The following is a 143,392-nucleotide window of genomic DNA, read 5'->3' as shown; positions in this document are numbered from 1 at the left end:
AGGAGGATCATAGATAACATTGGTCCATTACTTGATGAGGTCGGTCACCTCACAAATAGGGACATAGACAAAGCAGAGATGTTTAATGCCACCTTCTGCTCTGTCCTTAATGTTGATGATGGGCCCTGGGAGCCCTGGCACCCTGTGTTGGAAAACCATGACCAGGGCAATGATAAAATCCCAGCTGACTCTGAACTTCTCTGAGACTTTGAGACTTTCTGCTCCAGCTGGATGCATATAAATCTATGGGGCCCAATGGGATTCATCCCAGGGTACTGAAAGAGCTGGCTGATATCATCGTGGCACCTCTCCATCATTTTTCAATGGTCTTGGGAGTCTGGAGATGTCAACTGGAAGCTGCAAATGTTGTCACAACTTTCAAGAAGGGCAAGAAGGAAGACCCTGGCAATTACAGGCCTCTCAGTCTCACTTAAGCACCTGGTAAAATTATGGAGAAGGTTATCCTGGGAATTATTAAAAAACACTCGACTGACAACACAGTCATTGGTCATAGCCAGCATGGGTTCATTAGGGGAAAGTCCTGTTTAATCAACTTAATTTCCTTTTATGACAAGGTCACCCATCTAGTTGACCAAGGGAAGCCAATAGATGTGGGGGTTTTGGATTTTAGCAAAACTTTTGATACTGTCTCTCACAGTACCCTATCACAGCTAGAGATGTCCATAATACGATGGGTGAACAATTGGCTGATGGGTCGGGCTCAAAGGCTTACAGTAAATGGGGTGACATCAGGCTGGCGGCCGGTCACCAGTGGGGACCCCCAGGGCTCAATTTTAGGGACAACGCTCTTTCATGTTTTTATAAATGATCTGGATGCAGGAGTTGAATGTACATTTGCTGTTGTACTACATTAGGAGGAGCTGTGGACTCCCTCAAGAGCAGAGAGGCCTTACAGAGAGATCTGGATGGACTAGAGAGCTGAGCAATCACCGACCGTGTGAAATTTAACAAGTGCCAGGTTCTCCACCTGGGACGGGGCAATCCTGACTGTAAACTGGGGGACGAGAGGCTGGAGAGCAGCCCTGTGGAAAGAGATCTCGGGGTTTGGGTTCATGGCAAGTCGAATATGAGTCAACAGTGTACCTTGGCAGCCAAAAGGGCCAACTGCAATTGTGACAGCTTTGTACATCCAGCCCTGCTCAGATGTGCTCACTCTGTCAGGAACCTTTCTCTCCAGAAACTGAGATTGCTCCTTCTTCCTTGTGCTTGGTATTGCCTCAAAAGCCGGTAGGAGACAGCAGTTCTCACAGAAATCCCAGTCCCCTTTGCCTGGGAAAACAGGGCAGTATTGCTCTGGGTGTGAATCTCTGGCTGCTACCCAACCATGGGCCACCACCTCACCAATTATGTTGGAAAATCACATAAGTGTTCGGGGTTTTGGGGAGGGGATGGTTTTCAGCATGCTGACTTCTGTACCAGCTTTTTTTCTGACAGTATAGTGCTCCTGCTAGGTACAGCCCACCATGTCATAGAATCATAGAATCATTCAGGTTGGAAAAGACCCTTGGGATCATCAAGTCCAACCATCAACCCTACTTTACAAAGTTCTCCCCTACACCATATCCCCCAACACCTCATCTAAATGACTCTTAAACACATTCAGGGATGGTGACTCAACCACCTCCCTGGACAGCCTATTCCAGTGTCTGACCACTCCTTCTGTGAAGAATTGTTTCCTAATGTCCACTCTAAACCTACCCTGTTGCAGCTTGAAGCCATTCCCTCTTGATCTATTGCTATTTACCTGTGAGAAGAGACCAGCACCAGCCTCTCTACAACATCCTTTCAAGTAGTTGTAGAGAGTGATGAGGTCTCCCCTCAGCCTCCTCTTCCTCAAACTAAACAGTCCCAGCTCCTTCAATCGCTCTTCATAAGATTTATTCTCCAGGCCCTTCATCAGCTTCGTTGCCCTCCTCTGCGCCATTTCTAATGCAAGCCAGGATGCCACTGGCTTTCTTGGCCACCTGGGCACACTGCTGTCTCTCTCTCCTCTTTCCACAGGGACAGAGGGTTTGCTGGTCTGTGCAGAATTTTTTTTTTTAATTTTTACTATTTTGGTGCCCAGAGCTGAGCCAATGAGGCAGGAAAGCTTCTGGCTTATTTGAGGAAACCTATCAAACACGCATTTCTCTATCTGGGAGTGAAACCAGTGTGTAGAAGCTTATCAGCCTGCGTGTTCAAAGCAGGGCCATCTGCACTTCAGACTGTTAATGGTGTGGGGAGCACTCTGAGCCCCACAGCTCCAGAACACACCTCTAGCTTGCTTGATAAGATGTGACAAGCAACCTCCCATCCCTAGCTGCTGCTTGGTGTGTACCGCTCATCCCAGCCTCCTGGGAACATGCAACGTCTTCATGGCCATGCGGCAGCTGCCAGCCTCACTGCATTTCCCAAGGTGGAGGTGGAGCCAAAGCCCTGTGCACATCCCTGCCCAAATTCCAAATGCTCTGTCACTCCCTGATGTTGGCAGGAGGCATCTGGCTGCCCCAGGGACAGAAACACTCGTGTCCCAAGCGGGGTTATACGGAGTTATCTGACAATCATTACTACTTGCAGGTTGGTTTGTAGGATAGAGGCCAGTGGGGAGGGGGCATTAAAACCTTCTGACAGATGCTAAAACTGTGCTGGGGTAAGTGTGGCCAACTAAGAATGGCTCTACCAAACCGTCCTGGTTTGAGTGACACAGAATCACAGAACCACAGAATCTTCTTGGTTGGAAAGGACCTTTGAGATCATCGAGTCCAACCACAAAAAAAAAAAACCAAACCAAAAAACAAACCAAAACCAAACACCAAAAACAAAACAAAACCAAAACCCTCACAAAACAAACACCCACACCCACCCTCAAACAGACACAAACCAACAATCTCGGGCACTAGAGCATGCCCTGAAGTGCCACATCTACACGTTCCTTAAATACCTCCAGGGATGGGGACTCCACCACCTCCCTGGGCAGGCTGTTCCAGTGCCTGACCACCCTCTCAGGAAAGTCATTCTTCCTAATATCTAATCTCAACCTCCCCTGCCACAACTTTACACCATTTCTTCTAATGCCTGGGAAAACTGCACTTTTAGAAGACTTTAGTGTCTGAATTTGTGAAAATATTTACTTTATAGCCAGCTCTGGGATGTGGGTTTCAAGGTCTCAGTGTTCTCGAGCCTTGCCAGGTGCAGGGGTGAGGAGGAGCGAGACCCGGGCACTTGACCCAAGCTGCCAATGGGATTATTTCATACCATGAACAGCACATTCAACATAAATTGGAAACTTTGCTGGGGAGTTTTTTCTCTCCCTTGATGGCTGCCACCCTGAGAACTCCTTGCCCCAGTGTCGGAGCCCTGAGCCCTTCCCTTCCTCCCGAAGCCACAGCACTCGCAGGGTCCCACACTGGCTGTCCCTGCGGGGAGGGCACGGCTTCTGCTGGGAAAATGGGCTGAGTATAATCCCTATATATCTTATATTGGTATTGGGATCAATACTGGTTCTTTAGTATTATTAATGTTAATTATTTAGTCTTACTCAATTAAATCTGTTTATATTTCAACCCTCAGGTTTCCTTGTTTTTCCCGATTCCCCTTCTTGGGTGGGGAGGGGTCAACGGATGATAGAATAATTGTCTAAATGACAATAAATTACATTGTTGTGGGTTCCTCAAGCCTAACACAAGCAAAGATAAAAGTTGCTGAAGCAGCTGGGTACTGCAGTGTTGTTTTTGTAACTGACATCCTAGCCAAGAAGGGCAAGCTGGGGAAAAAATGATTTCCATTCATTCAGGCAGCATTGAATACATTGAAGGAATTGCAGCCTATTCAAGGCTTTTGTCAGCTGGGAAAGAGGTTGAATTCATGCAACAAATTATTCAGAAGAAATTGTTTGCCAGACTCTCATTATGAGCTCTACAGAACAGAGGAGTTGAAACATCAGATACAATTAACTTCATGTTATAAAGCCCTTTTGGGATGTAAAGACTAGATCCTGCCAGCCCTACTGTACTGTAGGGGCCTGGTTGCAGATGAGTTTAATAGGAACCTGTGTCTATTCACCCTGTGTATGTCCGCATGTAGCAAAATCCATGAAAATCCTATGAGATATTGTCCAAGATGTGTCTGAGGAACAAAGCAACACTCCAGGCCAACGCTAGCAGAATTCAAGTGTGAGGTTTGAGTAGGACTAAGCATTCCCCTCAGTAGTGAAATATCGAGCTCATAAGCATTAGCACTGAAACGGATGTGTTGCAGCTAGCAGGATTTTGCTGAGGGCAAAGCTAGACCAGCACCAGTCTTCTTTCCTAATTGGACCCTTAATTACCAGGCTTTTGCTCAACAGTTAATAAATCTCTTCAGGACAAGACACTGTGAGGACGTGCATTCTGCTCAGCACAGCATGGGGTCTGTGGCCAGAGCAGCGGTCCACAATCTGCGGGCTGAAGAAAGTGCAGTTGGTTCAGAAGCATGGGAAGCAACAAACCAGGTTCAGCTGACACGATAACATCCTACAGAGTCTATGCCATTTCACCAGATTGCTCGCAGCAGCTCAGAAAATGTTGATCTTGCCTTTTTAAATGCACTGTGTTGGACTTCTTATGCAAATTTGTATTCTTGTCAACTTCTATTTTTTAGTCCTGTTCCAGCTAAATTTCGTTGGCCAATGTGAAATGTATTTTTACATTTTAGCGACCTCAGTTAAAAACAAGAATAATAATGGAAATTGTTTCTCTTTCTTAATTGCCAGGGAAATGAAAAATCATATAGTTGCACAGCTCTGGATAGAAGCAATGGGAGAAGAAAGGGAGGATGAGTCCTGCAGTGGAGCAAAAAGCATTTCTTGAGGCATTTTGGAAGCTAAAGTTCATCATAAGTGCTCAGAGGCAAACACTGTGTACTCCTGAGGAAAATATCTGTTGAGCATTTCGAGTATTTATAGCTATCATTTATTCAGAAAGAAGGTTTTAGCGCTTTTAAGGTAAATGCTGATCTTAGAATAATTCCATTTAATTAACCAAACCAAAACCAATGTTTGCATTAGCAACTGGTGAAATAGAGACTCAAATCACTGTGATTACTCCCTGAAATCTCACACAAAGGAAACTTAATAACATCTGTCACTTCCTCAGCTAGAAAAGAAAAAAACATTAAAGGAAAAAACCAAGAGAGAACATGCTGAGACAGGGGCCTTAAACTTAATTCCTCTAGACTTTTTTTTTTTTTTCCAAAACAGCAACTGTCATGGTGACCCTCAGAACAACCTACAGTGATGATTCAGTTGCACATTCTGTAAACTGCAGGGAACAGATCCACTTCACATCCCTGCACATGGCAGCGTGGGACATATCCTCTGTAAAACACCACTTATAACTACTGTCAATAAACAGCCATCATTTTGTGCTTGCAGTGCAGGGCTTGTTCAAGAAATAGCTGCGACCATGGCTGTGATGTAGCTGCACCCAACAGCCTTAGGAAAAGGAAGGTTCCAAAACATATTGCTTTGTTTTCTCAAGTAGCAGAAGTGCCCAACAGAGGCAACTCATGTGGAAACAAGAAGCAGAGGAGCAAGCTAAAATAAGGAGGAGGTCAGAGTGGCTGGGACCAACTGCTGCATCCCCAAGCTCTAATGGGATTTAGGAATAAAATCATCTCTTAAGAAGTGTCCAGCTCATGCAGCTTTTGCAAAGGCAAGCCAGGTTTTGCAACCAAGAACAGTGCGATCACAGCAGCAAAAAGACTATGAAATTGTCAAACCTAAATTACTTGCACCATGTAAAAGTGAGGAATCTAACAGTCCATTGGACAGGCTGAATGTGGAACTGGGCTTGTCACTTTTCTTGGGGACCAAAGCTCTCCAAAGAAGAAGCTCCTGTGGTTGTGCACGGGGGCTGGTTTATGTGTGATGTGTTTGGGCAGATATTGAAGCAGTAGTTTTGGAGCAGGGTCAAAGTGAATGGAAAGGAAAAAACAAAGGCTCCATCATTGCTGGAGAAATTGAGAGTAGCAAATATCAAGAATCATTAGGCTTTTTTCCTTAATGTCACTGCGATGCCCTTCTCCCTGTGGAAAGTCACTGTGATACTTTTAAACAGAGTTAGGAGGGCAAGAACATAGGAATTGGGAGACTTTCAATGAGATATACCCCATGATGGCAGCTGTTTCCGGGGCTGCCTCCTCTCCTGATGGCTCTGCTGCATCTTAATTGAGTACAAGCCCACCAGGGTCGGGCAAATGAGCAAACCGAGGGAACAGATACAACCGTTCTTGCAGAAGGGCCTGGTGACAGGCATGCATTAAAATCAGCAGGACATTTACTTTAACATCTGCAGAAGTCTTAGCTATCACTGTTAATTGAATCTGGAGATTTGTTTAATTAAACTAAGCAGATTAATGCAGAGATCTGCAGGAGAAAGCTGTTGATCGGCTTTAACGAGTGAGGGGTGCAGTAAGAACTTCTGTGTAGGTGGGACAGCAGCTGATGAGTTAGTGGGTGTCCCAAGAACCTCACTGGTGCCCTTGCAGGATTTGACATCAGGCATTTGCCTCCTCAGCGTTTGTATCCACACCTGCCCATTGTATTTTTACACTGGTGCAATTAAAATGGAAGTTTTAAATTACAGTTCAAACAGGCATGCTATCCAGCCAGTTCCAATCTGTCTCAGGGGAAATAACCACAGGAGATGGGATCCGTAGGGATTTTGGCCTGAGATAAACTCCAGCTCAATAAAATACATAACAGGAAACAACATTAAAGGAAAATGACTGCCACTGCAAAAATCAAGTACTCAGGGTTTAGCAGGCAACAGATTTAATGTTGCCTGTGTGGACTTTATGCTCCCCCCCCTAACAGTTGTTGATCGCAAAGCCACGAGCTGCTTTTTTCTACAGTACTAATGCCTCTCCCATGGAGGAAATTTGATTTTTTTTAATTGCATAATATTAAACTATAATACATTGTTAATGTGAATTCCTGCCAAGCAGCCTGGATGACAAATGCTGAGAACTCTGCTTGGTACATCAGTATTCATATTGGTGAAATCGGGTGGGTTTTACACCAACCATGGACCCAGCCTCACTCATGGGCAGGAAGAATGGACCCGGCTGCATTTTGCTGGGTGGAGGCAGTCATACACTGGTGTTGACAGCTGACTGAGTAGTTGCTGCTCACCACAGAATTTTCTGGTAGGGAGCCAGATGGTTTGCACATTCGTGTTGGATACGTCGCGTTAGCTAGTATGCACGTGTGCCTGTGTTGTACATACCAGATTGCACAAACGCACAATTGCAATAATATAGTAATATATTTATATTACACGTGTGTGTTTATATATATCATGTTAGCTACTTTGATAGTCATGGAATCTGAGAATTGCAGAATCACAGGACAGTAGGGGTTGGAAGGGAACTCTGGAGACCCCCCCAGTCCAAGCCCCTGCCAGAGCAGTTGGTTGGACAGGAACCCATCCAGGTGGTTTGAATCTCTCCAGAGAAGGGGACTCCACACCCTCTCTGGGCAGCCTGTTCCAGGGCTCTGCCGCCCTCACAGTAACTAAGTTTTTCCTCATGTTGAGATGGAATTTCCCATGTTCCAGCTTATGCCTGTTGTCCCTTGTCCTGTCACCAGGCACCATCGAGAAAAGTCTGGCCCCATCCTCTTAACGCCCATCCTTTAGCTATTGCTCAGCATTGATGAGGTCGCCTCTCAGTCTTCTCTCCTCCAGCTGAACAGCCCCAGGGCTCTCAGCCTTTCCTCTTCAGCAGAGAGTCTCCAGTCCCTCATCATCATTGTAGCGCTGGACTGCAACTGCTTTTCCAGTAAAAGGTGAGTAAAGAGGAAGTAGAAACTATTTGAGGTTACTAAATCTGAAGTTAATGAATGGCATTAGGGGCACCCAAAGTCACAAATATCTCTTTGGACTGGGGAAAAGCACTGAGCTCCAGAGTGATGTCTCCCAGCTGGTGCCATGTGGGGTACACTATAAATATTCTCTTAAAGGAGGTTGCCTCTAACCTGAAAGAATGGGAACACATGGTGATCCTGCTGCAAAGGCAGAGAATCCTGCTCGGATCTGTGGAGAAAGCAAGTGGGAAAAGCAGAGGCAGGGAAGCTGCTGCTGCTGGGGGTCCCTGCTGTACGTCTTCCACCGAGCGCTGAGAAGTTTCCGCCTGGATTGCATCGTCACGCAGCTGCAAGAGTAGGCCAGGCCCAGGGAGGACAAATCCTTCAGGTCTCGCCTCAAACTGGAGCTGTTTGATGTTAGATTGAAAAGAAAAAAAAGTCTGTATTAAAAGGAAGACCAAATGACCCCACCACCCTTTTGCTGTATGAGACAGTGCCTTGGAGTATTTTTAGGTTTTCAAAATTTAATGTTTTACACTTCATGCTTTTCTGTAGAGAAGCGAGTGAAATGGAGAAAAACAAATAATAAATCTTTCTTAGGTTTTCATTTGTCTGTGCCGTAGCAAGCCTCTTCCCGTCCCTTACATCGCAGAATACAGAATAAAATATGTTGGCTCTAAAAAACTCAAGTCCAGCTCCCTGCTCTGAACAGGTCCAATTACATGGAGTTGCTCAGGACCATGTTCAGCTGAGGTTTGAACACCCGCAAGGATGGCCATCCCCCAGCCACTCTGGTGCTTGTTCCAGTGTACACTGGGAAAAATCCATTTCCCTATAAAACTGAGAGTATCAGAAATACACATTTCAACCATGGCTTTTTCCCATAAGAATATTGAAACTGCATTTTTTTCCACAATGTCAGAATATTAAAAACAAGATCAGGAAATAATAACAGGTGAAATAAAATATTCCAAAATGAAGTGAAAAACATTCTCACTACATTTTGGTTTTGGTTTTCTTTTGTTTTTTTTTTTTTTTGTCAGAACCACGCAGTCCTTTACAAGGTTTTTCTGCTTTGACAGAAAGGCATGTTCTTAGGGGTTATTGCCTGGTCTGAACCTTTCCAGTTAGCTCTAACTAGGACTTTGGTCAGTGTTACTGTGTGATGGGGTCCTGGCACACAGCCCAACGCCATTGTCCTAACTTGGTCTCTGGAATAAGAATTTGTGATGACGTGTTTCATTCTTTAACCCCTGTACTGACTTCTCTGTTGCCATTGAAATGTCTCTAACAAAAACACACTGATCTGTGAATGCCAGGACTGAGGCATTGCCCTGTCTACTCTGTGGTTTTATTTACTGGGGTTTTTTTTGCCAGATAGGCTTTTATGTGCAATGGGTACAGCTGTTTACAGCTGGATATATTCATCCAGCATTGCCCTTTTCCTGCAAACACTGTTACTAACTTTGATTTTAGCGACTGGATGAAGTATTGCCTTCTGCTTTCATTTTTTCCACACCTTTCAAAGGGTTTTGGTCTTGCTTAAAAGATGAGTAAATTACTCAAAGGCTTCTTAAAGACCTAAGCCCATGTTTTAAGCACTCCACTCCCATCAGCACTAGTGGAGTTATGCAGTGAAACAGTTGTGGCAGAACTGGGTGCAGTTGTGCAGAGAACTTTTTGGAGGTTGAGGGGAAGGAAAGTGCCTCACCTAGGCATTTTGCAGATTCTCCCCATACATAAATGTTTTTGAGCACAGGAAGAGCAAATCAATAGATGTCCGGGACTCTGACCTTCCTTTGGCCACTATTGCAAGCCTACATTTTCTTTTAACAACCTACCAAAAGTTTCTCTTATGCTGGGCAGAAAGTGCGTTTCAGAGATTGTGGAGGCTGAAGTACATCTCACCACTTATCTTCCACCTAATCTGGCAAGCTTTACTACAGTCAGCAACTCAGTGTCAGGTTGAGACAATGTGGGGGAAACCCACTAGAAGGGCAGCTTGGGAATGGTTTTTTGAGGCAGGGCAATCTACCTGCATTCAAAGCTCCTGAGCCGTGCCCCTGAAAGCTGGGATATTTAAATACTTGCATGGTTAGAGATTCCCTCTGCTCTCCTTCCTGGTCTTCAGCCAGAAATGAGCATTCATTTCATATTTCCAAGTCTTTTCACTCCATTTCATTAAAAGGAGAAGGAGAAAGAGGGGAGAAGGAGAAGGAAAAGGAGAAGGAGAAGGAGAATACCACAAGCTGAGATTCTGGTCTTCCAGAGAATCAATTTATTTCTGTGAGTATGTGTACATGTCTGTACGTATACATACATACAAATATATATACAAATACAGACATGTACATATTTATACATAAATATATATATGTATGTATATAGGTAGGTATATATATACATACACATATATGTTGGACTTCTCTCCAAGAACAGCTGTCCGTTTTTAAATGCTCTTTTTCAGAGAGCACGTACTGTACATTTCCAGCACCTGGCTTTCTGAGCACAGATGCCTGCTTTACAGATGAAGGAGCTGGCTCAGCCACACGTTTTGTCCTGGAGCTGAGAATAAACCTACTTTTCACAAGTTCCCTTCCAGGGCATTTTTCTGCTGCTCGGCTCTGCCTCCCAGTGCGCTGTTGGTCTGACTAGGAAGAACAAAATGATACCAGCATTCCTCTAGGTGGGAAATAGCCATGCTGATGGCCATCAGACCCAGAGCACTCGTGCAGAGGGAGACACCAGAGCAAATGGGCAAAGTTTTTCCATCTTTTCTCCTTCATGACATTGACATTTGGTTTGCCCCAACCTCCCTGAGCCACCTGCTTATAATTCTCCATCAATGTGGAGATAATAGCAAGTGGTCAGCTCCAACCTGCCCAAAACAGAGTGTCCTGATGATCTGCATGGACCTTACCTCAGCACTAACCAGGATGCAAATTCCACTCCATTTATTTTTGGAAGCAGAGACTCTGGAGGCTACAAAACCCAGTTGTGGGGGTGTTTATAAGTGTGTGTGAAAGTGTGTGATTGTGAGGTTACAATAGAGAGGCCATCTTGTGTGAATCTTCCCAAACAGGGTGTCCCACTCCCTGGGGATGGATATGTTTGCCTGCCACTTGGACAAGTCTGAAAACAGAGAACTAGCTCAGGTGTCAGGCCAGGACACAACACTTAGGCCATACCTGGGAGCCTGGATCTACCTAAGCTCACTTCAGGCATCTAGGAATTAGACTGCTGCGTTAAAATCTTCTCTTTGGCTCCTCTATAGTCAGCAGAGAGAGATGGATACCTCTGGATGACTAGCCAGCCTATTTGAAAACAGATGTTTCCAGGGAATTGAATCATAGCATAGACTAGGTTGGAAGGGACCTTTAAAGACCACCTAGTCCAACCCCCCCCTGCAATGAGCAGCGGCATCTTCAAATAGATCAGGTTGCTCAGAGCCCCGTCCATCCTAGCCTTAAAGGTTTCCAGGGATCTACAACCTCTCTGGGCAACCTGGGCCAGCATTTCACCACTCTCACTGTAAAAAATCTCTGATTTATATCTAGTCTAAATCTCCCCTCTTTTAGTTTAAAGCCATTACCCCTTGTCCTATCACAACAGGCGTTACTAAAAAGTTTGTCCCCATCTTTCTTCTAAGCCTCCCTTAGGTACTGAAAGACCCCAAAAAGGTCTCCCCGGAGCCTTCTCTTCCCCAGGCTGACCCCCCCCAACTCTCTCAGCCTGTCCTCACAGCAGAGGGGCTCCAGCCCTCACAGCATCTCCCTGGCCTCCTCTGGCCCCTCTCCAACAGCTCCATGTCCTTCTGATGTTGGTGGCCCCAGAGCTGGAGGCAGCACTGCAGGGGGTGTCTCCCCAGAGCGGAGCAGAGGGGCAGAATCCTCCCCTCGCCCTGCTGGCCACGCTGCTGGGGATGCAGCCCAGGATGTGGGGGGCTCTCTGAACTGCAAGTCCACATTTCATCCAGCAGTACCCCCAAGTCCTTCTCCACAGGGCTGCTCTCCATCCCTCCATCCCCCAGCCTGTGTTGATACCAGGGGTTGCCCCAAGCCAGGTGCAGGACCCTGCACTTGGCATTGCTGAACATCATGAGATTCACAGAGGCCCACTTCTCGAGTCTGTTCTGGATGGCATCCCATCCCTCCGGCACGTCAGCTGCACCACTCAGCTTGGTGTCATCTGCACCTTACTAAGGTTGCGCTCAATCACAATGTTTATGTCATTGATAATAATATTAAACCATACTGGTCCCAGTATGGACCCTGAGGGACTCCACGGGAGTCAAGAAGCTCTGGCCAAGCTGAGGAGGGGAGGAGGAAGGTCCCAAGCCTGATCATCAGCCAACCTCTGTCAGTACTGCTGCACAGCATGTTTGAAAGCAAATTGGGCTCTTCCCATTTCCAAAATGCCCTCAATAATGAAGAAAAATTGAAACATCCCAGGTGGGTAACAGTGACTGCAAACATACTTAATGCTTCAGTTGTCCCCAGTTGCCTAGGAGCAAAAAGCAGAGTATATTTAGCCCTGAAGTTTTGGAAAAATGCTGATGCTGACAACGCCATCCATTTCCAGCTTTTCCCTCCATAACGCAGGTGTGTCTTGGAAAGCAGGACTGAAGCAGTGATGCTCGTTCCACTCTGCTTTAGGTTGATTAAAGGAGACAGCCACTCGTATGAAGCCAAACTGAACCACAGGCATTTTGTGGCCAGCTGAAAGCAAACAGGTTTGTGCATTAAGTCCTTCTCTATAGTAATGGGAGTGATTCAGGGGTGCAGAACACTGTCTGGGTTTGTCATCACTGTCTCACTTCATTCAGTTCCTGCAACATACTGACCAGCAGCACATCATGTAGGTATGGCCTGGGTGCACCAGACAGTTGGTGTTCTGCCTCCTTTCTACAGTCATGCAAGTTCTAGCCAATCCCAGTGCTCTTCTTTCCATAGAAAGAGCTCACAACCACCAAATTCAGCTATTAATGCAGCTGGTAACCAAGGAAGATGCAGGCCCCCCCACACACACACAGATGAGAAGAGCACAAAGAAGCAAAAGTCCAGTGTGGCTTTAGGAATAAAGGTAGTGCAGTAGCTATCCTATATTATTAATGTAAATAACACCTGATGGATAGTTTTGTGCAGCTGTAGAGTCACCTTAGACTCCTGGAAGTGCTGGTTAGAATGGCTCTGTGGAGTCTCCATCCCAGCTGCACTGATGCCAATACTAGGTTCGGTGTGCCATGGCTTTGGCTGAGTCCTGGCAGCCTCCCTGGCTGGCAGTCCTCACCTCTGTGGAGACCTGTGGCCTGGCTGCACCCCCCTCCCAGGGAAGACACCAAACTAATCATCCCAAATGTGAGAGCCGGGACTTTGATCAACTTCTGTTGTCAGAAGAGGGACAGCTGCCCCAGAAGCTGACAGGCAAAGCTGGTGGAGCTGTGGCAAAACTCAGACTGTGTAGAAGGGGAAGACAAATCTCATTTTAAACAAGACACATTTCAGTTTGTCACCCATTCTTCAACACTCACAAGCACATAGATGTGTCTGTTCAGGATGGAATTTCACTGAATTTCACTGAATTTCACTGAATTTTTAGAGTTGGAAGGGACCATATAGATCATCTAGTCCAACTCCCCTGCTGAAGCAGGATTGCTTAGAGAATGCTACCCAGGACTGCATCCAGGCGGGTCTTGAAAATCTCCAAAGAAGGGGACTCCACAACCTCCCTGGGCAGCCTGTTCCAGGGCTCTGTCACCCTCACCGTGAAGAAATTCTTCCTCATATTCTAGTGGAACCTCCTATGTTCCAGCTTGTGCCCGTTGCCCCTTGTCCTGTCACTGGGAACCACTGAAAAGAGTCTGGCCCCCTCCTCCTTCAACCCACCCTTGAGATACTTATAGGCATTAATAAGGTCTCCCCTCAGCCTTCTCTTCTCCAGACTAAAGAGTCCCAGCTCTCTTAGCCTTTCTTCATAAGGGAGATGCTCCAATCCCTTCATCATCTTTGTTGCCCTTCGCTGGACTCTTTCCAGTAGTTCCCTATCCCTCTTGAATTGGGGAGCCCAGAACTGGATGCAGTATTCCAGTTGTGGCCTCACCAGTGCAGAGTAGAGGGGGAAAATGACTTCCCTCGACCTACTAGCCACACTCTTCCCTATGCAGCCCAGGATTCCGTTGGCCTTCCTGGCCACAAGAGCACACTGCTTGCTCATTGTCATTTTGCTGTCTACCAGGACTCCCAGATCTTCCTTTTCGGAGCTTGGCTCCAGCAGGTCCACGCCTAACCTGTATTGGTGCCTGACATTTTTCTTGCCCAGGTGTAGCACCTTACACTTTTCCCTGTTGAACCTCATGAGGTTCTTCCTTGCCCAGCTCTCCAGCCTGTCCAGGTCTCTCTGGATGGCAGCACGGCCCTCCGGGGTGTCAGCCACCCCACCCAACTTGGTATCATCAGCAAACTTACTGAGGATACACTCTGTCCCCTCGTCCAGGTCACTGATGAATATGTTGAACAGGACTGGACCAAGTATTGACCCCTGGGGGACACCACTGGTTACAGGCCTCCAGCTTGAGTCTGTTCCATTAACCATTACCCTTTGGGTCCTGTCACATAGCCAGTTCTCAATCCACCTCACTGTCCCCTCATCCAGCCCACACTTCCTTAGTTTTCCAATGAGGATGTTATGGGAGACAGTGTCAAAAGCCTTGCTGAAGTCAAGGTAGATGATATCTGCTGCCCTCCCCTCATCCAGCCAACCAGTTATGGCATCATAGAAAGCTATCAGATTGGTCAAGCATGATTTACCCTTGGTAAACCCATGTTGCCCACTTCCAATAACCCCCTGCTCTTCAACTTGTTTGGAGATGACATCTAGAATGAGTCTCTCCATTACCTTCCCAGGGACGGAGGTGAGACTAACTGGTCTGTAGTTCCCAGGGTCCTCCTTCTTGCCCTTTTTGAAGACTGGTGTGATGTTGGCCTTCCTCCAGTCTTCTGGCACCTCTCCTGTTCTCCATGACTTTTCAAATATGATAGAGAGTGGCCCAGCGATAACTTCTGCCAGCTCTCTCAGCACTCGTGGGTGTATCCCATCTGGGCCCATGGACTTATGAATGTCCAGTTTGGCCAAGTGGTCCCGAACCTGGTCCTCCTCTACTGGAGGAAAAACTTCCTCTCTCCATACCCTCCCCCTGGCCTCCAAGGCCAGAGGTTCATGAGGGGCAGCCTTAGCAGTGAAGACTGAAGAAAAGAAGGCATTCAGCAACTCTGCCTTCTCCGTATCTTCCACCACTAGGGTGCCCATCTCATTCATCAGTAGGCCCACATTATCCTTTCTATCCTAATCTTCCTTTTTCTGTTTACGTACTGGAAAAAACCCTTTTTGTTGTTCTTAACTGTAGTGGCCAAGATGAGTTCAGCTTGAGCCTTGGCCCTTCTAATTTTCCCCCTACATATCTTCACTGCTTCCTGGTATTTCTCCTTGCCTACCAGGCCCTTTTTCCAAAGATCATAAACCTTCTTTTTGTTCCTGAGCTCCAGCCAAAGCTCTCTATTTAGCCAGGCTGGTCTTCTTCCCTTCCTGCTTGATTTTTGGGACTTGGGTATGGCATTTTTGGGACTTGGGTATTGGAACACACAGAGGATTAGGAACAACAGATCCTGAGTCCTCATCTTGTCTTCTGATACCTCCCATGATATTGTGTGACTGTTATTTCTACAACCCAACCCATCCCTGAGCCTGCTTCAGCAAGAGAGGGAGAACTCGCACCACTGGCACTTCAGCACCAGTGTACACCCAGCACTCCTCCCAGTGCCACCTCCCAGGCATTATCCATAGGCCGTCCTGGGTTTCACAGCTGCTCTCAGTCTCTGGACTTCCTGCATGTCCACCATTCATTGACTTCCTACTCTGCTGTTTCCTACGGTGCGTCCACATATGCTCTCTCTTACAAACAACTGTTGAGTTTCCTTTGCAAATCTCTACAGAGCTGGAACATTTTACTTACTGACACTGAAAAAGGCAGCTCTTCTCTTCAATAAAAACAAGAGAGTCAGAGACAGCAAAATCAGTGCACGAATCCAGCTGACCTGCAGAAACCTGTGATGACCCTACAGAGAGTCACTAGCTCCTCTCTGCTCTGTCTAGCGCTTGTTGGTGTGTGTTGCATGCCTGGAGATAAACTTCTGTGAACCATGAGCAGAGTAAAGGAAATGAGACCTCTGCATTGGGCATGAGGGATGAGAACAACTTGTTGTTGTTTTGTGGAGCTACGTGCTTTTTGTCAGTTCATGAGTGCCATGGAAATCCAAGCCCTGGGCTTGTACGTGCTGGAGGGACCAAGGCTGGTGCGGTGAGCGGCAGTCCATGCTTCTCTTGGTCTTCCTCTGTGCTTATTGCAAGGGGCTGTTGCCTGCACTGGAAGAAAGCGGAAAAGTGAGATGAAGAACACCCACCTGCTCCAGCATCACTCCAAGGGATGGTAGAGCTGCCCATGCAGTTGTACTGCATTCAGAGCAGAGTCACAGCAACCTTTCTGCTTTCTCTTGGGGGAGACGGCTGATGGTTGAGTTGAGCTGAATTATATCGCTCCATTGATGAAATGGTTTGTCAATAGAAAGGTAGTTTGTGGTACTCAAAGCTTTGATGATCCCATTACAGCAAATCCCTCATCTACTATCAAGATCTTATCCTTTTGTAAGGTTTACAGTGCAATGTCTGAAGGTGTTCCTTTCCAAGGCAGCCGGGTACCTTATCTCCTTGCTTGGGAGTTTTCTTGCCTTGATGTTGCTGCTTCTTTTTCCTCTAGTTCTACTTCAATCAGTTTTTCCCAGCTCCCAGGGTTGCACTGGATTTGCTCTGCAGTGGTTGCAGAGGCCAAAGAAAGAAGTAGGTTGCAGGAACCTAACCGGTATCCCAGTGCATTTTCCAATGCCTTCCATCAGTACAAAGTAAACACTTCTAAAGGAGAGATAATGTCCAGTGTTTGATTTGACAAAGTTAAACACTAGACTGAGTGATCCTGGAAAAGAGGACCTTAGGATTGCCTGGCTTATTTATGCCAAGAGAAGGCCTCTTCTTTATAGCCGCTGTAGTCTGCATTGCTGGGCAGGCAGAAGCAGCCAGAGAGCAGGCTGTGGACACACAGAATCACAGAATGATATGGGGTTGGAAGGGACCTCTGGAGATCATCTAGTCCAACCCCCTGCCAAAGCAGGTCCACCCAGAGCAGGTTGCATAGGAACATGTCCAGGTGGGGTTTGAATGTCTCCAGAGAAGGAGACTCCACCACCTCCCCGGGCAGCCTGTTCCAGTGCTCTGCCACCCTCAAAGTGAAGAAGTTCCTCCTCATGTTTAGGTTGAACTTCTTATATTCACGCTTGTGCCCATCTCCTCTTGTCCTGTCCCTGGGCATCACTGAAAAAAGACTGGCCCCATCCTCCTGACACCCTCCCTTTAAGTATTTCTAGGCATTGATCAGATCCCCCATCAGCCTTCTCTTCTCTAGACTAAAAAGACCCAAGTCCCTCAGCCTCTCCTTGTAAGGGAGATGCTCCAGGCCCCTCATCATCTTTGTAGCCCTCTGCTGTACCTTATCCAGCAGTTCCCTGTCCTCCTTGAACTGGGGAGCCCAGAACTGGACACAGTGCTCCAGATGGGGCCTCACCAGGGCAGGGCAGAGCAGAGGGGCAGGATGACCTTCCTCCACCTGCTGGTCACACTCTTCCTGATGCACCCCAGGATGCCATTGGCCTTCTTGGCCACAAGGGCACATTGTTGGCTCATGGTCATCCTATGGTCCACCAGGACTCCTAGGCCTTTCTCCTCAGAGCTGCTCTCCAGCAGGTCAGCCCCCAACCATGCTGGCACCACGGGCATACGTTCAGTGCTGCCCCTGCTTGTGCAGAGAACACTGTCAAGAATTTGTCTTATGTGTAAAATCAACATCAGCTTCGCAGAACAGGCCACTCTTGTTTGTGAGCCTGCTAACACACAACTCGCTGTGATATAAGGATGAAAGTTGAATGTGCTGGGGCACGTCTGACAGCTTGTTTGGCACTGCCTGTGTTGTGCCCCCGGTTGCGGTGTCCATTTTGGACTTGGGAGCCCCGTGTTGTGTGGGTAGCTGCTGGCTTGCACCGCGCTGCGGGGCGCACAGCCACTCCATCTGCGACTTTTCTTCCCTCCATGTGGCTAACTAGGGACACATTCTTATCCTTAATCTCCTTCCAGGTTAGTTCTGCTCTGACAAAGGTTTGGCTGGCCCCAGCTTTTGCTGGTTTGTTGGGTTTTTTCCTCCAGTCCATCTCTCCCTGTTTTTTAAAGAGAAGTAAAATCAGGTTGTTATGGAGGGAAGCTGTGCCCAGAAGGCAAAATGCTTCAGTAAGAGAAAAAAAGGGAGAGAAAAATACTGTTCTCTTTAGCCTGCCAGTAGCCATGAAGAGCTATAAGTCTCCCGGGAGGTCTTGTTACTGAAGATCAAAGAGGCTCAGAGGAGACTTGCCTGCTTTGGAAAAAAGTCTCCAGAAAGCTCTTAGCTCCATCCACAAGCCATTTCACATCCAGTAAATTAGCCAGTAAAATATCTTGTGAGCCTCCTTTAAAGCACTGAACTTAAAAGTGCAGAGTATGAAGTGGGATTTTATGACCCCCTGTATATTTCCAAAACATGTTTATACTCTTTATGGAAACTCACCCTGGAACTTTAATGCAGAGAGTGGATGATATAAAAGGCAAGGTGGGACACTTCTGGCCTGGGTGGAAACTGCTGGACTCACTCTATTCTCTCTGCCTTTGAGACGAGAGCGCTGGTGCTGAGCATGTTGTAATTCTGGGGCCGGGGGCTCTTGCAGGGCAGAGGAAGAGGCACCCAGTGAAGCAATCAACATTGCCAGCATTGACATTGAGAGTGTTTACCCACAGATGGGCTATAGAAACCCGAGGAGAGAGCCCTAAACCAGAACTACCTGATAAGAAGAATGTTTATCAAGAGATGCAGCTAATAGGCCTGGCCACTATTGCTGAGCAAGCCAAATCAGGATTTCCCCGGCACACAGGTGCTTTATTTCTTTTTCAGCATAATTCTGCTCTTTTCCCCCTAGGCACTAGTGGCAGATGACAAGCCATAAGTGTAATTGCATAGCTAAGATGTAGCTCTTGCTGCAGCTAATGGTTTCTTTCCTCAATAAATGATACAGGCAAGAATGTTTGCACTTGGTCCTTCTGAAGTATTCAGAAAATCAGAAAAGATTAATACATTTCCTGAGCCCAAAATAGAGTAACGTATTCACAATTCGTATCCAGAGCATTGGTTCTTTATTCTGAATGAGGCAACAAATCGCAGGCAGACTGAGTACCACCAGCCTGACCACGTGCTCAGCAGATCATGCTTCTGACTGCATTTGTAGTGCATGGTAGTCAGTACATGGCCACAGCCAAAATATTTGGCCTTGTTTATAGATGCTGAAAACATCTCTGAAACTTACCTTCCCAAGTGACTGGGCTTCTTCTAAGGAAAGATAAACAAATACTTCTCAAGGTGTTCTCAGACCTCTAAATGTTTTGGGTTGTCTCAAACCATCATGAGACAGAAAGTCACTCTGAGGCAGCAGAAAACTCCTGGGGCAAGTTTTCAGAAAAATATGTTGCCCCTCTCCACCAGGCAGCTGGGCCCGTAAATCAAGACTGCCTCAAGTACAGGGAGGTACAAGATGGAGACCGGAGACCATCTTCACAATTTAAGTCACCCAACCCATGCCCCAGGTGGCTGCAGGATGGCCAGACCATATGTGTAGGGATATCACAGGTGTGCCAGTGCAACATTTGGGGCACTCTGAACCTGAAAGGGGTGAGGTGATGGTGGACAGCATGATGTCTACCTTTCCCTGTTAAATCATCACTGGCAATCTGTCTCAAGTGCCAGAAAGTATATGCAGATAAAATGGGAAGCCAATGGGAAGAATTGGGAAGAAATAGTGCATCTAATAAGAGTGAACCCATTCTTGCCATAGCAGAGGAGCATGTCCTAGAAGGACCAGGGCACCCCAGACACTGTGTGGCAAAGATAGGGAGGGACTCTTGATCAGGGAGTGGAGCAACAGGATGAGGGGGAACGGTTTTAGGCTGAAAGAGGGGAGATATTAGGAAGAACTTCTTTGCTGTGAGGGTGGTGAGAGCCTGGCCCAGGTTGCCCAGAGAAGCTGTGGCTGCCCCATCCCTGGAGGGGTTCAAGGGCAGGTTGGACGGGGCTTGGAGCAACCTGGTCTGGTGGGAGGTGTTCCTGCCCAGGGCAGGGGGAGGAATGAGATGATCTTCAAGGTCCCTTCCAACCCGAACTATTCTGTGATTCTCTGTGTCACAGGCAGTTGTCCTCCTTGCATGTATATAGTCAATGTCAATAGCACTGGTGAGGCCACACCTGGAGTATTGTGTCCAGTTTTGGGCACCTCAATACAAGAGAGATATCGAGGTGCTGGAGCGAGTGCAGAGGAGGGCAACGAAACTGGTGAAGGGCCTGGAAAACAAATCCTATGAAGAGCGGTTGAAGGAGCTGGGACTGTTTAGTATGAGGAAGAGGAGGCTGAGGGGAGACCTCATCACTCTCTACAACTACTTGAAAGGACACTGTAGAGAGGTTGGTGCTGGTCTCTTCGCACAGGTAATTAAGGACAGAACGAGAGGGAATGGCTTCAAGCTCCAACAGGGTAGGTTTAGACTGAACATTATGAAAGAATTTTTCACAGAAAGAGTGGTCGGGCATTGGAATAGGCTGCCCAGGGAGGTGGTTGAGTCACCATCCCTGGATGTGTTTAAGAGTTGTTTAGATGTGGTGTTGGGTGATATGGTATAGGGGAGAACTTTGTAGTGTAGGGTAGATGGTTGGACTCGAATATCCCAAGGGTCTCTTCCAACCTGGACGATTCTATGATTCTATGATTCTAATGGGTTTTGCTGTTTGCTATGGGTCAGCTATGGGCTGGAAAGCCATGCCCGATTTGGGGCTTTCAGCATGGAAGGGATATAGGCCTGCTAGAGAGAGTCCCAGGGAGAGCGTGTGGTGGTTTCCAGGTCTGAGGCCAAGGAAATGTGCACTATGACAGAAAGCAAAAAGAAGCAGGTGTTGACCTGGAACCTATTCCAGGAACCTATCCTGGAATTGCCTCCTCTGTCACCAGCTGGACCGGGCTTGCCCTGGAGGCTACACACTAGTGACAAGCATAAATATTTTAACATTTCATATTACAAAATTGACGACCATGTGCCCTAAAGATAATAGCCATCGAGCTGTCACTCAGAACGTTTTAGGTGCGAACAGATGCATTTTCCCCTGCAGCAATTTTCCTCGGTGAGAAAAATTATATTATTAAAGTTTGCTCAGAGAGCATTTTAGCAGCTCATTAAACACAGCTGCATATTTTGTGTAGCATTAAAGCAATTCACTTAGTAATTAACTAAATGTATGATAAGACCTTTTAACTAATATTGCTTTTCTCGTGTGAGTGCTTTCAATTCATCTCAATCTGGTGTCCTCCTAGCTGACGGCACGGCAGGGGAGGACTGACTGCCATCCAGGATAAGAGCAGCCTGTGAAGCCACTGCATGGGCAGTGGCAGGCCTTTTGTCTGAGCCTGTCAGGTCCTCCTTCAAAGCAACCATACACCTCTGTCAGGGCTGGACTTGCCAGCCTTCTCCCTCTTGTCTCCATCCTACTCCTTCCAAATAGCAATCTTGCAATATTTCTCCACATTTTGCCCTTCTGTGTTTCTCCTCCTGTGTCCATAGGTGCCATGTGGTTTCATACTGCTGCTACTTCTCTCTTTGTCAAGGGCTGTTTGGGTAGTTTTGCATCTCCATGGGTTGACCCATGTCCCACAGTGGTTCTTGCAGGTTCCTTTGCTCCCTGGAGCTGTTGGATGGCAGAGCCAGAGCTGCTCTCTGCTGTGCCACAGCCTCAGGCCCAGGGGAGCTTTTTTTGAGCCAAGGCCCCTGGGACCTGTTGGTCCCCCGAGCTTCAAGGGCTGTATTTGTCATTCCTTGCCCTGCCCCGCTGCTGTGCTCAGCTCCTTGAATCCCCAGCATTGTAACTGCCATTGCAATGGCCTGGCACAGGCATGGCACAGGACAGGGAAACACATCTTCCACTTCCAGCTCACAGTGCTTGCTGCAGGTGATTACCAAGATCTCCATCGAGAAAAGCAATAGTCAAGAAGTCTTATGCTACATAGCCATGTGTTTTCTGCCCTTATGAGCGAGCAGGTCTGTTCTGCAGCTTTCCTAAGGCTGAGATGGTGTCAGACAGTCCCCATCTGGGTCCACCACCGGAATCTTTGCAGGTCTTGCTTAGTGCCCATCAGGTTTTTGTGCAGCCTACATCCTGTCATCCAGCACCAGGAAGGAGCTCCTGCAGGCTGAGGGAGTGCTCTGCGCCCCCCTTCCTCCCTGAGCCAACATCTGGCCAGATGTGCATCGTAGTGGCTCCTCTGGGGCAGCTGTGGCATTCCTTGTGTGCACCCTGAGGCAGGGTGACCCCAGAGACACATCCGGGCTCTCAGTTGGCTCAGGGCAGGTCCTAGTGATGGGCAGCAATGCGGTGCTGCAGCTGCTATGGCAAGGGGGGAGCAGCAGGTCTGCTGCCAGAAGGCAGCTCCGGGATAGCCCTTCTCTGGACCAACAGCTTGCAGATGTGCTGCAGGATGAGCTGTGCAGGTAGCAGGAAGGAAGACTGATCGGGAGGGCCCAGGCCATTCCCACTGCTAGGTTTTGGCTGAGCAGCCAGATCTCAGGTGACCCCTTTGCCCAGCACATGGGAAAATCTGTAGCAGATTCAGGGAGGTGCTATATATGCAGAGCTTGCAGCCTTGCCCTAGACAGCAAAAAAAGGGTTCAGCACTCTCTGGAGAGCAGCCACCATGCATCAAAGTCATAATTTCACTTCTGTTGTTCATAAATGGTGGCATGATTTTGTTTTCCTAACAAGTAATATGGCAGCTAATGTCTAACATGACAGAGGGAGAAACAGAATAGGAAGGCAATGGAGGAGGTTAAAATACCCATTTGACTATTGAAAAGTTAAACTGAAGTATCAGGTGGGAGTGGGTGGTGAGACCCTGGCCCAGGTTGCCCAGGGAAGCTGTGGATGCCCCTTCCCTGGAGAGGTTGGACGGGGTTTTGATCAACCTGGTCTAGTAGGAGGTGGAACTGGATGACCTTTAAGGTCCCTTCCAAGCTAAATCATTCTATGATTCTGTGACATAGGGCATCCACTGAAAAAACAGAGCACCTCATCACACCACAATGTCCAACATTCCTAAAGGTATCTGGGATACTCCCTAGATGTAAAATGGCCCCTCCCCAACCTCAAGACAGAATTGAGTATAATAATAGGAATACAGTTTTCAGCAGTTTCCCTATATGTTGCTTTGAAACCAGAGAATGGAAATTAATTGGTATATATCTATTTTGGAATATTTTAGCCTCATCCCAGAGTCATTCAAGAAGTTTTCTTTTGTTCACTTCCACCAATACAGAGCATGTGATGTTTGTAAGGGAGATCGAAAACTCCTGGATCAACCCACTTTTCCTTACAAATAGTTTGTCATAGACTGGCCTCTCTTTGCCTTGTTAGTACAATGTAGCCTGCAAAGTTCAGTGTTAAATAGAAAACAGAGCAAGATAAGGAGCTTGCCTCATCTTCTGAGCATTTAATGTAACTTTGCTGCTAGACATCTCTCACTGGATTGTGAAATGGTGTTTCGTGTGTTGGTGATGGGCTGCAGTGGGATCCCGCAAGAGGCTCCCATGTCACTGCTTAATGTGCTGCTGAGCAGGAATCCAGGAAAATGCTGACCATTTTCTTTTTAGGCACTCGCAGCACCGAACTGGCAGCGAAGCACTGCTGATAGAGACATCTCTGAAATAGCTCTAGAGTCCAAGTCTGTCACCTGCAAAAGAACAGGGCATTCAAGGGATTATCACTCGCAGAATTCCTCTGCTAAACAGCTTACTGAATTTCAATATTGTGAGCTGGGAGTTGGAAAAATGGATAATATAAATATTAATAAGCAAAATTTTTTTTGCACAGTCCCCAAGATATTAGTTTTCCCCCTTGTTTAATGTTAAGGAAGACGTTCTGTAACTATGGAAACCTCCAAACTCACTTCACGCAGGTTTGGGGGGAGGCAGGCAGGGGCAGAGAAAATGGAGAAAAGATGCTTTCTTCTTTGACTGATTTCTCACAACTCCTAGATCCCACAAAAAGAAGATAGGGGTTATCTTGGGACATTTCTCCAGTTTTGTGCAATTTGGTAGTAATTTGAACACAGTCAAATTCTCTGTCTCGGTCTTTATGTCCTGGATCCTTCCACCCATCTGGCTGAGCCTGGAAACTGCACAGCTCATCATCCAAGTAGGAAGGAAACAGTGGGAAGAGAGTCAGAAGGAGAACTGGAATGGGGAGTTGTAGAGGCCCCTGCAGCCTCACTGGTAGACTCACAGCAGGAGCAGAAACAGGAGTCGGTTCCCTGCTCATTCCCCTCTCAGCCAATACACTCACTTGGGCATTCTTGCTTTCATCCCAAGGACAGAGCTTTGGGCTTGCCTTTCCCTGTGAGAGCATCAGCAGTGGAGGCTGTGCAGCTCCTGTCTGCTCTTTGGGCAAAGGAGGTGGTGGGAGAAGGTGAAGGCACTGCCAGGTTAGGCAGGGTAAGCAGCACTTCTGTCCCAAGGCAGGGTGAATTTCCCCCTGCAGCACTAGTCTGCAATGCATGGAAAAAAGCCTCCTTTTGTTCAGGAGACAAATACTGCAGGTGTTGGTGAGACCAGAAGTAAAATATCCCAAGATCACACCTACAGAAACTAAAAGTGAGCAAAAGTAAAGGCACTGCTGTGTTGTACTTCCTTTCTCAGCTCTATCAGCAATTGGGATAGAAGTTAGTGCAGGCTCAGGACCCAGGGATTAACGCCTGGTTATGATCCAAAGATCATAAGAACAAAGATCATTATAGCCTGGTTATGATCAAGGAGTAGTGCTCACACCAGCGATCACACAATATACCATTTGGCAGACTGCTCTGGCCAGTGAAAACTTTAGCCCAAGCCCTCCTGCTTAGGTGGGATATGAAGACATTGAAGAAAAATAATAATTTTAAAAAATTTTAAAAATTAAAGCTACATAAAAGCTTGAAAAAGGCATACAGAGAAAGCAGTCAATTAAAATGATACATTTAAGAAAAAAAGAAAGGAGGTCTATGAGAACAGTGAGTGAAAGAGAGATTGTAGTGATGGCGTAGACTGAATGCCAGGCAATGGAACTTACTGACAATGGTGGAGAACAGGCGCGTTCACTCAAACCACATTTTTGCCTTGCCTGCCTTTGGAATGGATCAGGAGGTTGTCCACCTATAGGAGCAGGAGGAAACACTTCCCACTTCACATTACAGACAAACACGCTTTGTTCAGTAGGCCCTAATCATTTGTTTCCACAGGTCCAAAAACAACAGCTGAAGAGACAGTCCTGCTCACTGGCATTCATTCTTAACTAATACTAGAATAATTTCAATTGGAAGGAAAGCAATTTGGCCCAGGACCTCAGGAGATCATCCAGTCCAACTCCCCTTAACAGAAGCAAACACTCTCAGAGCTGTTCCAAATACACCTGGCTTCTGCAGGAGCAAATCTGGAAACAGTGGAGGAGTTTCCCAAGTCTGAGACATGCCAGTATTTTGCATGTGTGCAGATGGTGAGTGGAATGACCTGCAAGTGCTATCAGATATAGCAAAAATAATGGAGATACAAAGAGGAGATTGATGATCAAGGGGCTAAGGACAAAGATGATCAGGGACTGGAGCATCTCTCTGATGAGGAAAGGCTGAGAGACCTGGGGCTGTTCAGCCTGGAGAAGAGCAGACTGAGAGGGGATCTCATCAATGCTAAGCAATATCTAAAGGGCGGGTGTTAAGAGAATGGGGCCAGACTCTTTCAGTGGTGCCCAAAGTGCACAAGGCACAATGGGCACAAGCAGGAACATGGGAAATTCCATCTGAACATGAGGAAAAACTTCCCGGGAAACAGGTTTGACCTGGATTTTATTTTTAAGAGAGGTGACAGGTTTTCTTGGCAATGGCAGGCATTTGCATGGACCAACCATGCTTTGGCTTCCGGAGCACAGCAAAGTCCTGCGCGGTGTTTCTGCGAGACAGAGTACGCATGAGCCTGCCTGCACCGCACCCCTTGAGCGGGTGAAGTGACACAGTGAGGAGGAGCCTCAATGCAGGCTGGAGGAGAGCCATGCTCCCTCCTTTCCTTGAAGTATTCACATCCTCCCGAGTCCACAGAGATGTCCTTACCTTTTGCTGGCTCTGGCTCCAGTTGCCTCCTGTGGCAACAGCCTCCATTTCACCAGGTAGCTCAAATTATTTCAGGAGGTGAGAGGGATGGTCTGTTTTCCTTATGATGTTTGCGTTGCTCATCCCTGCTGGGTCATGGTTTTCCCCATGTTTTTCTGGGCTTTCATCAGCACTACAAACATTTTGCCAGTTCTGCATGGGAGGCCTACAGTTCCAGAACTTCTTGTGAACTTGTTGCAGGTCAATACCTGCCGTTCTCACAGTCTGGAGCAGCTTTTTGCCAGCAGCTTGGATAACTCATGTTTCTACTCCTTTGCTGTTCCTGGCTGATCTGATGATTAAACCAGCCTTCAAAAAATGCATTCTCTTCAGGATAAATTTAAACAAAGCAATCATTTAACTTCGCAGCAGTGTTCTTTTTTTTTTTTTTTTTAATTTCACTTCTGGTGATACAGCAGAAGGTCCACTGGGTTAGAAACTAGCAATGTATTTAATTAACCCTTTGAGTCTTTAAGGTTTTAAGTCTCCAGCATTAACACACTATTGTGTTTGTAATTTTCTGTGCTGCAATGGATGTCTGGGGCTGTCTCATTCATAGGAAGCAGAGGAAGATCTTCAAAACAATTTTTGATACATGTTTTTTACTGATGTTCAATAAGGTTGGGACACCTGGTTCCTTATAAGGCCTTTGAAACCTCCGTAATCAATCCTGATCTCCATCTCCTGATAATGCTTGTCAGGGAAAGACTCAGTCTAAGGGTTTATCCCCTCCTACCCTGATAGGGAACAGATATTCTTCCATGTGCCTTTCACACACCAAAGACAACATATTAGGCAAATAAAAAAATGAAATAAAACCCCAGCTTTTGCTTCTCAAAAGCAAAAAGCCCTCAGTTCACTTCCCCTGGCAAGGAATTGCTAGTTTCTGAAGCCAAGTCATACCCTTGCAAGGATATATACGATAACAATATTTTCTCAATGGCCGTCCAAAAAAAGAGAACAAAACTCCCTGTTTGCTTCTGGATCATGATCACACAATGACTAGGACTTTTTTCCATGGTGGTTGTTTCTTCTGGCAATCCTTTCAAATGGCCTGAGGACAGAGACTGAACAAAGATCTCTGCGAGATTTGCTATCGCTTGGAAACAGGATGCTTGAGAACATGATGTGCTTCCACCAGGGAAGACCTCTATTCTTTCCTAAATGACAAATAGTCACACCACAGGCCATGTGGTCTAAAGACCGTATGTTCTTGCCAGGGTCCATCCTGCACTTCAAGCCCTGAAGTTCCCAAAATGTTAGCTCCTCTTAACGGCCTTGAACTACTCCATGGCACTTAAGCCACGGGACTCGATGGGCACTTACACATGGCTACTGTTTCTTCCCTTGCAGGCATTTGCACACCCTGAGTGGCTGCAAAGACCTGCGTCAAATGCAGACCATGGACTTCATGTATTGTATTTGATTTAGTTATTTTTAACTTTGAGTTTTTCCCTCTGAGGCTGAAGTATCTTTTGTTGGGCAAACAAGACAGGATTTCCCCAAGGCAGGAGGAGGGAGGTGAAGCAGCTGGTCAACGTAAGCTGTGGGGTTAATGGGGCTAGGCCACTTCCACCAGTGAAAGGTTTGGCCCTCTGTGCTAACAGCAATCCATGGGTAGTGTTCTGGAGCAGGGCACCCCAAACATGCTGTTAAAAAACATCTCTTTCAGTTACTTACAAATGCTAAAGCAACTTTCTGCAGTATTTTTTAAATGACTCGCTGTACTTAATTTAAACTGCATTGCTTTACTTGGGGGGGAGTGGACGGGGAAGGAAAAGCTACCATAAGTAGTTATTTCATTACTGGCTATAGGCACTGCAAAAAAAAGTATTGCTTTAACTGAAGTTGGGAGTTCCAGTGAGATTTCTCAACATGGAAGTTAAACCTCTTTCTTAGGAGACTGTAGCTCCTCTTCTTTGTGCTTCCAAAACCTCTTCTTTTTTTCCCAAAGTCCTGTATAAATATAAAGTTTCTGCCTTGTAGTTTGGCTCTTTTTGGCAAAGAAAAGAGCATTGGCCTCCATGGTGTGATGTCTTCTTGTGTGCATGCTTCCAGCTGTGCCTTCAGGAGGTGCTGCTGTGGTTAGTTCAGCTGCCTGGACAGCATTGTCCACAACTAGGCCAGACATCACCTTGGCCTTCTAGCCCTCATCAGTGGGTTGGACTGTTCATAGGTCAGAATCTGTCACATGAATGTTGAGGAGGAGAAAAGGACTTGAATTCAGGAAAATCTAGCGTCTCGCATGCTTTGCTTTCTTCTCCTTAAGTGTGCTATCTCAGGCTGCTGCTGAAATCTTCATTTGTTGATGGAATATTTCAACGGCTTCTTTAGAAGGATGCCATGCAAGCATAAAATCAAAGCATGCATTATGTATAGGAAGATACTGGTTCCCAATTTTTGTGCAGTTGCTTAGATCAAATCTTGACAGGATGTGGCTGTGAAGTTGTTCCACTGATTTCCAGTCAGTCTCTAATTGCTTAGAGGTCCCAGCCCATCAAAACACATCACAGCATCACCCAGGGTCCCTCCAGGAGTACCACCTCATGGTGTGGGTAAACCAGCATTAAGAGATAAAAAGTGGAAATCACAGATAAGTAAGGAGCAATAAAAAGAAGGAGAAACACATCAGCAGAGTGTGTGAGAGCTGTTGCAGTGTTCTGGCTGTGCTGTGAATCTTCCCCAGTCCATTCCATTGCAGAGACAGGTGCCTCATGGGAGCCCGTCTCACCAGTCTCCTCTCCCAGAGCCGGCTGCCACGTTTTTTGGCAGCCCTCATCCATGGCTGCATTTGATTGTGGCGATGTAAGTGTGCCTTGTGCACGCCTGGGCTATGGCTTGGAAGTATTTCCCAGCCAAATGTCCCAGGCAGCACCGAGCTCTGCTGAATGGCCTGGTGGTTGACCTCGGCTGGTCACCATGTGCCCACCAGGCCACTCGTTCACAGCAGGACAGGAAGATAAAAATTCAATTAAAAGCTTATGGGTCAAGATCAGACAGGGAGATCACTTACCAACTACCATCACAGGCAAAACAGACTCAACTTGGGGAAATTAATTTATTGCCAATTAATAACAGAGTAAGATAATAAGAAATAAGAACAAATCTAAAAACAGCTTCCCCCAACTCTTCCCTTCTTCCTGGGCTCAACTTCACTCCCAATTTCTCTACCTCCTTCCCCTGAGCAGCGCAGGGGGGTGGAGAATGGGCGTTGCGGTCGGTTCACCACGCTTTGCCTCTGCCACTCCTCCCTCCTCACGCTTTTCCCCTGCTCCAGCATGAGGTCCACTGCTCCAGTGCGTGATCCACAGCGTGCAGTCCTTCTCAACCTTCCTCAGCATGCGTCCTTACCACAGGCTGCAGTTCACAAACTGCTCCAGCATGGCCTGCTCCAGCGTGGGTCTTTTCCACAGAGTCCTTCAGAAACAGACTGCTCCACATGGGTCCTCAGCGGGGTCACACGTCCTGCCAGAAAACCTGCTAATGTGTGGCCTCCTCTCCATGGGCCACAGTTCCTGCCAGAAGCCTGCTCCAGCACGGGCTCTCCACAGCATCACAGCGTCCTTCAGGGCACATCCACCTTCTCCAGCATGGAGTCTGCCATGGGCTGCAGGTGGATATCTGCTCTGCCATGGACCTCCATGAGCTGCAGGTGGATATCCGCTCCACTGCGGTCCCCCATGGGCTTCAGGGGAACAACCCACATGGTCCTCACCATGGGCTGCAGAGGGACAACCTGCCTCTCCATGGTCTATACCACAGGCTGAAGGGGGAATGTCTGCTCCGGCGCCTGGAGAACCTCCTCTCCCTCCTTCTTCACTGATCTTGGTGTCTGCAGGGCTGTTTCTCTTATATTTTCTCAAGTCCAGAGAATGGCTGTGGAGATTTAGGGATCCAAAGGGTTTGCTGAAAGGATTGCTAGTAAAGCAATGTTTCTCACTGTCCTTCCCAGAAATCATTGCAAATGACTTCTCCCACTGCCAAAAGCCAAGAAGGCATGAATGCTGCTCTATGGGAGGTCATTTTTAAACTGAAGCTAGAGATGGACCATGGGCAATGTGCCATCATTCTCAGCTCAGTGCTAGTTTTTTGTTTTGTTTTTTGTTTGTTTCATTTTGTTTTACCAATGTTTGTAGACAATACAGCCTGCTAGTCCAGATTTTCCAACATATTTGAACACCCAAGGACAGATAAAAGGATATATAGCACTCACTGAGGAGTCTTTCAGATATGTATTTATATCTTTTGGTACCTTAACATAGCTAATTATGATACCTAGCAGAAGCAGAATGTCTCTGGAGCAGCAAGCTGCCCTGAACCAGCAGCAGGGTACGTATGACTCAGCTGTCAACAGATGATACTCAGTTTCATGTAGAACTTACACCATATGGCTGCCCACTGCATGGGTCAGTATTATACATTAAATTTCAGATGGAGGAGACTGGGGTTCCCAAGAGATTTCAAGGAGCAGATTTTACCTGAGTGTTTCATGAGTGAGCTGTAGCTTGAGGATAATGATCACAGCTTCCTTAGTCAACCACAAGTCTTGATAAGTTTGAAGCACCTTCTCTTATCTTTCTCATAATATAATACACTAAATAATTATGACAATTAAGATCATAGAATTATAGAATAGTTTGGGTTGGAAGGGACCTTTAAAGACCACCTAGTCCAACCCTCCCTGCGATGAGCAGCGACATCTTCAAATAAATCAGGTTGCTCAGAGCCCCGTCCATCCTAGCCTTGAAGGTTTCCAGGGATCTACAACCTCTCTGGGCAACCTGGGCCAGCATTTCACCACTCTCACTGTAAAAAATCTCTGATTTATATCTAGTCTAAATCTCCCCTCTTTTAGTTTAAAGCCATTACCCCTTGTCCTATCACAACAGCTGCTACTAAAAAGTTTGTCCCCATCTTTCCTGTAGGCGCCTTGTTGACCCCAATAAGGGGAGGCCTTCTCTTCTCCAGGCTGAACCCCCCCAACTCTCTCAGCCTGTCCTCACAGCAGAGGGGCTCCAGCCCTCCCAGCATCTCCATGGCCTCCTCTGACCCTGCTCCAACAGGTCCAAGTCCTCCTGATGTTGGCAGCTGCTGGAGGCAGCACCGGGGGGGGTCTCCCCAGAGTGGAGCAGAGGGGCAGAATCCCCCCCCCTCACCCTGCTGGCCACGCTGCTGGGGATACAGCCTAGGACCTACGTTGCTGGCTCATGTCCAGCTCTCTGAACTGCAAGCCCACATTTCATCCAGCAGTACCCCCAAGTCCTTCTCCACCGGGCTGCTCTCCATCCCTCCATCCCCCAGCCTGTGTTGATAGCAGGGATTGCCCTGACCCAGGGGCAGGACCCTGCACTTGGCCTTGCTGAACCTCATAAGGTCCACTTCTCGAGCTTGTCCAGGTCCCTCTGGGTGGCATCCCATCTCTCAGGCATACCAGCCTCACCGCTCAGCTTGGTGTCATCTGCAGCTTGCTGAGGGTGCACTCAATCCCACCGGCCATGTCACTGATGAAGATATTATACAACACAGGCCTTATTAAGTCCCTGAGGGCGAGTGGCGTTTGAGTAGTGGGGGTGGCCATGTCCCAGATGCCCACAGACAGCTGCTGTTCCTGTTAGCACTTTCCCTGGATGCTCCCAGGAGCAGGGACAGAAAGAGTTTGTGCCTGCTCTGCAGGGAGTTGGAGGTGCTGAGGCCAGCACAGGCAGAGCAGCTTTTCACATCCTCTTTTACAGCCTGACCACGCTTAGTTACCACACCCAGGGGAGAAGGGTCTGAGATCCCCCTCCAGATGCTGGGACGTCTGAGGCAGAGATGACAGTCCTGACTCTTATCTGTTCTCCTGTGTTTGTTCTGTATTTCATACCCTGGCATGAAGCTAGCTGCCCTGGCCCAGATCACCTCCACCAGTTCATAGGACCTGCAGACAGTGGAGGTTTTTTGGTTATTGTTTGTTTGTTTGTTTTTTGTTTTGTTTTTTAATTTTTTGAGTGTTGCATTAATTTTAAATTTCCTCAAACTCTGACGTATCAGGGAGGGAAGAAAGAAAACCTAACCACTTCTCTTCTCTAGAAATGTAGTTTAAAGAGGAGATGACGGTACGCTTTAATCTTTTAAAAGTCCTCTTGAGCAAATTGAATATTTATTTTGTGCCTGAAAGCATACATTTTCTGAGCCCTAACTTCTAGTCTCTTATTCACAATGTGTCCTTTGGCTTCTTGACTTTCCCTAGAGATGTCCCAGTCCCTGGCAACATGTCACTTATTAGGACTGATTTCTACAGACCCTGAGTGTCTTCTGGGAGGATCCGAGTTGTCTTTCCCAGGAACAAAAGGCAGACTGGCTCTCATCACAGAATCACACAGAATCACAAAATTGTAAGGGTTGGAAGGGACCTCCAGAGATCATCCAATCCAACCCCCTGCCAGAGCACAGAATCCAGACCAGGTAGGACAGGAATGTGTCCAGGCAGGTTTTGAATGTCTCCAGAGAAGGGGACTCCACACCCTCCCCTGGCAGCCTGTTCCAGGGCTCTGCCACCCTCAAAGTAAAGAAGTTTTTCCGCACATTCAGATGGACATTCCTGTGTTCCAGCTTGTGCCTGTTGTCCCTTGTCCTGTCACCAGGCACCACTGAGAAGAGCCTGACCCCACCCTCTTGACACCCACCCTTTAGATATTGCTCAGCATTGATGAGATCCCCTCTCTGTCTGCTCTTCTCCAGGCTGAAGAGCCACAGGTCCCTCAGCCTTTCCTCATCAGAGAGATGCTCCAGTCCCTCATCATCTTTGTAGACTCTGCTGGCCTCTCTCCACTAGTTCCCTGTCCTTTTTGAAATGGGGGTACCAGAACTGGACCCAGTGCTCCAGATGCAGCCTCCCTGGGCAGAGTAGAGGGGGAGGATGACCTCCCTTGACCTGCTGGTCATGCTCTTTCTAATGCCCCCCAGGATGCCATTGGCTTTCTTGGCCACAAGGTCATTGTTGCTGTGAGAGCAGTCCCCCAGTACTAGCTCTTAGCACGCCAGCCTCTTAGTTTGGTGCTATTTTGTGGGGCAGCTGACACAAGTGTTGACTTTTTGCTTGGTTCTTCACTACATTTGCTATCTTATGAGTGAGCCTTTGGGCATAAGTCAAGCTGGGTGTTGCTCAAACAAATTATGCAGATAGGAAGCAACTGAACGTAAGATGCTTGGCTGCCAGATAGCAGGACAGTCCTGGACAGCAGCCCAAAAGATGATGATCTTTGAGTCAGTAAAGTTCCCCAGCTCATAATGCATCCTTGCCACCAGCAGAGGAAAGAGGCAAAACCAAGTGACGAAGTGCAGGGTGGGTGAGAACTGCTTGAGCTGTGGCACCTGCTGGCACTGTGTCACCTGTATTCCCAGCACTGACTGTTGGAGGTTATTTAACAACCTAAGCATATGCAACAGAAACCTGTCCTGAGGATCCTGGAGTCATTGCAAAAATTGAGACACTGCAGGTAAATAAATAATCTGTTGGTCTGGCATGCATCATTAAACCATATCAATTAAAGACGTGTATGGGGTGACTCAACAACAAACACTGCACTACCTGCTCTTACTTCTTTAGTGTTCCTAAAGAAAGAAAACAAAGACCCTAAAGAGTCAAAGGAGCAATTGCACCCTGTAGATTTAGTGACGGTTGTGAATGCCTTTGTCCTGCACAGAATTTCTGCCTTCCTTTGGAGTAATTGATATCTTTCAGGATGACCAGAATTGAAGTTGCCTGTTCTGTTCTTTGTTGTTCATACTCAAGTACCAGACAGAGGCAGGAATCCGAGCACACAAACAAGAGCTTGCAGCTTTGTTTTATGTCCTGCCACCCTGTGACAGTGGCCCTAGCAAGACAGTCTTTGCAAGGGGGGGTCTGCAGATGTGAGTGTTCAGCTTAGCTGCAGATGCTTTTCCTGTATGATTTCTCACTCCACCTACAATTCCCACCAGCTCTTGGGGAAGTCTCGTGCTGAATACCTGCAATGAACCCTGGTGTGACAGACCCCCTGTGAGCTCCTGCTCTGGGAGTCTGCTCATGCCAGCACAATAGTGGTGATGGATTTGTGCTGGGACCCTGGATCGGTCAAGTGTGTTGTCACTACACTAACCCTGCCAGAGCAAGTGTCCATGTCCCCAGCCATGCTGCTAGTATGGAGTCCAGCAGCAGCTCTTCAGAGCCGGAGTCCACTGTGCATCTGAGTGGTAGCGGCTGGTTTTTGGAGATAGCAGCCTTCTGCTCAGCGAATGATCCATGTGAGGCAGGTGGGAGCATGGCTACTGCAGGCAATGGGAAGGAGAACACATAAATAATGTGAAAAGTTGAACAGTTGCTTTGTTTACTACTCCTGTATCTCTGGCTGCTGCCATACAGGAATCAGCCATGACGCAATTGATGCCAAGTGGCAATAATACTTAGATCTCAGTGGAAACAGGTATTTCTTTAAAAGATGGAGCAGTACTGTCAGATGAATGCTACCCTGGCTGAGAGGTATCTTTGAGCAGCCTTCTGGGCCTGCCAGGCCCTGCTTTACATATATGTTTATTGCTCTGTTAACTGATAGACTACTTTTCTGGTTGCACAGCCTTCAAACCATCTATTTCAAGAGGCATGTAAATTATCTTCTGTCCTGCCTGGAATTCAGTATACCTTAATGGAGCTGGCCACAGGAAAGCCTCAATCTATTTCCAGCTTTCACTTTGGCAGGTTATTGATGTGTAGCTTGTAACACTGTACCTCAGCAACACCAGAGAAATGATGACAGCAGTCACATTAACCTTTCCAATCAGCTACCTGCTGGTTTCACATTGCTCTGCTAAAAGGCTGGCAGTGGCTTTTGGGACTCACAGATGTCATCTCAAAACAATTAAATACCGAGGAACATCATCACTGAAAGACTCCTAACAGCGATGGCAGAAATACCCAGGCACCTTCAGAACTGGAAGTCTGTTTATGACCTTTCCTTTGGCTTCATTAGCAATACCGCTGTGCAACTGCACATTAACTGCTGTGAACGGCCAGTGCGCCTTCTCATTTCCCTGCTTGACTCTGAGCACAACCAGCAGTTGCAAGGTCTATGCTGACCTCCTACATATCAAAAGTGGAAGAGTAACGAGGCAGGGCAAGCAGCAATTGCTCTAGATATGTATGCTGGTATAATTCTGTATTGGGAAGAAGAAAGGGTTTCCCTTGGTGCCACATCACACAATGTTGTTAGCTGCAGCATCACTGCCACTGCTATAACTCTATCACGCCTATCCCAGGTAATGTGGACACCTGGGATCCACGTGACGCCTCCTCCATAAAACTGATGCTTATGCCCAAATAATAATAAAAGTCAAGCACCCACCACTGTTGAAGAAAGCAAGTGGTCAGGCAAGTGTGAGACCCATGGACTTTGAGGGTGGCAGAGCACTGGAAGAGGCTGCCCAGGGAGGTGGTGGAGTCTCCTTCTCTGGAGACATTCAAAACCCGCCTGGACATGTTCCTGTGTAACCTGCTCTGGGTGGACCTGCTTTGGCAGGGGGGTTGGACTAGATGATCTCCAGAGGTCCCTTCCAACCCCGCATCATTCTGTGATTCTGTGACTAAAAAAAGAGGAGGAGAGGGATAGAGGCGTAGAGAGAATACTGACCAGGCCAGGAATGTTTCTGACTGCAATTCAGTGAGCAGGTATATTAGACACCCACTGAAGATTTCAAATTACTGAAAGCTGTCTGGTTTCAGAAGCATCTCTAGATAAGCAAGGAGCTGTATTGTCTTTGCCACTTTCCTTGGCAGCTGATCTCTGGTCCCAGAGATACGCTTTTGTAGCCATACTGGGGTTTTATGGAATGGGAGCCTCCACACCGTCCAAACTGCAGGCAGGAGGAGAATGGTATCATTTCCGAAGGGAATAGCTGATTTTGCCAGCACAGAGCAAAGGACTGACCACCTGGGAGATGGTGTGCCACAGTTACTCCTGACTGGCTGAGGAGAAACATGAGGTTTTGGCAGAAATCCACAAAAACACTCCAGTAGTAAAAGGCAGCAGCAATCTGGCAGGTACGCCCTCATGGACACTGCTGATGGCCTTGCTCTGGCATGTCAATGACACCTTCCTGAAACAGGATCCTTGATGGTGCTCATCAGTCCCCAACATGTACAAAAGCAAATGTTACAAACCATGAAAGTGCAGGTTTCCACGGAGACTGTATTACGCTTTCTCCAGGCAACCCTTCCCTAGGCAACACTGGCAAGCGGTGGTTGTGTTTGCAGAGTGGGGCTGGTCTGGCCCTCAGCAAGGAAGCTGGGGATGGGGCCTTTTCCATGTGCCACCAAGGCCTGGGATCAAGGGGGGCATCTGGGCTGAAAGCTCCCTGGTTCCTCACTATCCAGTGGCCCAGGCAGGCAAGAAGGGTACAAAAACTTCTGTCTCCTCTTCCTGAGGGGTGTTTAATGTTCCCCGGCATTCAGCTGTTTCCACCACACCTGGAGGATCTTCTTACTCCTTTTTAAAAATGCATTGCTTAGCATTAGTTCCTAAACAGCTAAATATTCCTGAGGCTTCCACATTATGAGGTCACCCACAACTGCCTGTGCTGTCTCACTTCACATTGAGCTCTGGGAGCAAGGTCTGGCCAGGTTTCCCCAAGACAGCAGAGTGTCGTTGCCAAGCAGCCAGTTCTGCAGTTCTGGAAACTTGTTTATCAGAAACTGTTCAAGACACCAGCCTTTTCCCTGCTGAAGGTGACTCAAAGTGAGTGAAGTCCTTCCGACTCCACTAAGTCTCAAAGCTCTTCTTCTTTAGAGATGTTTCTTCTAGCACATGTGAAGTTCCTACCAAGGAGGAGCCAAAGGAGCGTAATGCATTTAGTTGACGTTGATTTTGCAATGGGAAAGCATACATGGGGGAGTAACTTTAAACAAGAGATTTACAGGCAATGTGCCAGGCAAAAAAAACAGGTTTTATGTTATCAGTTGTTAAAAATCATCAGTCTTGCTGAAACAAATGAGGCTTTGCTGTTATTGAAAGATAGGAAAACCCTAATCAAAATCACATCTCTGAACTGTTTGTCTGCTGCCATTAGAGTGCACTACTCATCCTCCACTGGAGCAGGCAGCTTGCCTTTGAATGGTCCCTTATCAGCTTGCACTGCTGTCCCTCCCAGTGGCAGCACTGTTCCCACATCAATGGCTCATACTGGTTCAAATCTGTTTTACTGCCAAGTAAAAGTTATCACTGGTGAAAAAATTGGAGAAAGTAAGGTTTTGCTCCAAAATGTAAATGACAGCATGCCCAGACAGCAGGCTTACTGTAATTGTTTTCGGTTCTGGTAGGTTATCAGGTATGATGGGATTTTTCTCTACCCTGATATAGCAAATAAATAGCTGATAACATCACTTTGCTGAAAGTATTTCAGTGCTGGGCAGACCAGATATGGTCTCACAAGAGTGCAGTGAGATACTAAAAGCGCCGTGCCTGACGGATATCTGTGAGGTAGGGCTTTTTCCATCTTAGCTTCTCGCCACAGAGAGAATGGTGGCTGCACCGTGGTGTTTTAACAACCAGTTGTTCTCCCTCCTGGGCTGATCACCCCTCCTTTTCCCCACCACGTGGACATCCTTTCCTGCCACGCTGGCATTTACCAGGTGCTACAAGCAGCTCGGTTCATCCAGTTTCTCTCTTGCTTCTCATGGCATCATCCACACCAGCTTCTTGCACAGCAACCAAGCTCTAGCACTAGGTGCTTTCCTGGGGTCCCAGCCCTAACACAAAGACTTCTGCAGGCTACTTGTGTCTCTGTGGAGCTCAGGACACACGGGGAGACTTAGAATGCTATTTCCAGTTCTAGGGAAAGAGCTTGGGGTTCAACCAGGGAAGATAATAACAGTTCAGAGCTAATGGCACCATATTTTTCTAAGAGGGTCTAAGCAAAACCCCCAAGCCCCCAAACTATTCTGAGTCAATTCAGAACTTTGTTAACTTCTCAGACTTGAAAGGTTTTGCTCCAAGATGATTTAGCCTTTTGGAAAAGTCTTTTCTTAAAATGTAGGTCCATTTTCTGAGGAGGTGGAAGGAATATAATTGGAATAACTCACGAAGGACAAAATTTGTCATCCTTGAGTTGGATCTTGAAGCTGAATGACTGGTAGTGAACTCCAGGAACTGGTTTTCAGGACTGTGTATTACTTTTTTCTCCATCTTTTCTAGTCTGTGCAGCATACTGAGAGACTGGCTAGTGCATAAACCAATTCCCATTGGCACAAGACAAAACATGCTCACCCCTATGCAGCTGGCACTGACCAGCTCTACCAGTGTCACAAGGCACAGTTGCTAAACAGCCATTTCACTGGCTGCAACTTTTTTCCTATGTAACAAAGGCAAATTCTTTTTCTCCAGTAAATGATGCGCAGAAAGTGACATTTCCATCGATGACCCAGTGCATAAATAAAAAAGAATTTCATTCTCTACGTGACACAATTACTTCCAAAAGAAAGAAGTGGAAATAAATACCACAGTGAACATATCTGCAGGAATTTATGAGACTAATTGGTTTTATCCTTAGTGACACTGTCAGGGTTACATCCTGAAATATGTGGTATCTTAATGCTGTGAGAATGGGCATATTTAAAGTGCCTGAAGATAAGATAAAAATCCTGTTTAAAAGATTATATCTTGCATCAATTTTCTGCCAGCAGCTGGTCTGTCAGCACACTACAGGAAATTCTTCTTTACAGCTTCTCAGTGTATTTTTGTTCCATAAGGTACAAAGCAATCATTGTGTTATATGTTGAATGTATGACAAATACTGAACACATTGCAGCTTGCGCGCTTTTGCTCACTAATACAAATTAAGCTGTTTGTTATTACTGTAGTCTTTAGTACTGGAACTAGCACATCAGGAAGAATGGTAATGCAGCCTATGAAAATGCCTGTATTGCAGAAGAGGGCAGTCAGACCAACAACTCCACTGGCTTTGCCGCATAGGAAGGAGAAAAATAAGAGGGGAAAAAAGCTGCTGTGCATCATTTCCAGCAAAATTTTCCCTGCCCCAAAAACTGTTGTGAGAAAGCAAGAATTCACCTCCCAGCATTCTGCCTTTTCATTATTGGTATTATAATGCCTCATGGCCACGGTGGGAGGCACCATGCAGGAAAGGAGACGGCCCCCACGCCGAGGGACTGCAGCAAGGGGTAGAAGGTGCGTGCAGTGTGCTGAGCTGCCGGGCCTTGCTGTTAACACTGCTGGATGAGCCAGCTCAGGGTCTTAAGCAGTTCCTGAAGCGCATTTGCTGCTTAAGCTGCTGCAGTTCAGGGGAGCAAGAGCTGTGTTTGACAGCTTTATTGTCAGGCACAGGGGAGCCTCTGAAGCCACAGGCAAAATTCATCTGCACAGGAAACAGCTTCCGCTGGAGCTCACCTCCTCCTTTGGATCAAGTGGCCACCAGCATTCATGGAACAGCAAGCATGAACATGTTGCCACTCTGACCAGCAACGCACAGCCACTAAGAAGCAGCTGTCTGAGGAGACACCTCGTCTGAGCCCCCATCCACTAGGAGCACTGCACAGCCCACTGCACCTCGGGTGTGTGAAAGGGCAACAGAACCACTAGGAAAGAGATCGTAACTCCTAGGACAGCCCCATGAGCTCCAGACAATGCTGCCACCCTGGTGTTCACCTGAGCTTTGGTTTTGGGCAGAGCCTGGCACCAGTCCCACACTGGTGAGCCCCCAGCTGCATCCATACCCCACTCCCCCAGCTGCAGGCACTGGCACAGGGAACTCAGAGGTACCAGCGGATGGTGAGTTACTTCCACTCCCTCATGCCAAGGTCTCCAGCTTTCCTCCAGAAGTACTCAGCAACGCAAAAGCAAAAGCAGAGGCAAAGAAAGCCAATGCTGAGACTGGCAATGCTGGTAATGAGAGAAAATAATGCGTCAAAGGCAAAGAAAGGAACACAAAGAGCATCAGCAATTAGACACATGAAAAGAAAGAAAAAAAAAGAGAAAGCCTAACAAAGCATGGTGAAGAATACTACGGGAAGGCTAAAAAGTTTATGGAGAAAAAAAAACCAAAACAAACCAACAAACACCCAGATGACAGAAAAAGAAGATGCAGCAACAAATCAGAAAGACCCTAATAGCTGATGAAGACCTAGGTCTGTCAACCATGTCTTCGCTCAACGAAGCTTCAGTCAAGTGAGGAGACGATAAATGCGGGTGGGAAACGAGACCACTGGGGGAGAAGGCGGGTGGCTGTACAGAAACGGAGGAAGAGCACAAAGCAGGGCAGCTAGCACCCCCTCAGGTGCAGTGACGGCAGCTCGCGCTGAGCGACTGTTGGGGTCCTGCGGCGGCCGCTGCTGGGGCTGCCCAGCCGCTGCCTGTTGGACCCTTCCCCTTGCAGCTGCTGGCGGGAAGGGGCTGGGGCGGTAGGAGCGTTCCAGTGAGGCTTAAGCTGAGTGTCAGCCGCTGCTTTTCGCCGCTCCGCCCTGGCTTCCCCCCCCCAGCCGGTCTCTCGCTGCCCTCGCGTTCTCATCAGGCAGTGCGCGGGGCAGCTAAGTACGGTGGCCGGCAGCGGGGGAAGAGGCCGGTATGGCGGCGGCGGCCATCGGCCGGGCGTGCACCTACGGTGCCTTCCGAGCGGCGTGGCGAGGTGATGGCGGAGCGCAGGGCGGCGGGGGCGCCTCCTCGGGGAGCGGAGGGGATAATCGCTGGCGGGGCCGACTCCCGGGGCAGGCCGTCGCCAGGGGAGGCCAGGCCGGAGCAGTTTCCGCAGTCGGGGGGGGGAGGGGATGTATGTTTGTGCACGTATATACATATATACGCGTTCCCGTAGGTGCGGGGCATGACCTGGTAAGAGCAACCTGCTGCCCTCCGGCCTGCTGCCCGCTGGCGTGACATGGGCAGAGTGACGGGGTGGGGGCGGTCAGGAGATGGGGAGCTTCCGAGGCGCCTGGCCGTGGCCATGTGCGGGTTTCTGTACATAGGTATATTTGTGTTTTATAAACCCTTGCACTGCTGTTCCCGGCATTGTATTAGTTGCAGTTTGGAAAAAGTGCGTTTGGTGATTGTTGGACTCGGCTCCATCTGTACGATTTCCCATTGGTTCCTGTAGCACAGTGTGAATTGGCTTGGAAACAACGCAGAGAAGCGGGAGCTGCTCTGTGTCTGCATGGATCAGAACACACCGCGGTTGTGTACATTCCCTTGTCTGCCAGAATCATACCGCTTTTTTGGTTGGAAGAGACCTTTAAGATCATCAAGTCCAACCATTAACCCAGCACTACCAAGTTACCACTAACCCATGTCCCTCAGCACTACGTCTACATGTCTTTTAAATACCTCCAGGGATGGTGACTCCACCACTTCCCCGGGAAGCCTCTTCCAGTGCTTTCAGTGAAGAAATTTTTCCTAATATCCAATCTAAACCTCCCCTGATGTAACTTAAGGCTGTTTCCTCTTATCATAGAATCATTTTGGTTGGAAGACACCTTTAAGGTGTCACTGTGGGTCCTACAAGAGCTAGATATGAATTCTCTTTGATATAAAAGCAATGCAAATGGGACTTTCTAAGCAAATACTATTTTTTTAAAGTCTGTATTTCGCTAGTAAGCATAAACCCGGTTGCTCTTGCATGTGTTCTTCTTCTCCAGGACAGGAATTGTGATAAGTGCCTTGTGAAATAACTAGCTTTACGCTTGCATTGTCATCAGTGGACAAGGTTGCTGTTTTCACTCCTTAGCAGTTTCCGTATTTCTTTTTTCACATGCAGTAAACGTGTAAACTTCAAATATAAACGGGCTTTAAGCGTGCAGCTCTCACTCATTGTTACGGGGTTTGGGGCAGCTGGCTGTGCCTTTGCAAACCTATTATCCCATCAGAGTAACTTGGGCAGTAATATATGCCTTAAGATAATGGAGTGAGGTGGTTTGCTTTTTAATTCAAATATTGGTTTCTTCCCATTCTTTCTACTTCTCTTATGTCATCCTTGACGTTTTTAGTTGATAAGAGTCTAAGATTGTTTTCTAGACTTCTCTAATTCTTCAGTAGCCATTTCTTTCTGCTTTTTAATTCTCCACATTCACTTTTCAAAACTCAAATGTATTATTTTTCCTAGTAGAGGTTAAAGTATACTTAGGAGGAGGGGAGAATATGTGTATTTTTTCCACTAAGCATCAGAGTTGACTTTGGATCTGTCCTTGAAAAATTGTTAGAAAATTGGGGAAATTGTCTTTTGATATATGAGAAATAATACAGTATAACTTAAAACTTCTTCTGGGTGGCATTTTCTGAATTATAATGTTGATATAGGTTGGGGTTTTTTTTTTTTGACCTTCATGCTTCTCATACGAGAAAATTAGAGTATTTTCATTATACAGTTGTTTTAAGCAGCAAATACTACTAAGGTTTGGACACAACCTTAAGGTGGTATAGGTGTAGTTATTGCAGTGCCCTGGGTACCTTAGCTTTTTGTATTGCCAAGTGCTCTCCATTTGCAGCTTTGCTGCCTGCTTTCCATCAGCTCTGTCCCCTTTCACCCCAGCTTCCGTGGCGTTGTTGCAGAGCCTTTGGGGCAGTATTTCCCCCTTGTTTTCATGCTGTTGTCTATATGACCTTGCAGCTGTGAATCCCAGTAGTGTTTGGTGGGTTCTCCTAGGTAGCAACTGGCAGGAGCAGGAAAAACTGCTCTTCTTCCACTTGCTTTCCTCTGGCTTGTAGGTTTTGGATTCAAGTGTCTTCATAGCGCCAACCAGCCTGCAAGCATCCAGTAAGGGGTCTAACAAGGGGCCTGATGAAAAGTGGGAACTTTTCATCACAAGTACTGTGGGAAATTCTCTGGTTTTTTTTAGCTTCTACAGTTCTCTAAAAACTTCCTTGCCTCCACTCCTGGAAAAAAAACTCTAAGCAGTTAATGAATTTCTGGTCTCTTTTCTTCGTCAGGGCTATCTATAATGAAATGATGCCCATTCTATAGCCAAATTGTAGTTAAAGCCTGAGCATTCAGGGAGGTTTGAAAGCAGGCCAGTGGTGTTTCCTTGGTGGAGGGAAACGTTTTCACTGTCTAGTCACAGAGTATATCCTAATAAAATCCCAAGATTTCTTGCAAGTAGACTAGGAAAAGTAAAAGGCCACAACTGCTCCTAAATAATTTGTTAAAATAGTCTGTGTCTTTTGAGGTGTGACCCTCTCACTCTCTTACCTTGGTGTTCCATCCGTAGCCCAGGTAGATAGTGACCCTTTCTGTGTGCACTTTAATGTACATTTTAAATGCATGGGTTTTGGATGTGAAGAACTTAATTTCTCAAGCTAGATTTTTCCAAGGTAGCTGGAGGGTTTTTTTTAAAAAGGTTGTGTCAGTGCAAAGGTTTCATTACGGTGTGGGCCTTTCTTCAGCACTTGTGAGATGATATGAAAAAAATAGTAACGATTCTGAAGTGTCTTCCCTGTTGCAATTGTTTTGTATGAATGTGTTATTTCTGTGCATAAGTTTCACTTGAGTAAAAAGCAGCAAGCAAAATGTTAAACAGAAAAAACCTCCTCAAAACTTCATTGCCCGTTAGAGGCGAAGTTAATAGTGCTTGGTATCTTCAGATCTGCAATTTGGAATTTAATCAGAACATCTTCTGTTTTCTTGTGATTATTTCAGCTAGAGCCTCCCGTGTGTATGTCTGGAACTATACTTGGGCAACTTCTCCAAAGTTCTAATTACAACCACACGATAAGCATCTTGATGGCTCTTTTAAAAAGTTTTTTTTACAATGAAATTGTCACCACTGAAACCAACTTCACGCGGTGTTTCTTTCTCAGGTACAGAGCTAAGTAAGAACAGTTTTCTGTATTTAATTCCTATGGAAAATAATTACGGGAGTAGAAGGGATTATTAAATTGTTGCCAGTTTTTTTAGAAAAAATAAAAATTAGCAGTCAGGCTTGCTGTACACTGCATTCACTAGTAAAGTAAATACATGGCTGTTGAGCACGACTGTGGGTGTTGTGTGTGGCGATAGACACTGCACCCTGTGCATAAATCTCCTAAAGGTGGCACGTTAAACCAGCAGGGAATTGAAATAAAGGTTAGGAAAGTTATAGTGAAATGGGTACAGTAAAGTAGTAGACTTGTATATGAACTAGGGTGAGTGTTTGAAAGAAAACTGTGGGGAATTTAAAGTTTGCAGAAATAAGACTGTTGACCCCTATCTTGATATTCATTATTCTGTTGCATCTTTTTAGAAAAATGAAATGGTCTATAGTGGTTTTGTTAAGTGAAGTTTTAGTGCTGAATATATGTATATTTATACCTGCATAAAATTTTGTATTTAGCCAACAAAAGACAACACTTTATAGTCACAGCAGGTTTTAATTGTAATGTTTACAGCAGGGAAGTCTTACTTGAGGAGTTAATTTTAGGTTAGTGCAAAGCATGACTTAAATAAGCATGCCTTTTTTTTTCTGCTTTGTTGACATGTCTTTTCCTGGTGGGAGGACATCAGTCCAGCATTCATGACGTATCTTACTTTACAAACTATTCAGGTTTGAATAGCTTATTGTAAGAAACACTTCAGATCCATCACGGATGTTTGGAGGATTTATAGGCAATGAGGATATGATGCATTAACTATACATACTTACATGTCAAATGCTGTTTTATTGAGATGTGACATTTTGAGCTGCTTACATTCCATAAATATTCTTATTCTTTGCTCTCCTTTCAAAGTCTCTATTCCCTTGGTAGCAGTATGCGTACAGAAGTGTGTGGGTATGCTTTATTAAATACCAGCACTTAGTGTTTCAGACTTTGGGTATCGTGTGGGTTTGGGGTGGGGTTTTTTGCCGTATCTTCCTCCTCTCTCTTTTATCCTGCTGCAATTCAGAGACCAAAACAGTCTCATCTCTCAGTGTCCAGAATGTGGTCAACACAACCCCTGGGCTTCCCTAGACATAGAATTTTGATTGCCACCTCAGAACTGGTGTTCTCTGACTGCCTGTCTTAAAAGTGTAAGTTCCTCTCACTTTAAAAAAGATTGAATCCTAAAAGAGAAGAAGAAATTTTCACTGGTTTCAGTGAAGCCAGGATCTCTCCCTGGGCTTTGACAACTTCTGTTGTGAATTTATATTCATATATATGTCAAGAAGGGTCACCAGAAATACCATATGAACAGCTGAGTAGGCTGGGACTTCACAACCTGGAAAAGGCTTCCTGGGGAAATAAGAGAGAAGTCAACTAAATCTTACGTGGAATGGATAGGAATTGACTTTCTCTTCCAACCTGACAAGTAGGCCATGGAGCTAATGTCTTGAGTGTCTTGACAGGCTGAAAATATTAGTAATAAAAAAAGCATCATGGTTCATTATGTGGTGAGTAGTAGATGTGTAGAACTCCTTACCAAGGAGTGTTGTGGATGGAAGATGTCCACATGGTTTTGAGGAAAGCACCTGTACTGAAAATAGTCAGAGACTGAGAAAACACAAAGGAGGACGATATTGTACATATTTACTCACTTTTTGCTCTTTCCCAGGCAGATGTTAATATAGTGCTTAGTGGAGGCAAAATACCCAGCCTGAAACAATGCATCTGCTCATAAACATCCAGATTATTTTTTTCCTCGTTTTTCTCAAAAAGTTGTTAAGAACTAGAAGTTATGAAGTCTTTGTAGAAGCTTATTTGAGGAAATTATCAGTAGATGTACTCATGTATGGGAAAAGATCATTCACAGGCCGACAGGAAGTATGTGAAGTGGGGAAAGTGTGCCGCTTCGAGGTATGACAGACTTTGTAAGCGCATGAAGAAGACGGGATTTGATTTTGCAAGTTATTTTGAAGCAATTTCCAGCGGTAGGCAATTCTAAGGTACAACAAGGGAAATTATAAATACTGCTACACGGTGCAATTTTGAATTAGTTGTAGATACATGATGATGTTATTCTTTAAAAAATAACTTCTTTAATTGCATGCCATTCCAAAAATTAGATCAATACCTTACATGAAAGTTATTCTCAGATGAATTTAGTCTTGCAGATTAACAGTTTCTCGTTAAATGCATATTAAAAACATAAAACAGCTCAGAAATTGCTGTTATAGAGTTATCATTAACATTGTCTGTGGAGTTTGTGTGAGGAGTGACTGCTCCTTCAGTAGCAGTTTGAAGTGAGAGAAGTGTTTGAGTAGCAACGAGCATATTGTTTGTGTGTGTCTCATACTATCACTTGTGATATGTTCTGATTCTCTGTGAATTAAACCAGATATTTAAGAATCTTCTATTCCTATTTTTTGCTTTTGTGTTTCTAGGCTGCTTTTTATTTTGTTAAAATTAATAGTTTTCCACAAAAGTTTCATTATGGAGTTTTATTGTCCACTTTAACTTTCCATAGGAATAAAAGGTGATAAATTCACATTTTAAGACTACTTTGTGAGAAATTTTTTAGAATTTCTTGCTACTTTACCCCGGGTATATGAACTGATTGTTATTTGCCTAAAAGGAGCTATTGCCCTGACTTCAAGAAATAGATTGCTGTTTTATTGATACTGGTTGCTAACAGAACATGACAGAAATCATGCTTATTTTCTGCTTTTAAAATCTAGCTGTAAAGGTTGAGTTTAAATGTAGTTTAGGAAGAAGTAGATTTTTACTATTTTTTATTATAATTTTCTGAATAGCATGTTGAATAATTGATTTCAAGACAGTATAGCTCTTTTTAGTTTGTTGAATATGCATGGTGTTTGGAGTGATTGATTGCAGAAGTAGAAAAAATATGGAATCCTTTTTTCTGAAGAACCACCTCTTTGTGCTGGTCAATAAGTGACAGTATATCTTGCTTTCGGTATTGTAGGTAAACACTTGAGCCCTAGCAGTTTTTATGTGCTCCTTTTAGCTAACAGAATAGCAACCCTTCTGCATTAGCTGAGCCACCTGGCAGAAAAGGCACCACTGTGTATGCTCTATTGAAGTAAACTGGCTTGGAGATGCTGAGAGCACGTGTAATTGACTGGCTTGGTAATAATCAAATACGGAGGGCCGTGGGGAAGGTACATTCATCTTTCAGGATGCCAGAGTGTAAGTCAGGTTCACAAATTAGCATAATCACAGACCAGTTGAGGTTGGAAGCCTCTGGAGATCATCTTTCAGATGGAGGATGATGGAAACCTTCCCTGCTCCGAGCAGGGTCAACTAGAGTAGATTACCCAGGACCGTGTTCAATTGACAGTGGTTAAAAAAAAAAAAGTTTTATTATGTTCACATGGGATTTTGTGTTTTTAAATTTGCGCCCATTGCCTCTTGTCCTGTCGCTGGGCACCGGTGAGAAGAGCATGGCTCTGTCTTCTTTATATCCTCCCTTCAGATGTTCCCACTCTAGCAGTGATATGTTAGAACCCTTCTGGCCGCCTTCTCTTCATGACATTTTCTATTGCAGTATTTCCCCTCCCTCCCTCCTGCAACTCGCTTTGCACTTCAAGATGGAAGGTTCAAGTCTGATTCCCTTTGGAAACTAAACTGTATGAGTAAATATTACTGTTTTTTTTCTTCTGGTGTGTATATTTGCAGGAAATGCTTTATTTTAAAGAAGAAGATGTCCTGTATATAAACACCTTTCTGTCTTCATTCTCAGGGTTTGCTTCCGTGCCAGTGAAAGGGAGTTGCTGTTCGTATTCTAGCCTGGCGTGGGCCTTCCAGACACGCTGTTCCATCTCTGCCCCCTGGAATGTGACAGTCCAGCAATGCAGACAGAGCAGTTTCTTCAATAGGTGTAAGTCTTAAGTTGGATTAAAGTTATTATCTGTAATAAACAGAAGAAGAAAAAAAAATTTTGCTTTGGAGAGATACAGTCATGAAAATCTATGTATGGTAGCTTTTTGTATCTACTCTAATTACCTATCTCCTAAGATTACAGTTGCAACTACAGCTATTGTCAGAAGTGCATGCACAAGGTCAGTTTATTATCTTTTAATAGCAAGCAAGGGTTTGATTTATGTCACAGTGAATCCATCTACTATACATCATTGGGTGGAAGGGGAAAACACCTTCCCCTCTGTTTCCTAGTCCTTTATTGAGAATATAAATTGTGTGTTTATTTTCCAAATGATATTTGATCCACAGGCAAGAGATACTGTTCAAGCTGTGCTGTCTCAAAAATGAAATAACTGAAATGCAATAATGTGTTAAACAAAAACTGCTTATAATGTCCTGCTGCTTGTCTGGCCAGCTGCAGTATTTTCCTCCAGTCCTGAAAGGAATTACACACGTGCTTAACATAATTGAGAAGTGGTGGCTGTTTAAATTCCTGCTTGGGACTGTGAACCGAGGGAACTGAGGGGCCATTCCATCTGCTGTGATTCCTTATCCTGTCCCACAGGGGAAGAGAAGGAACAGTATGAACATAATCTCTGGAGGAGATAACTGCAGCAGTCTGAGAGTCAAAGTTGGCTGTTTGTAATGCGTAGAATATAAGAGCTCTGCAAAATTAGGCTTTCAAAACTGGTGGTATCTTCTTGTTCTTCTCAACATTTGAGTGGGAGAATAATGTATTTGTTTTCTTTACATTTGCTAAAGAAATGGGGTTGAAGCAGTCATGCTGGCTGGCTGTTTTGTCTTATCCAGTAAATTTTTAACCATTGACTGATTTTAAACCACTGAGGGTAGAGAGGTCTCAAAAGGCTGCCGTGTGAGCCAGAGGCTCTGCGTGGTAACGGTTTTGTAAGGATGCCAACTGCAGGAAAAATTCATTTAGAACATTTAGGCACTGAAGCACTTGCAAGGTAAGAATATGTAAGAAGTTAATTTGTTTATCTTAAATTTAAAATATGCACTGCAAGTGATTGCAATGTGATTACAATTTGTAGGTTAGATGTTTCCTTAATTATTCTTGTGTTTGTGTTCACAAAGTCTACATGAGATCTGTTTTACCAGGAAATTTGCAGCTGTCTTCTTAGATGACTGAATTAAAAATGCTTGCTGTTATGGCATCTCCATTGTTTAACTTAATAAAATTTTAAATGAGTTATATTTAGGCAATCTACCTAAAAATATTGGTTAATAGATAAGATGCACCAACTTGGAAGAATTTCAGTGTACCTCCTTTATGTATTCAGCAGAGATAGTAGCCGTCAGATTTGGAAAACTGAGGGGTTTATACTTCAAAGTACAGTTATTCTAAGAACGGTTCTCTTACAGAGGAAAAAAATAAAATCCTCAAAATTCAAATGAGGTAGATATTAACAGTATAAATCACTCATATCCTGTAGCAGTACAGTTGCTTCAGAAGTGGTAACATTAAAAATGCACATAAGACCATTTTAGGTGAAAATTTTCAAGTGAAATGTCAACCTAATGACAGTCCTTTGTGACTGAGAAGGGTGACTGTACTTTTCTATCTCATTCTCTTCCATCGTACTTTAAAAAATATTAACATGCTCTTCTTGATAGGGTCATCTGTACCTTCAACTTAACTATTTAAAATAGTTTAACTCATTTAAATAGAAGGCATTAAACTGAATGAGAGGAATTGCAGTTATCCTGGGCAGTCTGGGATCCTTAGCCTGATAGCTGCCTCCTGCAGCTCTAGCAGAAACATACACAGGGCTTTGTCCAGTGACATACTTCAGTGGGTTTGCAATGAAGTAATTTCAAATGATCTTTGTTATTCCTGGCTTTGCTTCTGTCCTTCCCTCCTTTCTCCTTTCCATCCTCCCCACCATGGGAAGCGATTCAGTTTCCATTTACTTAACAATTTCACGTCCTTGTTTAGAGATGTGGAAGGGCCTGAGGTTTTTCAGATCATGTTTAAAAAATAACTAACTTCCGCTGAAAAGCCTTGCCTCCTTTTTCAGTGTGTCTTAATGGACCTGGTATTCGCGGGTAATGTCTTGCTTGTGCCTGTTTCAGTCCAGGTTCTGTCTGGGAGGAGAGATCAGTTTTCCCTGTTCCCGGTACATTTCTGTGCTCTGGCACAGGCTGGGAAATCCCACTAATCCAGACTTTCTGAACAGATGCTTAAGCTTCAGTTGTTGAGAAACATTGATAAAAAGTGCTATATGTTTAATGGAAGAAGTATGTATCTCTGTGACCTGTAGATGAGGAAAATGTGAAATATAGACCGTTTACATTCGATAACCACGGAATTGGGTTGAATGTCATTCAGATGTCATTCCTGAAGGCAACGGAGAGAGGCATGCGGATATGTCATGAATACTGAAATGACTTGACGGTATCCCAGCCATAGGAGTTAGCTTTGACTCCAATCATCCAAACCAGCAAGCATAATTTTCTCAACATCTGTTTTCTATCTGAGTGTGAGAATAAAGGACTTTTATTTGATTACTGGGACTACATAAAAATTATGCTTTCCTACTCGCAGTATTAATTCTATTAGCTACCCTTGGGAACAAATGAAAAGAACAACTTAATTTCTCTGTTGCTAGGTGATGTTTCTTCTTAAGTTAGAATACAGAATAGGGAATATGATGATTTTTCAGAGGTTATAGAACTACATTGTAACAATCAAGGGAGAATCCTTTAGACCAACAATATAAAATCATACTGAGAGTAACACGTTTTGTCTCTGCAGGCTTTGCTTGTACTCAGTACAAATCTCTGTGTTTGTGTTCTTTGGAAACATCAGTTCCTGAAAGCCTGCTCCTTAATTATATTTTATATTAAATTTTTGTAGTTCTGCATGAGTTTTATTTGGATTAAATTTGTTCATTTTTTCTACCATGCCTAACTTGAGGATCAGGGTGAAAAAAATGTTTATTTTTTCAATTTTTGAAGAATTTTTTTTCAGTATGAACACTCCAAATTAACAGTTACTTGTCATTGTCAGTAGTAACATATGAAGAGTTTTGATGTTTCAGCATTAAGGATGTAAAGAGCTCCAAGTATACAACTGCTTTTATTTTTTTTCCCCTTTTACAAGGCAGATGCCTGTGTGTGCATGTGTGTTTTTAGTCAGAAAAAAGGAGAGTGACTATTACATGCCTTACAGTTAATTGTACTTAATGGGGTGGGCTATTTTACTGGGTTTTGATTTGTTACTGTGCAGTGTAACATTTGTGAAGGTGCTTTGGCCTCTGGCTTTTATTTTGTTTTGAGGAACTGAGCCAGGCCAATGGTGTTTAGTTTGCAAACCTCACTGAAATCTCTGTTCTCCATATCCATCTGGTGACACCGAGGCCAGCTTCAAAATACTTATTATTAAAAAAACAAAAAAAAAGCTGCAAATGAAAGCTTTAATAATCAGACCAACCTTCCAAAGATGGTAGCACTTGCTATGTTAAGGTCCTGTTTATTTATTTTGTTGTTGTTAGGAAAACAATACTGTTTCTCAGATGTTTGTCAGGATAATTTACACCCATTTTGGCTCTTTGTTTAAGCTAAGAAGTTTTTAGTCTGTTAATGACTGGGTTTCTAACTGGATTTGTTCAGGCTTTGAATTCTAACCTGAAAAATCCCATGTCTGCAGCTTCCTGCTGGCATTGTGCTAAATTGCCAGTTTTAAAAAATGTTGGATTCTAATACCGAATGCACTGTGAAAGTGTGCTCGAGGTTTGCAGGTAAGTGGTGTTATTCACTGTGTCTGTGTAGCAGTATGAATGCATCTTTCAGAATAACATTTTCCAGCTCCAGAGGTTTTGTTGTACTACCATAATGCAATAGATTTGTTTCTGGCTTTGAGGAAGTTGCCCAGAATTTTCCCATGCTATCCTATGGGAATAATAGTTAGTTTGTAGGCATCTTTTGCTGCCAACAAATTTGCAAACACACCTAAATAATTTTTTTCTGCAGTCCACATAATGAGAACTTCTGCATTTTTTATTGTATCATTTAACTTCTGTGAATAGGCAGGTAGAGCTTCAGCCTTGTATTAAGAAAAACAAACACAAGCCAGAAAGTTTGTTAGTAGATGAAGTTTTTTCAGGTTGCGCTATTGTGGAGATACGGCCAGCAGTGAGAAGTAGAAATGAGCTTACATTTTCAGTGGAAACATTTAATCTATGTACAGTTCTAATTTTCAGACTGTGAAGTTTATCTTAAAACTGTTTTATATCTGTCCCATGGTACTGGTCTCTTACTCAGGTTCCTCTTTATGGTCTTGCAGTAGTCTTTGTCTTTCTCAGACGTTTCAATGTCCAGATTCTTGCAATTCCACAGTTAGACACACCCTGCTATCCAAATTAATTTTGAGTCACTCAGTAGTGGGCTGTCTGGACTGAATGCTTTATATTCTTCTCTACTTCTTAGGTTTGAATAAAGGCCCTGGAATTAACAGGTCATATCCTCGGAAGATGACATCTTAAGAGGCTTGAGGCAGAGTTGCAAAGAGCAACACGTGTTTTGCTAAAGCAGCCTTTTTTTTTTTTTTTTTTAAGACAGCACTGGGGAGGGGCAGCTTTTTATCATCTTGTTGTATTTCAGCAGAACTCAGTATCAGATATGCATCATACACTTCCATTTAGAATGTAAGGGGTCTTTTTGCAGTTGAGGAAAACAACATTTTGAGCATGGTTACTTAGGAAACTTGAGAGTAATCCAGCACTGTATCTCATTTCTTACTGATCCATGTTTTTCTGCTTGCAGGCTGGGATTAGACATGCAGCCAAGAAACTGTGATGTTACATGATGGCAGCCAGTGGCAGTTCAGAGATTAGGAAGTAGCAAAGATAGTTCTCATTTGGGATGAACATACTGATTTTGATGAAACTGCTTTAGAATCTTTCATGCAATAAGTGATCCATCCAGTATTAGTATGCCATTGTTCCATTTTTCTGTCATAAATAAATCTGTTTGTATTATCATCTGCACAATATTCCCTTTTGAATTGTGGAGAGAGGATTCAACCTATTAAAAGAGTTAAATAGTTAATATTTTAACTAGTTAATAGTTAAATAAGTATCTTTAAACAGGCTAAGTCTTAAAACTTCCACTTTTAAAACTAACAGGAAAATGCTTTATTAGAAACATAACTTGTGAGGAATAACTGGTGATATGGACTGAGCTGACAGTTTTTGAACAGTATATGAGTTCAGCTGAAGGTTATGATGGGGTATGAAATCAGGCTCCATCTTTGTTTTGGATGGTTCACTTCGTTTGTTCTGGAATTAGGTATTTAATGTAATTGTGGGAATGCTTCCAGCAACTGATAAGTATTGTGCTTTAAATTAAATGTTAATATGTGCAATTAAAACTAACATCTAAATCACTTGCTTCGTGTTTGGTTTATGTTCAGCCATTGAAATGAGTTGTAGGTTTTGCTCTTAAGACAGCTGCTCTGTGTACGTTTTTGTCTAGCACCTTTCTCTTAAATGCTCTGTAGTTAAGGATATTGTTATTAAACATGTTTTATAAGACTGTGGAGAGAGAAGGGAAGACACTGTAGGGCCCAGATTTAAAAATACAGTTGAGCACTCCTTTTCCTGACTGAAGTGATTTAAATTGCAGTTCATTGCCAAACCCTAGGTGGTTAGAGTAGTTCACGTAGCCTGCTCTGTGCCAACCTCTGTCCTAGGAATCTTTTACATTCTGATGGGGAGGGGGCTGGAAACAGAAAGGTGCTTGAGGGGTGTGTGGTGGAATGGAATTTGCGGGGAAAAAACAAAACAAAACAACAGAGATACATATATTTTTGCAGAAAATGTGAGACCAAAGTTGAAGTCACAGAATCATAGAATGGTTTGAGTTGGGAGGGACCTTTAAAGGCCGTCTAATTTCACACACCATCCCCACAGACACAGAGTGACTAGGGACACTTTCCACTAGATCAAGTTGCTCAGAGCCTCGTCCAGCCTGACCTTGAATGTTTCCAGGAATGGGGCATCTACCATGTCTCTGGGCAACCTGGGCCAGTGCTTCACCAGCCTCATTGTAAAAAATTTCTTCCTTTTATGTAGTCTAAATCCAGCCTCCTTTAGTTTAAAACCATTGTCCTTTGTCCTGTTACTACAGGCGCTACCAAAATGTTTGTCCCCATCTTTCTTAAAAGCCACCTTTAAGTACTGAAAGGCCACAATAATCATAGAATCACAGAATCATAGAATGGTTCGGGTTGGAAGGGACCTTAAAGATCATCCAGTGCCACCCCCCTGCCCTGGGCAGGGACACCTCCCACCAGACCAGGTTGATCAAAGCCCCGTCCAACCTGCCCTTGAACCCCTCCAGGGATGGGGCAGCCACAGCTTCTCTGGGCAACCTGGGCCAGGGTCTCACCACCCTCACAGCAAAGAATTTCTTCCCCAGATCTCATCTCAATCTCCCCTCTTTCAGTTTAAAACCCTTCTCCCTGATCTTATGGCTCCCCTCCCTGATCCAGAGTCCCTCCCCAGCTTTCCTGGAGCCCCTTTAGGGACTGGAAGGGGCTCTGAGGTCTCCCCGGAGCCTTCTCTTCTCCAGGCTGAACCCCCCCAACTCTCTCAGCCTGTCCTCACAGCAGAGGGGCTCCAGCCCTCCCAGCATCTCCATGGCCTCCTCTGGCCCTGCTCCAACAGGTCCATGTCCTTCCTGTGCTGAGGGCTCCAGAGCTGGACACAGTTCTCCAGGTGGGGTCTCACAAGAGCAGAGCAGAGGGGCAGAATCCCCTCCCTTGCCCTGCTGGCCACAGTTATTTTGATGCAGCCCAGGATGGGGTTGGCTTTCTGGGCTGCCAGGGTACGTTGCTGGCTCATGTTGAGCTTCTCATCCACCAACACCCCTGAGTCCTTCTCCTCAGGGCTGCCCTCCATCCATTCTCTGCCCAACCTGTATTTGTGCCTGGGATTGCCCTGACCCACATGCAGCACCTTGCACTTGGCCTGGTTGAACTTCATGAGGTTGGCATGGTCCCACCTCTCCAGCCTGTCCAGGTCAGTCTGGATGTCATCCCTTCCCTCCAGTGTGTCAATCTCACCACGCAGCTTGGTGTTATCGGCAAACTTGCTGAGGGTGCACTCAATCCCATGTCTCTGACAGGGCAGTGGTCTGCCTGGAGCCTTTTCTTCTCCAGGCTGAATAATCCTGACTCTCTCCGCCTGCTCTCCTCTGGCCCCACTCCAACACGTCCATGTCCTTCTGATGTTGGTGGCCCCAGAGCTGGAGGCAGCACTGCAGGGGGGTCTCCCCAGAGCGGAGCAGAGGGGCAGAATCTCCGCCCCCCCCCCTCGCCCTGCTGGCCACGCTGCTGGGGATGCAGCCCAGGATGCAGGGGGCTTGCTGGGCTGCCAGAGCACGTTGCCAGGTCATGTCCAGCTTTTCATCCAGCAGTACCCCCAAGCCCTTCTCAGCAAGGCTGCTCTCCATCCCTTCCTTTTTACAAGAAGTGACATGGAAAAGACAAGGGGTGATGGGTACAAGTTACTCCAGCCTCTGTTGATACTGGGGGTTGCCCCAACTCAGGTGCAGGACCTTGCACCTTCAAATCAAGTAGCACTCGGATGTCCAGATTCCGGATAAATTCTTAACTATTGAATTAAGCTTAAGGATCTTTTTCCTTTGGATGTGAGGATCACCGTTGCTTCCTTATGCCCTCTCTCTCCTGTCCTAAGCCAGCTGTATCTACCTCGCTCCGCTCACAAATTCTTCCTGGGCTTGCTTCAGGCAGCTGCTGGATCGAGCCACCAGTTTTTTCTCTCCATACCATAATTGAGCAGTCACATGAGGTAGGCTATAATTGTCCTGAAGTTCAGATTTCTCTTGTATAAACTTTGAAATGTGAAAATATCTCATCAGGTATTGTGTGTAAGATATTACATGTTTATACAGCTGTGCTGGTTGTGGATAGCTAAATACAAACACTATTTAAAAATCATTCTACAGTCATTCTTTTCTGTGTATTTTTAAAACGACCGGCAAATTCATATTAGCACATGGTCCTGACTCCTTCAAGGAAGTTTCTTTTAAATCAAAATAGATTTAGCATTAATATGAATTGAAAATTCTAAGTGTTAGTTTGTATCAAAAACAAAGGTTTTTTTTAACCGATGTCTAACTTTGTGTCACTTAATACCTGACCGTTTGTTATTGACTGATAGAGAAAAAAGCTTTATGCTCAGTTATGAGAAATACGTTATTTCATAATGTGTTTGCAAAGGAGTGAAAAAAAAAAACCAGGTACTTTTGTTGCTGTTGTCCTGCCAGTCTCATTGATGGGTGTGAGTTCATTAAAAATCTGAGGTCTATTTAACTTGTTTTACTGGTTCTTGTTGGTTTTTTTGCTTCTGCTTCACTGTGATTTTTGCCTTTGTAGGCCTAATTTGCATTTAAAATAGCCTTTTAACATGTTACTATTAGTTTTTTAGCTTGGATTTTTGTGTACTGTAGTTCTGTTCTGTAAGCTGCAACTTGTGCTCCCTTTTTACAAGGAGTGACATGGAAAAGACAAGGGGTGATGGGTACAAGTTACTCCAGGAGAAATTCCGATTGGCACAAGAGAAAATTTTTCACACTGGGAACAATCAGCCATTGAATCATAGAATCATAGAATGGTTAGAGTTGGAAGGGACCTTAAAGATCACCCAGTTCCAACCCCCCTGCCATGGGCAGGGACACCTCCACTAGAGCAGGTTGCTCAAAGCCCCATCCAGCCTGGCCTTAAACACTTCCAGGGACGGCCACAGCTTCCCTGGGCAACCTGTTCCAGTGTCTCACCACCCTCACAGTAAAGAATTTCTTTCTGGTATCTAATCTAAATCTCCCCTCTTCCAATTTAAAACCATTACCCCTTGTCCTGTCACTACACTTCCTGACAAAGAGCCCCTCTCCGGCTCTCCTGTAGGCTCCCTTCAGATATTGGAAGGCTGCTATGAGGTCTCCCCGGAGCCGTCTCTTCTCCAGGCAATTGGAATAGAATAATTTCCCCAGGGAAGTGGTGGATTCCCCAACATTGGACACTTCTAAGATTCAGCTGAGCAGGGAGCTGGGCCATCTTGTCTAGACCATGCTTTTGCCAAGGAAGGTTGAACTAGGTGATCCTTGAGGTCCCTTCTGACCTGGAATTCTGTGATACTATGATTGTATATGCAGCTCATATGCCTTATTAGGGAATATGTGCCTTACTAGGGAACCTGGAATTTCAGACTGAAATGCTGTTCTAGTATGTGTTGCCACTGGAAGGCCTACTCTGGCAGTCATACCAGGGGTTGCCCGAGTATTAAAAGTTTTATTATAGACCCAGGTTTAGGCTGCTGTTCTCACCTTGGCTCTGAAATTTTGAGAGGGAAGGCACTGTTAATTATTCTTTGCTTCTCAGACATGGAAAGGAAGGAATTTTTTCTACTTATATGAGGTGGCTCAGCAAATCTTGTTCTCTTCCCAGTTCTACTATAGAAAAAATTAACTGCTCTTGGGCTTTCTAGGCTTCTGAAGAAAACTGCCATTTTACAAGGAAAGCCTAACGTTTAGAACTCCTGTAGGTTATTTCAGTTATCTCTGATGAAACAGGGTTGCAGTTCTTATTTGGAGAGATCATAAAACCCAGTTTAATTGGAATAATCCAGCTCTGCCTCAGTGATGAGACTGCTTACTGATTTAGTTTCATCATGTCCGTGCCATGTTAAAAATTCTTATTTGATGGGATATAAAATTATTTGCAGTTGAATTGTCACTGAGAACTTCTGTAATTTAAAAGTGAGTGGGTTACAGTGTTTACCTCAATACCAGTATTAGATACTAGCTGTATAATCAAAGTGGTAGAATGATTGACTTCATTATCTTTCTGGATTCTCAGCACATCCTGCTTGAGAATGATGGCTTAATACTAGTTGTTCATGAATACCACCAGAATGATCTCTCTCTTGAGGCTTTGCCTGTTCAGAAGGAACACTGAAATGCAATTCTCAGTATTGAAGAATTTGTTTATAAGCTGTCTGGAACACGAGCAGACTTTTTGCTGTTGCATAGTTCTTACCAGAGATGTACCTCCTTACAACGTTGGCCATAGCAGTAGCCTTGTGACAGTACAGCCATGTCAGAGAACAGAAGGGTGGGTATGGGTTTGATTTTAACGTTGTGTACAATCACGTCTCATGCTGCAGCTGGAACCTTTAAGGGGCAAAGTTGTACAAATAAGTGGCATACTGGTTTTTCTATTCTCATCCTATTTCAGCTGTACCTAGAGACCAGCTCTGAGGGCAGACTAAGCCATCATTTGTTTTTCCTACCTGTTTAACGCTTGGCCTATTCTTAATCAATCCTCAGAGCTTCCAGTTGTGGTGAGGTAATAGGAAAACATGTTTTTTCTAAGAACTTATGGAGTCCATATTGGATTTTTTTTCAGAAATATCTTTCAAAAACAACAGATACTTAATATGAAAACTATACCTTACAGTAGTGTCTTAGAGGAGTAAGTTAAAAATTAACTTCTAGAACATGAGAAAAACCTTGTCTCATCAGACTGAATGTCCATCTAACTGAGCATCCCATCTCCAACAGCAGCTGATGCTATGGGAAGAAGGTAAGAATTGGATGTGTATGTAGGAATGCTCCCTTAGAAAAACCTGACAACCTTCAGTGATTTGTGACATGGAATTTTTTTTAATTTATAGTTCTAGGTGGCTTTTTTTCTTCTTTGAAATGTTTGGCTGCTTTTGAACCCATGTAAATGATCTGACACAAGTGCATTCTCTTGGGTAAGCATGTGTTCGTCAGAGAAGGCAAGGTCAAGGAAATGCCCTCTGCACCTGAGTATAGTGAGGTTTGTGAGACTTGGCTCCTAGAGGAGTTGATTGTTAAGCCTTTGACCTGCCTCCAAGAAAAAATGTCTTCTTGTGGCCATTAAGCAGCTGAGTCTAGATTGTGTGGTTTATCCAGCAATTTCTAATAGAATACGTAAGCAGCATGTTCCCTTTGCAGACACTCTTTCATATTTCATGTGTGTGAAGTATTTTTTCCAAATCCTGGTTTTGTTTGGAGATGGTGCCAAAACCATTGGTATCTGGAGAAGGAAAGTGGTTGAAATATCATACCTTTTTAGAATTCATCTGCTAATAAAAGTATGTGTTCCAAGCTGAAACCTGGGAGAGAATGTTAGTGATTCAAAGACCTGACTTAAGGTTCCTTAAGGTAATACAGATGCATAGATGTAATGGCATTAGTGGGCAACAGTACATTCAGAGAAGCATGTTTATTATAACACGTTCTTTCATCTTTTTTTTATGTCATTAATATTAATGCCCTTGAATCTCTGCTACTGTGCTGCCACAAGAGTATTTTCATCAAAAAAACTTAAGGAAAAATGACTTGTAACTGGAAGAAGTGAGCCTGCTTAGCTGTACAAAGTTGGTCCTTTCTTCTCCTTTTACTCCCTTCAATTTTCCAACTTACTGCTATTTGTCTTTTGCTGTAGCTTATATTCTAAGCAAGCTGGGAACTCATCTTGCAGGAGGCAAAGAAATCTGCTTTTCATCTCAGTTTATCAGGATCTAGGATACTTTTTTCTGATATGATTTACAGCCTTTTGGTAATACTTGTGAGTTACTGAGGTATGGTCTAATATTCATGTTCCTCTGAAGTAAGCACTAGGGCTGTCTGGTTCCTGAAATTCAGGGATAGTATAAAAAGACACAAAACCAAATCCTTTTCAAAATATTATAAACATCTTTTATGTAGATTAAGCAGAATGGAGTGCTCTCATACAAACTTACTATTGGCAGTTGTTAGTGATCGGCTTGCATGCTTTCAGCAAAATTCAGTAGTGGATCTTCTAGGTCATAAATTAAAATCTTATATATGACACTATCTTTTTTTTTTTTTTTAGTTAGTATCTTTTGGGTAACTGACTAAAAAAGAGTGTGACTTTCATGACTGGGTCTGTTTTAGCTCTGGAAGAATGCAGGCAGCCTCCCATTTTATAAAGGCAAAATAAAGGCAAGGTCACAAATCACTAAGAGGCTGCATTCCTGCTGTCCTGTCTTCATTTCAGAGCATTTCTGCAAATGTGGAAAGCACTACAGCAATCCTCATTTCTGTTTGGGTTATTTCCTCTGCTACAAGAGCTGTCACCTGCCTCTATGTATGTTCTCCACCCATCTTGGTGCTTTGCTGCCAAGCTGATGGTCAGATTTTTATTTTCTTCATCACTGTGTTGTCTGTCTGTTGTAAGCAGTGTCCCCACCACTGTAATCTTCTTGACTGCAGCCTATCCCGTCCACATTCCATTCTTGTCACGTTGTTTTAAAATCAGTGTGATATCTGCCATCTTATACAGAACTCCCAGCTCTGTAGCCCACAGGCTTCTGATGTGTTTTGTTAAAATCAGGGTACATAATGATATTTTTATAGACTGATTAGATGAACTGCATTTTGGTACCAAACATGATGTTTTTCTCTGGTTCTAATTTTGTCAGAATTTGTGTGGTGCTTGAGGCCAAAACTGGACTTAGCCTGACCTCATCTCGCTGGGTCTGTTGGCTCAGGAGCAAGTACAATTCTTGCCTCACAGAATATAAGAAGTGTGATACATGTTACTGTGCAATCCATGGGCATTTCTACTTGTCTGTAATACACAATTTCCACTTGTCTGTAATACTTACGAAATCTGTATGACATACTTTGGCTTGTTGTACTATTCATACAATGTGTTATTTGGGGTATGTAGTGACTTTCTAGGCTATCCTGCTCTTGTCCATCTTGAGGGAATATTATTTTGTAGCTTCCTGGACTTGTATGGTTGTGTGTCCTTCCTTGTATACTTGCTTTCCAGTGTACGGAGCTTTGATTACTTGTCTCAGGATTGTATTTTTCAAAAAAAGAATCACATTTATGCATCCCACCTTGAAAAGGATTTTTGACTGAAAAGACGGGCGTCATATCTTTGACAGAGCCACCTTCACACTCTATACAAAGTTAACTCAATATAAAAGTAAAGCTGGGCACGTAGTGGTACCTCTGGAAGTCCTGGATAACTCCTGTCTCTCACTGTGTTGTCACTGTAGCAGTTCCAGTGCGTTTGCTGGTCTGTGGGGCAGGATCTCTCACATGTGTTAATCCAAAAAGCATGAACTTCTGTGGGGAAACTGACTAAAAGCATTTACAGACTTTTTTTGTCTACTTTTAAATAAACAAAATCAGTTTCTGATCAGAGGAGATGAGATATAAACTGCCATAGTAACATTGCCCCTGGGTGAAACACATAATAGGATTAATATGTGAACATAACAATGGTGAAGCTTGTGTATTCCATGGCAATAGCCTTCTTGGCTGTGGTGTCTTCTTCACATCATCAGCTTCATTTTGGTGTAGTTTGTTTTTGTCTAAGTTATGAGGATCATAAAATCATAGAATGGTTTGGGTTGGAAAGGACCTTAAAGACCATCGAGTCCCACTCCGCTGCCATGGGCAGGGACACCTCTCACCAGACTAGGTTGCTCGAAGTCTCTTCCAGACTAGTCTTGACCTCTTCCAATATGCTGTATTCCCATCAGTTGGGCAAATAGTAGTTTGTTGTTAACTACAAAATCCATGCTTCCTAAGTCACGCTCTCCTTTGTTGGGTGAAACATCCCAAGACAGTGGACGTCCTGGACACGGCCACTGAGTGCGGAGGCCTGGCCAGAGCCTGAGCTCTGTTCTGAGGCTCTCTAGTGTCTTACATTCCTTCCTCCTTCCATTCCTTTGCATTTATACAGGCAATAAGGGGGACCTTGTGTTTTCCCAGAACATGAAAACGGATACAGATTTGTGGTTTTGGTTAACTTCTTGTGTTTTGTGGCTCTTTAAAGCAAGCTAACTCTTGGCTATTTTTAGGAGTGATTCCAGTTAACCATCATCAATATTTATCTTTGGATAAGTGTTTACAGATATTGCTGCTCTGAATTACTAACAAATTATTTTCTTTTAATGACCTGGAAATTAATACCTTAGTGGTTAGTGTTTAGGAATGTTTGCCTTTAAACGGATTTTGAAAATCCTTTTAAAGCCGTGCACCTGGCTGTGTGCCTGTCTGATTGCAGCGATCAGGAATAGAGGCACATGTATGTACTACATACATACACACATCGTAGGAAATCACTGCAGGGCAGTAATCCCACAGTTTGAATCCCAGCAAAGGTCAAGCAAGAGTTAACATTTCAAGGGGCTTTTTTTGTTCAGTTTCAGTTTCCAATATAAGCTGTACTTGTCTATTACTTATGAAAGCTTTTTTTATTTCAGTGACAGCTGATGAGCTGTGGAAAGGAGCTTTGGCAGAGACTGGCGTGGGAGTAAAGAAAGGAAGAGGAAAGAGAAGGAAGAAAAAGCTAAGGAAGAATCTCAATAGAGGCCAGGAGATTGGTGAAGGTACATTCACAAATACGGGGCTGAAGACATGTATTGACATTTTTGTGTATAGTGTTTCTTGATTTAATAAATTGATAAATTTCTTTTAATTTCTGTGGTGTCGGAGCTGCTTGAAATATTTTTGTCTTTTAAAAGAAATCCTGATATATGTTCTTGGGTTTTAAATATAAATTCTGTATCATAAACCACACTTGAAATACATGAGAACCTTCCATTTTATTGCATTTTTCCAGTGTACAGAGTTTCAGTCCTAATTTGGCATAAAAATCTAATTTTTCTTTGTTATTTTTAAGGACGTTCTGGTTTCCTCTGGCCTGGTCTTAATGCTCCTGTGATACAAAGTGGGAGAGTCCAGGCAGTTACCCAACGAAAAAAAGAAGAACGAGAGAGAATTCAATCTGAAATTGTTCAGCAGAGAGATACATGGGAGAAGAAAAGGAAAATAAAAGTTAAGAGAGAAGGAGGATGGAGTGGAAAGTGTTGGGGAGGTGTCCTTCTAGATCCTCCTGACCCAGGTCCTAATGGAGGTAAGACAACTGAATATCTATCTTAGTCTTACTTAGCCTTTCTGATGAGGGGCTTGGAGAAAGTGAGATCCAGACTTTTTCTGTGATTGAAAATGGATTTTATGGTTCCCTTATATGCCTGTTCATGAACCAAGACAGCTAAATCAAAGAAGTTGTGTTAACACAAGTGAAATTTGTTAAATCACTGCTTAGTTTAGTATAGCTGTTAGACTATTACATTACGTTACAGACTCTGTGATGTTATACTGTATTAGAGTACTGTATTACATTATAGGAGTCTTGAAGTATGGAAGTATCTTTCTGTGTCATCAATTGTCTTGAGAATGAAATATAGTTATGTTTTTTTTTATAGTTTCTTAAAAGATCCTCTGGGATAGATCAGCCTTATTTTCTGGTTCATATAATGAAATAAGGTTAAAGATGACGTAGTTTGAATGTAGTTAAAGAAAGAACGAACTTCTAATATTTGTTAGCTAGTTAAATATCATAGTGAAACTAGAGGTCCTATACCTTAACTTTTTTTACAATGCTGTTATTCAGACCACTAGAAATTCTATAGTAGCTGTTTAACATTTAGAAGCCTAATCCTTCCCAACTAATTAACTATGAAGATGAGTTGTTACTTATATTCAGCTATGTTTTTCCATGTGAAGCACTTAATGATGCTTGTATGTTTATTGTGATCTTTCTGTAGGCTTTTATAGTAAAATGAGCTATGACAGACAGTTGATGTTTTCTAGCACTCCTGTTTCAGGCTCATTTCAGAATCCAGTCATTCTAGCAGTTAGGCTGGTACATGTTCTTGGAGCTCTCTTTGTCCAGGAATATGGTCTCCTGGTGCAAGCTTGGATCTTGGAATATATTTTGCAACAAGTCAACGTAAATGGGAAATTAGATACATGGAATCATAAATATGTTCTTGTCCAATATGTTAAAAAAAAAATAAATGGAGACATACTGTGATTTTATATCCTTCATTCTTTCAGAGAGATCTTCTTCCACTACACCTTTACTATGAGTAGAGAAAGAACAGTATTTTTCAGTTGGAAATAAAATTATTTTTTGTCCAAGTTTACAGAGTTTCTTTGCAACTGAAGATGCTTCAGAGAGGGAGCAGAGTGCCTGTTGGCATTTACATTCTCTGCTGTGAGCTAGAAGTCTGCTTCTTGTACACCAACAGATCTCTCAATTGTGCCAAGATGCTCGTGTTTGTAATCATCTTGGAGGTTATTTGTAAATGCTAAAGCAGTGTTTGGTAAAGAAATGAGTCCCCACTTCTTCACCATTATACTGTTTCCAACTCCCAAGCCTTTCTCCAGAATCTCACTGTGACTCCACAAAATAAAATAAGTATTAAATGCTTTAATTAATACTGGTCTTCTGTGTTACAACTGAAATACTCTTTCATGAGATAGATTGGGAAAACAGGATGTTGGAAAGATCTGTTATCTCTTCTGCTTCTTATACCAAGACATTGCATTTTACTCCATTGTCCATTGTTTTGAAAGTCAGTAGGTTTTATTCCACAGCCAAGCTGATACTAGGACACTCTTTGTGGAAACTGTATCTGTATTGAAATATAGATCAATTATAACTATGCTCTCAATTATAACTATGCATAAAAGAAAACAAATATGTTTGCAATTTATATTCAGGTGTTTGTGTGGTCATCAGGTTTCATTACCACTGTGAGGAAAAGACTTGAACACAGATGTGACATGGAAATGATCTTCATTTTACAGTGCAAAACACCTTAACTGTTACTAGACAAAATAAATGATGCTGTAATTGTGATTGCAAAGACGTTTTTTCGGGCAGAATTTGAAATTGATAGAGAAAAAAAAAAAGTCTGGCTATGTGATTCTTGATTATTTGAAGTGGCGATGTATCGTTTTGTTTTATCTCCCTCACCTTTCTGGAATTTTACAGAAATATATGTCAAGAAATACCTGTGTTTTCTTTGAATCCCTGTTGATTGTCTAATACAAGTTTCAGAATATTCTGAACAATATTGGATAATAGTTTGGTCGTAACAGAAGTGACCCATTTGGTGATTGACCTTTTTATTTTGTAACCACTTAGAGCATTTGCTCAGTGTATATGAAATTCAGGGTTTATTTACAGTTTTAGAGCAGTAATTAGGGAAGAAGTCAGTTTACGCTGCCAGCCACTGAAAACCCAAAACTTTCTGTTTTCGTAACACACTGTGGATAGTTATTTTCTGTAGCATTTCTGCAGTTAGAAAGAGTTAGGAAGAGTGTCAGATATAATTTAACAAAAATGCTTCAATGTAAGTGGTGAGTTGCAGTGATTTCCAAAAGGAAGTTTCAGATTTAATTTGGAGAGGAAGTATAGCTTAGCTTGTGATCAAAATATTCATCAGATTCTGAAGATGTCTCTGTTTTTCTGTCACCTTTGCTTTCTGTGTGATGTTCAAACAAAGCAGTTAAATTTGTATGTCTTGCTGTACTATGTTAAAAAATTATTATTTTTCTTCCTTTGTGCTACGCTAGTTATTTAAGTTGGACAGTCTTTGGAGACTGTTTCCATGTTACTGCCCTGCCTGTATGGTACTTAAAAAGATGAGCTATTGATTGCAGCTGGTGGTAATATAATAATAGAGCCCAATGAATCTATTTAACAGCTGTCATCTCTTAATTATAAGAGGAGCTGTGTTGTAATTATAACAAGAGTAGTATTATGCTTTCTGGGTAGTTACCATTTTAACAAGGTATTTTTAAGCTGGTTTTCTTCGCATAATGTTGACTTTACAGAAGAAGTGAAGAAAACCCTGTGCTTTATAAGAGCTATATGCTCTTTATTCAGCAACCTTGTTCTGAAAGAGATTGAATGAATGGAGTAAAAAAAAAACATTTGAGGTCTTTTTAAAAAGAAGCAACTAAAGAAGCTCACTTTAGATACATTTTTTCAAATTATTCTTACTTTCTACTTACTGCTGACATTAATTTCTAAATTGCAGTTACATGAAAATTGTGTCCTTTTTAAGTTATACCACCTACAGGACGCTGTGCTGATAGACAAGTAATACAAGGAAATATAATACCCTGTTTTTCTACCAACAGAAACTTATGAAGATTTTGAAACAAGAGTCATTGAGGTAAGCATTACAGATCTTTTCAAAGATTTAAAATCATCTTTTGTATTTAGCTTGCAATTATTTAACCAGTCTTTGCTAAGTCAATCTTGTAGCCATGGGAATTAGTCTGGTATTCTGTTTCAACTGCGTAACATAAGGCCCCAATGAAAAGAATGCCAGAGTATCTTCTCTGTTGAGCAAGTAATATCTAACTCAAAGGTGGAGTAACACTGAAATGGTAAATTCCCACAGATAAAGCTTTAAGAGTTAACATGCAACCATAATAAGGAATGTAGTAAAGCATTAGGATTATTTCTCAGACAAAACTACAAGTAGGAAGTTGTATAATTCTGCTTGAAAAATAAATTATTAATTAAAAGGGGGAAGTGGCAGCCCCAGGCAGAGAGTGGGATGAAGCTTCCATTTTGTGTGTCTCAATAATAAAATACTCACTTGTCTTAGATGTCTTAACCTGTGATATTTGTATCTCCTGGGAAAAATATTCCAACAAAGTTTCCCATTCATAGTTTTATATCCACTTTGTTGTTGTGCTTATTGGCAGTAAGGGTGATGGTTATGACTGCACTAAGGCAAGTCTTGCTTCCACCCTCATTTCTAAACATATTATATTGCATCAGCTCACTTTAAAAATGTCTATCAATCAAAAGTAATAACTGACAAAAGACATCTGTGTTCCAATATTTTCCTTGTTTCTGATTTTTAGTAAATAAGATCTAGTGTGTGCTGTAAATCCTGTTATCTTTGCATGTAATGAGGCTGCCTCCTACGTGCTTATGTCGCAAACTTACTCCTGGTTGAACTTCACAGAATTATTCTCTGTACTCTTCAACTCTGTGACTGGCTGACTGGGGCATCTTAATCAAAGTCTGGAATACCTTAAAGAACAGCCTGTGTGCTGAAATGCGTTCAGCATGTCTTAGGTGTTTAATGAAATATAACAACAGGGTCAAGTGCCAGGATCTGCACTTGGGTCACACCAACCCCATGGACACTCCAGGCTGGGGGAAGAGTGGCTGGAGCTGTCTGGCGGAAAAGGACCTGGGGGTGGTGGTTGACAGCAGCTGAATGTGAGCCAGCAGTGTGCCCAGGTGGCCAAGAAGGCCAACAGCATCCTGGCCTGTATCAGGAACAGTGTGGCCAGCAGGACTGGGGCAGTGACAGTCCCCCTGTACTGGGCACTGGTGAGGCCCCACCTCGAGGGCTATGTCCAGTTTTGGCCCCTCATGACAAGAAAGACATTGAGGGGCTGGAGCGGGTCCAGAGAAGGGCAACGGAGCTGGTGAGGGATCTGGAGCACAAGTCTTGTGAGGAGCGGCTGAGGGAGCTGGGGGTGTTCAGCCTGGAGAAAAGGAGGCTGAGGGGACACCTTCTCGCTCTCTCCAACTCCCTGAAAGGCGGGTTGATCTCTTCTCCCAAGGAGCAAGGCAATGGGACAACGGGAAACGGCCTCAAGTTGCTCCAGGGGAGGTTTAGGATGGATATTAGGAGAAATTTCTTCTAATTTGGAAGATGGAACAGGCTATCCAGGGAGGTGGTGGAGTCACCATCCCTGGAGGTATAGAAAATATGTGTAAACGTGGTGCTGAGGGACATGGCTTAGTGGTGGAATTGGCAGTGCTGGGTTAACGGTTGGACTTGATGATCTTTAAAGATCTTTTCCAACCTAAATGATTCTGTGATTCTATGAAATCAGCAAATCACCTTAGAATAATTTTGTTGTGGTAAGTTAAGAAGCTAAAGATATTTAAAAATATTCAATCTCTTATATTTCATGACGTTGTCACCTTTTTCAAACATACAGTAACTTTCCAGTGTGTAACTGGTTGTATGCAATCCCTTGGTTGGTGTGAAGTGATATTAGGTGACTTCTAAATCCATGTCACTCAACATATTTCCTGATTGATGGCAAAACTTCAAGCTAAAGGGTAAGGTCCTTAATGGTACCAAAGAAGGTTCTTTAGCAACCCAAATTCGTAATGATTTCAACAGAAACACCACTCAAAATGTGGTCAGAGAAGATACTTATTTCAAATATGATAAAGGTGGATTTTGCTTCAAGAACAAGGTAATAATTTTTTACTGGTGAAATGTGAAGTGTTAGTAACACAGATATGTGGAACCACGTTACTTCTCTGTGGAGAAGCCGTTACTGAAGAAGGCAACTTGCAACTCATTCCAAAGCAGACCATTAACAATTAGTGTTACGCATACCCACACTATCGCGAGATATTTTATGCTTCCCATTTATCTTATTAGTTTTTCTTTCATTTCAAATATATTAGTTGCTATGGAAATGATAGAACAAGTATAAGCGTTGTTTGGGGGAATCATAACTTCAGAAATAGATTTCTTGTGACTCGTTTGCTCCCAGTCCAGGATCAGATGAATCACAGCATCCAGAAAGGGAGCAGCTCTGGAAGTGAGAACAATTATTTGCTCTCTATCCTTGCATTTTCCCTTCTCTTCTACTTGTGTTGTAATTTTAGTGAGACTTCTGGTAGCAGTGGTCAAGTTACTCCGATTCTGTCTGTGTCCAGAAGTCTGTTTTTTAGGCTACTGAAATCTCTAAATTTTTTTATTTACATTTTTTTAAGACCTAATGCGTTAAACAAAGGATGTGGTATTTGCTAAAATAATTGATCCATTAGAAAGCAAAGCCCTCTACAATGTGGCAAATTGCCCATTTCCAGCTGGGGCCATCACAAAACTGCCAGATAAGATACCTTTTGGCTGAGTCTGTCTTGTTCAAGTATTGATCTTGTTGCTGAAGGAGAAGGGGCTGGGAGAAATTCCGTGTTACTTGCAGCACTTTGTGGTGGGGTGAGATCTTAGTGCTTGTTCAGCTCCTTGTGGTCTGAAGCCCACTTTGCTCGTCTGTGGGGCCCCGCAGAGCAGGAAACTGCCTGTGACTCTTGAGGTCAGCTGCAAGGTGGAGGAAGGTGTCTTTAGGCAGTGTTCTGCAGAGGTGGTTGTGACAGAGCCCTGCCATGCTGGAAACTGCTGCTGTGAGGAGGCTTTCTTTGCATAATTGGGCACCCAGAGTGGAAGACTCTGAGCCTCCAGTAACTGCCACTGAACTCTAACACACCAAATGAATTCCCAAGGACTTTTTGTCAAAATTTGGATATTGCTTTGATTAAACCTTCTTATACAAACACTCTGGTGCATAAATCAACCCAATAGCTTTGTGTGTAAAGTAATTAGTATCATGGAATATCTTGAGTTGGAAGGGACCCATAAAGATCATTAATTCCAACTCCCTGCTCCTCACAGGACTACCCCAAACTAAGCCATATGACTAAGAGAATCGTCCAGGTGCTCCTTGAACTCTGACAGGCTTGGTGCCATGAGTACTTCTGTGGGGAGCCTGTTCCAGTGAGTGAGCCCCCTCTCAGTGAAAAACTTTTTCCTAATGTCCAGTCTGAACTTCCCCTGATGCAGGTTAACTCCATCTCCTCGTGTCCTACCACTGGTCACCAGAGAGAGATCATCACCTCCCCCTCTGCTGCCCACCTTGAGGAAGGTGTAGGCTGCGCTGAGGGCACCCCTCAGCCTTCTCTTCTCCAGGCTGAAAAACCAAGTGACCTCAGCTGCTCCTTGTAAGTGTTGCCCCTGAGACAAGGTCGCCCTCCTTTGGAATGTTCTAATATTTTGATGTCCTTCTTATATTGAGGCACCCAAAACTGCACACACTACTGGAGGTGGGGCCACAGTAGTGCAGTGTAGAGTGGGACAATCCTCTCCCTCGACCAGCAATGCTGTGCTTGATACACCTCAGGGCATGGTTGTCCCTTTTGGCTGCTAGGGCACGCTGTTGACTCGTATTCGACTTGCCATGAACCCAAACCCCGAGATCTCTTTCCACAGGGCTGCTCTCCAGCCTCTCGTCCCCCAGTTTACAGTCAGGATTGCCCCGTCCCAGGTGGAGAACCTGGCACTTGTTAAATTTCACGTGGTCGGTGATTGCTCAGCTCTCTAGTCCATCCAGATCTCTCTGTAAGGCCTCTCTGCTCTTGAGGGAGTCCACAGCTCCTCCTAATGTAGTACAACAGCAAATGTACATTCACCTCCTGCATCCAGATCATTTATAGAAACATGAAAGAGCATTGTCCCTAAAATTGAGCCCTGGGGGTCCCCACTGGTGACCGGCCGCCAGCCTGATGTCACCCCATTTACTGTAAGCCTTTGAGCCCGACCCATCAGCCAATTGTTCGCCCATTGTATTACGGACATCTCTAGCTGTGATAGGGTACTGTGAGAGACAGTATCAAAAGTTTTGCTAAAATCCCAAACCCCCACAGCTATTGGCTTCCCTTGGTCAGCTAGATGGGTGGCCTTGTCATAAAAGGAAATTAAGTTAATTAAACAGGACTTTCTCCTCGTGAACCTGTGCTGGCTATGACCAATTGTGTAAACTTGTCACTCCAGAACATTCTCATGCTGTTTACTTACCTACAGATGTAATTGCTTATTAGATTTATATTCCTTTCAGGGTTTTCATCAGAATCTTCATTTGCAATTAATATTTAACTACTTTATGATTGAAAAACTACACTAGTCTAGGTGTAGGCTTTGAAAAAGAGACTTCTCTCATTTCTAGCCATGATCTGAGAGCCAAGGTATTAAACTGAATCAATACACATTCTGTGATATATTGTGGTACCGTCATAGATGCACATCAGGTCTCTGCGTAATATGAATGTTGACACCCTTTTATCACTAAAATAAAGTGTCCATTGAGTTGTTATGCAATTTTAAATGGCTAGAGATGACTGCTCATCGCTTTACTTTTACTTCTGTTACTACAGCTTCACTTACCAAACAGATGTGTGAAACATTGCCTGTATTTTTAGCCAATGTTATGTTGGCTATGGTGAGGTATTTGTTCCAAAGTACCTGTGCTTGAGTTTCTACTTAGTTTCACTCACAGCATGTCATCTTGTGTTCCGCTCTCAAAGTTCATAAGTGACGCCCTTTTTGGAAGACGTCACACTCTCCCTCTCCACTAGCATGCACTGTCAAATACTGTTGGAACAGCTGGTTTTCCTTCATGCAAAGCCTTTTAAATCCTCTGTCTGACAAACCTGGCAATGAATAACATGCTCTTAATTAGTAGGATGCACTTGAAAACAGTTACTCTGTCTTGAGGTGTTTTGCGTTGTGGTCATAGTAAAATGCGATATTCAGATTTTAATCTCTTTGAGACTGCAACTTTCTTGTGTACTGCATATCTCTCAGCAAGCCATAAATGCCAAACATTGATTTTTCTTACCAAACCTTATGTCTGATTGCAGTTTTCTTGGAAAGTGGCCAGACGTCTCCCTTTTTGAGACAGGAAAAAGCGAACCAGTCCCTTGACAATAAAATCAGAGCTGCTGCCTAAAGAACTCTGAAATCAAGTGCTTATGTGGTTTGGAGAGAAGGGAGAAAGTTGCCCTTTAAGTGGGATTGTAGGCAAAGAGGGAAGGAGATGGCCGTAAGCCAGTCCAGAACAGGACCAAATGTATAGAGCTGGGTCCCTTTATTTGCCTTTTATACAGGGTTCGTTGCAACACAAGTATGTGGAGGTTGAGGAGTAGGATGCGAGATGTGCAAGAGACCTTAAAGCTACATCAGTAGCTAGTTTCCACCACTGTCTCTTTTGAGAGAAATATCAGATACTTCAGGTTAGGGAAATACATAATGTCATTTGATAATAATGCTCTTACATGGTGTCTTATTTGGAGGCTTAGGATAAAGCGTGGAATCAGAAGTACTGAATATCAGCCGTGAACCACATCTGTCATGTGGAAACAAGGCACGTATTTCTGTCTTTTTGTTTTTAGCTTTCAGCTCCCTGTCATTGTCTGTGTTACCTGTCTTTGGAATGATGGTCAACTGCCTTTTGCTTGAAATTGTTTTGCCATTCCTTGGTACTTTCCATGAAGAAGTGTTTTATTCAAAAATTATTTTCATCAACATTTGAGAATTTTAGTGTTTCATTTTATGTGATAATAAGACTCTATCCATTGTCTTAATTGAAATATATGCAGCCAGAGAAGGTAAGATTTTACCAGAATTAAGACAAAATACCTTTTAAATGACCTTGAGTAACTAGTAAGTGCTGTATACAGGGTGCAAGAGTAAGAACAAAGTTAATAAAACTGAGAGCAGCATTCATTTCTTTCAAACTTTGTACAAGCATAATGTATTGGAAAGCGAGTTACTTTAAGTCTGTTTAATTGGGAGAGATTACGAGAAACATTTCCTTAAACAGAACAGCCTGATTCACACAGCTCCTTGTCTGACAGTTAAAAGAATAATCAGGCAAGTCAGAAGTTGACTGACAGCTCTACTCCAGAAAAACCTCTGAGGGTTCTCTCCTGTCCTGATAAATGAGAAAATGGGTTTCTTTGTCCTTGATTATCTTCCTGCTTTTGGCTGAGATGACCATCAGTTGGGAATCCATCCAGCAGCTTGAAAGATTTCTAGGTTACTCCTAGGTACCAAAATCCTTGCTGCTTGTAGTGGTTTTGAATATCTTCTGAGATATGGAGAACAATGATGATGTGTTGTAATGTCAGATTGGATAATTAAAAGTCATGAGTTGGTTTATATATTTTACAAAGTCCTCCAAAGGGGAAAGGAATAAGCTGTTTTACGTGTCCTGCTGTGATAAGGATAAGAAGCAATGGATTTAAATAATCATCAAGGGAAATTTAGACAAAGAATGGAGTTGCAAATAGAAAGTTGAATACTGGGATGGATTGTCTGGGAGTATATGGGATGTCTGTCACTGGAGGTTTTTAAAAACAAATTAGATATATCTGTCAAGAGGGGGTGGGGAGACAAAATCAGTAACCTTCTAACCCATTTTCCTGTGATTCTTTAAGACTTTTCAGGTGCATTTCATTTAATCTGTAGGCATCTTTGTGCGTTCTACTTTATTGTACTTTACAAGTAGCATAATTGTTAAGGTTAGGGCAGATTTACCTTCAAATGTATGTACTCAGCACCCAAGGAATATTCATCTGACGCATTCGTGAGGTTAAAGTAGATCTGTACCCAGCGTATGTGATGAGAGAGAAGAGGAATGCTTTCCTCCCTGGCAGCAGTCTGTAATCTAGCCTATATCTATATGTAACCTATATCTATATGTATCTGCAGCAACTGAACTGTTCTCTTTCTGTATCAGATGCGTTTGAGAACAGTGCTGTCCTGTTGCGACTTGCAAAGGGCTCTAGTCCTGCCTGAGTTAAAAATATATTTCCTTCCTTCTCCCAATTTCTAGAGTCCCCTCTCCCTGTAAATGTAGTGAGTCCCTCCATCACTGACCTCGTGTTTCATCCTCACATTCCATTTGCCCTGAAACAGGATTATGCAGACATTGTCTCGGATGTCTCTGCTACTCAGGAGTGCTCTCTTACGGAGACAATGAAGAGGTCAAAATCACTTCCCAACATCTGCTACTCAGAGCGATGATAACATACTTGCAAATGAAAAATAGTTTCTTTTTCAGGTTTTTTTTGTTGGTTGGCTTTAAACTTTTTTATAGACCTTCCTTTGTCTTGCTGCCCAAGTCATTTTTTTTCCTGAATTAAGCCCTCATAGTTTTTTTTCACTTTAAATTTTTCAATGTTTTAGCACTTAGACCGTAGAGTGAGATGGGTGTTTGTAGGGTCCCTTCTGTTATCTTGACAAAGCTATTTTATTCTTTGGATATGATCACTATTTATTTTAAAACTAAATTGCTGTTTAAGATCAACTTTGACTTTTCAGAGTCTTCAACAGAATGTGTGAAATGGTACTGGTATGCACAAGAACAAATTCAATTAAAGTTAGTTTAATGAGGGATATCTTTTTCATTAATGAGTGTTTTCAGTCTAAATCTTTAAGATAACATTTATGAAAGGATCTGACCTTCACTGGCAGTTCGTATTTAATGTATATGTAAATGCTTACATGTATGTGTAAGCAGATATGAATATAAACCTATACAAATGAGGTCAGTATCAAGATTTTTTCTGTTTTCTCAAGTATCTCTAATATATTCTTGTCAGATTTGCCATTGGTGCCTAGAGTTGACAGAAAATAAAATGAGTAGCAAACTTGCACTTAATGTTACAGGTGGTTTGTTGCAATAATAAGTGGGTTGCGTGCTTCTATACCTTATTGCATATTCTGGTGTGCATATGTCTCAACTTCCCAAAACAGCTTTTAAAGAATGGTATTAATGGAAAAAAAACGCTGGTGACAATCTGATCATAGGTAAGTGGATCATCTGATCCCTTTACATACCAAATTCCTATTTAATAGTATTTGAGAGATTATGTTGAGAATGATAAATGCAACAATGAACATTTACGTGAGCATTAATGAGATCTCCTGAATTGCACCATGTACTTTATATGCATTCTTATTTTAATATGCAAAATTAACTTATCATTCTTAGTTTTAGAACCACACATCATGTCGTTTCGTTTGAGATGCTGAAGAATCTGAAAAGCTTTCTCTATTTTTTTTTTTTGTTCCTCTTAGATTGGAAGTAGCTGTACACACAGTAGATGGTTGTGGTGGGTTAAAGCTTTTTTAAAGCTCCTTTAAATAAAGGAGTTTTTGGAGCGGACTGGACACTCTGGGCTTTGACTGATGCAGCAAAGACTGTTTGGACGAGTTTGCCTTTAGCTGTGTCTGTGTTGGGAGGCAGCTTGTATTAGTCGAGTTACATGGGCACCACACATAAAAGAAGTGATTTTTCTTAATGAGCCCTGCAGTTGGCAGGCTTTCGGTTAATTGAAAGGGCACATTTCAGGAAAGTGACTGCTGTTTTGTTGCTGTGACATATCACAACTGACTGTCAGTTTGGATGCTACAGTAGGTATTTACCAAAGTTTCCCATTCTGTGTTGGCATAATTATTTGCAGTCAAAATCATTAGATTAAACAACAAAATAAGTTGCTATGCAGTGGTTCCACGTGCCATAGAAATCAGTTTCACTGCTTTGTTATATCTGAATGAGTAATCATAGAATGGTTTGGGTTGGGAGGGACCTTGAAGATCATCTTGTTCCACCCCCTGCCCTGGGCAGGGACACTTCCCACTAGACCAGGTTGCTCAAAGCCCCATCCAACCTGGCCTTGAACCCCTCCAGGGATGGGGCAGCCACAGCTTCTCTGGGCAGCCTGGGCCAGGCTCTCACCACCCTCACAGCAAAGAATTTCTTCCTGATATCGAATCTAAACCATAAAAAAGCTTTTAGAAGCAGGCTGGGCCTCTGCTTTTATGTGCTGGTATTGCCACAGATGTGAACTGAGAAAGAGGAATTGGTTTTGCAGAAAAATAGCATCAGGAGCAAAAAATTCTGCATTCAAAGTCAGAGTGAGCCCAAGATAATTGAGTCATATAATTTTCTGATAGCAAGTACAAGTTTTGAAATAAACAGATCTTTTTTAGCATTCTTATTTTAAATAGATGGCACACATGATGCTATTTCTGTATGTCTTTTTCATTATCTTTATCTTCACAACAGTACAGGAGATTAAAATAATGTTTGCTGGGAAATTATACTATGCAGCAAGAAACTGAAAGCATTTTTAAAGGACTTTGTTGAACAAAGATACAAAACTCCTTTTCTGTTGTGATTGTGCTACTAAAAAGGCTGTGCTCCCTTGCTAAAAAAAGAGAAATTGCTTATTGAAGTGTTTTCTTATAATGTAGGAACAGAAAAGCTAACTTTATTCTACAAGCAGGGAAAAATCGAGTACAGACAAGGTCAGATCTTCATGTAATTTAGAGCTAAAGTTGTCAGAGAAAAAGCTGCCTTGGGTGAGTGTTAAGGGACGGCAGCATGGACTGAAGATTTGGGTTTGTTTCTAGCTTTCCTATGGACTATTGCGTTACTTAGAGTAGGTAACTTTGGGCTACCTGTTTCTTTCTTTCCCTGCCAACCTGAAGGAACATTTCCTGTTTGGCTCATATATTACACATAAGAAGAATTTGAGTAAATAGAACTGGTGTAAGAACCATAAACTGGTGTGTACTGGTATTTAACGTATTGTAGTAATAGTGGTAATTAAAATTTACAGCTGTAGTTGACATGTGCCATTCTTAACTGGAAAGCTTCATTTTGTGTATCATCCATCCTCAGATGAATTTTTCTTTTATTCTTCTCCAAAATCAACATGGTAACATAGTAAAAATGTAGCCTACATTATATCTTGTGTATGACAGTATTTGCCTTGTAGCGCTATCAAAATTAGAAAGTGAGACTAGTGATCAGTAAGGCCTGAAAGCAGGTAACATGACATTAGTGGCCCTTTGAATCTGTCACAAAGGGAAGCTTTCTGAGGGAGAAGATAACAGTTATAAATAGTGTCCTTTGCAAAAGACAGATCTTGGAGGTTTTTTTTTCCAATGCTGAAGTCGCCGTCTGCCAGTTGTGAAAACTCTGCCTTTTGATTGCTTACCACCTTTTGACCGTTCATGCTTTTTTTTCTTTATCTGTTTCTAATAAAGATAACTTTACTTAAAGAATTTCGTGCAAGCATGACCCTGTTGTGACGGGGTCGGTGCAACCTTTCCAGTGCCAGAATAGTTCACTTTTTCAGCACGATGGTTAGGAAATGGGAGTCATCTTTAAACAAAAAAATTCCCCCTTGATCTGTGTTTGAGTATTAAATTACAGAAAGACTTGCTAAAGAACTTCAGCTGAGGTGATACACTCATTTGTACGTTTGTACAGAGAAATGGTGCAAAAGGCAGAAACCTAGACACTGGTACTGTCCTTAAAGCAAAAGCTGCTCTCTGCAGGGACCAGTCCACTGCTACTTTGTTTTATATACGGAGCGTCGTGTATCATGAGCTGGGTACTGGGATGTTGGTATTACCCTTTTGTATTTTATTATTAACTTTTATTATTATTATTATTACCTATTATTATTAGTATTTTGTTATTATCTTTTTGTGTGGTTTTTGGTTGGTTGGTTTTACTTTCTAAGAGCGTGGGAAGGGAGGGAAGCAGAGAGGACAAAAGAGATCTTTAACACTTGCATAGTAAAAATAACTAACTGGTTCTTCCTTGGAATCAATCAAAGTAAATTGCATTGACTGGATAATTGAGTGGATATTCTGAAAAGCATATGGATTATATCTTCCTAGGAATTGAGTTAGTTTTGACATCTACAGAAAGCCTTTGTGAAGAAGTATTTTTGTCTTATAATCAAGACGGTGTGCAGTAAATGAAGCCAGATTCTAGGCTCTCATCTAACTATTCTCTCTTTTTTGGCGTGTTACCTCCAGTAGTATTCTTTACAGACTTCATTCTTAGTTGAATTGGCTTGAGATTGGGTATGCTTCACAGAGTTGTATCATAGTATTGGCAGTTCGTGTCTGAGTCCTCATGTGCCAAGACTTAATGCAAAACCTCTAATTTCTTAAAGCTGGCAGTTTCTGTCAAGTGAGTTTGGTCGTTTGCTTCTTCTTTCACTGTTTTCCTTCAGACATTCAGCTGGATTCAAGTATGCTTGTTTTGATTCTCTGAGACCTGCTTGGATGCAGCATTTACCTCAGCGGTTACAGGGCACTTTGGAGAAGCAAGACTGAAGACACCAATTGGGAAAAAAAAGCAGTTTTCTAATCAGGGTCTGCACAACTTGCATCTGATGTGGGTTGTGCTGCTCATGTTCAAAGTAGCATTAGGTGTGCATCTCACTGTCCGGCTGGATTCCTCAAATTTACAGGGCAACTTACTCTGTAAATTAAACTTTGTTTATTTAGGAATTTACCTAAAGTTTCCTGAGTTTACCAGGAAGAAAAACAAACACAGCAAACGAGCACTCAGTCCCCTTTGTACTGACCAGTTTAACGTGTGAATTCATTAGTTCATCATTTAACTCATGAGGTTTCTAACTCAAAAGTTCTCTAATTCATAACTTGTAACTCACAACTTGTAACTCCTGCATCTGTGAGCAAAATAGTTGCCCAACCAAGAGTAAGAGCGCCCATCCTTCCTCCTCTGCCACGGCGCGGGTGTCCCCTGTACCACACTGGGAAGCATGAGAGCCTCCGCAGTCAAGCTGCTGTTGCATCCACTTCAAAACTTTTTTGGGTAAGCTGACGTATTTGTACCACCCCGCTTGGAAGTGTGGTGTGTACGATTGCCATGAGGCAGAGTATTCCAAAGAAGGTGCCAGACAATCAGTATACAAGGATGATGGCTCCAGGGGACAGCAAGCTGCAGGTGGCTTCAGCCCTTCCTGGCCATCATGTTTGCCTACATGTTGCCCCCACTTCAACCTGATGGAGCTGCTCCCAGCATACATCAGGCCTTAGCATGAACCAAAATCTGAGCAGGAGTCGAGTGAACAGTCACTGTTGCTAGCTGGAGAAGATGAACAGAAGTTTCAGCGTTGATGTTCTTGCAGTTGAGCGTCACCTGTACTTATTTAATCATCTGAATCCAGCCCTTGGCAAAGATCAGTGGGGCAGTAGAGAAGGTTGGTTGTGTGGGGACTCTCTTCTGGGACTGTTCAGGGATGGTGGCACTAGGTACCTCTCAGATTTTTTTACTGAGCCACAGGGAATTGACTTGCTGTAGGAACAGCAGCTTTAGGTTGTCATGTGGAAAGCAGGGGTAAAGTCAGAAGAGCAAAGGTTTGTTGGGTCAAAATGCTATGAAGGACCTTGTATCAAGTATTTCTAAATGTATTGTCACAAAAGGGCATGCAACTGTAGAGAGTTATCTGTAGGGAATAGAACACAGAAGAGAGTTATAACTGTATCACTCTGTAATCATTTGTTGTGCATCCACTAAATAAAAAGAAATTGTCCAGGTGCAGCAGGGGTTCGTTAATAGAATATAAGGCCATAATTTCAACTTTTCATGAAGTAGCAAAGAACCCACAAGCCCGTGTTTGTTTTAAGACCACAGAATTAATCTTGGTGGACTTGCTACTTGTGACAAAAAGAATACTTATTAATACACCGTCTAAAACCTTTGTTTCTTTTTATAAGTCATTGGAAATTGTTTTCTAGCTATTGTTTTGCAAAAGGTGCAATAAAAAGCCTTGTGAAAAGGAAATGCTGCATGAAATTACAGTGTCTGAGATCCATTGTTTGACATCCTTGACTGAAAAATTATATGGTATACAAGATACTGTCTGAGTAATAATTTACTTCAAATGAGATGTTGGCTCAAAGGCACTTTTGCGGTATTTGAGCTCTAGATTTTGCTTTTAGAACTACAGGGAAGTTTTCTGTTCCCTGGGTGATGCTAACAGTGTCTTTAGACTGACAATGAACATTTCAAACAGTTTTTAAGGTAGCACCTGAAGCAACATCTCATGGGAAAGAACCAGAGGTCGGAGTCTGTGCACTAGAATTTATTTCAGATATTCTTGGAGTTCTCAAGGGTTTTGGCCTGCCTTTTAAGTAGAGTTTAGGGATGCTACCTTCAATTGGTTCTGTTGATTAAGTAATAAAATCTTTTTATCTCTTTTACCTATCAGCCTGTATGGATGAAATAATTGGCATTTGCAACACTCAGAAGCTTCAGGTGATTATGGATCATCCTTTGAAAAGAAAACAAAGCCATTTCAGATGTGGCATGGCTTTGAGCATGCGTTACTGTGGGGTTAATCCAAAGGGTCTGTACTCAGATGTGAGCTGTAGTATGAAGCCACATTTACTCACATGCTGTGTCAGTAGGGCATTTGAAAGATATTATTTTTCCTAGTGAGATATAAAGGTGTTTCACACATGTGATGGGGGAAAACTATCAGCGCTAAACATGGTTTAGTAGATGGTTTCTCTGCAGACTGGGCTTATTACTAATTTGGATGAGAACTATACTTGGGGTTTATCCCAGAGCTGTGATGAGTCAGCCTATATAAAAACCACTTCAAGTATCTGGGCAAAAACTTTCATCTGTTTTGCTGAGTGAGGGGTAGAGGAGACCAGATTATTTTCTATATTGCAGTTTCTCCATTACTGTGTCCCTGGGGGCGGGATGCACTGCGGACAGGATGGCTAATCTTCCTGCTTCTCAGAGGTTACAGCTACGGAATCAAATTCTTCGAAAGAGAAGTACTCTCTTTATTCTACTGAAGGCCAAGGTGGAGAGAGTGTGACTGTTGGGGTATGTGATAAAAGGCCTGTCTGCCCGCACACGAAGGAGCACAGAGGCAAGAGGAGGTAGAGGAACTGCAATAACACCCTGCCAGTGCTCATCCCAGGAGCACTGGGTGCATCCCATAACCGCATGGGTGGCTTCTCTGCGCAGACATGGGCAGGGGAACCCAAATTAAAGACTTGGAGAAAAAGACACCCTGTTTGGCTCCTCCTGGGGCTCTGGTGGGATAGCCTCAGCCCCATGGTCCAGAGGTGATGTCTATCAAGATGAGGCTCTCCACAGCACCCCAAGTCTGAGAGGGGTTATTGCCAAGAGGTAGGGGATACATCATGGAGTGCAGGGGAAGAGCATTGCGATATTACACAAGATTTATGGAGTGTCTAGGGCAGGAACCAAAGGGAGAAGAAGGGAGGGATCTAGGTGACCTGGGGAGGAGCAAGCGTGGGAAAATAGAGGGATAAGGGGATAGAAAGGGTGGCTCGCCTGTAAGCAGGGCTGCCTCGTCATGGCCTGCATCTGATCAGTACAGTCTGTCCTGACTTCTTTTTAAATTCAATTTCTAACTATTTTCTTGGGCCACAGACTTTTGTTTACTGTGTACATGTGCGTGTATGTGTGGGTCTAAGTGCCAGCAACTGGAGTATATATATTTCCCACTAATGGACCTTCATCCTCATCAGCCGGAGGGAGGAGCAGAATGAGGGTATTAGTTTGTATTTATGTGAATGCTGTTTGTTTCTGTTTGTGTTGATCTGCAGGGCTTGCTGTGTATATATGCATATAGGTGTTGTATAGGTGTGTTTATGTCTGTGCCCACTGGGATTGCATTCCCAGCTTTCTTTGAGGGTACATGGGTGGCGAGAGCTTCTCCTCTTTTAAGGGTGCATGGTTAAGGACCTTTTCAATGTAAAAAGGGGATAAGGGAGAAGCCATAAAAGAGAACGTACAGAGACACAACCGTGACCAACAAACCGCAAGGCAGGTGGTAATGAGAACCAAACTTGGTCAGCCACACTAATTGCTGAGAGTATGTGGAATGTGAGAGTGTTTATTTCATTAAGATTGTCTGACAGAGATCTAGCAGGATGGTAAGGAAGAGGGGGAAGCTGTAAGCAAAATATACGGAGACACAAACCTGACAGATAGGCATAACGGGGAGAAAGAAAAGAAACAAACCTTACTGGTCACACTCATTGGTGGGCTGTCAAAAAGCTGCAGGCAAACCAGTACTTTGCAGCTGATAAGGATGCAGACTTGAGGGTCCAGGGTTGTTGGAGGGGTGACGCTGAAACTGTGCAAACTGATGAAGGAATGTGCCGCCAACGCGGTTGGGGAGGAACAGAGAGAAAGGAGTATAAAAGGGGGCTGGCTGCATTTAAGATGGGGCCACTCCATACGTTTGTCTGAGCCCTGCACCCAATCACCACAGTCTGTCTTCTTATTAAATCCTTCCATAATTATCTCTCTGTCTTATCTCACTCTTGGTCGCATGTGTGTGCAAGGTCTGCAGGGACTAAGTGCAAGGGCTTCTTGGGGGGACTGGTGTTGAGTGGACACTGGGCCAGCAAGTGGAGTCAGACCAGGGTTGTGGGTGCCCCACAGCCTCTGGTGTCAGCCACTGGGACAAGGGAGGGTCCTGGCGTCAGCGTTTGGAGGGCAGTAGCTCTCGCGGGCTGAGTACTGGTGCCAGGGGCAGGACCACGGCAGGGAGGTGAGGGTCTTCCCCAAATGTGATGGGGTTTTCTGAGGGGGGTGGGTGGTGTAATTTACTAGCAAACTTCAAGCTGGACTAGCCAGCAAGTAGGAAGCCTGAGGTCCAGGCATGGCGTTAGGCAAGCAGAGGACCAGTTGCTTGTATTGAGAAGGACCTGTGAACGCGGAGTGCCTTCAAGATGGGTGTGGGAGTGTGCATGTTTGCTGGTGAGGACCAAGCTGGACCAGGTGGCAAGTAGAAGATCCATGAAGCAGGTCAGAGGGCCTGGGCAGTGGTACCAGATAGACAGAGGGGCCGTGCTGGTACTTGGGGGATCTGCAGACATGTGGCTTGTGAATCTAGAGAATGGTGTGTAAGGGCCTGCAATAGTGAGCTTCAGCTACATCCTATGTGTAGATGCTGTTGAAGGCAGCACCTTGTCTGTCACAGACTATAACTGGACATGCCGATGTCCTGGATGTGTGTCCCACGAATACATACTAGGCTTTGCTACTTTTTGAACCTGCAGCCACGTCCCCCAGCCTGGGCTGGCCAGGCTGAGCTCCAGCGGCAGGTGGGACAAAGTCCTGGTCCCAGAGCTGTGGGAGGTGGTGTCCACATCCTTTAACACCTTGCTACTTGCTGGACCTGGGAGGATGGAGCTATGGCAGCTTTGCCTCCGGTGGGCTACTGAATTCAGCCGTCCCTAACACTTACATTAAACATCCGTTTGGACTGGTAAAATCACTGGCTCGTTCTTGGGAAGGTCACATCTTAGTAATCATAGCAGAAGATGGACAATTCTCCTGAAGCACTGCCCTTGTCAGTGCCCACCATTTGCATACCTTAGGGAGACCATATGACACCCTTGTCAGCAATATTAGTTCTGCCCTCCAGCCACCTTGTGCACTTTCTGATTTTTAGGTACAGTAGGTTTAAGTTGCCACTGGGAGATGTTCTGTCACTGGGGTACAAGTCTGCTCTACCTTTGGTGCTGAAGAGAAGGCTGATGTGGACATGATCTATTTAACACAGGCTTGTTTTTTTCTTTACAAGTTTATTACTGAATTCTTTTGGCCAACTGGCTTCCCAAGCCTTTTAGCTAGGTCCCTGAGCGTCTCTGGGCTCACTTGCAGGGAACTACTCTTCCTTCAGCTCTCATTTTATCTTGGATCACCTTAGAGAAGTATGAGGACCAGGGGACCTGACGCCATGAGGGGATCAGCCTGTGCGAACACTCTGCTCTGCTATTCTTTTACTGCTCTTGTGCAGTGTCAAGAGTGTGGCCTGGAGGTGGCGGGTTCCTAAAAATCATGACTGGAATATGATTTCTAGAAAGGAGGACTCTCCAAGGGTCTCCAGCTTGGCCTGTCACTCGTTCTGCTTTTACAAGAACAAAACCTCTAGGGAAGTGTTGGGTTTTTACCTTTGTCTAAAGCTGGTTAAGTTCTTGAAATCACAATAACCTGTCTCTCACTGGACCCTATTTCCACCCTTTAAACTCCACTTTTGAACCTGCTACTTCCCCTTTCTCCTCTTAATAAATGATTGAGGTGGTTTCATTTTGTCTTTGAGAGATGCTGTCCTACCGTCGGCTCTCGAAAGAAGGCTGAATTTTCATTATCACCACCGTATTGCGGATGCAGGGAGACAGTCAATTTGAGGTACACTGTGTCTAGGGGTGGGCATGCATCTGTTTCCAGATTTTAAAAATTGGCTTCAAATGTGGCTTGAGTGGCAATCTAGTAAATAGAGGTAATTATGCCTTTGTTTCAGTCACTTTTCAGTGGTCATGCTGCTTTGAAAGTGGCACGCTGTTCATTGTGTATTAATTGTCCTCAATCCAATAACTGGAACAAAAGTGAGAGAGCTTTCTAAGTGAGAGATATCTAAATATTTCCCTGAGGAACCTCAACAAGGGCAAGTGCAGGGTCCTGCACCTGGGGAGTAATAACCCCCTGCACCAGTACAGGCTGGGGGTGACCTGCTGGAGAGCAACTCTGAAGAGAAAGACCTGGGAGTCCTGGTGGACAACAGGATAACCATGAGCCAGCAATGTGCCCTTGTGGCCAAGAAGGCCAGTGGTCTCCTGGGAGCCATTAAGAAGAGTGTAGCCAGTAGGTGGAGGGAGGTCATCCTCTCCCTCTGCTCTGCCCTGCCCTGGTGAGGCCCCATCTGGAGCACTGGGACCAGTTCTGGGCTCCCCAGTTCAAGGACAGGGAACTGCTGGAGAGGGTACAGCAGAGGGCTACAAAGATGATGAGGGGACTAGAACATGTCTCTTGTGAGGAGAGGCTGAGGGACTTGGGTCTTTTTAGTCTGGAGAAGAGAAGACTGAGGGGGGATCTGATCAATGCCTATAAATACTTAAAGGGAGGGTGTCAGGAGGATGGTGCCAGTCTTTTTCCAGTGGTGCCCAGTGACAGGACAAGAAGAAACGGGCACAAACTTGAACATAAGAAGTTCCACCAAACATGAGGAGGAACTTCTTGACTCTGAGGGTGGCAGAGCCCTGTAACAGGCTGCCCAGGGAGGTGGTGGAGTCTCCTTCTCTGGAGACATCCCAAACCCACCTGAACACATTCCTGTGCAACCTGCTCTGGGTGGACCTGCTTTGGCAGGGGGTTGGACTAGATGATCTCCAGAGGTCCCTTCCAACCCCATATCATTCTGTGATTCTGTAATTAATTTCAGTGCAGTTTAATGATGGGCTGTGTATGGGAGGTGGAGGGGCAGCGCTGCTGAGCGTGCTCCAGAAGAGCATGGCTTTGGTGCGGGGAGGCACGGGGCTGTGGCAGGAGGATCTAAGGTCACCATGGTTCCAGCAGAGGTGGTTGCCTGGGCACGTTATCGAGCCCGAGCAGCCTTCGTGGTGTTTGAGGAGAGATGCAATAGCGCTGTGATGGGTGACTGAACACATTCTCCTTCCGAGCTGCTCAGAAACAGCTGTCAAGTGCAATTCTGGGAAGGCTCCTGGAGAAGCTCATGGCATGAGTCTTCATTGCCACCTTCTGGAAAGGGAGAAGAATATTTTTGAGCAGATTCTACCAAACATCACATCCTTTATTTTTGACAATATGCATGTCAACTTCTTTTTTTTTTTTTTGTTCAAGTACTTATTTAGACTGGCAAAAGCATGTACAAATCAAAAATAGTATGCTCTTGCTGCTCCTGGAGAGATTGCTCGACTTCAACTCTCTCTTCTTTCTTTCATCGTTATTTTGCATTTTCTGCAAATAGCCTGTTTCCACACTTTCATCTCAGGGGGCTTGGTTTTTTAGCTTGTACTTGTAAGCAATAAGATTGCAAAAAGAAAAATAGCTTGGAATAAGCAATTAGCAAAGCTGATATTTCTTCAAAGCGCTCTCTAGAATATATGTGCACTTTGAATTTAACATAATCTTTATTTTGATGAAAACAAGGTGGAATTTTTCAGAAGCGCTCGTTCAAAATCTGTACCTAGTGATGTCGGTGGAATTTTTGGGGTTGGTTCTTTGGGTTTTTTTGTGAATTTCAGTAAGAATGTTTAAGCCATGACCAAGTATTTTAGAGTAGTATATTTTAGATATAGTCTATCATATAGTCTCTTATAGAATAGTATATTTTCAGATGTATAGTGCTACAACCAGCCGAGCTGACTGAAGAATTACATACAGGGAAGACGGGGGAACACTGCTTAATTCATGTCTTAACAATCCATGTGTAATTTAACTGTTATTATAATCTATGGAAATCATAGTGAGGCTTCATAAATGTAGATACTAATATGTTTGAGGAAGGGAAGAAGTGAACCATGAAGTAAATTGTATCTTTTGACTGGTGATTCTGAGGCACAGATATTAACACAGTCAAGCAATATCCGGTATATTATTTTATATGTATATATATTTGTATTTATAGTATATTTTATATTTTTATATAGTTTATATATTATATGCAGAATATAAAATATATATTTTAATATATATTTTTAAAAATAAATATGTATTTTAATGAATAAACAAAACCAAGGAAACCAGAACAGAAGCTAGATGGAAAAATGATCTCACATGATATATTAAGACCATTTAAGGTGGGAGACTATAAAGCAATGACCTGCTTATTTATAGTCATGTAGGGGGGTCTGTAGCAGAGGCAGAAGCAAATTTAGATTATCAGAGTGCTAACCATAATGCCACCCGTCTCCCCAGTTGTTGTTGTGTCCCACCCCCCCAGCTCCAAAATAAATAACTTTCTTGCCTCTCTGCTTGAATTTCTTGCAGAGTTTTTGTAAACGTTTCTAGTTCCAGGAATGAAACACCATTTTCTTCTTCCCCTCTCTAAAATGAAGTCTTGCTTTTAGCAGCTGTTGTCTCAGTAATGCAGTCTGCAAGTAGATTTCAATCTCAGGTTTTAACCTATGTAAAGCAACGACATGTCCTGAGGAGTTCCTGAGAGTGCTTCTAAAATGTGTTAAAATGTGAGGGGGGCAGGGAGATATTAATGTCACTTCCCATTTTTTCTATGTTTTTTCATCATGATTGGAATCACATGTGAAGCTGGCGGCATTAGGGCATTTTCTGTTGTGTGACTAAACGTAACAGAGGGGATGTTTTAACAAAACTATACTGAATTGCCTTCTTCTGTGTCTGAGAATAGGTTTTTGGAGCCTTTATGTATTTAATGCCTTGAAGTCGGTGCCCCACTGCAGATGATAACTGTTGACAAAGACAGTATATGTTGTAAGGTTTCATCACAGACCCCTAACTCCTTTTTGGTAAATTGACTCTTTTGAAAAAAAAAAGTACAGTTGAACTGTGCTTAACAGGATGCTTTGTGATTTTCTTTTCTTCAGGTGAAAAATGTGTTTTGTATGAACGCCAAGGAAGGCAGAAAAAAATCAATACGTGCCTTAGTGGCGATTGGAAATGGGAAAGGGGCTGCAGGTATGTGCATTTACTCTATTTAAAAGATGCCAAATTAATGATTGTTTGTAATAGATCTTTGTGAGGCATGGTGATTTAAAGGGATTTTTTATACTTTAAAAAAGAAAAAAGAAGAATATTTACCCTTTTTTTTTTTTTCATTGGGCAATACTGAAATACCTGTAAGAATTTTGAGTTTCATCTATAAAAGTAAGCTTTATAATCAAACTATGCATATATCCATTTGGACACTTTGTTTTGTATAAAAAAAGAAATTTGTACAAGTGGTAATATGTGATTAGATTTAGAGCTTATATTATCCAGTGGTAGAAACATTTTTTTATTTAACTTTAGAGTGATAGACCTAACTACCAATAGATCCTTCCAGAAGGGATCATCTATACTTTCCTGTACAGTTTCTTTTTGCTGTATATACTGTATGTGTTTAAAAAAAAAATAATCAAAGCCTGAAAGTATTCAGCTATGCGTATCTGCATTTATTTCACCTGCCCTTAGGCGCCTGGCTGCAGAGTATAATCATTTACTCTCAAGTTAAAGAAAAGAATCAGGCACCTGCAGAAGGTGCCTGGAATTGCATGGGAATTATTTATCCCCTTGCGCTGACGGTGGAAGAAAACGGAGCTGTGTGCTCTTCCCAGAGGTGTTTGTGCAGTGTGACTGGTTGTGCACTTTCCTGGGTTATTTTCTAGCTCATGTTAGTATTTCTAGTTGGAAGTAGTATTTCTAGATGTTCTTTGTCAGTGTTAGGTTGATGGTTGGACTCGATCTGAAAGGTCCCTTCCAACTGAGACAATTTTATGATTCTATGGTTCCGTAGAAGTAGTATAAATCTGGCTGATTATTATTTTTAAATTCTCCCTAAGTCTCAGCAGAGTCCCTTGTAAGTATTACTGCTTTTAGTTAAAAAGGGCTTGTTTACTGGTAGTCTCAGCTAGCATCTTGATTCAGAAATTTGTAATGAATCTGCCAAATCAGAAGACCCTAAATTTCCTTCTGATTCAGCCTCTTTAGGAAGCTTTCTTATTTTATCATAATAAAATAATTTTTCAAATCATTAAAAAATATAATTTTAATCATAAAAAATTTCCATTTTATGGGCTTCCTGCAAATACTATATTTACACTTTTAAGGAAAAATAGAATACTTGGGGCCCTTTGAGTCTGGTCTCACAGTAACTTCAACAATCGGTGGTTTGACCCATTTGTAGTCTTTCTCCGTTATGACTATAATGGTCTCTTCAGCAAGCAAATTGAAGTTTAACCAGAGAAATGATGTCTACAGCATGGAGTAAATAGGACAAATCAAAAGAAATGTAAGATTATGAAGGGTCTTCTAATGCGAGCTGTGAAAAGAGGGCTTTTTCCTTTTCTTTCTTGGCAAAGACTGGAAAAAGAATACTGGTCAGAGGCATCCAGTTTAATTGTGATTTCCTTGTAACGAACTCTAAGCACAGTTATGCATCCAGGGTAGTGATGACCAAGCTATCTTTAGAAGCAATCAAAACATCTCAGTGCAGCATCTAACTGGGATTAACTAGCCCTGGATCCCAGCCAATACCATGGTACTGCTTCCAGTGTTGGTAAGATCACTCACAGCAAAGACGCAGATGACAGATCCCTGGCATGTTGTGCCATGTTCCTCTCCCCAGAAGTTTGAAAATGCTGCAGTAAATAATGACAGTTCTTTTTTCAGGTGAAGTGTTTAGCAATCTTGGCCAGAAGAGCCTTTGAGTTGGTCAGAATTGGTCTTTTCAAAATTAGGAAGAAAGAATTCACTCTACTGCAGCTTTTTATGGGGTTGTGTGCAAAGGAAAAAGTTGCAAGAAAAATTCTTAGTTGAATGAGTTATTGCTGTTGATGGGCAATATAACATAGAGAAGCCTCAAGTAGTTTCTGTGTTACGTTTGCAAATTTTCTAAATTATCAGGTCCCATTTAAAAAAAGACAACAACCAACCAACCAAAAGAAAACAGCCAAGGCTAGACAAGTCTGACAAGCACGTGTTAGTACTTCAGTGCAACGCTATGTCCAGCTCTTTACATCTTGGGCATTACTGGATATATAATGCTTAACAATATTACATATTGATAAAGCAAAAGGAGACATTCCATGATGTGGTTGTCACTGTCTTTTTAAAAAAGAAAAACAAAACTTCAAACCGCCACTGTCTTTTTTAAAAAATCTGCAAAGGCTAGCAGATATTCCCAGAAAGGTATATTTTCTTTTTTTAATTATTTTCTGTTCCGCTTTGTCAGTTACAAAAATTCTTGGGCATCCTTCATTTGACAGTTCATACTTTGCTTTTACTAGCCAGCTTTTGGGATGGGTCAGATTCCAAGACAGAATTATAAAAGACAATGCTAATACTTATTGAAAGTAAAGGCATCCATAAAGGAACTATGCAGCCACCCTGTACAGCGATGAGTTCCTTGCAGGTTTCCAGTTCTGTTATTGAGGAAATAAGTGTTTATCTTTATCTCAGTTTTCAAATACCAGGAGTTAAAGACTTTTTCTTTTGTTGCAGGGTAAGTTTTATTTAAGAAACACCCCTGAACGTGCTAAGTTTTTCTCCATAAGGAGATAGTTTCCGTGCATTCTTTTGTGGATATAAACTGATGTACATTAAAATTCCCCTTAGACCTCAAATGGTCTTAGACATAAGACAGCTGTGCAGAATTAAAAGAAGAATCAGCTAAAAAAAACCAGAAAGTAAATAGCTGTGAAGTAAATAAACCAAATAATATAAATCGTATAATAGAGGATTCCTACCTCTATCAGGCGGTAGGAATATGGTGTGTATTGTGTTGGTGGCAGAGTACAGGAAATTGCATTTGCATTGCTATATGACTCTAGTAAAGAAAATCTTGCTTTCAATATATATGCAAAGCCTCTCCCTTTTTGATGTAAATAGTCTGCTTTTATTATAAGCTGAATAGATATCTCTGATGGTGGGTTGTATGTGGGAGCTTTAATAAGACAACTGTGTTTCCAGTCAACTACGGTTTTGCAGAACTTCATTTATGTGAAAGATTCAAGTTCAGATGTGTGCCTCAAGCTGAATTCTAATTGCAGTTCGGAGGGGAGGAAAATTCCATATATAAAGGAAGGTGAGGTTCTCCAGCAGAAAGACACGTTACTCTGCAAAAATTCTTCCTACCACCTCTTTGAAAAGCTTTTTCGTGAAACATATTATCACTTTAATCCGTATGTGCCGAATGATTGAATTGAGGTTGCCCGGGTGACTTCATTTTTGGTATTTTCTAAGCTATTGCGTGAATTCACAGCATTAATACACTGCCATTGTGTTCTCTGTGTGTGTTTGAAAGAATAGCACAGTTTCCTTGCATTTTCTTGTGCAGGAGTTAGAAAGTGCCAGAGACCTCTGGGTGCATGGTGCGTGCTCAGAAAAGCTGTCTCAAGAGGTTGCTGATGGCAGACACTGCCCTTGACTGTCTGCATGAGGTCCGTGAGTCAGTGTTGGCCAGTAGGTCCAATCCCATTGATTTTTGGATTAGGCTTGTGGATACAGGTAACCCACAGCTCCAGATGATACAACAGAAACAGCTGCTACTTTCCGTGATGTCTGTGGTTTTCTCTGGACAGTTTTCTGAGTATGATCTCTGCAATGGAGTGGAAATAACCAACAGTGAAGGCAGTTGTGAAGTTGTCTGTTTTTTCCCGTTTGCTTCCTGAAGGTCCTGCCTCATGTATTTCTCAGTAACAAAATGGCTCTTTTCTATCTTGCAGGTTTTGCAATGGGGAAAGCAGGTGACAGGATGAATGCTTTACGGAAAGTATGTTGATTGAATTATTTGGTGCTTGATGACAAGCACAAATAATTTGTACCTACACTTTTTTTTTTTTTTTAAATAATCAATATCTTTTGTAGCCTGTGCAAAGAAGTGAGTCCATGTACGTGATTTGCCCATCTTGATACAAATAATCGTAGAATCATTTAGGTTGGAAAGGACCTTTAAGATCATCTAGTCCAACTGGTAACCCAACACTGCCAAGTCCACCACTAAGCCATGTCACTCAGCACCACGTCTGCCCGGCTTTTAGATACCTCGACCACTGCCCTGGGCAGCCTGTTCCAAGGCTTGATAACCCTTTCTGTGAAGAAATTTCTCCCAATATCCATCCTAAACCTCTCCTGGTGCAACTTGAGGCCATTTCCTCGTCCCATCACCTGTTACTTGGGGGAAGAGACCAACGCCCCCTGGCTACACCCTCATTTCAGGAGAACTGTAGAGGATGAGAAGGTCTCCCCTCAGCCTCCTTTTCTCCAGGCTGAACACCCCCAGCTCCATCATAGGACTTGTTTTCTAGACCCTTCACCAACATCATTGCTCTTCTTTGGACATGCATAATGAAGTTGCCATGCAACGACATTCTGTTATTACACTCTTTATTTCCTTTCTACTCCCTTTTCTGTGGCCTATACCTATCCCCTCTTGCTCCCTTGTTTTCAATATCTATATAGCGTACATTCTGCTTATACAGTCAGTCTGTAGGAATTTTTCTCTTACACATGCATAATGACCTTATTAAGGCTCCTATTTAAACTTCAAAATGTTACTAGTCCATCTACATTAATCTAATTTTTGTTATAATGCTCTACTAAGCTATCCAAGTAGCAATGCTAAAATACACAAAGTTTTGTAAAGTTGTTAGTATATTGAGAAATCTTTTAAAATATTTAATCTGTTAGGAGAAAGCAGTTCTTTAAAGTGAACGTTTTCTTCCCATAAAGTAAATCATTTAGATGTGGCAAACCTGTTTTCCTAAGTGTCTTTTCTTGCTTTCTTCTGTCTACTTAACTGAAAATTTCAAGAAAAAATATTTTCTGCTTTTATTCCTCAGGCAAAGAATAAAGCAATCCGCTGCTTACATTTTATAGAGCTGTATCAGAACCACACAAGTAAGTATTATTTTTTTAGACTCCTTTAACTTTCTATCAGTACTGAATATACCAACAAGAACTGGTTGCAACTAGTTACAAAGCATAAAAAGACATTAACTAAAACCTTTCTGATCTGTTGCATTGTTTTATTATTCTTGGTGCATTATTTTGTTTCTTCAGCATGCTGTATGAAACCTTACCCCCAGCCTGTTCTAGCTCAACAGTGGTAATTCCAGAGTACACATTCTGTCAGTCCCTGTGTAAAATAAGTCACCATTGAATGAACGTGTGCTTTACTCTTTACTTTCACTCAGGATTGTATCAACAGTTGTACAAAGGTCCACGAAGAAAAGTTAGGATTACATACTACGAGATGTTGTTAAAATATTGAGAGATTTATCTCCTTTCTAGTCTCCTTTGCCATGTTTAAAATTTGGATAGTCAATAGTGTTTTAGGCTCTTTAAAAATGGGGGCAGTAGCAAGATTAGATCTCTGCTGGCATAACTTGAGTTAAGGAAGTCAGACCCTGGCTGGGCATCTCTCCTCTACAGTGAACTCATCTGTTCTTTTCCCCTTTGAGTGTCAGAGATGATCCCCTCTTGACTTAGTCTGTGTAAGATGATAGAGCCCAGCAGCTGGGGAGAACATGGGCTGGAGAAGTCAGTCTAATGTTTCATGGTAGCTTTTTGTTAATTCAATTTAACATACAAGTCTTACAAATACAAATCTTCTCTGATGTCAGACATGGTACCAGTATACCAAATACTGAGTTATCTTTCAGAAAAATTTTGAAAGATAGTACCTTACAGAGTCTATGAATATTTAACCAAGGCAGTGTGTAGATATTCAGTATAATAAAACTTCAGCTTACAAATACAAAACTGCAGTTATCCTCGTGAGTCTATTCCTTGAGCATTATTATTTCACACTAACAGACTGGGGATTTAATTAAAAACTGGTGATGTTTCCCCTGTGCTTTCCATTCTTCTTAACATAGAGGTCCTCTCTGAGCCATCTTGCCTGCAGTGCTAGAATCCACTATGCAGAGACTGAGCCATTGAATCAGATGTATATAACAGCCCCCCACCAGAAGATGAGTGTTTGGGGGTCCTTTTGAAGCAGAGAAAAGCAAGAAGACTGGAATGGTAAAATGGAAAATCCAAGAATGCTGAAGCCTATGGGGAAACCTTAGGTTAAAAGCTGAATTATTTCAAAAATCTGAGTGTGGGGAAGAATCATAGAATCATAGAATGGTTAGAGTTGGAAGGGACCTTAAAGATCATCCAGTTCCAACCCCCCTGCCCTGGGCAGGGACACCTCCCACTAGAACAGGTTGCTCAAAGCCCCATCCAGCCTGGCCTTAAACACTTCCAGGGATGGGACAGCCACAGCTTCCCTGGGCAACCTGTTCCAGTGTCTCACCACCCTCACAGTAAAGAATTTCTTTCTGGTATCTAATCTAAATCTCCCCTCTTCCAATTTAAAACCATTACCCCTTGTCCTGTCACTACACTTCCTGACAAAGAGCCCCTCTCCGGCTCTCCTGTAGGCTCCCTTCAGATATTGGAAGGCTGCTATGAGGTCTCCCCGGAGCCTTCTCTTCTCCGGGCTGAACAACCCCAGCTCTCTCAGCCTGTCTTCATAGGGGAGGTGCTCCAGCCCTCTGATCATTTTCATGGCCCTCCACTGGACCCGTTCCAACAGGTCCATGTCCTTCCTGTGTTGAGGACTTCAGAGCTGGACACAGTTCTCAAGGTGGGGTCTCACCAGAGCAGAGTAGAAGGGGTAGAATCACCTCCCGCGACCTGCTGGTCACGCTTCTCTTGATGCAGCCCAGGATGTGGTTGGCTTTCTGGGCTGCCAGCGTGCACTGCTGTTTCATGTCGAGCTTCTCACCCATGAGCACTCCCAAGTCCTTCTCCTCAGGGCTGCTCTCCAGCCATTCTCCACCCAACCTGTATTTGTGCCTGAGATTGCCATGTCCCAGGTGCAGGACCCTGCACTTGGCCTGGTTGAACTTCATGTGATTTGCACTAGCCCACCTCTCAAGCCTGTCCAGGTCCCTGTGGATGGCATCCCTGCCCTCCAGCGTGTCGACTGTGCCACCAAGCTAGGTGTCGTCAGCAAACTTGCTGAGAAGTTTAAATTGTATCACGTGAGCTCACTTCAAAGCTAAGTGAGGATCATTAGAGGCATACTTCATATCTCTCAAGTGAAGTTTGGTTTCGTATGCAGTAGTAAAGTAGTATTCACAGATGTGTAAACATTCCTAATGTAGTCCAGAAATTTACCTAAATTAACCCTTTTCTTTAAAGAACTCAGAGGAGAGTAAAACTGACTTCCCATTCACAGTCCTGAAAAAGAAAGGTAGTCCTTAAATGTGTTGAGCTAAAGTTTTTCTAGAAGGAGGAATTTAGCTGTAATGCCTTTTTATTTCTCCCCTCCAGTTTACCATGACATTACAGCGAAATTTAAAAGCACAACCATCCGCATGAAGAAGCAAAACAAAGGTAATTAAAGCTGCCTGGAAATGTTGAAGTTTTATTAATTAATCACTGGTATTTATTTGATGTTATATTTGTGCAATGTGTATTTACTTCAGAGATGGATCATTTGGTGCTAGTCTAGCATGTTTAAACGTTGAAGATGATAAATTATTTTTCAGTGGAAATACTACCGTTGATGTCATGGCTTTGTTACTGTAAACTGAGGTTTGACCCTCTTACACCAGTGGGAGCTCTCTTCCTGCTTTTCTTTCACGCTTCCTGAGTGTAGTTCCTTCTGCTATAAATTACCTAGGTGTGGAAAAGTCTAATCTAATGGCATAGATGTTGGAGGCAAAGGTCTTTAGAAGAACCCTGCAGGTTTTTCTTCCCACCATATGCTCCATGCATGCTTTGGGGCTCGTTCCATTATTTTTCAGTGATTTTTAATTGCTGTTTTTAAGACAAGATTCAGAGGTAGTTTAGTATGCAGTAGTGGGAATGCTTCAAACAGGAATCGGAGAGCAAGCTGCATCTGTGTGCCTGTCCCTCCTAAGCCCATACTGGGGTGGCATGGGCAGATACCCTCCCTCCCCTGCCTCAGAGTGTGGTGGTGAGCTGGAGCCAGGACAGCACACAGCCTACTGCTTCCTCCAGACCATTACTGCCTTATTTTCCCTGAAATCAAGAGCTCCCACTGTGGTAACTAGAGGGATTATCTACCCTGGCTTGTTGTTGTGCACCGTACCAGCACAAAGACCATCTCGTTGTTATGCAGTAGCAGTGTTTTCATTTCTCCATCTTTGCAAGCTGTTTTTCTCTTTGATGCCAGTTGCAGTACAGGCAAATACTCCTGTGGGTTAGATGTGAGTAGTAGTGAGTCCACTCCTGGTAGCTCTCAGCTCACAGGTCTGTTCTTCCACAACGCTATTGTTAGATGATGTTGGATGTGCAGCCACCTCCTCCAGCCCCTTCATTCCAGGACCCTCCTGCCTCACAACTGGTGCCCGGGGACCCAGGGCTTCTGCCCAGGCTGAGAGATGCGGCTCTCGCTTTTCCCTTTGCGGGTTCAACCAGCGGGGAAGCTGAGCATGCATCCTAGAGACACGGGGGTGCCCGGGACACTGACATAGCTGGCCAAAGGCAAGGTGCTGCCCTCAGGACTCTGCTGGCCCTCTCAGGACTCACCTAAACACAGACACAGGCAGCCAAATCCCTTCCTCCTCTCTAGCCAGCAGAGGTGGAAGATCACTAGTGCAGGCACCCACAGCATGGTGGTGGTTCCATGGTCTCCAGGTTCACAAGCACACACGTTCATGGATCCCTCGAGTGCCAGCACAGCCTCTTTGTCCTCCCAGCACCCCTGCCCAGATATGGGACCCTCTTACCTGCTTCACAGGTCCCCTGTTGGTCCAGCTTGATGCTCACTAGCAACACCCATGCTCACCAGCTGGTCCAGCTTGATGCCCGCTAGCCAACACACGTGCACTCACACACTTGTCCCTCATGCACTCCGCGTTCACAAGTCCCCCTGGGTCTACAAGCACCAACCCCCTGCCCACCTGATAGCCCAGCCCAGACTTGAGGCCCCTACTACTCACCAGCTGGTCCAGCTAAAAGTTGTTAGTGAAAACATGTGCACACCAGGACTGGGGAAGGTATAGATGCTCGGCACCCTCCCCAGCAGCCACCACCAGGTCCACAGGCTGTGACTCGTGGTCCTGCTCCAGCAGCTGGTGGGTTTGTACAGCACTATGGATTCCCACAGCCCTCCCAGTCCGGCTCTCCCCTGGTTTACAGTCGTACCAGTTGCAAAGTCTGGGTAGATCTTCCTGGAAGTGGCACCTGTAGTTTCTTGATCGCCTATCATTTAGTGGTGATGTTTGTTTCTTGTCATTGTCTCTGTCAGATCTGTGTCCCTACATTTTTTCTCGTTTCCCCCTTTTCCCTCCATTTCCCAGTGGGTAAGGTCCCCAGTCAGATAACCTCGCTGGAATAAACATTCTCACGCTCTCACATGCTCTCATCAATTAGGGTGACTGACCAGGTTTGGTTCCCATCACTGCCTCCCTTATCATTTGTTGGTCATGTTTGTGTCCCTGTATGTTCTTGTCACTCTCCTTCGACATGCCCTTACAGCCATTAGCCCATTGGAAGTACTTGCAATTCAACATACTTTCAGTCCGCAGCAGTACTAAATCACTGTCGGTAGTTGTGAAATATGGCACCTCAGCGTGTCCAGTGTCAGCGGGGCTACACCAGCAAGACACAGCACAGGTTTTATCATCGGACTGGAAATTGATGGAGGGCCATGACTGTTACCTTCACATTTTTATTCAAAGAGATCCACAGCCCACCTCACCCTGTCCCGCAGCTGTCTGAGTGCTGTCTCTAAGAGCTTCCACGGGAACGCTGACCTTTTGAAGACACGTTGCTGACTTTCTGCTATCCCTTTCCTCACCTTCAGAGCTGTTGCAATGTGTGCTTTGCCAGTCGTTTGCAGTGACAGGGCAACATCCAGAGCAACCTTGTAAACTGCTGTCAGGCTCTTCAGGATGCAACATAAAAAAGTTTTAACACATGAGGTAGTTTGGGGAGCTAATGGTTAGCTTACTCCAGTGTGATTCATTTTACCTTCTAAGGTCTTTCTGTTTTGCAGACCTGCAGTGATGACACAAGGTCGTCTCTTTGCACGAATCTTTTGAGTTAGACCTTTATGTACAAAGGTTTGATTTGACTTGTTTGGCCTAACTTTGCTTTCTGGACAGATAAAGGTAGCTGCTGGTCTGTAGAAAACAGATGTAGTTTGCTACTGAGCACCCTTAATTGGTCCTCTAATTTTTATATACAAATAGGAAACTAATTCATTTACATGGCTGATTCTTTGTAAATCACTTCAGTTTCGTTATGATAAGATCTAAAATGCAAGAGCATTTAATGACTAGTTTATAATAAGTCAGAAACTTGGGATAATTTTCCAGTCAGAACACTGTCACATTCAGCTACTTAATTCATCAATTTCTGCAATCATTGAGTAAGCTGAAGCGTTGACACTTTGGACATACTATTTGATTTTGTGCATCTGGTATTCTTGTTCTGCACTGTCACATTAGTAATATGAGAATATAATTATTAGTGTTCAGAGTTACTAATGTATTTTGAAAACATCTAAAATTACTATGAACCTTTAACACAATTTCTGTTAGGTGACATTTTGATTCTGGGATAAGGGGATTTTTTAATCAGTGTGACAGTAAAGTAATAGCGTGGGCCTAGAAAAATCTTTACGAGTTAACATGTATGGAGTCAGACTGTCCTGTCATTTACGTTTCTGCAGTTTTTCTGCATTTATGGAGCTCTGGAGGTGGTAAATTAGGTAATTTGGGCTATAATTTTTAAGATAACCGCTTAAAAGAAACTTCGGTTTAGTCTTCAATATAATGCAGCAAAAACATGCATGTGGCAGCAGTAGCAGAACTGAACCACACATTTGACCATGTGCGTATGGACAAATAATGCTATTAGTGTTAAATGGTAAAGGAAGTTTCATTTTCTTGTAGTGGAACGTAGAATAAGACATACCTTCCCACCTCAGCTGACATGTTACATTCATGAATCTGAGAAGCGAAAACAATCGGGGTCACCTTATGATTAGTATTACCTCACCAGACTGTTCTCCTGATTTATTTCTGTTTTTTTATTAGGTTTGAGAAACAAATTGCCTCTCCACTACCTCCTCTCTTTCCCAAGAGGGATCCTTTTGTAGCTGACATGCTACTGTAGCCCTACCCAGTGAGGCTTTTACATTCAGCATACACAGTAAAAATTGCGTATCACAGAGTGGTTGAGGTTGGAAGGGACCTCTGGGGGTTGTCTGATCCAAGCGCCTGCTCAAGGTCAGACAGAGAAGCTGCCCAGGACCATGTCCAGACAGCTTTTGAACATCTTCAGGGACAGAGACTCCACAGCCTCTAAAGACGACCTGCTCCCTTGCATTGACACCCTCACTGTGAAAAAGTGTTTCCTGATGTTCAGGTGGCATCTTCTGTGTTTCAGTTTGGGCTCATTGCCTCTTGTCCTGTCACTGGGCACCACTGAAAAGAGTCTGGCTCCATCCTCTTTGCACCCTCCCTTCAGATCTTCATATATATTGATAAGATGTCCCCAAGCCTTCTCTTCTCCAGGCCGAACAAGCTCGGCTTTCTCAGCCTTTCCTGATACAAGAAATGCTCAAGTCCTGTAATCATCTCCATGGCCCTTTACTGGGCTCTCTCCAGTATGTCCATGTCTCTCTTGTACTAGGGAGCCCAGAACTGGGCAAACGTTGATCCAGGTGTGTCTCACTTCTGCTGAGTGGAGGGGAAGGATCACCTCCCTCAACCCACTGGCAACAGTCCTCCTAACACAGCCCAGGATGCTGTTGGCCTTTTTTGCTGCAAGGGCACATTGCTGGCACATAGTCAACTTGGTGGCCACCACAATCCTCCATGCCCTTTTCTGCCAAGCTGCTTTCCAGTCGTTCTGCTCCCAGGAGATATTGGTGCATGCAGTTCCTCCCCGGGTGCAGGACTTTGCACTTGCCCTTGTTTAGCTTCATGAGGTTGATGTCAGACCATTTCTCCAGCCTGTCAAGGACCCTTTGGACAGCAACATGATCTTCTAGTGTATCAGCCACTCCTCCCAGTTTTATATCATCAGCAAACTTGCTGAGGGTACACTATGCCCCACCATCCAGATCATTAATGATGTTGAACACGATTGGGCCCAGTATTGACCCCTTGGGTACACCACTGGTTGCTGGCCTCTAGAGTTCATGCTGCTGATTACCACCCTCTGGGCCTGGAAGTTCAGCGACTTTTCTATCCACCTCACTGTCAGCTCATCCAGCCCATACTTCATCAGCTTCTCTGTGAGGATCTTATAGGAGATAGTGTCAAAAGCTGACAGTCAAGACTGATAGTCAAAGACTGATAGTCAAGACTGATAATCTTCAGCAACTACTGAAGTCAAGACTGATAATATTCACAGCTCTCCATTTCATCGTAGGAGGTTATAAGGTTGGTCAAGTGTGACTTCCCCCTGGTGATCACCTTCTTGTATGTTGTGTGCCTGGAAATGGTTTTCTAGGATGAGTTGTTGCATCAGCTTCCCAGGGATCTCGGTGAGGCTGACTACCCTGTAATTCCCTGGGTCCTCTAGTACCTCAGCCTTTTCTGTGTCCTGTGTCACCAGGTCCCCAGCCCCATTCAGCAGCGAGACCACATTTTTCCTAGTCTTCCTTTTGCCACTTAGATACTTATAGAAGCCCTTCCTGTAGCCTTTGACATCCCTTGCTAGATTCTGTTGGGCTGTAGCTTTCTTAGCTGCATCTCTCTGCTCAGACAGTCTCTGTAGTCTCCTCAGGTAACCTGTCACTGCTTCCATCATCTTTTTATGTTTGAGTTTTGCCAGGAGCATCTTATTCATCCATGCAGGCCTCCTGGCATTTTTGCCTGACTTCCTGCTTGTTGGGATGGACCACTCCTGAGCTTAGAGGTGATCCTTGAATATGAACAGCTTTCTTGGGCACCTTATCCCTCCAGGGCCTTATTCCACAGGACTCTTCCAAACAGATCCATGAAGAGCTGCCTTCAACCTTCACATCCCTAACAAGCCCTTCCTTGTTTCTGAGTACGAGGTCCAGCAGAGTGCCTTTCTTTGTTGGCTTCTCTGTCACTTGAGCCAGGAAGTTGTTGTCAATGCCCTCCAGATATCTCCTGGATTGCTTGTGCCCTTCTGTATTGTTTCTCCAACATCTACTGGTGTGGTTGAAGTCCTCCATGAAGATCAGGGCCTGTGAACATGAGTCTCTTTGTAGCTGTCTGTAGAAGGCCTCATCCACTTGTTCTTCCTGATCAGGTGTCCTTTAGCAGAAAAACATGCCCTACAATGTCACCCATATTGGTCTCCTTTTTAATCCTTACCCATAAGTTCCCAGTTGGCTTATCATCCATCCCCAGAGCAGATGTCCGTGTATCCCAGCTATTTTCTCACATAAAGGGCAACTCCACCTCCTTGCCTTCTCAGCCTGTCCTTTCTCAAGAGCCTGTATCCCTCCACTGTAGCACTCCATTCCTGTTAGCCATCCACCACGTGTCTGTGATTCCAACAAGACCGTAGACCTGCAACTGCACAGAGGTCTCGTAATTCCTCACATTGATTCCCCATGCTGCGTGTGTTACTGTGCAGGCACTGCGGAGAGGCACCACAGCATGCGGAGTTCCTAGAAAACACTTTTCCATGAACAGAGCCTTGCAGACACTGCCTTACTTACACGCAGGGTCTGGACTTCGTGTCTGCCCCCATCCCACATCGCTCCTGTTTCCAGCACATGTCAGTGTCTGGAAACCACTCAGGGTATTGCTTATCTGTGCTGCAGAACATCCTGACTTTTGGAGGGTGGGCAGCTCTTCATCTTCATCTCTGACTTGATTTTACGACTAAAGTAGTCATGAGACTACTCTGCTAGCCACATTGATACACCTGCAGGCAGTGTAAATTAGTTCCTAATGTGAATTAATAAGGGGAAATGCAAAACAGTTTGTCAAATACATTTATGTGGCTGTGAAGGCCAGCACTGAGCTGTAATTAATAGGTATAAAAAATTACAATTATTTATAGCTTTTACGTTAGACCATGGCATATGTAGGCTGTCTTCACTTAAAGTATAAAAGATTGCTTCTGTTTGCTGATGGCGTTACAGCTGTATAGTTATGTATGCTGAAGCCTCCCACTTTGCATAATTACAGCTGGCAATTTATTCCAGTTCCTGCACATAGGACTGAGCTTTCTCAACAAATGGCTACAACAAAGCCTAATGTTTTAATAGGAAAGGTAAAGTCACTGTTGTACTTACATGTTCCTTTCTTGAATGTATTCCTAATCCCTGCGAAGTGGAGAAAACCCTTGTTATATGGCCAGGGTTACATACTAGACAAGTGAAAATCCAAGTTAAAAAAGCAACGTAATGTGGACATTTGAACGTGACCTTCCCTCAGAGTAGTCCCTTAGTGTGGATGTAAAGTGGATGTTCTATTTCCAGACTCTTGTTAGTGGCTTCCCAGAAGATTGTGTTAGATTATAGGAAGGATGCATTTTAAATACTTCTTTTGCTTACCTTTCTATCTTTTTCAGTGTGAGAAAATTTGTTACATTTAAATGACCTTGCTCTCTTCTATAGGCCTGGTTGAATTTAACTGCAGGAAGGCAGGGTGAGTGCCACAGACAAGGTAAAAATGTCTGAGCACAACTTTTTCTCCACAGCTGGAGTTTGCAGTTGGAATCCTTTGCTTTTGTGTTTGGAATGGATTTTGTTCAGTGACTGATGGACAGGTTTGCTGGCTTCTGACCTTCACGTATTAACGAATCTACAGAACCTAATTGAGATGAGATGGGACAAAAGCAACCATAAAACCACTAGAAATTAAATGCTTTAAGTCACTGAAAATGAAACTTCGACAAACCACCTTTCAGAGGTGATTCACATGTAATTGTGTCCAAAACTTGACTTTGTCTTGTAGCACAGGAAACAGTATTTTCTCAAATGGCAGAACAAATGGCTTTGGATGGTTATAGTTTCTTTTCCAATTATAGGTTAAAAGAAAAAGGGACGTATTGGCACAATAAAACATGCAGCATTGGAATAGATTTTTTTTTTCCTCGTTTACTCAGCAGCAAGACTGTCCCACAGAGTGGACTAATCAATAACCTGGCTTTTCAGCTTTTAAGTAAGATACATGAGAACTATAACAAACCAATTTTTAAAGATTAATAGAGCTAGGCCACATGAAACAAATCTCTCTGGGGAACAAGAGAGCAAAATTAGACTCCTCAAAAAATAACTCCATTAAAATCAGGCAAGTCAAAGACACCATTTGCAATTAATGCTAATGTACTATAATTATGCATTGGAGCTAATGTAACACTCTGCGATGGAGATGGCTGCAGATGACATGCAAACCTCTGTTGTGTTTGTGGATCTTGAAATATGTTTGTCTCTCCTCACCACTCACCTACAAATTACAAGTTGTTACATTACAAGCTTTTGTAATTTGGCCTGTGGTTTCCACAGACACACACAGAAAGTTTTTTCGATGATCTTATTGCTTTGAACAGTAAGTTGAAAGCAAATGTGTGATGAACTTCAACAAGGGCAAGTGTAGGGTGCTGCACCTGGGGAGAAATAACCCCCAGCACCACTACAGGTTGGGGACTGACCTGCTGAGAGCACCTCTGAGGAGAAAGACGTGGGAGTCCTGGTGGACCATAGGATGACCATGAGCCAACAATGTGCCCTTGTGGCCAAGAAGGCCAATGGCATCCTGGGGTGCACCAGGAAGAGTGTGACCAGCAGGTCGAGAGAGGTTATCCTGCCCCTCTGCTCTGCCTTGCCCTGGTGAGGCCCCATCTGGAGCACTGTGTCCAGTTCTGGGCTCCCCAGTTCAAGAAGGACTGGGAACTGCTGGAGAGGGTACAGCAGAGGGCTACAAAGATGATTAGGGGCCTGGAGCATCTCTCTTATGAGGAAAGGCTGAGGGACTTGGGTCTTTTTAGTCTGGAGAAGAGAAGGCTGAGGGGGGATCTGATCAATGCCTATAAATACTTAAAGGGAGGGTGTCAGGAGGATGGGGCTGGTCTTTTTTCAGTGATGCCCAGGGATAGGACAAGAGGAAATGGGCACAAACTTGAATATAAGAAGTTCCACCTAAACTTGAGGAGGAACTTCTTTATTTTGAGGGTGGCAGAGCCCTGGAAGAGGCTGCCCGGGGAGGTGGTGGAGTCTCCTTCTCTGGAGACGTTCAAAACCCGCCTGGACAAGTTCCTGTGCAACCTGCTCTGGGTGGACCTGCTTTGGCCAGGGGGTTGGACTAGATGATCTCCAGAGGTCCCTTCCAACCCCATATCATTCTGTGATTCTGTGAGTGTCACAACACTTATTTGTTCTTTGTGCTTCATTAAAACAATTGCTTTTTCTAGAAATACAGAGAGTATTTTGCTGTCTTTTCAATGTAGTTTTAACTCTGAGTCTGTTACCTGCTTTATTTCCTCTCTCCGTCCTTCACGTTGTGTCACTAATGTAATAACAACGTGAATTCATGCCAGTTGCTGGGCCAGGAGAAAGGAGGTGGTATCTCTGCAAGTACCTCCATAACCCGTGCTGTCTCACTGTCTGGGCAGTGCACAGCTTTCTGCTGGCTGTTGTAACCTGGAGAGGAGAAGCATAACTGGTGGCTGGGGCTGTTACATTTTGCACAGGCTGCAGAGCTGATGAAGGGCAGCTGCTGGGTCAGGAGGTGAGTAACGGCTTCACCTTTTGGAGATCAGCTGCAAGGTGTGAATTGGTAAGTGGGTGCAATCATGCCTTCCTCAATTTGCAGCAGCTTCAGCCCCGCTTTCATTGCTCAAAGCTTTGCCTACCAAGACCTGAGTAAAATAAAAGGGTGGTAGGTTTTATTTGGCTACCCAAAGGCCTGTGAGCAGCAAGAGACACCAGTGCCAGTGGGCGCTCACCCTTTCCCAGCAGCTCTGTGCTTAAATGAGACTCTTCTGTTGGAGCATTATTGCCGATTGACTTCCTTGGACTTTCCTTTTCCTTCCCTCCCCAGTTTCTCTGCCTGCTCTGTGTCTGATAGAAGCCTTGAGCACAATTCCAGGCCGCAGAAGGCACTGTGGGCTTCTCATCCAGCAGCAATCTCCCTGGGAATGAGAGGTGCTGACATTGCTTCTAGAACTGGGTCCTTCTGGAAGGAAGCCCAAAGGGCAGCAGCGCTTGAGCACAGAATCATAGAATTGTCTGGGTTGGAAGGGACCTTTCACATCATCGAGTCCAACCATTAACCTAACACTGCCAAGCCCACCACTGACCCATGTCCCTCAGCACCACGTCTGCCCGGCTTTTAAATACCTCCAGGGATGGCGACTCCACCACTGCCCTGGGCAGCCTCTTCCAATGCTTGACAACCCTTCACCGTAGGATTCCACTTTAAATCCCTCCATCGTGTATGTGAACCAGGACGTTAAAGTCAGATTTGCCATCATTAGGAGTTACTGAAGCTGTCACTCAGTACTTGGTCACCTGAAATTGCAAAGGAAGCAGTTTTGAAGCTATGTAGGTATTGCTTTTTAGAAAATATGATCTTGGTCGGGATCCAATTACATTTAGATCCTCTCCCCTTGTAATGGCTTCTTTTTAATACTCTTTTAAGTAAACTTGTTGCTTTAGTTACCTGCTTTTTTTAAAAAGAAAAATTACTATTATTCTTTTCAGTTTCAGGAAGTACTAGAGTGTTATTTTTCTGCTGAGTGGGAGAAAGAAAGTGCCTTTTGTTCAGTGAATATTCCCAGGGTGGTGGGGTGTGTTTGTAGAAGATTCTTCTAAAGCTGCCAATGGTACTTCTAAGGAATACTGCCCAAACCTGTGGTATTAAACAATTCTTCTGGTTGCATTTCCTATGGTTTTATGTTTGGAGTTTATAGGTGGTGACATTGTCGTTTGTTTTTACAATATCTTAAGTAAGGTATATATATAAAAACCCCATGATCTTTATGTTAGCATGGCTGCAAGACTGGGAAGAATGGTCTTCCCAGAACAGTTTTTCCATTTTTAAGATATAATGTGTTTGAACACATGCTAGGTAACAAAAACAACTAAGAAGAGGTCTTACTTCTGTCTTCTTCCTTAGCTAAGTTTTGTGCTTGCAGATAATCACATAATGCTAATTTATATAGTTTTTTTCCCCAGGTTATGGTCTTCATTGCCACCGAGCTATCATCACCATCTGCAAGTTAATTGGCATTAAAGACATGTACGCCAAGGTTTCTGGATCCAAAAACTTGATTAACGTTACCAGAGCTCTCTTTAAAGGCTTGACACAACAGGTAAATTTGCACTCTCAGTGGTTCTATATGTTCAGTCAGGGAACAGAATAAGATTGTTATTGTAATAGTTTGTGGTTAAACAGTTTATATTCTAGGCTTAAAATGAAGTAATTTTCCAAAGAGCAAACCAAATCAGCACGTGAATAGTTCCTCAGCAGCTGTATGCAGTTATCCAGTCAGAAGCAGCTGTACGTACCTCTGCCTGCTCCGCAGCCAAATGCTGCCACAGGACATCTGAATTTCTGGGCTTTCATTTGTAGTATTTTTGGTGACATCTGAAACATGGGCAGAAGAAGTCGTGGCCCAGCTTTGGTTGCTGCTGCATGTTTGTCTGCATCCCGAGTTTTCATTGCCTAAGGACTGAACGTCACAGTTGCTTCTATCGCTAGTATAATTAAGATCTCTGAAATAAATCAGGTGGTGTCATTCTGTCTAGGTCAGAGTGCTCCCAATGGAGATGTCTCTGAGCCAGCTGTCTGTGGTTGATGGCAAGATCCAACATGCAGCATTTCATCTGACTTCCTTTGAACACCAGCCTTAGGATGAGTTAGTCCTAAGGAAATTCCTAGTTATCTCATTTGGTCGTAGAGTGTTGGCAGCTGCGGGGCTGTAGCTGCTTACATTCCCAGTATAGACTTGCAAAGCTGTAGTTGTCAAATCTGTCACCCTGTCCTGGCCAACCTTCTCAGTTTAGCCTTGGGGGAGGGGGTTATGATCCTCTTTGCCTAATGAAATAGTTAGAGGTACTTATCAGTATCTGAGGTTAATCAGTCAGACTTGTGGAAGCCTGTCATGTACTTCCAATGCATCGTCTCTGAGAAGTCTTCCATGGTATGAATAGGAGGACAGAAAAAAGGCCCACTGTGTAGCTTATTGCTTTGAGAGACGTGCACTTAATATAGTTCTAGACTGCCCTGCCTGAATGGGAAAAATTTCCTGTTCCCAGTAGGCATTTATTCTCTAAATTCTGAGTGTCAACAAAACAACTTGCATGCAAGGAAGCGGCATAGTTGAAAATAATGTTAAATTCACGTGATTATATTAGCTAATATTACCTGTCAGGGCAGTAATAAGCACTTTACTGTTGTCAAAGCAAAATTTATATCCAAATAAAGACATAAAAACTGCACGTTACAAACATGTCAACACGCGTCCTTGTTAGCAGGATGTGCCTTTTCTGGCCAGATACTTTCCAGAAGCGTGTTCCTCGAGGATGATGTTGTAATGCTAATATATGTGCCATCTGGTTGCCTGAATTCCTGCCGCTTATGCAATCAGCTCATTTGAAACCCATGAGCATGAACCTGATGAGTCATTTATTTTATGCAGTTTAAACTGTTTATTAGTAAATTACTTTTTTTTTTTTTTTCTTCCTACCCCATGTACCATGTAGAGCTTGACCTGAAGTAAACCAACACTGTGCATCATTGCTTGGACTGTCTTTTCTCTTTCCTGCTGCAGGAGACTCACCAGCAGGTAGCGAACCAGAAGGGTCTCTACGTGGTGGAGTTCCGGGAGGAGCAGGGCCCTCTGCCCATCGTCGTGGCACTGCCTGAGGGGACTGTCCGCGAGGATCCCGAGCCTGAAGATGAGGTTCCAGATACAAAGCTCGAGTGGAGTGATGTGAAGGAAGCTCAGGGAATGAAGAAATCTCCCTGGGCGAATGTCAGACGGACAATATGGTAAAAACTTCAGTCCGTCTATCTCTTCTGCTCAGAGATGCAACTGTGAAAGCCCAGGCCAAATGGACAGGTTGTCTCATCTTACGTTTCAGAGGAGGGCACCAATAGCTCTCCCATGCCATTCATATTGCTGCTCCGGTTGCTACTCTTCAGTAACACTTTGCTTTCCCACAATTCTTCTGACCACTGTTCAACGAGGGACATTTGGATGGAAGCAGCCAGGGAACATGACTTTGTCTTCAAGCATGCATTTACTCAATTCCTGAAGATGATGTTTAATCCGCAGATCCCATGTTTCTTTCACAAGCTCTTGGGAAACTACTGAAAAGATAAGATTGTGAAAGCAATAAAGAATCCTCAGAATGAGTTCAGTGTGGGGCCTTTTTTTGCAAAATTCCAGTGTCTGGGAGACCTTGAAGCAAGCAGCTGGGGTGGGAGTTAATGCCTGCGCTCTCCAGGTCACCCCCTGGGCTCACTCATTATGGTGGGGGAACTGTGAAATCAGAAAGTAGAAATTGCGTACTTTCTGGGGGGGGAGTGGGAGGGAGGGTGATGTGATGGTGGGCAGCAGCTGGAGTTGTGCAAACACTATTCATGCAAATGGGGGGGTTCCCCAAATGAGGCAGAGCCCAAGTATCTGAGGAAGCCACCCCACAGTCCACTGCAGGATACTGCGGTGTTCTGACTGGCACTGGAAGTCCAGTCCAAAACCCAGCCTTTCTTACAGTGCTCTCCTCTGCACGTCTGCTAGGATAAGACTTAACTTCATTTTTGGCCAGTTTGGTACTGAGCACAGTAGGGTCTTGGACCCAGAACTCAGGAGGGTCAGCTGTCAGAGGGTGAACAGAGAAAGCAAGTCCATGGTACACACCAGCCTCCGACCGGAGATGGAGTGAAGCCCTTCATCTCCAGCTGAAGCACACAGAGATACGTGCCAGGTGCTGGATTCACTCACTGGTTGGAGGATCCATTGCCCAGTTCCCACCAGAAGATAAACAGAATCTGCATCCATATGCGAGGATATAATGCTGTAGCTGGCAACTCCATCTTTTTTGTCTTGCTGATGGCAGAAGAGACAGTGGAACTGAACTGAAGCAATGTTTTATCATAGAGTGTTACAGGAATCCAGACTATAAAACAATTCAGGAGTTCACTTCTGTGCTGTGAGTTCTTCTCATGGCACTTTTCTCTGTACGCCAAAGGAAGCTTTGCTTGTACCACCTGTTTTACTAAAGACCAGCCTGGGAATTTACATTTGAAGTTCTGATGTTGAAGACATTTAGGAGCAATATTTTGCATTGATTTTAGCGCAGGTTTCAGAAGACAGCGGTTGCGTATATACAAAGAGGCACGGGGAATTTAATTTTTATCTCACTCTGGTAATGAACATTCTAATTCATAGGCCATGCCTCCTGAACAGTTGGCTGGAGGCTTTATTCCTCTTTGCCAGCTCAGCCTAAATCCACCCTCCATAGGATGCGAAGTGTTCTGTTTGCAAACTTCTTTGTAAGCAGCAGATCACACTACTGTTTGAGAGTGTCTGCTCACGTTTAGCTGACATCTGACTGTTGAGTGAAATCAAGAATGAATAAACCTTGGGCTAAAGGAATCAAATCTTGCTGCTGCTGACCTTCAGTTTGCCTCTGCCCTTGCAGAAACAGTGAGCTGAAGTGATTTGGCTCCACCACTGACCCAAAGCAGCCTCAGCCTGGGTAGTCGAGGGAGCCTGAAGGGACGATCTGGATCAGCTGTTTGTCATCTGCCACCTGTGCTGCAGTGAGGAGGTGGATCGTTTTCTCAGGATCAGGAGTAAGGTGCATGTCGGTTGCAGGTGACTGCATCCACACTTGGAGATGTCCTGCTGCTTCCTTGCACTCTGTTCTTGCATTTCCTCACCCAACACATATGGAGAAGCCCCCCATATTCTGGCCTAAGAATGGTGATGGTGCCACAGGAGATTATACAAGGCCACTGCTGCACAAAACGTGGGGATGTGGGTGATGTCAAGGTCTCCAGCAATGCCCTGTCTGCATCGTGGGATGAGAGGGCAGAATTGAGCAGGCCCTTGTGTCATCTTGGGAAGGGCTGAAGACAAGCTGTAGGGGCAGGTCCTTAGCTAACAGCACCCACTGGAGAGCAGGATGTACAGTCCAGCTCTCCCCAGCTGACCTGGACCTGAACGCTGTTCCTTGTGCAACCCAAACACATCTCACACCACATCCCCCAGCCTGTGAGGTGCACAGGTTATCATGTGGCACAAGGGTCCCAGCCTGTCTTTGGGGAGCAGAGGTCTGCGAACAGACGTCTCCCTCAAACCCCTCTTGGTCACTCAGTAATTTCTGTTCTCGCTGCTAGCAGAGGGTAAAGCCACATGTCGTTCTCAGTGGGTCTTGCCTCCATCAGCCAAAGCACTAGCAAGTGTCTGACAGATTTCTAGCTGGTGCCTACTAGAGAATCCACACAAGCCTTGCAGGTCCACCTCGTGTGCTAGTAGAGATGAGGAGCTGCAAGGTAAGGAAGAGGTAGGGTGAATGCCGTTTGCCTTTTCGGAAAGTAATGTAATAACCACCACTCTCCCTCTTTCCCCAAGGTCTGTGCACTACCTACACTTCATCTACTCCCATGAGAGTCTTCGGGACTCCTCTGCTCTCTGCAGGAGATGCAGGGCTCTTCTCAGACCGTCAGGACAATAACTCAAGTTTGAGCACTTCCATGAGTCAGGAATAACGCATTTCCATCCCCGTCCTCCAAGCAAATGGGGTTTCACTGCTTGAATCTCTTGGCGTAAGGGAGAACAAGGAGCAGGAGGGAGCCGTGGTCTGGGTGTGGAGATCAGAGGTGGGGAATGGACCGTAGTGGGGTGTGAAGAGGGGCAGGCAGACCTAGCCAGCCACGTATCAGACTCCGTCACAGACCCACATGGAGCTTTGATCCCTTCATAGAAGTCATCTTTTGTGGGTTTCCTGAAGTTTTCACAACTTTATTCATATCAATATAGGTGCCTGTACAGCATACGGTTTGCTCACCGCTCACAGATGAAGCTGACGGTAAAAAGAGAAACACCAGAAACTCCTGAATGGAGCTGGTCAAAATGTTCTAAGTTACTTTCAGGCAAAGCAAATTCTTCTGCTTCAATTCAGGAAAAGATGGAAGTGCTTCTAACTCATTGCATCACTGGAGGCAAGGTATCGAATATAAAAGTACTTGGGGAACAGCTAACATTGCTGTTAAGAAGCTATTTAATTAAGCAAGAGCAACCAAGATTACAATCTGGGCATGGTCAGTGAATGATATGTCTGTCATCTTGTTTTTATCACAGGAGCTGAGGTTTCGCCTGCCTTCAAGGGGATAGTTTTAACTAAGTCTAATTGCCTGCTCTCTAGAGTAGATGCCAGCAGACCTAGTTTAGCCGAGGAAGCTGGAGAAGCTCAGAGGTGGAAACTCCAGTTACACTACCAGTTGAAATCTGGTGGTGGCTGTGGTTTTTAACAGTGTGATGGGACTAAGTGCTCAGAAAAAAGGGCCGATGTGTGGCTTTTTAAATGGGCTGCTACATCTGCAAGGGGATCCCAGGGGTGGGAAGGATGAATGAAATGGCCCGAGGAGGATGCTGTTGGAGATGAGGTGCCAGTCTGGGGGGATCTGAAAATGTCTGAGCAAATGCAGAGCCTGGGATGGAGCAGCCCCGTGCACTGGGAGCAGCTCCACGGGCAGGGACCACCCGTGCCTTGTGGTTAACAAACCACGAGGGCCGACCCTCTGCAAGCAGCAGTGGGCAAAGCCAGCCATCTCACCTTCTGAGGAGCCATGGGGATAGGCAATTAACCCCAGATGAGCTTCTCCATGGGAGAAGGACGTTCCAGTGGGGTAACAGCAAATTCTCAGGCCAATGCTATCCTTAGGGCTCTCTGTGGGGACAAGAACTGCTGCGCATAAAAGTAGATGGTCTGTAGGTCCTGAGAGGTTCTCTGGGTTCTAGGCAGCATCTGCCCCTTCAAGCAGCATCGAGGTGTGCCATTTTCGAGGCAGCAGCCTTGGGCTGCCCAGCTTCCAGGGCAGGTGGGTCTCCACGGCTGCATTGAGGTGACAGGAGGGCTGGGCACGATGGACCATGGAGACCTCAGGGTGCTCGTTGCATTTTCTTTTTCTCTTCTTTCCACTGTGCAGGGACCATGTCTATCACCGCAGCTCACCTGGCACCCAAGAGGTGCCATTCAGCAGCCTGGTGGAACAAAGCCACAGCTCGGGATGTCACTGTCCTGTGCTGGGGCACAACAGCCTGGTGCCGAACGGGGACTCATTCGCCTGCAGCTCCTCAGCTGCAGGGGATTGATGTTGGGGCCACGCTGGGAGGGTTTCCAAGGTCCAGCACAGCTTTGTAGCAGTTTGTGTGGATGCTCTTCACCCTGTGGTGGCCCCTCTCCCTGCCTTGGTCCGGGTTACACTGGGGCCATGGGGCAATGCCCACAACCTCGTCTCAGCCCCCTCCCCAGCTGCGGTGGGGCTGACAGCCTCTCCCGTGGCAGCAGCACCCTGCTGTTTTTTTCCAGTGCCAGTTTACAGCAAGGTTACACTCATGCTGGGGGGTGAGGTATCTCAGCAAACCGGGAGGAGCCAGCAGGACAGGGATGAGGAGGTGAACTGGTGCAGACTGGTGTAAACTGGTGTGCGGCAGGGAAGGGAGAACGAAAGGGCAAAGCAATGCGGAAAGAATTGGGGAGGAGACAGGGGAACCCTGCCAAGCCATGGGCTGCAAATGTGGTGTCCACAAGGGACAGGGACAGGGACAGGAGGGGGCGGATGGTGCTGCTGGGCACAGAGGTGCTCGCCACACAGGGTGCAGGAGGGGGACAGAGCAATCACGTCCCAGGGTCCAGAGCAGGACCGCAAACATCTGCCTTTGTAAAGAGACCCAAACAGAAAGGCGTCTTTGTGTTTTAATGTTAAATTCACGGGCATTAATAGAAGCAGGGCGAATCCGGGCACCAGCCCCCCCTCCACACACACCTCCCATGATGACGTGATGCTGAAACCAGTTTTGACAGGTGCATGTTAAACCATCAGAACTAAGTGCCATTGTCCAAGGCTGCTGTGAGTTCCCTCCCTGCTCTGAAAAGGGGTTTCTTTTTCCACCTCTGTTGCAATGAGCTTGGTTTTGTCACACTAACACAAGCAAAACAGGTCAGGCTGGTTTTTCAGCAAGGAAAAAAACAAGAAAAAAATAAAATGTTTTCCTGACATTGCAATTGAGAAGCTTCAACCCAAGCCCATGGTCAAAGGTTAAAAGCAACAGAGATGCCTCCAAGTCAACGTTTATTTCCTTTCCATTCTCCAGTCCTTGCTATTGTCCAGGAACTTCAGACTCGAAATGGAAGCGTTTTTTGTGCCACAAGCTAGAAGGCCTAATTTGGTACCGCTGTTTATTAGGCATCTCTAACATGAAAACACCCTTTCTTGGGTCTAAACCCCATTGAAATTAACTCACTGTCGCAACCAGCCACGAAGCACCACGCAGCCGCTCACTTACTGCCCCCAGGGGGATGGGGGGAGAGAGAATTGGAAGGGTAAAAGTGAGAAAACTCGTGGGTTGATAAAGACAGTTTAATAGGTAAAGCAAAGGCCACACACAGAAGCGAAGCAAACCAAGGAATTCGTTCACCCCTTCCCATCGCAGGGAGGTGTTTGCCCACCCCCAGGAAAGCAGGGCTCCATCACACCTAATGGGTACTTGGGAAGACAAATGCCACAACTCTGAACGTCACTCCTTCTTCCCCCAGCTTTTATTGCTGAGCATGACATCGTATGGTATGGAATATCTCTTGGGTCGGCTGTCCCAGCTGTGTCCCCTCCCAACTCCTTGTGCACCCCCAGCCCTCGCTGGTGGGGTGAGGAGCAGAAAAGGCCTTGGCTCTGTGCAAGCACTACTCGGCGATAACGAAAACATCTCTGAATTATCAACACTGTTTTCAGCACAAATCCAAAGCAGAGCCCCATACTCGCTACTATGGAGAAAATTAACTCTATCCCAGCCCAAACCAGCACACTCACTCAAGTTAACACTCCAGAGTAATTTAAGCATTCAGATGAACATCATCACTGAGATTAACCCGAGTTAGTTTAGCCCCTGGCCCTGGCACAGGCTCCCCTTGCCAGAACAGCCCTCTGAATTCATGCCCGAGCCTGTGCCTCCTCCTTAGGCATTGCCGTGGCCCGGTACAGTGCCCCTGGGGCTGTACGGGGCTGTGCACAGCGAAGGAAAAATGGCAGAAACGACTCTTGTCTATTTGCAAAATCACAGCAAACCCATCTTTATTAGCGACGTAGTGCTGGTGTGTGTGAGAGCAGCCACGCACCAAAGACAAGAGTTGTTTGCCTCTGCTTATTCCGATCTTCCGTACAATTCTCCTACAGTCTGCCCTGCACCTTCGCAGTTGTATTTTGCAGGGTGATTAAAAGGCAGCGGTAATTGCTGGTATTATGGTTGTGCCTCGTAATTCAGCAATGCCCTTCAGGGGTTGCAATAACTTCTGTTGCCCTGAGGCAAGGTAACTATCATCCCCGTTTCTCATCACAAGTCATAGATGGCCTTTCCAGAAACTGCATGAAAATGTTCTTTTGGCACAGCAGGTTTAGGGAGGAAAACAGGCTTACATGAACGGGCAGCAACTAAAATGACCAGGTTAGTGCTGGTTGTCCAGGCTTCCCCCGCCAGCAGTAATAACCCTGGAGGCATAAAGGTGTGGTTCAGGGAGATTTTAGCACTTTGAATCCAACTATATTATTCTTTTTAAAGCTGGACGTTTTTCTATCTGGGCCCCAGTTTTACCAGCATCAAACTGTACCCAACCCAGAAGAGACCGAAGGGAAACAGATTGTGCCAGGATATTGCTTTCTCTGGCAGACTCTTTGTCTTTGTTGCCATGGTCCCACATAAAAAGCTGCTTGTTTATAGTATATACATCAAAAACCAAAACCCAAACCCAGCTGGAAACTGCCGTCGTCACACAATTTTTGTGTTCATGGGGTGACCACGAGACACGCTTGCGAGGGGAGGCTCTTAGGATGATTTCCATCGCAGGAGCGAGTACACCTTATGGATCACGTACATCAGGGTAGCTAAGAATGCAAATACCTACAATGGAAAAACACATCAGCCAGTTAACTTTTTATTATATGTCAGGAGTTCCTGCACCCAGCAAACACCTTGTGATGCATTATATTCCTATTGACTCTTGCATGTTTGTAGACATTCATGTCTAGTAGGACTGGGACTAGTTTCTCTCCCCCCTCCTAGTAAATATTTGCCCTTGTGGCCGCTCCCCGGTCCCCTCCTCACCCCCCTCGCCAGGCACTCACCACAGCAGCAATGTTCTCCTGGTAGATGGTCATCACCAGAGGGCTGGCAGAAAACAGGCCAATGCTATAGGTGAAGTAGGCTTCCAGCACGGCAGCACTGAGGTAGAACAGAGCCGCTGTCACCTGGCAGATGGCATCCTAAGAAACAAGGATCACACAGTCGTTTCCAAGGAAGGAGCACATTGCAAAGGGAAAAAAAAAAAAAAAAAAGGAAAAAAAGAAAAAGAAAAGAAAAAGGAACGCACATAAGCAAACCCCTGCGATTTGGGGTTTGTTTTCTACCATGATTGTCTACCAGTGACACCAGGGAGGGGAGAGGCCCTGAGGTTTATCACATCCACTTACCAAGGTGACCCAGGAGCTGCTGCCCCCGTGCGCCCCGCAGATGTAGAGGCACAGGAGGGTGGTGGACATGACGAAGCAGAACACAGAGACAAACATCACCCACCCTTGCAGCATGGGTGACGGGACCTTCGAGGATGCCACCAGGATCCAGACAAGGCCCCCAAAGATCTGCAAGCAAAAGTGGGGGAAAAGGTGAGCATGGGGGAGATGGGCTTATCCAGAGCAGAGCCAAAAGCCACACGCGCCTCTGGCACTAGCGCTGCAGATGGCAACAGCCCAGGGATGCCTGCGAGTTCTTCCCAGCCTCCACTTGACACGGGGTATTTAACCGGGAGCGTCTGCCTGTGACCTTGACCCAAAACAAGCCTGGCTGTAGCCCTGCCTCCTGGTGTCACCGCCATTGAGGGCTTCCCCACATCAGCCTGCTCGGGAGGCCGGTTGGGGCACTTCCGAAGGCTGGTTTCGATGAGCAGGGAGGCTTATTTCGGAAGGGCCTGTTTGCTTCACACCCAGTGCTGGAGATCCCCGAAAGGCGTCGGGTCAAACCCAGCTCCACCTCCACGGACAGCACAGACATATGGCCTCATGAAGGCCCCAGCCATGGCCTTAATGAAAGCTACGTGCAAACGTCTCCCTGAAAGGAGAGAGACGAGGCTGCAGAGGGGTAATAGAGTCAGTTTTACTCTCTGAGGAAGGGAAATAAGGTTGAGGCTCCCAGCTCCTCCTGGGAAGGAGGACCTGTATTGCTGCTCCAGCGATTCAGATCACCCTTCGTTGGCTACGCTGGCACTGTGCAAGGTCCCAGCTGCTGGTCAGGTAGCAGTTGGGACCCCATCCTTCTCAGACAGCCTTGGGAGTTTGCTATGGGTTTTCTGGTGGAGTGGGGAACAAAAGGACAGCTATATTGAGACTCCATCCTTTCTCCACCAGCAGATTCCTACCCAAGATGATGAGAGCATGATGTCCAGTGCTGTGGAGTGTCCCAGCTGCAAGTGGTATCTTTGCACTAAAATGCATTCAGTAGCTTTTCTCTGCTACAAATCAGCCCAGTTGTTTCTTGAACCTTAGCAAAGTTTCTCAGCATCCTACAATGAGGAGCTCCTCAGCTGAACTCACGCTGTGTGGAGATCAGTGCTGCTGCGGGGACCTATCCCCCATCGCTGCTTGGTCTTGATTTTGCAGGCAGATCTCCAGAGGTAGGAGAGCCTCACTGACTTTAAGGTCATTCTGATCACCAGTGTAGCCCAGGCCAGCCTTTGCCAGCATCCAAGTGCCAATTGATACAAATCATGGCATTTCCATTTCCTTGGAGGCATTTTGCAAGTGAAAAAAAAAAAAAAAAAAAGTTTCTGATTTATGATACTCAAAAAGTGTCACATCATTTGTGTTACCCCACAGTTGCAGGAAAGTTCACTGGTTCTGTTACACAAATTGGTACATTAATGAATGATGGGGGTTGAGACCTTGCAAATATCTGACTGAAAATACGTCTCCCAAAGTGCTGCTGTTCTGGTGCCTCTTGTAACAACCGAAGACTGACACTTGCACCCTAATCCAGTCCCTGTAATAACTCCTGTGGTGACACCATGAGTGTTTTGCAGCTAAAGATCCTGGAGAAAACCTTGTGGTTGCTCCATTAAAATCCATCACAACTGGGGTGAGATATGGGGTTAGGGGAAGAAGTATCACTTCTCGTTTCTTACCACTCCCTGTTTCTCCTTTCTGCAGGATGTGATTTCTCACTCAGGCAAGTATGTTTGACACAGTTTGATTACTGACTCTGGTTTTACAGTGTTACTGTTTAGCAGACTCATAAAAATGAGGAAAGGTTCAAGAGGCTTTCAATAACAACCCACGGCAGGTTGGGGACAGCAGTCTCAGAAAAGATTATCTTTTAAATAGCCTTTAACAAAGCAAACATATCTGTTTTCAGCTTGTTTCACCTTTTCTGCATCGGCCTGGCTATCCATTTGTGCAGAAAGCTCTTCAAATAAACCAGATTACAAGAATTAAACCCAGCCTTACAGAATACAAATGGTAGTTCTTAATCAGCACATCCAGATGTGGCAATCATCTGAGCTGCAGGCAGGACCTTCTGGCATTTTCGCAACTGTCTTAGCATTTGAAATGCCAATTATTTTTTTTTTGTTGTTACCGTGTTAACCCACTGCAGAAAACCTCAGATTCCACTAAGGATTGAGAAACTCTTTATCCTTCTGAATGCTGTGATTCAAGGCAGCCACCTCTTTTGTACATAGCAGAGAGAATATAGCAGCACCACCTCAGCCACACACCTCCGGAGATGGAGCAATCCGGTTATGCAGCATTCCTCCTTCCTGAGCCCCGGTGGTTCCTAAGCCTTTAGGATGCACATTTCCAGATCTTACCCAAACCAAAGGACAGGGTGCTTATTTTTGTCGCATTAAGCAAGCTGCCTTGCCAAATCTGCTGGAGGCAGCAGATTACATACAAACAGTTTAAGGCACAGTCAGTACCAGCACTGGTACCGTAAGCACGCTGGGCACCGGGGCTAACACAACCCAGTGGCGAGGGTGGCTGGCAAGTGTTACCCTGCCAGAACCTCCACAGTGACTTTGCCACCCTCTGTACAGCTGCAGGAAACCTGGGCCTTGCTCTCGGACACCTGGGCACAGAGACCAAGTCCCCAGAGGATATCTGGGGAGCTGAAGCAAAGGCTTTCCCTGCACATCGGCAATTCCTGCTTTAACCCAATTCCTCTTTCCTTGACTGCTGGCACTGATGTACTTCAGAAACTGGAATCAACAACTCCACTTTGGGACTACATCACTACGAGAATGAAGTAAATACTGTAAATCCCAGGAGCATGGACTGAGTTGGGTGACAGGGAAGGATTTGGTCCCAGATGGCAAAGTTTTAAGTTTTTAGCATGAAATAATCTGAGTGCCCTCCTACAACACTCAGCCAAACCCCTCAAGGCTGGATGAAAGTACTCAGGCTTTGGAAAAAGCCTCTCAAACTGTTACAAGAAGAGCAGGTTTCATGGGCAGGGACAGAGGACACAGGAAAAAGGTTCTAGTTGAAACTTTCCGTTTTTAGTCAGTGCTCACAGCAACTGCTTTGCTGTATGCCAAATCTATTAAGATTATGATCTTCTCCTGCTCAATGAAATTACAGTATGGGGAGAAGTTACGAGGTGTTTGTTCAGCCTTGGCTCACCCACCGTTGGCCACACACCCAGGTCCAGCACTTGGCACCTCCAGCTCAGGACCGGGGCAGCTGAAACTCAAACAGCCAGCCTTTGCCCCCCTACTTGAGGCAAGCAGTTTATCCTCTGCCTGTATCAGCTGCTAAAATCGTCTTCCAGTTAATTAATTGGCTCAATTTGGCAACCTAGTTTAAACCCACCAGCAACCCCTTCGGCTTTGTTAGGCAGGAAATTACAAAAGGTTTTCAGAGGCACCATGGAAATCCCCTGTGGACTAAAGGAGCACTCCAGAGCCCTCTGCTCCTGGCTTTGAGGGTGACACCGGGCATCAGGGGCTGCCCCCAAACCCCTGTGGCTCAGGCACCTGGTGTGGCTCCTCAGCCACATAGAATCACAGCATCATAGAATCGTCTAGGTTGGAAGGGACCTTTAAGATCATCCAGTCCAACCATCAACTTAACTCTGATAAAAAAACAAAAGAAAACCATACAACCCCCCCGCCCCTCCACATCATTAACCATGTCTCTAAGCACTATGTCAACCCATCTTTTGAAAACCTCCAGGGATGGTGCCTCAACCACTTCCCTGGGCAGCCCATTCCAATGCTTTCCATGTAAAAATTTTTCCTGATATCCAATCTGATGCTCCACATGCTTTGTGTCAGGCCCCATCCCTCAGACACCTGCAGCGGGAAGTCTGCTGGATGTCCCACAAAGCAGCATCTGCCCTCCCCAGGAACAAGCCGGCACTCACGATTTCAGGAATGAAGAGCACATCTGGGAAAGTCGTCAGGACACCCAGGCCGCTGGGCAAAGAGGCAGTGGAAGTTGCTGAGGACATTGCGAGTCTCTCCCGCAGTGGCTGTCAGCCGCTCTGGCTCTAGCTGCCGGAGGTAGCTGCTAAATGCAGCCTCCTTCCTTCCCTCCCTCCCTCCCTCTCTCTTCCTCCTTCCCTCCCCTTCTTCCTGCTCTTCCTCCTTCCCGCTGGCAGGTGAAGACAGTTGTGAATGGCACAGTTGTGGCCAAGCCCTATGACCGGGGGTCACTTGGTGGCTGATGGGAGCCACACGGCAGGTTTCCAGGGGATGTGAGCAGCCCTGGGGCACTGGGAGCAGAGCTGTCTCTACACGAGCTGAGCGTGCAGGGCAAGTCCCTGGGCAGAGGTGGGTGGCACTGGCTGACACCTGAGGACAATAGGGAAGATCCGTACCCACCCAGCAGCCTCTCATCCTCTTTATTTGCACCGTAAGTCACCTTGTCCCCCACCCACATGAGCTGGCCACAGCAGTGGGCACAAGGGCAGCTGGTGGCCAGGGCAAGCCAGGACGTGCCAGCGACCAGCAAACAGCGGGGCTGAGGAATGTCTCACAGATGGAGATGCATCCTGAGACAAGGGCAGCTGAATTGCAGGGCGAACCACTTCCATCATCTCAGAAGGAGATTGGATATGCCAAGGTAACAAAGAAGACCTAAAATAATGAGATTTCCCAAGCCATTTGGCTTCCTTTTTTTCCTTTTCTTTTTTTTTTTACCCTGGAGTCCATGGAGTGAGTCATTCCCCTCTCCATAATATGGAGTGTTTGCTTCTTTTTAACATGCTCACTTGGATAACCAGTAAAACCACCCAACTCTGGAAGCTAAGGCCAGAGACATGAAACATCAGGACAATAAAAGGAGCGATGTGGCAATGCAGGTTGCTGTGGGGCAGTGACCAATTTCAGCCAGGACCTACCTACGGTGCTTGCCCTTCCGCAGCTGCTCCCATCCACAAGGCTTTTTGGAGGGTCTGGAGCAGGAGGTAGGACGGCCTTGTTCAGAGAATCACACAACGGTGCGGGTCGGAAGGGACCTTAAAGATCATCTAGTTCCACCCCCCCCCGCCATGGGCAGGGACATCTCTGTTGGAAGAACAAACAGTAGCAAAGCTCAGTATTGATGAAACCTACCTGGTGTCCAGAACAGACGCAGAAACTGGGTGAAGATGCCGTGGTTTGTGTTGCCACAGCACTGGGGAGGAGAGAGATGGGAGGTGGAGGCCACATGGTCCCATTCCTCTTTGGAGGTTGGACTAGATGATCTCCAGAGGTCCCTTCCAACCCCTTGTGATTCTGTGATTCTGCTCCTCACAGAGAATGTTTTGTGCAGTTACTGGCAGTGCAACCATAAAGAAGGATGCCTTGACCACAGTCCCACCTGCTCACTCTGCACAACAGGAGTATAAATATTGCCCTGATTTCACACCTAATGGAGAGACAAGAAACCAATGCCAAATTGTCGGGACAAGACCCAAGATCATTGACCCAAGATCATTGACCCAAGATCAATGGGTTTGTCCTCCTCACCCCCCACAAAAGGGATATGCCTTTTTGGTAAGATTTGCGACCTCGGCCATGCTGAGTGCTTACCCGGGAAATCAAGTTTATGATTACAATCCTATCTTTAAAGCTATATAGCTGTTCTGCAGTTTAGTGCATTTGTCACTGGCAATGTTAAAGAATCTGCATATGTTGCATAAAATAAACCATACTATTAGAGCACCTGACTGCTGCTTTCAAAAGTGGATGGACCTACAGCAGACAGGCTGCTCGTGCACCCGGTGTCGGGCCTATAGACATGGCAAGAAGTGGTCTCACTAAATGCAACAACCTCCCACCAGACCAGGTTGCTCAAAGCCCCATCCAACCTGGCCTCGAACCCCTCCAGGGGTGGGGCAGCCACAGCTTCTCTGGGCAACCTGGGCCAGGCTCTCACCACCCTCACAGCAAACAAGTTCTTCCTGATATCAAATCTAAACAATAAAAAAACTTTTAGAAGCAGGCTGGGCCCCTGCTGTTATGTGAGATTGCCACAGATGTGAACTGAGAAAGAGGAATTGTTTTTGCAGAAAAATAGCAGCAAGAGCAAAAACCCCAGGATGGGGTTGGCTTTCTGGGCTGCCAGGGCACGTTGCTGGTTCGTGTTGAGCTTCTCACCCACCAACACCCCCGAGTCCTTCTCCTCAGGGCTGCTCTCAATCCACTCTCTGCCCAGCCTGGATTTGTGCCTGAGGTTGCCCCAATCCACACTTGCCCTTGGACCTTGCACTAGGCCTGGTTGAACTTTAGGAGGTTCGCACATGCCCACGTCTCAAGTCTGTCAAGGAAACCTCCAACTTTTGTTCTTCATTAATGAAAACACTCTTGGAAAATGCTTTTGCTCTAGGCTGTTTTGGAGCAGGAGGAAATGGGGAGAGCTCTGCAGGGAGGAAAGGAATAAATGCCTGCCCTGAATCCAAGGGACACAGAGAGACTGGGGGCATCAAGTGCAAGAAAGGAAGACAGTGTGAAAACTTTCCCTTACAGAGGAAGCACCAAAATCAGAAAAATTGGACAAATGCTTTTAATAAGAAGATTAGGTGAGAGGGATGGTCTCCATTTCAGGGACCTCCCCACCCTATTTTATAAAATCTGCACAAAACTGTGACCGGAAAGAGAAGGATCCTCCAGCATGTGCCCGAGCCCAGGTGGTATCAAACCCATCTGAAAAACAACCATCACTAGGACTTGCTATAAGCATTGCAAGGACAATGAGCACCTTGGCAGGACACGCCAGACAGGCTCCAGGGCTACTCGAAGAGGCCTGGGGGGGTAGGTGAGGGTGAGGTGGCAGAGCAAGCACAGAGCCCCTGTGTCGATGGGGCTGTGAAGGGACTGCCAAGGAAAGGCGAGGGTCATCAACAGCGAAGGCCACCAACAGCTTTTCATTCCTGGCTACTTCTGTGTGGGAGCCCGAGGTGGTGGGTGTCTGCTTTGGACCTGGTCTCCAAGTAGGGTGAGGGGTAGGCACAGAGCAAGCACAGAGCCCCAGCGCTGGTGAGACTGTGAGGGGGCTGCCAGGGAAGGGGAGGTCAGCCAACAGAGAGAGGGTGACAGCACACCTCTTCTAGAAGGGGATGGAGCAGTTCCGAGCGGCGTGTGCTATGGTCAGCTGGATGAACGAAGTGGGCAAAGCAGCCTGCCCTTCTGTGGGACTGACAGGAATGAAGACGGAAAGATACTGAACTTCCTGCTGAAAAGGTGCAGAAAACAGGGAGACAAAAATCAGTTAACAATACCAACTGTGACTGTGTGGTCACGTATAGGTCACTATTTCTGAGGAGAACACAACAGATGGACTCTATACTCTCTGGTACTTAGGCAGGAGTTCTTCTACTCCCAACATGGGGTTCTGCACAGTAATGTTACGAAGGGATATGTACATTTATTAGTCTCAGTCTAAAGTAACAGCCTATACCATTTAAATCACCACATTCATAGCAACATCACTAACCAATTTCTTGTTAATGTTAGGCTGTATGTCATTTCCCCTGCTTCTCTCTTCTGGGCTTCACTATAACCATTTTACCTTTTCTTTCTTATAACCAATTGCAGTGGCTTTTGGTTTGGCTTCAGGTGGCTTGCTGGGGAGGAAGAAGCACTGTTTGCCTCCATTTTCCCTGTTACTTCTCCATCCACCCACACCCTTTTTCTTTTATCACGGGATGGTCCTTCACTAAGCAGTGTCCTCCAGCTGAGAAGTAACACGATGACAGCCTGGAGCACAACAGCTCCTGTCCAGGAAGGATTTATAAACACTACAGACAAGTCTGCTGGCTCCACAGAGGGAGCAGCTTTTGCTGGCATGACTCAGATTCTTTCCCAATATTCAGTCACAGCCTTTCTGTACTGCGCTTTAGGTTTTGCCTCATTACATCTGCAGAGAGTAAACTATTTTTTTTAAATTTGAATGCTGAGGCAGCAGTACAGGGAGGAGAAGAGAGATGAAGTCAATGCATGGGTTGTATTTCACACGTTACTTCAAGAGTTCTTTCAGAAAAAGGAACACTTTCATTAAATTGATGTAGGCTTCTGTTTTATTTCTTACGAGTTACTGTCTTGCATCTCAGGCTGGCAAGCCAAACCTCTGGCTGACTTCTGAGGTCTCACAACAACGCTAATAGTGTCAAGCTACAGTTTCAGTTTGTCTCATTTCATATGAACAACCAAGTGTTAAAACATTTAATGACATACCTTGGCTTCATGTTGGTTTTGAGATCCAGATCACACAGAAATTCCTCCCGAAGCAGCACCATAGATTTACAGAATAAACTCTAGCCACAGTGAGCCCAACGACAGGACCATCCCTAGACTCAGCCCATGAGTGGTGGTGCATTTCCCAGCTCACTGGAAAAACACTGGGTAACTCAACATTGGAGGGTCTGGGAAGCTTCCAAGTGGTCTCATCTCTACCTCAAATGGAGTAGTTTCAACCAGTAGTCAAATATCCTGGAGTTACAAGTTCATCCTTCCAGAAGAATAAAAATATATCCTGCTGTTAAGGAAAGACTTCAAGAACAGAAAAATACGCCTAAACAGAGAAAACTTCAGTCTACCAGTATAGAGCAGCTTGATTATGGCTTTGACTTTTCCAGTGTGCTGCCTTGGTCACACTTCACTTTTTCAGCCCTGATGCATCGGTAAGAACACTTGGTCTATTGTGCAAACCCAAGAATTACTTCTCAGTTTGCTTTTGTGATTACGTATCTGACTGGGAGCTCCCAGTGATAAAAAGCTATTTCTGCTTACTAAGTAAAGGCTCCTGAGGGCAGCCTGAAGAGCCATCCACCACATACCACCACAGGAATAGAGCATTTCTGCTTGAGGAAGGTGACGGTCACGGAAATAATCAGACTCTGTAAAAAACACCAATAGGATTCCTTCTGTATGAAATGGCTTTGGCCAACAGTACGCCACTGGCCAACAGAAGCTGATGTTCTCTGAAGGCAGAACAGTTGCCCATCGTGATGTTTTTCTTTTCAATATGTACGTTTGAGAGAAACTTGTGAAACAATTGGCAAAAGATTATCCAGCCCAACGCCAGCCCAATTGCCAGTTTGCATGTCCATTTTAATTTAACCAATTTTCTGAAGACCTTACAAGAACATTACACTGTCGAAGTACAGGTCTAAACAGTAGACTTTGCCTCTGATGTAATTCAGCCTCTTCAAGCATGGCTATACACACAATTGCAGTCAAAAAGAAAAGATTAAAAGCTGCAAGACTGCAAAACCATATTAAAGAGGTAGGAAGTTACTATATGCAGTCTTTAAGAGGACCACAGGGGCACTCTGAGACCTTGAAGGCTACAACTTCATTCCCATTTTGTACTGAAATGCCAGCCTGACCATCAGTCTTCTGTGGGAGTTGAATTCCACATCACTTCTCCCGTTTCCTTTCCTCCTTTCCTCTGATCTCCAGTATTTCAGCCCATTTCTTTCCACACACGCACCCCTGCACCCTTACTGGCTTCACACATAATAAATGCAAGTGGGCAACGGGACAGGCTGTTGGCAGCAGAGTGAAGAAAGTCCTTCTGCCCCAAGACTCTGTGCAGCAGCCCCCGTAAGCGAAGGGGCAGCTCCAAAGGTCTGCTGCTTCTGAGGGCCTGGCCCGTGGCATCGCTGGTCATGCTGGGGCCGAGCTGCAGAACACGCACCGGCCGGAGCCCTGGAGGGCAGCTGCAGAGAGCAAGGTGCCACCCAACTGAAAAGCCCCTTTTCCACCACGACTGGGCAGATGGTCACAGGCAAGTCAGAGCCACACCAGAGTTTCAGGACTGTGTCCACAAAAGGTGCCACATTCACATGGCTCCAGGCATCTGCCCACAAACATACCAAAATATTTTAACTCAAGGCAGACCCTCTTTCTTTCTAGAAAGCTCAGGAAAGCTGTGAACACCCTGAAGGCAAGATCTTCCCACAAAGTCTTTAGAAATCAGAGAGATGCGGTTTTTCCCACAGTCTGTTACACGTTTAATGTTGCAAAAATACAGTCATAGTGTCATCAGGATTTCAGCCTTGTTGTGAACTGAACACAATTCCAGTGATGTACAGGCATGGAAAGAAGTACTACTGTAATGAAAACAAAACCCTATAGACTCCCTAATGCCAATATTCATTCCAAGCACTGGAAGGTGAAGCAATAACAACCTTTAAAAGTGTACTTCAAACTAGGAGACGCCAAAGGTGCTGGAAAAGAAGTACCTCAGTGTCCTGGGTTGAGTGACACAGGACTAACTTTTCTTCTAATCCTGGGGAAAACTGCACTTTTTAGAAGACGCTAGTGCCCGAATTCATGAAAATATTTACTTCATAGCCAGCCAGGCTCTGTGGGATTCAAGGTCTTAGTGTTTTCGAGCCTTGCCAGGTGTGGGGACGAGGAGGAGCAAGGCCTGGGCATTTGACCCAGGCTGGCCAACAGGATTATTTCATACCATGAACGTCACATTCAATATAAATTAGAGAAGTTTGCTGTGTAGTTCTCTCTCCCTGATGGCAGTGGTCCAGAGAACTCCTTGCCCCGGTGCCGGAACCCTGAGGCTTTCCCTTTCCTCCCGAAGCCACAGCGCTCGCAGTGTCCCACATTTGCTGTCCCTGCTGGGAGTGCACAGCTTCCTGCTGATAGAATTGGCTGAGTATAATTCCTGTATATCTTATATCAGTATCCGGATTAATACTGGTTCTTTAGTACTATTGTTAATTATTTAGTCTTAGTCTATTAAATCTATTTATATTTCAACCCTTGTGTTTCTTTGTGTTCCCCGATTCCCCTTTCCGGGTGGGGAGGGGTGATCGGGTGATAGAATAATTGTCTAAATGACAATAGGTTGTTATGGGTTCTCTCAAATCATAACATTGAGAAAATTCTCTCCTAAAAAAGTCCTACTTCAGTTGCCACAGAATATAATCCCAGAGCTCCATCCTCTGGCTCCACTACTTAAGGCAACAAACAAAAAACCACCAAAATAATACATATGGACAAGACAGGCATTGTTGAACCCCCTCGCCCCTATTACAGTCTTCCTGTAGTACCCACATCACTGAGGAAAAAACGGTTTTCAAAGGAATTCCTCTCTTTGCATATCCATTTTTTAACACAGACAGATCGGACCTTCATACTGGTGTTCCCACTCAGCTCCTTTTTGGTCTTAACAAATTCATGTGCTCCTTGCAAAAGCATTTCAACATCTTCATTATCCTTCTCTTCTGAACTTGGTTCTCAGTCAGAGTCTTCATCAGTAGGCTCACACTCCGCTTCCTCATCACCTATCAAGCTGTTGTTAAGGTCGTATTCATTTGGTTCATCAGCATCGTCTTTGTCACCATCTTTCTCCACAGCTCTTTTCCCTGTAGGGACAAAAACATAGAATCATAGAATCGTCCAGGTTGGAAGAGACCCTTGGGATATTTGAGTCCAACCATCTACCCTACTCTACAAAGTTCTCCCCTATATCATATTCCCCCAACACCACATCTAAACGTCTCTTAAACACATTCAGGGATGGTGACTCAACCACCTCCCTGGGCAGCCTATTCCAATGCCTGACCACTCTTTCTGTGAAAAATTCTTTCCTAATGTTCAGTCTAAACCTACCCTGTTGGAGCTTGAAGCCATTCCCTCTCGTTCTGTCATTAATTACCTGTGAGAAGAGACCAGCACCAACCTCTCTACAGTGTCCTTTCAAGTAGTTGTAGAGAGTGATGAGGTCTCCCCTCAGCCTCCTCTTCCTCATACTAAACAGTCCCAGCTCCTTCAACCGCTCTTCATAGGATTTGTTTTCCAGGCCCTTCACCATCTTCGTTGCCCTCCTCTGCTCCAGCACCTCGATATCTCTCTTGTATTGAGGTGCCCAAAACTGGACACAATACTCGAGGTGTGGCCTCACCAGTGCTGAGTACAGGGGCAAAATCACCTCCCTACTTCTGCTGGTCACGCTATTTCTAATACAAGCCAGAATGCCGTTGGCTTTCTTGGCCACCTGGGCACGCTGCCGGCTCGTATTCAGCCACTCGTCAATTAGAACCCCCAGGTCTCTTTCTTCCAGGCAGCTTTCCAGCCACATTTCCCCAAGCCTGTAGCGCTGCTTGGGGTTATTGTGGCCCAAGTGCAGAACCTCGCACTTGCCCTTGTTGAAACTCATGCCATTGATGTTGGCCCAATGATCCAATCTATCTAAGTCTCGCTGTAGAGCTTCCCTATCCTCCTGGGAATCAACACTCCTGCTTAACTTGGTGTCATCTGCGAACTTGCTGATGATACACCTTATGTCCTTGTCGAGATCATCAATAAAGACATTAAACAGAAATGGTCCTAACACTGAGCCCTGAGGCACACCACTTGTGACCGGCCGCCAGCTGGATTTAAATCCATTGAGCACCACTCTTTGGGACCTTCCAGTCAGCCAGTGCTTGATCCAGCGGATCGTATGCTCATCCAGGCCGTGTGAAGCCAGTTTTTCCACGAGAATTGTATGGGGGACAGTATCGAATGCATTTCGAAAGTCCAGGTATACAATATCAACAGCCTTTCCCTCGTCCAGTAATCTGGGTATCTTGTCATAGAAGGAGATCAGGTTCGTCTGGCAGGACCTGCCTTCTGTAAACCCATGCTGACTAGGCCTGATCCTCTGGTTGCCCATTATGTGGGTTTTGATGGCACTCAAGATGACCTGCTCCATGACCCTCCCTGGTATCGAGGTTAGACTGACAGGTCTATAGTTTCCTGGATCCTCCTTTTTGCCTTTCTTGTGGATGGGTGTTACATTTGCCACCCTCCAGTCCATTGGGACCTCCCCAGTTAGCCATGACTTCCTGTAAATGATGGAAAGTGGTTTGGCGAGCACGTCTGCCAACTCTTTCAGCACTCTTGGGTGTAGCCCATCCGGTCCCACAGACTTGTGTGCATCCAAACGGCGTAGCAGGTCACTGATCTCTTCCTCTTTAATCGTGATGCTCTCACTCTGCTTCCCCTCCCTGTCTCCTAGCTCATGAGGCTGGGTGTCCAGGGAACAGCTAGTTCCACTGCTAAAGACTGACGTGAAGTAGGCATTGAGCACCTCAGCCTTTTCCTCATCCTTTGTGACTATGTTTCCCTCTGCATCCAATAAAGGAGGGAGATTTTCCCTAATCCTCCTTTTGTTGTTAATGAATTTATAGAAACATTTTTTATTATCCTTAACAGCTGCAGCTAGGTTGAGCTCTAGCTGCGCTTTGGCTCTCCTTATTTTCTCCCTGCACAGCTTTGCTACATCTTTATAGTGTTCATGAGAGACTTGCCCCCTCTTCCAAAGGTCATAGACTCTCTTTTTGTTTTTGAGATCCAGCAAGAGATCCCTATTTAGCCAGGCTGGCCTCCTACCCCGCCTACTTGTTTTTCGGCACACGGGGACAGCCTGCGCCTGTGCCTTTAAGACTTCTTTCTTGAAGTATGTCCATCCTTCCTGGACTCCTGTATCCTTAAGGGCATCCTCCCAAGGGATTTTGTCTAGCAGTCTTCTGAACAGATTAAAGTTTGCCCTCCGGAAGACTAAGGTGGCAGTTTTGGTAACCCTTCTCCTTGTTTCTCCAAGGATAGAGAACTCAATCATCTCATGATCACTGTGCCCTAGACGGCCTCCAACCTTTACTTCCCCCACAAGTTCTTCCCTGTTCACAAGGAGCAGGTCTAGGAGGGCACTTTCCCTGGTCGGCTCACTTATCAGCTGCAAGAGGAAGTTATCCTCCACACATTCCAGGAACCTCCTGGATTGTTCCCTGTCTGCCATGTTGTATTCCCAGCAGATATCGGGGAGGTTAAAGTCCCCCACAAGAACAATGGCAAACGACTGCAATATTTCTCCCAGTTGCTTATAGAAGGTTTCACCAACCTCACTGCTTTGGTTGGGAGGTCTATAGCAGACTCCCACAGTGATAGCACCTTTATTTGCCCTTATCCTAATCCAAACACTCTCGACCCTGTTATCACTATACTTAATTTCTGAGCTCTCATAGCATTCACTAACATACACAGCCACTCCACCATCTCTCCTTTCCTGTCTATCCCTCCTGAAGAGCTTGTAGCCTTCGATTGTGGCACTCCAGTCATGTGAGGCATCCCACCACGTTTCTGTGATAGCCACTATGTCATAGTTTTCCTGGTGCATCATGGCTTCAAGCCCCCCCTGTTTGTTGTTCATACTGCGTGCATTGGTATAGATGCACTTCAGACGAGCTAATGATTTCAACATCTTTTTGTGAGTGTGGGCCCCATTTCCTACCAGGCCCCTCTAAGGTGTTTCCATAATTTCTAGGTGTCTATCACTTCTCTGAAATGAATTGGTAGAGTAAGAGTCCTTTCTAGTCCACCATCCCTCAAGCCCTGGTGTGTTTCCCTTGAGTTTAGTCCTAACAGGCCCAGTTATCCCCTCCTCCCCCCTCATATCTAGTTTAAAGCTCTGTTAACGAGTGCTGCTAATTCCTGTCCCAAAATTCTTTTCCCCCTCTGGGACAGGCGCATCCCACCTGCCACCAGCATGCCAGGTGTCTCATATGGCAACCTATGATTAAAAAACCCAAAGCCCTGTCGATAACACCAGTCCCAAAGCCACAAATTGATCTGCTGTCTCTTCCTATTAATTTCCTCACTCATGATAGCCACTGATGGGATAGAGGAGAACACAACTTGTGTTCCCGATCCCTTAAGCACCCTTCCCAAGGCTTTAAAATCTCTTTAATTGATTTTGGGCTCCTTCTTCCCACATCATCACTGCCCACCTGAAATACTAACAGGGGGTAAAAATCAGAAGGGTTGACTAGAGTAGGAACTTTGTCCAACACATCCCTGACCCGTGCCCCAGGGAGGCAGCAGACTTCCCTGTGAAGCGGGTTAGGATGGCATATTGGTCCCTCTGCCCCCTTCAATAGAGTCACCCACAACGATGACCCTTCTGCTTTTCCTTTTGGAACTAGTTGTGATGCCAGGTCTACAGCAACTTGGTCTTTCTGGCACTTCCTGCCTAGATGTACCATCCTCCTCTCCAACAGCCAGTTCCTCCTGCAAGATTCCGTACCGGTTCTGCAGGGGTAACTGGGGAGGTGGGAGGGGGAGGGAGGGGATTTGCCTGCTTCGCCTAGCAGGGACCTGTTTCCATTCCCCCTCTTCTCTGAGATCCCCTTCTACTGCCGGGTGAGAAGTGGGGAGAGGGTCCTCTGGTGTGTGTGAGGCCTCAACATGTTCCCTTACTCTCAGGGAGTGGGCCCACCAGTCGATCTCTCTCTCACACTCCCTGATAGTCCTCAGCCTTTCCACTTCACATCACAACCTTTCCACATCATCTGTTCATGAATCATAAATGCAAAACAAAAGAGACCTCCAGAGACCATCAAGTTGGTCTCTCTCCTGTTATAACCTGTACCCATCTGGGTAAGAAAACACACCACTAGGACAGTACAGCACTCCTCCAGGGCAAGGCAGGATGAACTCATCCAGAGCTGCACAGTGATGCTGCAGAGAGCAAGGTGCCACCCAACTGAAAAGCCCCTTTTCCACCACGACTGGGCAGATGGTCACAGGCAAGTCAGAGCCACACCAGAGTTTCAGGACTGTGTCCACAAAAGGTGCCACATTCACATGGCTCCAGGCATCTGCCCACAAACATACCAAAATGTTTTAACTCAAGGCAGACCCTCTTTCTTTCTAGAAAGCTCAGGAAAGCTGTGAACACCCTGAAGGCAAGATCTTCCCACAAAGTCTTTAGAAATCAGAGAGATGCGGTTTTTCCCACAGTCTGTTACACGTTTAATGTTGCAAAAATACAGTCATAGTATCATCAGGATTTCAGCCTTGTTGTGAACTGAACACAATTCCAGTGATGTACAGGCATGGAAAGAAGTACTACTGTAATGAAAACAAAACCCTATAGACTCCCTAATGCCAATATTCATTCCAAGCACTGGAAGGTGAAGCAATAACAACCTTTAAAAGTGTACTTCAAACTAGGAGACGCCAAAGGTGCTGGAAAAGAAGTACCTCAGTGTCCTGGGTTGAGTGACACAGGACTAACTTTTCTTCTAATCCTGGGGAAAACTGCACTTTTTAGAAGACGCTAGTGCCCGAATTCATGAAAATATTTACTTCATAGCCAGCCAGGCTCTGTGGGATTCAAGGTCTTAGTGTTTTCGAGCCTTGCCAGGTGTGGGGACGAGGAGGAGCAAGGCCTGGGCATTTGACCCAGGCTGGCCAACAGGATTATTTCATACCATGAACGTCACATTCAATATAAATTAGAGAAGTTTGCTGTGTAGTTCTCTCTCCCTGATGGCAGTGGTCCAGAGAACTCCTTGCCCCGGTGCCGGAACCCTGAAGCTTTCCTTTCCTCCCGAAGCCACAGCGCTCCCCCGAGCTGGCACGGTCAAGGGCACTGTTATGCTTTGAGAGAACCCATAACAACCTATTGTCATTTAGACAATTATTCTATCACCCGATCACCCCTCCCCACCCGCAGAGGGGAATCGGGGAACACAAAGAAACACAAGGGTTGAAATATAAATAGATTTAATAGACTAAGACTAAATCATTAACAATAATACTAAAGAACCAGTATTAATCCGGATACTGATATAGGGAATTATACTCAGCCAATTCTATCAGCAGGAAGCTGTGCACTCCCAGCAGGGACAGCAAATGTGGGACACTGCGAGCGCTGCGGCTTCGGGAGGAAGGGAAGTAAAGCAAAGCAAATATTTTCACAAATTCAGGCACTAGAGTCTTCTAAAAGTGCAGTTTTCCCCAGCATTAGAAGAAAAGTTAGTCCTGCGTCTCTCAACCCAGGACAGGCAGCACGAAGAGCCTGGCTGTGTGATGAAAGACTCCTTAGGCCGGCACGGTGAAGGACTCCTCCTCCGGGGTGGTGCGATGAAGAGCGCCAAGAAAAGCCGGCCAGTGCCACAAGGGGCTCCTCTGGGGTGTGCTGGACGATCCATGCAGCAGGATGAAGGTCTCCAAGACGAGCCGGACGGCGCAATGAAGAGCTCCTACACGGTGGCACGATGATGGGCTCAGAGACAAGTCGGGCGGCCCTATAGACGGGCTCCAAAAAAGAGCCAGGCAGCACGATGAAGAGCGCCTCCCGCGTGGCGTGGTGAAGGACTCCTCCAGGGCGGAGCACTGAAGGTCTCAAAGACCATCAAAGACATACAATACAAACAATACCAGACATACAAGACATACCATAGAGTACATACCATACCATTACACCAAACCAGACAAGACAACGCAAACGAGAACACAATTCCAAACACCAAACAATAGAATGTAACACAACACCTGCAATACAACACAATCCATCCAGCCATCCGTCCCACAACTTCCGTTGTAGGACCACTTCCACCAAGTCTTGCTGATACACAGGAGAATAAAATACATCTTTTATAGACTCTGGTAGAAAATAGTGCACCGTCTCACAGTATCATACACCACGAACCACAGTACAACACAAGCCATACAATACATAAAACACAATTGGAAGTAGGATACAATAGAGAAAGACATTCCCTTCAAAAATACACTGAAATACAAAAACAGATTACAAGACAACATACAAGACATACAATACAATAAATGCCACCCAATACAACACGTACAGAAACAGAAAAAAATACAATGGATAAAATACAGTACAGACAAGGAAGAAAACCCAATGCAATAGGAGAAACATACAATACCCAAGAGAAAAGACGATACAAAATGCACATTGCGATCCATAGGCTGTGATCCAGACACTACCTGAAATACAAAACAATATATACCATACCATACTATACATACAATACAAAGCCAAATGTCATACATAATACAAAACAAACCGCAGTATAATACAGTATAGCACGCTACAGCACGATCCAAGACATGCGACGCAACAAATAGCAGTTGAGGTGGTATGGAAGGAGAATTCAGAGGCATTTGGAAAGAGATCTGTGGTATCGTGAGTTAAAAGAAGGAGAGAAGAAGGGATTATGGTTTGCAGCTCACAACGCGTGAAACAGAGAGCTTTAAATGAAATTATCCTTTGGCAGATAGGAAAGAAACAAAGGGACCTTCTCCTTCCGTAACACCTCAACTGCATTTCCTTTGCTTCATTTCGAGCCCATTCCTCCTTGTCCTCAACACGGCACACGGGGAGATGTCTATTCCCTGCTTCTTGCAGCATCCTTTCAGATATTTAAAGGCCCTTACGCGGCTCTCTTCTGCCTTCCCTTCCTGACCTTAAACAAGAAGCCCAGTCACCCTGTGATTAATCCTTCTTCAGAGACCATGTTTCCCAAACCCCTGATCCTTCCTGGTCGTATTCTCTGGATGCCTCTAATTGGCGTGCATCTTCCTTGAAACGTGATCCTCGGAAACGGGCACCGTGTCAGCAGGGTATGAACAGGAGACCCTAGCCCCGGCATGACTGTGGGAGCGGTTTTCCGTCAGCTGTCTGTAATTGGATGGAGACTGAACTCCGTGAGCCTGCTTTCAGGAAGGTCGGGTGAGAGGTGTGGAGGCTGGACGGAGTCCCCATGCAGGTACCTGCCCTGGACAAGCTGTTAGGCTGTCAGAGAAGGAAACTGATTCGTTGCTCCTTTCCCACGACCCCCTCTTTGTTGTCATATTTTTGTTGCGGTTGCCTGAATACACACGAACTATTGGATAACTTCTTTTTTTGAGTATTTTTGTGGCTGGAAACGGAGATTGAAGTCACTCGTTCAAATAACGTGATTTAATTTCTGAAGGAAATTAATGCATTTCCAGCGAGATTTGATTTTCTTTGCTCCTCCTCCCTCTTATTATCAATTCTTCACCGTCCTGCTGTGACAAACCGTGTTGCTCTGGGGACATGGCTAAATCGTGTGGGGACGATGGGGCTGGTGCACGTTCTTGGACCACAGGCACGCTTTCCTTCTCAGACACCAGCCCGATTGCGTTCAGCACAAGCGTTTGTTTTCCTGCAGCTTCTGTTGTGCCAGCTCTTGTCTGTGTGCAGCGAGGGCCACGGTTATCGACCCAGGGTCCCTCTCCGTTTGCGGTGGTCAGACAAGAAATGCACGCGTGACATCAGAGACAGTCCTTCACACGTCAGATGACCTCACAGTTGAGTGCCTGGCCTTGCTGCTCTCCTCACGAGGCCCCTCCAGCCGTCAGGAGGAGAGGGCAGAGGTGGGTGGTGCGTTTGGTGTCTCCCTGCTGGGACGCCGGTGTCCTCAAGCCCTCCGCCACAGAGCCAGACCCGACTCTCTCTCAGGAGGAGGCAAGTTTTCACCCCCCCCACCCGGCTCTCCCAGGTACAACGGCGGCGATTGTAGTGAGATTCAACAGAAGTGACGGCTGCGCCCTCCAAAGAGGAGGACACCCGTGGTTTCCCCTTTGTTGTCCAACCTCTCCCGGTTTGGCAGAAGCCCTTCTGGCCACACGTCTCCGTGCCTGTGGTAACCACTGGCCGAACGGGCATAAAGTCACCCCGTTCCTTCAGCCCTGGGGAAAGGCCGTGCTCTTTGTGCAGCCCCTCACACAGCCGGGCTTTGCTCCTGGGTTCTCCTCAGGGTTCTTCTACGCTCGGCACGTGGCGGCGGTGTGAGAGACCAAACACTGGGAAATACCAGGACGTGGGAGCTTCCGAGAGCTGTTTCTGGAAGAACTGAAGAGCCAGTTCTGCAAGAAGGTGAAGGCCTGCATGTCCGTGGGAGTTTGGAGGACTCGGATTAGTTGCCGAAATGGTGAAATGCTGAACTTTTGTATTGCGCTTGTCACCGGCAGACCTCCAAGCGGTCGACGAAGATCATCATTTATATACATGCGGTGCTTTAAAGATTAATAGGCGGCTTCTGGATATGTATCTTTTCATCCCCTAAAGCTGTGACTGTTTATGTCTCTGCAATGGGGACCCACGAGACACTGCCTTTGTGGATCCCGCAACAGGGATTTGGCCTGCGCTGAACCAAAGCCGTGTCTGGACAACAAGGCAGGAAAAGATTTCTGCACGCTCAACAACGGCGTTTTACCGAGATTGTTCCCGGTTTATTCCTTGCTGGTTTTGCTCCAGGGAGTCAACGTGCCCGTTGCTGATGCTGACACGGAAGAGCTGCTCTGGGAGGTGGGAAAGGTGAGGGGGAACCAAACCCGGCGTCACCTGGGCCTGGCCACTCCTGCGCCGAGCTGTGCACGGCCTCAGCCCTACCTGCGGCCCCCAGCCCCCCGCCTCCACCGGCCCGGGGCTGCCACTGGCAACGGGTGCCCGGGGCAACGGCTGGCGAGGGGCGCGGGGGCGGCGGCGAGAGAGGCCGGGGCGGTCGGCGGGGGGACCTCTGCCTGCTCCGGGGGGCCAGGGCCTCCCTGCGGGCGGCGGGGGCCGGGAGCTGCCGGGCCGCTGCTGCGGCGGAGCCCCCGCGGGGGACGCCGCCCCGGCCGCGGCGAGGCAGGGCCCGGCCCGGCCCGTGTCGGGGGCGGGGGGGCCGGCCCGGCGGCCGTGCCCGAGGAGCTCTGCCGGGCCGCTCGGGCCTGCGGCCGGGGCTGCCGGCGCCCCCTTCCCCGGGGCTGTCCCCCTGCTCCCCCCCGGCCTCGGGCAGCCGCGGGCGGTGCCGGCCGGCGCGAGGCCGGGCCGTTGGAGGCAGAGGCCGCCGCCGCGGGGCGCGGGCTGTGGAGCTGCCGGGGGCGGCCCGGAGGAGGAGGAGGAGGAGGAGGAGGAGGAGGGCGCTTTCGGGGGGCACGGCCGGGGGAGCCGACACCCCGTCGCGGGTCCCCGCGAAGGGAGAGAGCCGCTGTCCTGCGGGGAGCGGCGGCGGCCCCGAGGTGCGGAGCCCGCGGCCCGCCCCGCCGGCAGGGCCCGGCGCTGCCCCCGGCGGCGGCTGCGGGTGCGGGCACGGGCATCACACGGGGTGTCTGAAGCCTGGGGTCCCCGCAGGTCAGAGGCGGGAGGGGGCATCTCGGGCGCTGCCTCTTTCCCGCTCGGAAGCGGCCGTTACACGCGGCTCCTTGGCGTTTGGAAACCGACAGAGGCGGTTGAGTGTAGAGACAAGGGTCGGGTAGGAAGGTTCGTAGAGGGAAGGGCGTTCAAAGCCTGTCTGTCAGACAGAGTTATTCGTGTGGAAGAAATGGAGCCTGGCCAAGCCCCGAGCTGCGCCTGGGGGGTGGAGGGGCAGAAGGCAAGGGCTCTGCGCTCAGGGAGCTCCAGTCTTCCTGTGCTGGACGAGGGGAGAAGGGGCCCGGCTCGGTAAATAGCCACGGCCGTGGCCGTCACCCTGGAGCCAAACGGGAGCTGCCGGAGCAGGCTGAATTGTAGCGCTGCCCAGCTTTGCCGTGCTCGACTGCGGTGTGGTGTTTGAGCTCTTGTCAGAGCAGGGTCACAAACGTGCCTTTGCTGGTGGTGTGGGTGCCTGTTGCTCTTCCGTGCCTGGAGGTGACTGGCTTTCCAAGAGGCCCCCACGCCCTCAGGCTTGTGAAAGTCTTGTAGGGTCTCGTGTAAAGCGCGCTGGCGTGCTCCTTGCTTTTCCTCTAGGTGCCCTTTTGCAGAATTTGCTGCATTCTGGTGTTTGGCAGTGCAAAAAAACCGAGTCTCTCTGCTTTATTTTTCTTGTGTAACGCAGCGTAGTAACGGAAACGTCAGCTGAGGAGGCTAGAGCGGACTGGTCACCGAGTTGGCTTCTCTGCGATACACAGCGGGGACCTGTTGTTAGTGACTTTCCAGCTTCGGGTAAGAAACTCGAGTTGCAAAGAATGAGTATTCTGAAGGTGAGCAGTCGAACGGAAGCCAAACTTGGTAGAAGCGACTGCCTGGCTTAGCTGACACCTCCTCCAGATTTCAGAAGCTGCTGTAGCAGTTGTCACGGACGGAGTCGTTCGCTTCACTTGCAAAAGAGAAGCAGCGAACTGTTTCTTGATACAAAGCAGGGATTGAACAAAGTTTGGTAGTAAATGCGACAGTATTTTAACAAGATTCGATGGCGAGGTACAGTTGGTTATTTCCTGCCCAGAGGACAGGGTCAGACAGAACCATTGGGAGGGGGAGACCCTCCCATTGAGTCACGAGGTTCCGACTGGACCCCCGGCTTTCTGAACTCCTCTGCAGTGAGGAGTCTGGGTGCGGCCGGATCCAATGCTAGTCCCAGACTCGGTCAGTGGTTTATTTTTAAAGGATTACCTATGTGCAATCCATCCTTTCTGTCGCTCGGCAAGGATGTCAAAGGTTAGCATGCTGTTAACCACTGAGCGAGGATGTGCTGCGGTAAGGAATCTCTTAACCTGGAGGAGTCCCCTTGGGGAGGGGTCCCTGCTCAAGGGGAGATCCTGGCGTGCAGCCCAGTGCCCTTCAGGAGAGCTCAACGGGCTCTGGGCTGCCCGCTCTTTATCATGGTTGACCTAGACTCATGTTTGCATAGCAGCGAGACACCTAGGTCCCTGTTCCAGAGTGCGTTTGGCCGTGTTGCCATCCGTCCCCCAAAGCCCAGGTGGAGCCCATCACGGCTCCCACTGACTTGGGTTATGGCTTGAGTGGGAGCCGGGGTAGGGAGTGGGGGGACTCTACCACAGCAGTAGCTCCTGTTCATGCTCTGACCCTGCTGCTGCTGCCGCCGCCGCCGCCTTCAAAGCCAGGTGTTTGGTTCCTTTACCTGACTGAAAGCCCGGTGTAGCCTGTTCTCCCTTCTCCTTGCTTTTCCTGTGTGCGTCCTCCACGGAGCGGTACCTGAGACCGCGTGTCTGTCCGTCTGGCAGCTCTGCTTGCACCCAGCCACACGAAATGGAGAACTTCAGCAGCAGCCCCTCAGATGATTCTAGAATACCCTATGCTTTGAAAAGCGTTGCTTTGCGTAGACAGCAAAATGACAATGAGCAAGCAGTGTGCTCTTGTGGCCAGGAAGGCCAACGGAATCCTGGGCTGCATAGGGAAGAGTGTGGCTAGTAGGTCGAGGGAAGTCATTCTCCCCCTCTGCTCTGCACTGGTGAGGCCACAACTGGAATACTGCATCCAGTTCTGGGCTCCCCAATTCAAGAGGGACAGGGAACTACTGGAAAGAGTCCAGCGAAGGGCAACAAAGATGATGAAGGGATTGGAGCATCTCCCTTATGAAGAAAGGCTAAGAGAGCTGGGACTCTTTAGTCTGGAGAAGAGAAGGCTGAGGGGAGACCTTATTAATGCTTATAAGTATCTCAAGGGTGGGTTGAAGGAGGAGGGGGCCAGACTCTTTTCAGTGATTCCCAGTGACAGGACGAGGGGCAACGGGCACAAGTTGGAACATAGGAGGTTCCACTCGAATATGAGAAAGAATTTCTTCACGGTGAGGGTGACAGAGCCCTGGAACAGGCTGCCCAGGGAGGTTGTGGAATCCCCTTCTTTGGAGATTTGCAGTCCTGAGTAGCATTCTCTAAGCAATCCTGCTTTAGCAGGGGAGTTGGACTAGATGATCTATACGGTCCCTTCCAACTCTAAAAAAATTCAGTGAAATTCAGTGAAATTCCTCCAAAGTGGGAAAGGACCAAGACAGAAGTACCTTCCACTTGACACATTTCTTGAAAATGCATCTATATTCTTAGATCAGCCTCTTGTCTCCAAAGTTTGTTGCTTTCCTAAGGGGCGGTCTCCTGGGTTCGTTCCTTCCTCTCCACCTTCCCAAGGTGAATTCCCCTTACTGCCAGGTAAATGCAGTGTGGTACCTGGTGCGTCTGGTAGCATCTCGCGTTGGGGAGAAGCAAGCGAGGAACATTGGTTCCCCCTGGGGAAGCCAGCAGCGAGGTTTGCAGGTGCTGTGGACCCTTGCGGAGCAATATCGCACCTGAGTCATCCCAAGAGAGCTCTCCCGGGGAAACGGGCTTTCCCTTTGTGTCTGTGGCGCTCTCTGGTGAAGCCCAGTCCTGTTGCGGTGCTGGCAGAGGCTCTCTTGCCTGCTCCGTCCGGGAGGCCCTGTCCCTGGGTCAGCAGTCCTTGTTCCTCATGAAGGGTCCTGTGGTCGTAGAGCCAAAGCCCTGACTGTGCCACCAGCCCCATGGTGTGAAGCAGCTGGCCGTGTGTGCTCCTGTTGGTGCCTTGCCGAGGAGAATCCTGCCAGGGCCCCGGGCTCGTCTTTCCCCTGGATGGTGCTTCATGGCGCTGGGGTCCATGGGAATGGCAGGAGACGGGCAGGGGATGGAAGGAAGGAAGGAAGGAAGGAAGGAAGGAAGGCAGGCAGGCAGGCAGGAGGTGGCCGGGGCAGAAGCTCCCCGCACGCCTGCAAGCGCTGGAGCAGGCCTGCCCCGCTTCCCCCAGCCCGTCGGGATGTGTTCTACAGACCCAGAGAAGTGTTGCCTCAGCCCCTGCCTGTGCTTGACACAGCGTCGCTGTGCACAGGCCAGAGCAGCCCACCTCCCCCTGCCCTTCTGGGTCTGTGGTACCGAGGAGCAGGGTGTGTTTGTGAGTGCAGAGACATCTCGGGGGTCTGTAGGCAGCCAAGATTCCACAGACAGGCAGAAGAGCCCCACAGTACCTGCTTGCTCCAAGTCTTTGCTCTGCAGAGAGAAAAGCCTCCCTCCCCTGTTTGTGTGCTGCTGCGGGCAGGAAGGTGCCTGATGTGCAGAGACCCCCCCTCCTCTCCCCAGCCTCCCCAGATTTCAGATGCGGGTGGGTAGAAAAGCCCTGCCTGTCCTGGCCCGTCTCTGCTCTGCAGCCAGGATGCCTCCTGCGTCCCGAGAGGAAAGTGATGTGTGGTGCTCTCCACGTGTATTGTCCGTTACAGCCACTCTGTAGTCTGTGTGGTGACAGAGAGGTGTTGCCTCCCCTCACCCTCCTGTTGTTTTCTCTTCTCAATACAGCCAGCGTACGCTGTATAAGCAGACCAAAAAACCCTGCCTTGGCCGTATGTGGTCCATGCCTAGACAGAAGAGGCATGTTTTGCCTGCATACAGTCTCTCTACAGATGGAATATATTCTACATGCAGCGAGAAAAGCCTCCCCATCTCTTTTCTGTAGGCAGAGTATACCCTGTTACTGAGAAAGCAAGTCTGGCTTTGCCTGTCCAAGTCTAGTTTTGAGGAGGACAGTACAGAGTCTGTGTTGTGACAGAAAAGCCTGCCCTTGTTGCCGGCGTGTGGTGCGTACACAGCTGGTAGGTAGGAAATGTAGAGGTGGGTGAGGCCTGGCTTTTCTATGTCCAGCCATCGATTCAGCCCATCTCTCCTCTGTGCAGACAGAAAAGCCTCTCCTCCCCTTGCCTGTGAATATTCCACGTGTGGGTAGGCTGTATTCTTTACAGACTGAAAAGCCTTCCTCTCCCGTCTGTGAACGTGCTACGCACAGAATGTATTCTGTGGAGGGAAACAAAGTCCTGTGTGCTGCCCCGTCTGTATTTTGGAGATTGGATCGCTCCTGTGTCCAGGCAGAAAAGCGCTGCTGCGTGATCTCTGTCTTCCATAGAAAGAGGCTGTGTTCTGTGAGCGGAGAGAGCTTCCCCTCACCTGTCTGTTTTCTCTAGTATACGTACGTCCATTTGCAAATTGTATGTCTCTTGCTTAGCGAGGTGTAAAATCCATCCTGTCTTGTTAATGCCCCGTTCACAGATACAAAACCCTCAGCAAAACCTTCCCAAGCGTAGGCAGTAAAGATACTGTCAAGTTCTCTTCAACCGACAGATGGAAAACAGGACCTAGTCCCAACCCTTTGTTTCCGTCTGCAGAGTCTCTGCTGTCTGCGTGTCCTCTGGCTTCAGCCCGGGGAGCTCAGCTGAGCCTTCTGCCTTGACGCAGATGTGGACTTTGTGCTGCCGTGTCTGTCCTGGGGAGCAGGCGAACAGCGAGGGCGAGCAGAGAGTGACCAGAGGAGCAGAGAAGTGGCTCCCGGGTGAAATGGGAGCTCTCCGGGTGGTGATTTGAAGGGTTGAGGGGAATACTTTGGGAGCCACCTTGTGTCTCGGCCAGAAAGGGCCAGGAAGGTGAGCTGCAGGTTTCTTCAGAGGCAGAGAAGTGTGTTCACCCCTGGGCAGGTGCCACCTGCAAAGGGCGAAAGCTCTCTGTGCAGCATTAGGAGGGGTGGCTGCAGAGCTGACAATCCCTGTGCGTTAGCAGGGCTCTGGGAAGAGGTGAGGCGTTTGTGTCCCCATCGGGTGTCGTCTGGCCAAGCGCAGGCAGCGTTTCCGTTGTGTGAATGTGAAGTGTGGTTCTTTGGGACAGGAAAACGAGGGAGAAAAGTGGAATTCCTCAGGCCCCTCTAGGAGATGATGAATTGGGATGCATTCGAGAACTTTCCTAGGATTTACTGTCTCTAGAAGTTGCCAGGAATGTTGTACAGCTCTTTGCTGGGAATTTGCAAATGAGAATAAAAATCACTATTTCACTGCCGTTTTCTAGGCCTGTCCACAACAGTTGTGAAGCGTGTGAGCAGTGCATCAGCATGTGGCCCTGGAGGAGCGCTTCAACGCCCCGATACTCGAGAGTCCTTCACCGAGCGGCTTTTTCAGGTTCCTGCACCGCCCGGCTTTCTGGGGTGGATTTTCTGGGGAGCTTTACTGTGTGTCTCTTTAGCGTCGAGCTTTCATCAGAGCGCAGCACTACATGACCCTGGTGGAGTGTATCACGATGTGGCCCTGGAAGAGCCATTCCTGTCCCATCATTTTTGAGGTGCTTTCCCGGTTTGCATTTTCTGAGCGTTTCCTGCATTTGTTTTTTCTGAGTGCTTCACTGCCCAGCATTATTTGGAGCCCTTCGTCGCAGCAGCCTGGAGGAGCCCTCGATCGCACCATGCTAGAGGAGCCCATCGTTGTGCTGCTGCTGCGTAGTTCTTCATTGCGCTACGCAGGTCTTCTTGGAGTCCTCATTGCGCCGCCCCGGCCCGGAGGAGTCTTTCATCACACAGCCAGGCTCTTTGTAGTGCCCTTGACCGTGCCAGCTCGGGGGAGCTGTTCGTTGCGCTGCCCAGTAGGAACCCTTCACCTCGCTGCCCCCGAGGAGACCTTGGCAGCGCCAGCCCTCAGGAGCCCCACAACATGCCATGCCGGAGGAGGCCTTCACCAAGGTGTCGCAGTGGAGCCATTATCCTGCCACCCCAGAGGAGATCCTCATCGCGCCACCCAGCTCATCTCGGAAGCCTTCCTCATGCTGCCTGGACTGTGTTTGAGACCTTCAGCGCTCTGCCCCGGAGGAGTCTTTTAGCGCATTAACCCGCAGGAGCTCTTCCTCATGCCACCCGGCTCGTCTTGGAGCCCTTCACCGTGCCACCCCAGAGGAGTTGTTGCCTTTAAAGATCCGTGCAGACTTCATCTTCCCTGGCACAGAGGAGTCCTTCAGCACGCCACCCCGAAGGAGCCATTAATCGTGCCCCCCCGAAGGAGCCCTTCCCTGTGCTGTCCCAGAGGAGTCCTTCACCACGCCAACCCAGAGGATCCCATTACGGCACTGCTCCCATGGACTGTTTCACCGCATCCCCTTGGTGGATGTGTTCTCCGTGCAACGCTGGAGGAGCCCATCATGGCGGTATGTGTGGTTTGGTAAGTATTGAGTTGGAGGAGTCCTTTAGCGCATCACCCCAGAGGAGCTCTTCATCGCACCGCCCGGCTGGTCTTGGAGGCCTTCACCGTGCCACCCTGGGGGAGTTGTTGACCACACTGCCTTTGAGGATCCATGCAGACTTCATCCTCCCCGGCACGAAGGAGTCCTTCAGCACGCCACCCTGGAGGATGCCATCACGGCACTGCCACCAAGGAGTCTTTCACTGCATCTACCCAGAAGAGACGTTCTCCGTGTGGCCCTGGAGGAGCCCCTCGTGGCGGTAAGCGCGGTTTGGTAAGTACTGAGTTGTGTTTTGGATTTTTTTTGGTGTATTGTCTTGGGAGATAAGCTGCGTATTGTATTGTACCGCTTGTATCTTGTGTTTCGTGTTGTAATGTGTGTATCCTATTGACGGTGCTGTATCGTATCTCTGGTGTGTATTGCATTGTTTTATTGTAGGTAGTGCTTGGTATGTATTGAATGTGTTGTCTTTATTGTGGTTTATTTTGTATGGTACTCTATGCTCTGTATCGTATGGTATTTTTTGTACATTCCATGCATTGCCTTTCCTGTGCTGCGTTTCAGGTATTGCATTTTCTTGTGTCCCGTCGCGTCTCCGGGTTATTGTATGGTGTGTAGGGCATGGATTGTATGGTAGAGATTGCAGGTCTTGCAGGTGTAGTCTAATCTTTTCTGGAGTTATGTTGTACTGTCTGTGTGTCGTCGCAGTGTATAGTGTGATACTTACGGTAATGTCTAGAATCGCTTGTGCGTATCATACTGCATTTTGTTGTGTATTTTCCTTTGTATTTTGTTGTGTATTCTATGTTAAGTGTCCAGTATGGTATGGGATTTACTGTACGTACCGGTTAGTAGGTATGGTCCCCTATGACAAATACTGTATTTTGTATGGCATTGTCTCCATTGTCACTTATTATGTATTGTATTTTATATGATGTCTGTGTTGTCCTCTAATGTATGTATGTATTATATCTACGGTATGTCTTGTTTTGCATGGCATGCGTGGTATTATCTTGTGTGGTGCGTACTGTGAGGTTCGTACCTTATGATGTGTACCGGTTGATATGGTATATAGCGTCTGGAATACCATTTATGGTACCCTGTTTGTCTTCTTGTATGTGTTCCATCGTGTGGTATCGTATTTATTCTATCTACTGTATTTTATATATTGCATTAATTCGATCGATGTTATTGCTTCTGGTTTCTGTTGGGTGAGGTATGTATCCTGGATTATATACGGTGTGTATTGTATTCCTTGTATTTTATTTTTTATTCTATTGGATATCTGGTCTGGTATTGTGGGTATTCTGTGGTCTGGTATGGTAGGTATTGTCTTATCTCTGTTGGGTATATCGTATGTGTT

The 143,392-nt window shown here is 45.5% G+C and overlaps 2 protein-coding genes across 5 annotated transcripts; one reads left to right on the top strand and one right to left on the bottom strand.

The window, feature by feature from the left end:
- Positions 1-40,661: 40,661 nt before the first annotated feature.
- On the top strand, positions 40,662-107,174 carry MRPS5 (mitochondrial ribosomal protein S5). 2 transcript variants are annotated; one of them, XM_074150432.1, is made up of 12 exons: positions 40,789-40,872; positions 43,867-44,027; positions 47,824-47,961; positions 62,324-62,449; positions 62,743-62,976; positions 66,060-66,094; positions 86,729-86,819; positions 90,566-90,612; positions 91,682-91,739; positions 94,170-94,232; positions 104,986-105,122; positions 106,584-107,174. In XM_074150432.1, the coding sequence occupies exons 2-12, from the start codon at positions 43,979-43,981 to the stop codon at positions 106,806-106,808; spliced, it is 1,203 nt and encodes a 400-aa protein (XP_074006533.1). In that variant the 5' UTR covers positions 40,789-40,872; positions 43,867-43,978; the 3' UTR covers positions 106,809-107,174. The 2 variants fall into 2 exon arrangements, with proteins under 2 accessions (XP_074006532.1, XP_074006533.1); XM_074150431.1 differs by lacking the exon at positions 43,867-44,027 and having other exon boundaries at positions 40,662-40,872.
- A 6,687-nt stretch (positions 107,175-113,861) lies between these two features.
- On the bottom strand, positions 113,862-118,532 carry MAL (mal, T cell differentiation protein (MAL blood group)). Of its 3 annotated transcripts, XM_074150932.1 has the most exons (4): positions 118,446-118,532; positions 114,506-114,673; positions 114,161-114,298; positions 113,862-113,936 (listed from the first exon to the last, which is right to left on the bottom strand). In XM_074150932.1, the coding sequence occupies exons 1-4, from the start codon at positions 118,530-118,532 to the stop codon at positions 113,862-113,864; spliced, it is 468 nt and encodes a 155-aa protein (XP_074007033.1). The 3 variants fall into 3 exon arrangements, with proteins under 3 accessions (XP_074007033.1, XP_074007035.1, XP_074007036.1); XM_074150934.1 differs by lacking the exon at positions 114,161-114,298; XM_074150935.1 differs by lacking the exons at positions 114,161-114,298; positions 114,506-114,673.
- Between the last annotated feature and the right edge of the window lie 24,860 nt (positions 118,533-143,392).

The sequence above is a fragment of the Numenius arquata genome, chromosome 7 (assembly GCF_964106895.1).
Source record: "Numenius arquata chromosome 7, bNumArq3.hap1.1, whole genome shotgun sequence".
NCBI classification, from domain to species: Eukaryota; Metazoa; Chordata; class Aves; order Charadriiformes; family Scolopacidae; genus Numenius; species Numenius arquata.
The sequence above is the reverse complement of the archived record's forward strand: the minus strand, read 5'-3'. Positions and strand labels throughout refer to the sequence as shown.

Excerpts from the sequence above, each read along its gene's own strand:
- MAL (XM_074150932.1), bottom strand. The coding sequence starts at position 118,532 with ATGTCCTCAGCAACTTCCACTGCCTCTTTGCCCAGCGGCCTGGGTGTC. Across the intron at positions 114,299-114,505 it reads GCAGCTCCTGGGTCACCTTG|GATGCCATCTGCCAGGTGAC; the intron begins GTAAGTGGATGT and ends CTTGTTTCTTAG. Across the intron at positions 113,937-114,160 it reads AGGAGAACATTGCTGCTGTG|GTATTTGCATTCTTAGCTAC; the intron begins GTGAGTGCCTGG and ends TTTCCATTGTAG.
- MRPS5 (XM_074150431.1), top strand. The coding sequence starts at position 40,812 with ATGGCGGCGGCGGCCATCGGCCGGGCGTGCACCTACGGTGCCTTCCGA. Across the intron at positions 62,977-66,059 it reads TGACCCAGGTCCTAATGGAG|AAACTTATGAAGATTTTGAA; the intron begins GTAAGACAACTG and ends TTCTACCAACAG. Across the intron at positions 105,123-106,583 it reads TTAAAGGCTTGACACAACAG|GAGACTCACCAGCAGGTAGC; the intron begins GTAAATTTGCAC and ends TTCCTGCTGCAG.